The 144,179-nt window shown below is 42.5% G+C and overlaps 3 protein-coding genes across 4 annotated transcripts; 2 read left to right on the top strand and 1 right to left on the bottom strand.

Annotated features, from left to right (window-relative positions):
• Positions 1–43,857: 43,857 nt before the first annotated feature.
• Positions 43,858–94,249, bottom strand: sdc4 (syndecan 4). 2 transcript variants are annotated; one of them, XM_080728476.1, is made up of 5 exons: positions 93,950–94,249; positions 62,741–62,957; positions 62,207–62,256; positions 61,513–61,702; positions 43,858–44,031 (listed from the first exon to the last, which is right to left on the bottom strand). In XM_080728476.1, the coding sequence occupies exons 1-5, from the start codon at positions 94,004–94,006 to the stop codon at positions 43,877–43,879; spliced, it is 669 nt and encodes a 222-aa protein (XP_080584602.1). In that variant the 5' UTR covers positions 94,007–94,249; the 3' UTR covers positions 43,858–43,876. The 2 variants fall into 2 exon arrangements, with proteins under 2 accessions (XP_080584602.1, XP_080584603.1); XM_080728477.1 differs by lacking the exon at positions 43,858–44,031 and adding an exon at positions 54,799–59,563.
• Positions 94,250–111,536: 17,287 nt separating this feature from the next.
• On the top strand, positions 111,537–123,343 carry manf (mesencephalic astrocyte-derived neurotrophic factor). The gene is made up of 4 exons (XM_080727863.1): positions 111,537–111,728; positions 113,876–114,003; positions 116,947–117,088; positions 119,441–123,343. Exons 1-4 carry the CDS (start codon positions 111,641–111,643, stop codon positions 119,623–119,625), a joined length of 543 nt encoding a protein of 180 aa, XP_080583989.1. The 5' UTR covers positions 111,537–111,640; the 3' UTR covers positions 119,626–123,343.
• Positions 123,344–134,859: 11,516 nt separating this feature from the next.
• Positions 134,860–141,142, top strand: rbm15b (RNA binding motif protein 15B; the record flags this gene model as incomplete). The annotated part of the gene is made up of 4 exons (XM_080728377.1): positions 134,860–135,020; positions 136,941–138,340; positions 139,025–139,740; positions 140,759–141,142. The coding sequence occupies 4 exons, from the start codon at positions 134,860–134,862 to the stop codon at positions 141,140–141,142; spliced, it is 2,661 nt and encodes an 886-aa protein (XP_080584503.1).
• Between the last annotated feature and the right edge of the window lie 3,037 nt (positions 141,143–144,179).

Raw genomic sequence — 144,179 nt, 5'->3', positions numbered from 1 at the left:
AAAGAAATACAAATTTGACACTTGGAGATACAAGGTTTCTGCCCGACAGTGACGATAAAAAAATAGTTGAAACAAAAAATACATTTTTCCCCCCATCTTTTTCCATTTTCATAGATTTTTGAAAAAGCTCCAGGGAGCCACTAGGGTGGCGCTAAAGAGCCGCATGCGGCTCTAGAGCCGCGGGTTGCTGACCCCCGACCTAGGGTATGGGCGCTGAGCTGCTGATGACGCGGAGGAGAGAACACGCCCACAGCGCCCCCGCTGTGGCGACAGCACTACCGACTGTGCCACCGTGCCCGGTGTTGTGCTACTTGTTGAGGATTATTGCGCATAGTGGAATTTCCCTGCTCCTTCTGCTAATATGGTACATTTGTTCTAGGTACTTTAGAACAGTGGTTCTCAACCTTCTCAGACCGCGACCCCCAAAATAATCATATTTTAACTGGAGGCATTGAGGCATTACATTTGGTATAACACGGTTCTATTGTGAAAATAGCAGATCTACGAGCATGTAGATCGGCTATTTTCACAATTTCTGTCTCTAATATTTTGCCAATATGACCAACGTTTAATTTGCCATTTTAGAGGTATTAAAAAAGTCCTTAAATTGTCACTTTAGAAATGTGCAGATACACTCAAACCTAATGATGGTTTGTTTACTGTTGAGTGAGAAAACAATGTTGCACATTAAGTTAACCTTATGGGGACCCCCCAAAACTATTTGGGGAACCCCCCCCCCAGGTGTCCCGACCCACAGGTTGAGAACCACTGCTTTAGAAGAAAATAATCTTCCAAAATGAAATAAAACAAAAAGTTGCATCTGTGTCATTTGCTATTAAATAAATGTGTAACACATTCAACTCAAAGTCTACACTGTGCACACAAGGTACTCTAGTGTTTCTGCAAGATCTGCAATTATTCTCATATGGGTATGCAATATGCATACTTGAACTTAAGCCTACTTCTTCCCGGCATGGAAAGACTTCTATTGCTTGGTTTTGAGTTCTACCCTTGCAGTTTGGGCACAGATATGTTCCTGGGAAAGCTCACATGCAGGTTTCAAACCCATGAATATGTACGTAGAGTCTCTACTAGTCCAGGCGTTTCGGGCAGTATTTTGATGGAATCATGCACTTTACGATAGAAGCATGGAATTTGGCACACAGAACATGCCATATGGAACATGTTTGGCTATAGGGGCATCGCAGATTTGTCTTGGGAAACTTGTGGGAGCCAATCAAAGCTGGGCTCTCATAGACTTCACTATAGAGTAAAATAAGTAGTATGTAAGGGGTCAAACTAGGTGTTTTTTGGGATTCTGAATCCAATGCAAACATTTGTTTTGCAGGAAAAACATTCCTTGGGCTAAAAAACTGACCCCATAAAACTATGGTTTAGTGATGAGTCATCACTTTTCACAGTTTTGTGGTGGCCGTTTCTCGGAAAGGAATGTTTTTTTTGTGCAAAACAAATGTTTGCATTGGATTCAGAATCCCGAACAACAACTAGTTTGACCCCTTACATGCTACATAAAGCATATTTATTTTTTGTATTATTTTACTGTATAGCAAAGTCTATGAGAGCTCAGCTTTGATTGGCTCCCACAAGTTTCCCAAGACAAATTTGCGATGGCCCTATAGCCAAAATATTTCCATATGGCATGTTCTAACTGTGCCAAATTTCATGCTTCTTTCATAAAGTGCACGATTTTTGCCTGAAACGCTCTGACTATACCTTTATGGAAAGGTATAGTCCCAGGCATTTACCTTTGTGAATGCCTGGGATTTTTCAAGCTATTGTTTCCACGAAGGCTAATATTGCATTTGAAAAAAACAAAACAATTTACTGGAAGATATTGTATAGGCTTCAGACACACAATGCTCCCCCTTGATGCATTACTGTTATGCAAGCAGGAAGACTTCAGTACAGTATGTCTAGGAAAACCACACGAGCAGACACCTTTCATGTCTACTCTATAATGCGCCTGGGGGAACCTTTTGAAGTGCTGCTGGTTTCTTACAGGGGAAATTTCCGAGTGCTGAGCCAACGAGAAATTATGTTGATTAAGGTGGTTGAACAAAACCCACTCTAGTTGTCAGAAACCACATTACTATAATATGATCTGCCAGCTTTTGCATGTATAGCTCTTCTCTTCTCTTCTCTTCTCTTCTCTTCTCTTCTCTTCTCTTCTTGTGTAGTCTACTTCCACCTAATTCCATCTAGTTGCGACCGTAGGTTGCAGTTAACTATGAAAACCAGCACATCTTGTCCGCGTATCTCTGTAGTCACGCCTGACACTGTGGTTCCCCTGACACATCACTGTGACATCACAGGTCCATGGGTTTGTCGCTCTGACATCATGCTCTGACATCACTGTGATGATAATGGGTACCATAACTGGTCTGATATACATCAATGGCTTGTCGCCCTGAGGCTTCTTACTAGTTTAGTATTCATGCAACGAGTTGTTGTTTAAAGCCTTTAGGTATGGTTCCATAGGTAGAGGCTCGGAAACCCAGCCTTTATTTGGCGATCGGTAGGAAAAAAAGTACTACTACCATCTAAAAAGTACTACTACCATCACTTGCATTATCCATTCCCCGCTGGTCTATAGCAAATGCAATGTTCTACTACAGGGGTCGGCAACCTTTTTGACATGTTTTTATTTTCTTGCTAGTCAGTGTGCCATATCAACATTTTTTGATTATTTTATTAGACAAAAATGGAGAACAGTATGCTACAAGTATAGTCAATACAATTGAAATGTAGTACAGTTTAATGATGACACCACATCAAAATGTATTATATTTCCAACTGATTTTGATTGTCCATAGATTTACATCAGGATGTAATGATCATTAAACTAGAGCAGTGTTTTGTCGGGTACATGAGAAAAAAATTAAAATGGGAATATGTATTTTAGTGTTATGGTCAATGATAAAACATTGACAGTGTTTGTGTGAACCTGCTCATCTGTAAATTGTTAAACCAAATTACATCAATACCTTGACTAGTAGAACTGTTATTGAATAGAAAGCAATGTGTATTTGCCATTATGCTGTTTTATTTTGAAAAATATTGGCAATGGGAACTGGACTTTTGATGTAATTTGTTCTAAGCAAAATTCTGTAGTCAGGGGAAGTGGGTACTCGGTTTCAGAAATGCAGTATTACCCCCCCTATCTCCCAGACTCCCTCCCCAAGTTGTCCTTTAACTCTGAGAGTGTACAAAATGGACCATGAACCCAAATGGTCCATTTTGTACACAGTGTAGACTCTGAGTTACAGACATGTTATGGCTCTTTATGTGTTTATGGTAATATTATTGTATGTTTAATGTCCGTGACGCAAATGTCCACTGCAAGGCAGCATGGCGATGACCCCTGGAGCCAACATACCAAGACAAAGTACATGGTCTAATAGTGGGAAACGGCCACCAGAGTGCGGCATTCCCAGCTCTCTTTCCTTGTGCAACACACATCCACACACCATGCTCCACAGCTGAGAAAGGGTTCGAAAGTTGACAAAAGCGTGACCTAGAATAATTCAATAGGGTGTGTCTCCTTTTCCCAGCGCCCAGGGAGAAAGAGATCTGTCTGTTGTGTGCCAAACAGTGTATAGTGAAAAGGTAGTGATCAGACCTGTTCTGGGCTAATGGAGATGTATAGTTCAAACGGAGAGAGGGAGAAAAGAAAGAAATAGAAAGGGGGGAAAAACAGCTGCAGTGAAGTCTTATGAAAGCATATTTGTTTACTGATTTCTCAATCTGTGTAACTCTCTCTCTCTCTCTCTCTCTCTCTCTCTCTCTCTCTCTCTCTCTCTCACACACACACACACACACACACACACACACACACACACACACACACACCTATTTTGCTCTCTCTCTCTCTCTCTCTCTCTCTCTCAACACCAGTTCCAACTTGTCAGCTTTCCTTTGGTTTACTGTGTGCTCCAGGAGTAGAACATGCGATAAGAAAGTCTCCGTTTCATTCCTCCCTAAACAGGGCTTTGTGCCAAGACATCGTATTTTCACTCAACATCATCATAACCTCTGTTTGTAACGCAACTACAGAATGAAAAGCAAAACGATGAGTTACAGCTTAGACATTTAGCAGACACTTATCCAGAGTGTCTTAGTAGTAGTAGGAGTGGATGTAGATATCTTTGATTTGTTTTTCATTTACATGTTTTTCTCCTGGCTCTCCTTCTCTCCTCTTTTTCTTTCTGTCCTTCTGTCCTTGGTACGAATACATGAAAGGTCGTCCTAAAACAAAGTCGACCCAAACTCGTTTCCCAACGGGTCTGTGGCCTTAAGCTAGATGCAGAATAGACCGAAATCTAATCTTTGCTTCTGGGGGTCCCTGGAACAAAATATTTTGCGATAGGGGTCCATCCGTGGAACAAAATATTTTGAGATAGGGGTCCGTGGCCAAAAACACATTTTGAGGGTCCTTAACCACTGAGGGGAAATCCCGCTAAGTCAAACGCCGATAAGGCAAACGCAAATGTACTGCCCGGGTCTCCTACCGCAGTGATCTTCTGCCGTCCCGTTAACGAAACAGAGTAGCCTCCTTATTTTTAGCAATACAATGGTTATATGTCACAGTTATTGTCCACGACATTGCAAGCGGCGCGAAGGCCAGCAGACCTTGGTCCTGCTCTTCGCGCCCGAGCGCCGCAGCCGCAGGCGCGAGTGCCCGCGAAGAGCGGGCCAGGGCTGCGCGGCCGGCGGAGCGCCGCGCGAGTTACGAAGCCGTGGTGAATGCAATCGTTATATTTATGCCCAGGCCATAAGGCCTGGGCAAGCGCACGATAAACGCATGAATGGAATGAAACGCGATGCAGGTGAGCTCACATTTAACCATAACAAAAGGAGGTTAAAAAAAAAAAGGAGTTTGGCTTATCGGCGTTTGGCTTATCAGGACGTGCCCAACCACTGATCATTCTAAAAATGTCTTCTAAATCCTAACAGTTTTCCTGAAAAAAATGTATGTTGCTATCATTGTTTCTCAAACTTTGTCATGTCAAGGACCCCCATAATGAAATGTATTTGGCCACGGACCCCCATCGCAAAATATTTTGTTCCAGGGGCCCCAGAAGCAAAGATTAGATTTTTGTTTATTCTGCATCTAGCTTAAGGCCACGGACCCGTTGGGAAACGAGTTTGGGTCGACTTTGTTTTAGGTCGGCTTTTCCTATTACCCTCGGTACCACCTTGGATACTGTGGAGGAGGTGGCCAATAACAGGATCAGGACTAAACTCCTGGCCATCATGGACAACCCCTCTCACCCCCTACATGATGCTGTGAAAGGGCAGAAAAGCTCCTTTAGCAACAGACTGTTACATCCAAGTTGCAAAAACTAACACTATGGGAGATCTGTTCTGCCCACAGCAATAAGAGTGTACAACTCCTCGTCTGGTTGGCTTGACCAGGCCAGTTAGGATGGGGGATGTGGGATACAAGTTTTATCAGATCTCTATTAGTAATGTTTGGTTTGGTTTGTCAGTTATGTATTAACATTGTAGGTTTAACTTGCTTAGATGTGTTTCTTTTAGATATTTATTTATTATCATGATGTGTTTTCATTAATGTCTTTATGAGCTGCTGCAACGCTTGAATTTCCCCTCGGGGATCAATAAAGTACCTTCCTACCTATCTTTCATTCCTGAAAACTACAAAATGATGAAGCTTGCCCCAAAAATCTAGTTTTAGTTTTAGTTTTTCGTCATAGTTTTAGTCAACAAAATTAACACTACATGACTACTAACACTTTTGACTACTATTTTTAGAGAGTGTTTTGGTGCGCTGGTCACATTCCCAAATATGTGGTACTTGACCCACTGTTACAATGTCACTGACCTCAATGTCATCATGTTTGGTCAAATCCAATCAACAGACACATCTGTTTAGCGTTCTAGTGGAAACACTGTGGCTGCTGATGCTGTGGCCTACTACTGTCTATAGAATGATAATTATGGTACTGTAGCTTACAGAATACAGACAGACACACACACACACACACACACATATTAGATACACACACGGTCACGTATAGGAGACGGTGTGACCACTGCTCAAAAATGTCTAGTGGGCAATATGATTACAACATAAGGGAATTGGAAACAGAGCTGGGAGCCTTTGGTTGGTTGCAGTTCAATGACCGACATTTAACAGTGACCACGAGCAAATGATTCTCAGAAAACTCTCTCTTGCAACAACAACTGCACGACTGGCGTCCTATCCATGTCACTTTATCGTTAAGTCCCAAACAGCTATGGGTTCACCCAGAGTCAACACACAACAACAATTGTTGTCAGTCCATTTCCCAGCACAAATGAACATGACCCAAACAAAGTCATATATCGTCACTGTTGGGCAGAAACCTTGTATCTCCAAGTCTCAAATTTGTATCTATTTTTGGGTAAAGTAAAGCCCTGCTTCATACAAGGCCGTCACACAAAAGTAGTGAAAACAGCAGATCTACAAGCACACAACGCCTCGCAGTGCGAGGCGTTGTGTGCTTGTAGATCGGCTGTTTTCACTAGTTTAAATCATTTTTAAAATGACAAATGCAAAACGAAAGGTTTTGGACATACGAGGTTTTCAGCCGACAACGACGATATGGCCGCTTCTCTTTTCTCTCGCAAACTGGTACTCGAAACGTTCTTTTTAATATATATTTTCTGGCGTGACTAATCAATAGAAAAAAAGTAATTTGGGGGGTGAACTACTCCTTTAATGACAGGAGGCGCTTGTAAAATTATGAGGTTCTAATTATCCAAAGGATTAAAAAAATATTTTACCCCAGTTATCTGCATTAGCCAGACAGGACTTATATAGTGTATACTCAGGTTAGCAAGCTGCAGCTGACTTGCCAACCCTATAATGTTTACATGGCCTCATTTGGCCTTAAGAGGAAAAAAAAACGATGTTAGTTGTGTTACAGCATGCCCCAGAGATGACCTTACTTTGATTAATACGATCCCTATATTTATCCATTTACATGGATATTGTCTCAATCAGATGTGTGCATATAAATACATGCTGTTTTATTTATTTTTTCTTTTCTTTTTCTGAGGAACTGAGATGACCCTTATGGAATTTGCTGATTCTCCATTCCGCATTGCACGGTGGTTTGTTTGTGCACGTCCTACGGCCGCAGAGCTGATTTATAGCAGCAATAGTAATTACGGATAAGCAAATAATGTGTCAGATGTTGTTAGGAAGATGATCAGACAGACTTGACCATAGTAAACCATAGTAAACTCTGGTTGGCACTGGTATGATAATGAAAGTGCTTTTAATCCCAATCTTCTCTTCTCTTCTCTTCTCTTCTCTTCTCTTCTCTTCTCTTCTCTTCTCTTTCTCTTTCTCTTCTCTTGAGGGCCTCTACAACTCTTTTTTCCGGGCCTGATTCAGCCCGGAAAAAAGAGTTGTAGAGGCCCTCATTGCGTGCTATAGAGAGAGAGATCTCTCTCTATAGCACTGCTGCTACTCAAAGATTTGCCATTTCAGATCATGACAAGTGACAAGCCAGTGGGCCAATTACATGAGTTATATTTTGTCGTCGTCGGGTGGAAACCTTGTACGTCCAAAACCGTTTGTTTTGTATTTATCATTTTAAAAATGATTTAAACTAGTGAAAACAGCCGATCTACAAGCACACAACGCCTCGCGGCTGTTTTCACTACTTTTGTGCAACGGCCTTGTATGATGAAGCAGGGCTTTGCTTTGTGAAAAAAAATGTATACATTTGAAACTTACGATGGTTTCTTTCTGCCCGACAGTGACGATTTACTTTGTTGGCCGCCCAGCCCCCAAAATGGAACGAAGGCCGACATTTTTTTATTTTTTTTTCCTAATGGCCGGCCTGGACCTGCTGGGAATGAACCGGCCGTTCGGGAGTTGTCCCGCTTTTCTCAATGGCCAGCACGTCCCTGCTTCTCTTCTCTTCTCTTCTCTTCTCTTCTCTTCTCTTCTCTTCTCTTCTCTTCTCTTCTCTTCTCTTCTCTTTCTCTTCTCTTCCTCTTCTCTTCTCTTCTCTTCTCTTCTCTTCTCTTCTCTTCTCTTCTCTTCTCTTCTCTTCCTCTTCTCTTCTCTTCTCTTCTCTTCTCTTCCCTCTCTTCTTTTCTCTTCTCTTCTCTTCCCTCTCTTCTCTTCTCTTCTCTTCTCTTCTCTTCTCTTCTCTTCTCTTCTCTTCTCTTCTCTTCTCTTCTCTTCTCTTCTCTTCTCTTCCCTCTCTTCTCTTCTCTTCTCTTCTCTTCTCTTCTCTTCTCTTCTCTTCTCTTCTCTTTCTCTTCTCAATCCAAAGCGCTCACCAAGGCATGTAGAAACCACAGTGTTTTGTAATCCTGGAACGTAGGTGAGTCATACGAGGATAACATGGATTAGATGTTTTCATGGTGAAGAATAAGCTGGGGTGCTGAGGTTTCTTATACTGAGGTTTCTTATACGGAACCTTGGCCTTGGACCTGGGCCCACGAAACCCATAAATGATGTGGTTATTCTGTGGGACCCCGTAGTCCATTTTAGATCCTAACTCATTGGCAGCCCCGTTTGTTTGTTCATTTGGATCTCAGTGGTAGAATACTAAGGGGCGTCACAAGGGAGGGGAAAGTGGGACTGAGTTACTTGGGCCCAAGGTGGAGGGGCCTTAATTATTTTATACTTTAGCAGATATACAAGCTCACAGCATGGCACTGAGTGATTACCTTAATGTGCAACATTGTTTTCTCACTCAACAGTACATAAACCAACATACATATAACATACCATATAACATACCAACATATAAAATGACAAATTAAACCATTGTCAAATAGGCAGAAAGTTTGAAAATAGACGCTCACAATGCCATGCGAGGCATTGTGTGCATGTAGATCAGCTATTTTCACAATAGAACCATCTTATGTGGGGCGGCATAGCTCAGGGGTAGAGAAACTGGTATTAGAGCACGAAGGGTATAATCCCGTAGGGTTCCCAGTTCGAATCCGGGCTCCCCCTGAGTCAATGTCGAAGGGTCCTTGGGCAAGACTCTGAACCCCTAATTGCCTCTGGTGAGTAGGTTGGTGCCTTGCATGGCTTCCTCTGCCACCGGTGTATGAATGTGTGTGTGAAAGGGTGAATGTAATGCACAATCTATGTAAAGCGCTTTGGATTAAAAGCGCTATATAAATGCACCATTTACCATTTACCATTTATATATACATTCCTCTAAGAGCCGCATCCCACTTCCAAGCCCATTCACGCCCACTTCACATCCACCTCAACTCATAGCTAGATCAGATGTAGATCAGATGTATGTCGGTAGAACTCACGGAATACCTACTATCATTGGCCCCCCGTTGCCATGGTGACCGGTGACCGCCGTCCATTGGCTCGTATTCCCAGCTATGGGACCGGCGGATCCAATTTCAACCGAGGGGGGCGTAGCCAGAACACACACACACACACACACACACACACACAAAAATAGCTAATAGTTAGCTCACAACTTTCCACTTTTCTCTTTCACCTCAATCGCAGTAACATCCGTATACACCACGTCATCGCATCACCATTTTTTTTTTTTAAACTTTTTTTTTTCCAATTTTTTTTTCTCAATTCTTTTTTCTCAAAAAGATTTTTTTCTCAAAAAATTTTTTTTCTCAAAAAACTTTTCTCAAAAAACTTTTTTTTCTCAAAAACTTTTTTTTTCTCAAACTTTTTCTCAAAAAACTATTTTTTTCTCAAAAAACTATTTTTTTCTCAAAAAACTATTTTTTCTCAAAAAACTATTTTTTTCTCAAAAAACTATTTTTTCTCAAAAAAAACATATTTGGCCATTACACACACCACACTGCCGCAACATGGCGGTGAGGGCCGCGCAGCGGCCTGAACTCTAGACTTTTGCGGCCCAAAGGGCCGCAAACTTCTAGTGTTATACAAAATGTAATGCCTCAACTCTTAGTGCTGGTCAGAGTGGGGGATCCCCAGTTAAAACATGATTATTTTGGGGGTCCCGGGCTGAAAAAGTTGAGAACCACTGCCCTAAACCATCAGGTTTAGTTATTAGGTAGGCATATTTTGAAATAAAAACTCTGGGATGTCTGGGATGTTCTGCATCATGTCTGCATGCAATGTTTTTTAGGGATAAAAGGTCTAGTTTACGTGAGGTTTGACCGTTCAGTGGATGGGCTGTACTGTATGTAGTGTCGAAAAATATCGATTTTGAATATAGTATTGATTTTCAATATTATGACTTTTCCATAGTTTCAATAATATCGATAATATCAATATTATCGGTAATATCGATCAGTTTTTACCTCTCGTTGGTTTACACCAACATTAATTTTATGTGTGTCCTTCCTACTTTGGCTTATTCCTAGTTATTTTAAAAGGCCTATTTGTACTTAGAATGTGAAAAAATCAAAGGCAGGCCTTTAAAAAGTGCACTACCATCTACCTCAAGAAGTTCTGTATTTTTCTTTAAATAAAAATAAACATTTTTGCACTGAAATCGCTTTGGTTGCGTGGTATCGGAAATGGTATCGAGTATCGAAATGTTTCAAAATATCGTATCGAAGTTAGAAATCCAGTATCGTGACAAGCCTAACTGTATGTGTAGGAGGATTAGAGCGAGCCAACAGCTTTCACCCCCCTGGATGGCCGCTCCGCTCTCTGATGCAACTGTACTTCACTGGTTTTACATGGCCTACTGATAAGAAATGATTCACTTTGCCAAATAAGGGTTATGAGCTAATGTCGGAGACTGGAAATTACGCTAGTATTGTGTCAGGAGTGTGCGTCAAATGTTAGTGTGTAGCAAGTTCAGACTGGCCTTGTGTGACCTGTGCTTACATCTATCATGAGATAGAAGGACTGGGAACTGATATGAGTTTTTTTTTTTTTTGGCAGGACACTCCACAAATAAATCGTCACTGTCTGGCCAAGACCTCTTAACTCCATTTCTGAGGTTTTAGATTTTTTGGCATAAATCAGGACTATTGAACACCCTTTATATCTGAGTGTTGGTTAAAATAATATTGAACCAATGGAAAGTAGTAAAAAGCTGTCAAAACCTCCTAACTCCACTTGAGCTCATTTTCCCTAAAATTAACATTTTGGAGTTTGGAGGTTTCGGCCCGACAGCAGAGAAATATAACAAGTCTTACATTAAACACAGAACAACATGCAAATTCTACTTTTTAGGCCAGACATTAACCACACAAGCTCACGGGTCAATAGGACTTTATTGATCCCGAGGGAAATCAACTACACTACAGATCTTGTAGTGTAGTTGATTTCCCCCGTTTTGCCTATATTATAGGCAAATGTATGAGAGCGAGTCTAGTAAAATAGGATAACAAACAATATAATAAAATAATACATCCAACCCGGCATATGACACGTTGCATCGTGAAGTGTTTTGAGCTTGTAAATCCACTATTTTCTGTTTAAAAAATGTAATAACAAAGAAACAACAAACCTTGAACATTTTTCCCCAAAACTAGAATATACACAGTAATGGGAATGGGCCGCATGCACATGCGTGCACGACGGCATGTGCAGAGTTGGCTTATATGTGCCCTGCCCGGGTTTGTATTTACTCTGTAAATCTCTTGGTGACAAAGCCATGGGGGAGCTGACATAAACAACTGATATATATGTACACTAGTAAACATAAACAGAAAGACAGAGACACACGCACACACTCAAATTCATACCAGCACATGCAACACTCGCCTGCGTCACTGGAAAGTCTTTACTGTTCCCCTCCCACTACTAAATCACTCCCCCCCCCCCCCCCCCATACATCTAGAAGTCACCCAGGACACATTTTCCACTTAAGTTGTTGCACACCACACAGCAGGGAGTGGCTCTATACCTCAAAGACCGGGAGAGGGGTTTCTGTCCGCAGGTCCATTTGGTTCAAAACAGTGTTGTTTTTGACAACAAATTTTGATTCAGTTTTAATCATCTTTTGAATAAAATGTCTTAAATTGGTTTTAGTCATAATTTAGTCACCTGAAAAGTTTTAGTTTTAGTCTAATTTTAGTCGACTAAATATCATAAGATTTTAACCGACTAAATCTACAGTTGATTTAGTCGACTGAAATGTATTTTGGCAGGCCTTGATGGCATCGTAATGGCTGATTTTACACTTGGTTGCGTGCTGAAAATAGCAGATCTGCTATTTTCAGCATGCAACACCTGAGAGCAACCAAACATAAAATTACTCTCTTCTCCACTGGTTTTAGTCTAGGTTTCATTTTGTTGGCAAAATCCCTGTACTGGTTAGATCTGGGTAGGGCAAATAAAGAGCCCTCGAGCGGTGGTTTTCAACCCTTGTTCATATCCAGGTACATTGTTTATTTGGGCCACCTGGAAACCCCTCAAGGACCGCTGGTTGAAAACCAGCATGGCCCCACCACTGTTGCCTGACATTGCCAGCCTCTATCACACACTTCGTTTACAACACCACTACCGCCAGGGGGTGTTGTTGTGTTCGGTCTGGTTTATTAACCAGGCAACCACCACCGGCCACCAGCGTGCATTTTGTTGGCAGTCTGTGTTGTACTGCATGTTCCCTGTACAGGGACGTGCAGAGAATGTTGGAGACAGGCCCGGATTTATATGACATGAGGCCCCTGGGCAAGGGGAAATAAAGAGGCCCTCGTGCGCGCGCAAAAATTCCACCTCCGGTCCACCTGACCACACCGTGAACTCACCTCCGGACCGGGCCGTGCATAATCTGACTGTGTAACCTCATTGGATCATTGGAAGGGTCTAAAGCGGATACAGAAGTGGGGTGTGTGTTCATGTGTGTAGCCTATGTGTGTGGAAAGTACCGGATACATAGAATGGGCGGGCTTTAGACTGCACTAAGCTTTCAGAGCAGCTACATATTCCCCCCCCCCCCCCCCCCCCCCCCCCCCCCTGAGGCCCCCGGGCACGTGCCCACCCTTGCCCAATGGTAAGTCCGGCCCTGGTTGGAGAGGCAGGGGCTGAAATTTCTAAAATGGCCTTTTGGTGAAAATATGGAAAATAGCAGACCTCCAAGCTCTGCGACGCGTTGTGAGCTTGGAGGTCGGCTATTTTCAGGTGCTTGATATCACACTGAACTAATCACAAATGAATATTGGAGATGTGGCGTAACGGCATGGTTTACTTCACAGAGAGGGCGATTCTTTCAACATAAGATGCTGCATTCACGTTCAGGAGAGTTTGGACAAGGCAATTCTCTTGAATGCTGCCTTCAGGTATGGCATGGAAAGGAGGGCATTTGCATTTCTTTCACCGTAGTAAAAACGGCATTCATGGTCTGGAGAGAGGGCACTTTTTACAGACGGATAAAAGGGCAGGGGCTCAAGCCCCCTTTGATGTCTATGTGTGCACGTGCCTGTTCCCTGTACAGCATGTACTGTATGCAATGTTGTAACTGTTCTTTAGTTGACAGCGGATACTGCATGTGTCCATAAAAAAAGTCCCCCCTCCAGGCAATAAAGTCTATCTAAACTATGAACACAGAATAAAGCATTCAAAAGTGAAAGGGATGGATGTGTGCCGCTGTGGATCACCTGGTACGGAGTGTACCCGTAATTCAAAAATAAATGCTCTCTCTCTCTCTCTCTCTCTCTCTCTCTCTCTCTCTCTCTCTCTCTCTCTCTCTCTCACACACTATCTCTTTCAGTAGTTAAACCCAGTGGAGCACATTCAGTTCTCTCATAAACAAAGAATGTGTTGTATAAAGAACGTTTATATATTGATTATGTCCAAACATGACTTGTAGTTCAACCAGTTCAATCATCACACTTCATTTGTAAACCACACACAAAATGTAATGTGTTCTTTCTTTCTTTCTGTACTTTTTTTGTTGGTGAATGTTCAATGCTCAAGGGAATAAATCTGTACTAGTTGGTTAACTACAGTGTTTCTACTGGCACAACAAATATTGGTCTATCCTGGACAAATTGTTCATGGAAGGCAAACATGTTGGGTAATTACCAAAGGTAAGCACATCGGAACCATTCTTCACTGAGGTCTGTTTCTGGAAAGACTGGCCTATTTCTCCAATGCTGCTATTACCCCTGTGTAAACAGTCATGTCAACTTTGTTCAAGTAATAACAGCCTATGCTGTGTGTGTGTGTGTGTGTGTGTGTGTGTGTGTGTGTGTGTGTGTGTGTGTGAGTGAGTGAGTGAGTGAGTGTGTGTGTGTGTGTGTGTGTGTGTGTGTGTGTGTGTGTGTGTGTGTGTGTGTGTGTGTGTGTGTGTGTGTGTGTGTGTGTGTGTGTGTGTGTGTGTGCGCGCGTGTGCGCGTGCGTACGTGCGTGCGTGTACATGTGTGTGTGTGGCACACATTACTGAACATTGTTTATTTTGCGTTTTTTTAAACCAGCAATCATTTGTAGATGTCACTCAAGGCTCAGGGCTATCATTTTGTGAGCTATACCCATTACATGTTGTTTGAAAAGAGAACTATTTCACAACGTTCATGTGCAAACTGCACATGAACGTCAGAATAAAATGTCTAAACACAGATTTGGGTGTTTCCCGACACATGCTCAATGGTTACATTCACGAATGACAAATACTGTAATGTTAAAGTGGAGTGAGGCTTTACATGTCTACATGTCTGGATGAATGTCTGAAAAGACAATTCACCTTGTGAGTGCAGACTGTTTCTTAACGACTTGTGATTTTTGCAAGTCGACTTGACTCAGTAAAAAGTTGAGTTGAAGTCGACTTTATCGTTTGACGACGTCATCAAACGATAGAAATTGTGAAAATAGCCGATCTACATGCTCACAACACCTCGCATCGTGAGGCGCTGTGAACATGTAGATCTGCTATTTTCACAATAGAACCGTGTTATACCAAATGTAACGCCTCAACTCTTAGTGCTCGTCAGGGTGGGGGTCCCCAGTTAAAATATGATTATGTTGGGGGTCGCGGCCTGAAAAGGTTGAGAACCACTGTAATATTGGATGTTTGAATGCTGTACAGACACACACATGGAGCAAAAATAATGATAGAAAAAAATATAAAGGAACTTTCGACTTTCTCTGGTAGGAGTCGACTTGTGTAATGAAGTCGACTGAGTCGACTTGTCAAATTTTTCGTTAATGCCCTATTGCCTATTCTATAGACTGAAAACACACATTAACCGGGAACGCAAATACGTGTCACTTTAAATTTGAACCACTTTAACCATTATTTTTGTGCTTTTACTATTCAAAGACGGTAGATCTACAAGCTCGCGCCGCGCTGTGAGCTTGTAGATATGCTGTCTTTGAATATTTGTGACCCGATTCTATAAATGTCCCCTAAATCCTAACAGGTTTCTGAAAAACCTGTTTCTCTATGTCAGTGGTACTCAAACCTTTTCATGTCGAGGACCCCCCAAAATGATATGTATTTGGCCACGGACCCCCATCTCTAAATATTTAGTTCCAGGAACCCCACAGAATCAAAATTTGAGTCACAAATGTTTGCTTTAAAAATACATATTCAAAGATTAGAGCAAATCTTCACGACTTCTCAAACATAGCAGATCTACAAGCTCGCAGCGCGGCACTCGGACAACTCGGTTGCCGCGCTGAGAGCTTGTATATCTGCTATTTTTCAATAGCTAAAGTATAAAATGGGTTCAAATGAATCCAACATGTAGTAGAAAAGATCATGTGTAAAATCAACAAATAATGACACATCATTAATTCATTTACACAAAACTCATTGCTCTAAATGTCTAACGCTAACCTGGACCTTTTCCTAATTCTGATATAGGCCTTTTGGGGACATTTATCCCTCACAAGTATAGTAGGCTAATACACACACACACACACACACACACACACACACACACACACACACACATATCGTCACTGTCAGGCAGAAACCTTGTATCTCCAAGTCTCAAATTTGTATATTTTTTGGTAAAGTAAAGCCCTGCTTCATCATACAAGGCCGTCACACAAAAGTAGTGAAGGTGCGAGGCGTTGTGTGCTTGTAGATCGGCTGTTTTCACTAGTTTAAATCATTTTTAAAATGATACATGCAAAACGAACGGTTTTGGACATACAAGGTTTTCACCCGACAACGACGATATCCATATTATCACTCTCAGACGGCTTCCTGTAATATGATCCCTCAGGTCATGTTGAGACCAGCGAGCTCACCTGTTTTTCTCTTTCTTTTCTATACCTCCCCTCCTCTCTCTCTCTCTCTCTCTCTCTCTCTCTCTCTCTCTCTCTCTCTCTCTCTCTCTCTCTCTCTCTCTCTCTCTCTCTCTCTCTTCTCCCCCACACTTTCCACTCTGCCTTCCATCATGTGCACAGTGTGAACCTTAACTGTAGCAGTGGGTGAGTGTTTCAGTGTGTTGCGATGAAGTAAGTATACGTACATTTTGTTTATGTAGCACCTCTCACAGAGAGATCTCACAAAAGCCCCTTTTCCACTGCAGCTTTATCACCACACACCACACCGCACCACATAAAAATATCTACATTTTCCATTACACAAAAGTAGCCCTATCGGTAAGAAACAAATTGACCCTTTTAACTGTGATTATAACACAATATAAATTTGTAATACAACTATCCTAATTATAATACACTATAATGGATATAATTGTGATTATAATACACCATAGAGTATTAATGTATTAATAACTATAATACACTATAATAGATTATAATAGTGGTTATAACACAATAGAATCTATTATCATGTATTACAGCTATATCCTGGTGGTCTAAATGAAAAGTCATTCAGTGATCAGTCATTATGAAGTGTTTGGCCCTGTTTGGCCAAGCTCAGACCTACTCAGGATTGGATACTTTTTAATACCACATTTAGTACCACTTTCACAAGCACTCTACCCAGGTCCTTGTAGTGGAAAACCTGGCACAAGTGGGCGGTGTGGAGTGGTGTGGTATTGGGCCATGTCAGTGGAAAAGGGAAAAAGTGCTTTACATACAAAACAGAACAAAAACAAAGGCAATGTACCACCAACAACAAACGCTCTCCACAGCTTTCCTCTCTTTACTGGCTCTCTCATCTAATCTGTTGTCTTGACTGTCCTTCCTCTAGTCTGCGACGTTGTACGTCCATATCCATCTCCTTCCTTCACCAGGGGCATGGAGGGGGGGCGTGGGACTGGGTGCCGAGTGCCGCACTGCGAGCTTGTAGATCTGCTATTTTTGAAAAGTCGTGAAAATGTGTGCGAATCTTTGTCTTCGAATATTGTGTCTTTTTAAGTGAACATTTGTAACTCAAATTTTGCTTCTGGGGGGTCCCTGGAACAAATATTTTGAGATGGGCGTCCGTGGCCAAATACATATCATTTTGGGGGTCCTTCACATGTAATAGTTCGAGCACCACTGACATAGAAACATAGGTTTTTCAAAAAACCTTGGAAGGATTTGAAATATTCAAAGACATGCACATTTCACGATTCTTCAAAAATAGCAGATCTACAAGCTTGTATATCTGCTATTTTTCAATAGTTAAGCACAACATGTGAGTGAATCCTTGTACGCAGGGCCCAGAATTTGGTCCTTCACGTCCTGCCTCGCATTCTCTTCAGATATCTCCCTCCCTACCCTGCCCCTGTCATCTTTTAGCTCTCCCCTCATTTTCCCCCTCTCTCCTTTTGTGTCAGAGGAATGCAGATCGGGTTCCTATACCGTCACAGAGGGAGAAAGGTCGATCTATTGTTACCAGGCCGAGAGAGAGAGAGAGAGAGAGAGAGAGAGAGAGAGAGGGAGAGAGAGAGAGAGAGAGAGAGAGGGAGAGAGAGAGAGAGAGAGAGAGAGAGAGAGAGAGAGAGAGAGAGAGAAGAAGAAGACATAAATGAGAGACAATGGGAGCATGAACGAGAGAATGATTGAAAGAGAACCACAGACCTGAGAGCGCAAAAGCTAAAGAGAAGCTGAACAAAGATTTGAGGTATTTTTCTCCTGGCCTTTGTTGACCCCATAGACCAAAGTGCGGCCCGGGGGCCTAATGCGGCCCGATGACACGTTTTATACGGCCCGCGGCTTCATTCCTAAATTGTACCGCCAGCACCGACAAACAAGAATATTTATATATATATATATAATTTGTGAGGATGCCTTGTTCCCTGTTGTCTCATTCTGAAGAGGTTCAAAGAAAGGCTATTTTTGTTGTATTTTTTTACCTTGTACGTCTGGTTACATTTGGTAATGTGAGTTATTAGTGTTTTGTTCAGAGCACACACATGAAAAAAAGACCATTGATATTAAATATTGCTGATGATAGTTAAATAAAATATTGTAATTGCGACGCATATGTATGTGACTTTGTTATGGTCCGGCCGAAAGTCGGCCCTTGGGTGTTTTCATATTTTCTAATGTGGCCCCCTTTGAAAAAAGTTTGGACACCCCAGCCATAGACTGTAAAAAAATCACACGCGTGTGAACTGAGCGGTGGTCGTGGAGGCTGTGCAACAGCACTACTGGGTGGGTGCAGCGGGGTTAGTGTGCTTTACAATGCTGTTTCTTCACACACTCTAATTTATTTTACCCTAAAACATTCAGTTTGTTAATAATAATAATAATACTTGACCACACATGCTGACCCACCCTTCCCCGCTGTGTGTGTGTGTGTGTGTGTGTGTGTGTGTGTGTGTGTGTGTGTGTGTGTGTGTGTGTGTGTGTGTGTGTGTGTGTGTGTGTGTGTGTGTGTGTGAGAGAGAACAACAGCGCCCCTCCCTTAACATGTGTGGTCAGAAAAGGTACTGCAGGCTTGAGGCTACATACACGGACGGACGGACGCATACACACACGGCCACGTATAGGAGACGGTGTGACCACCGCTCAAAAAATATGGGTGGTGGAAAGCCATTGGTTTCTATGCTGCGCAAATGAAGCTTTTTTGGCCGTTGTATGGGTGCTACCCTGAACAGCAGCGCAGCGCGAGGCGTTGTCAGCTTGTAGATCTGCTATTTTTGGCTAATGTTCTCAGAATATGGATGCTAGGGTTCAAGTGGTTAATATAAAAAAGGAGAAAAAAGGTTTCTATCACACAAAGATTTGGAGGACCCCCTGAAGTAACCCACCAGGGACGTGCAGAGAATGTCAGAGAGGCAGGGGCTGAAATTTCTAAAAGGGCCTTTTGGTGAAAATATCGAAAATAGCAGACCTCCAAGCTCACAACGCCTCACGCTGCGACGCATTGTGAGCTTGGAGGTCGGCTATTTTCAGTGCTTGGTACCACACTGAACTTAGCATCATGAAGTGAATACTGGAGATGTGGCGTAACGGCATGGATTTCTACACAGAGAGGACAATTCTTTCCACATAAGATGCTGCATTCAAGTTTGGACAAGGCAATTCTCTTGAACGCTGCCTTCAGGTATGGCATGGAAAGTTTGACATTTCTTTCACCATAGTAAAAACTACATTCATGGTCTGGAGGGGGCACTTTTTTACAGACGGATAAAAGGGCAGGGGCTCAAGCCCCCTTTGATGTCTATGTGTGCACGTGCCTGAGACCCACTGTTCCAGAACCTGAGCCTGAATTTGAGGAGTTGAGCCGTGAAGACCACACATACAGCGGTACATTTTATGACCACACATACAGCGGTACATCTTATGAACAGGCAAAGTAGGCAACAACCTGGGGCAGGGAGCAATAAGGGCTCATTTGAGAATGTCAGAAGGGCCCTATAGGATTCTGCACAGGATTCTCCCAACAGTCTCAATAACCGTAAAGGCTAAGTGTTTAGTTTTACTGTTCTGATTGTCCACAGCTCCTTCTGTATACTCTAGATCAGTGGTTCTCAACCTGTGGGTCGGGACCCCCAGGGGCACATTATAAACATTGGCCAAATTGTCAAACATTAGAGGCAGAAACTTTGAAAATAGCAGATCAACATTTGATCTGCTATTTTCACAATTCATCTTATAGGCCTATATGTATGTATGTATGTATGTATGTATGTATGTATGTATGTATGTATATATATATATATATATATATATATATATATATATATATATATATATATATATATATATATATCTTTTCGAGTGGTAGAACAACGTCTCCAATGCATGACTGTGTGTGTATGTAACTGTGTATGTATTGTGACTTTGTATGTAGCATGAGCTGCAATACCGCTGGGTGACCAGTGGCAGGCCTGAGGGACCAAGTGGCGCTGTTGAGCAGCCCAGACACGCACGCACGCACGCACGCACGCACGCACGCACGCACGCACGCACGCACGCACGCACACACGCACGCACACACACTCAACAACATTGCACACAGGTTTTTACTAATGGAGCCATGCAGGCTAGTGACTTCCTGGAAGCTGGAGGGGGACGAGTAGACCGGAGTCCCCTCTCCTTCCACCTTTAACCTAGAACAGGGTTCATGACCCTCTCAGGGTGGCATGTGTGCGTGTGTGTGTGTGTGTGTGTGTGTGTGTGTGTGTGTGTGCGTGCGTGCGTGCGTGCGTGCGTGCGTGCGTGCGTGCGTGCGTGCGTGCGTGCGTGCATGCGTGTGTGTGTGGTGGAGGGTTGACAGTGGGCAGGGTTGTTGAGTTGGCAGCTCTAAACACTTCCACATGCGTCCCCTCCTCTCACTGTGGCTGCATGACTTCAATGGAAGTGTGGGAACCACCGCCGTCGTGGGAGAGATGATGAAGTTATTATTCGATTATTCTATCCATTACCTTTTGAATCCATCGAATAATCTGGTCAGTGTTTTGTATATATATATACAGTATATATATCCATCCATCCATCCATCTTCAACCGCTTATCCGGAATCGGGTCGCGGGGGTAACAGTTCCAACTGAGACCTCCAGATTTCCTTATCCTCCTGAGCAATATACCACATCCACTTTGAGAATTGTGGTTCTCAAAGTGGATTCCAGGGACTCTGTGGGTTCTAAAAGGGGTCTAAATTGACCCATACAAGTCTGTAACTCTGACAGTGTACAAATGGAACCAAATGAACCTGTTAGGGTCCATTTGGTTCCATTTGTACGCTGGCAGAGTTAAGTGGGGGACCTTGAAATGTGAAAGTTTGAGAAAACACTGTTCTAAAAGTGTTGTTTAAAACAGGCTGAGACAGTGAGTGTGCGGCTGCGTGTTGATGTGATGTGACAGAGTGTGCTGGCAGGGCACTGTGACCTCTGACAGAAGCTCGTTGACCCCTGCCTCCTCCTGCTTGACCTCCCATAGGTCAATATATAGACAGGAAGAGGCTCATTAGCCAGGCCTCTGGCCAATCACAGGCCATTTAGGCGTCAAACATTCGCTGTCCGGTGGAAACCTTGTATCGGGGGGCGGCAGTGGCTCAGGGGTAGAGTTGCCGTCTTATAGAACACGGAGGGTTCCCGAGTTGTTGAGTTGGCGGGGTTCCCAGTTCGATCCCGGGCTCCCCCAGAGTTAAGATGGTTGCACACTGCACTGCGTGTTTTCGTTGCGTTTTGGAAATCCGAAAGCCGTAGGCCAGGGAGAGAGAGAGGAAAGGGAGAGAGAGTAAGGGACGAAAATTGAAACAAAAATCAACCCTGGTCCGAAAATAAATACGAAACTGGCGTTGATTTTTTTATTTATGCGCCCCGAAATTTACTCCGATATTCGCCCCGAAAAACGCAGCAGTGTGCAAAGACCTTTAGTGTCCAAGAGTCCTTGTAGTCAGGGGATATTAATAAAACCTGGGAATAAATTCCTTACCAAACTATTCTTCACCAATGTGTTGGTAAAGGTGTCTAGTAACATATCTAACAAAGATTGAAATTCAACATCTCCAGGAGAATCTTTGACAGCTAGAATCATTCTGGGTCTCATACGACTTTTCGCCTCTCTGTTTCTGTTTGTTTCTGTATCCTCCTCCTCCTCCTCGCTTACACACACACACACACACGCACGCACGCACGCAGACTCACACGCACACGCACACGCACACGCACACACACACACACACACACACACACACACACACACACACACACACACACACACACAGAGAGAGGGAGAGCGAGAGAAAGTTTGATCCAACATTAAGGAATGTGCTGAACTAAAGGGTAAAAGTTATGATCAGAGTTGAAAATTGTATGAAGTCACCCAAATCTCTGGGCCGGTTCCTCTCAACACCTGGGCTGTACTTTCCCCACGGTGCTGGGGCTCCATGAGAGAGAAGAGGGCCTTTGATGGAGCAGAGGGCTTGCGTGCTGGGACTGTGGACTTTAGGGGTTAGCTTAAACCCTGGCCTGGGACTGTGGACTTTAGGGGTTAGCTTAAACCCTGGCCTGGGACTGTGGACTTTAGGGGTTAGCTTAAACCCTGGCCTTGGGTCTAAAGCTCCCCTCTCCAACCAGACACACGCAGGGCTGCAGGAATACAGCGAGGCAGAGCAGACTGATACTCAGTCATAGTACGATACTTCAGGGGTCTTCAACGTTTTCAGGCCAAGGACCCCTTAGTTGAGAGAGAGAGATGAAGCAGGGACCCCCCACAACCTGTTCATAGATTCATTTGGATTTATGTCAATTTGTGTTTTCAGATATTTAAAGGGGAAGACCACCCGTTTTCAATATTGAACTATGTCATTAATATACCTTAGAGGAGTTGTGTGGAAATAGAAAAAAGGTTCCCCCCCTTCTGTGTTGCCTAGAACTGGAGGATTGATTTGGGGGTTTGTATTGTAAAGTACAACTTGATGACATCACCCCAAAATCAATCTTCCAGTTCTAGGCAACACAGAAGGGGGGGAACTTTTTTTCTATTTCCACACAACTCCTCTAAGTTGTATTAATGACAGTTCAATATTCCCAACTACACCAAAGCTCTTTGCTAAAAATAGACGATCTACAAGCTCACAACGCCTCGCGCTGCGAGGCGTTGTGAGCTTGTAGATCTTCTATTTTTGTCTAAAGCTCTCAGAATATGGACGCTAGGGTTCAAATGCTTAATGTATAAAAAAGGACCCCCTAGAGGTCCCGGACCCCCTGTTGAAGACCCCTGTGACACTTCATCTATATCTATATCTATTAATTCAAGAACCCTGAGTGGGTTGGACCCAATGTCTGTCTATAGTAGTGGGTTGGCTTAAAAAATATATCAAAACGAAGCGGATACAAGCGCCAAACTTTTTTTTAGGCTTCTTTAGGACCTAACGATGTATTTTAGCCTTGTGTACCAAACGTTATTTTGAAAATTATCCATAGAATGATCCATACCAAGTTGGTCTCCCAACTCCCATCGACTTTCTATAAAGGAGGAAAATACCCAGAAAAAAAATCTGCTTTAAGTAGGATGTGAGGGGTCTAACTAGGGGTTTGTCCTGATTCTAAATCCATTGCAAGCATTTGTTTTGCACACTAGAAATGGCCCCACAAAACGATGGTTTAGTGATGAGTCATCACTTTTCACAGTTTTGTGGGTGTTTTTGGGGGCCATTTCTAGCCCAAGGGAAGTTTTTTGTGCGTCCTCCTTTTTGTGCTGTATAGAAAGTCAATGGGAGCCCAACTTGATATGGATAATTCTATGGGTAATTTTCAAAATAAAGTTTGGTACCCAAGGCTAAAATCCATCGTTAGGTCCTAAAGAAGCCTCAAAAAAAGTTTGGCGCTTTTATCCGTTTCGTTTGGATAATGTCAATTACCAAGGTTAAGCAACCACAGTACAGTAGCACCTTTCAGACGGGGCGCGGTCACCGCGGTGCTGAGGTGAAATTCGATAGGAATAACGGTTTCTGAGACATGGGTCACTCCCTCCAGTCCTCAGCGACACACGTGTGGAGGTTGAATGAACGACGTGCACAAAGACATGTGACGTCCATTGATATGCATCGTTCCGTCTAAATAAAGAAATGATGTAAAGTAAAAAAAGACACGCAGCCGTTGCACGTGTGAGGATTTCCGGTACATTGACTGTATATGTATGGTCAAAGTACCACGGCTGACCATCTGTTCTGTCTGGTTATCGTGTGCATGCGCATGTGTCCCTTATTTCCTATGTGTTTGCACAATGTGCGCACGTGTAGCCTACCTCACCTGCGTGTGGCTACTTGTATGACTATATATAGTATGGGACTATATATAGTATCACCGCGCTGATGCATCTTCCCGCACGTTGTGTCTATGTGTGCCCTAGTCCTCCAAATTGTTGAGTGATAGAATGTTTTTTTCTTCTTTTTTATATTAACCACTTGAACCCCAGTGTCCATATTCGGAGAACTTTAGCCAAAAATAGTCGATCTACAAGCTCACAACGCGCCTCGCATGCAGTAGATCGGCTATTTTCGGCAAAGAGGTTTGGTGTAGAGGGGTAAAAGAGCAGACTAAGTACAGAGTGAAAGGTCAAGTTTATTAAGCATGATGGTTCAAGTGGCACTAATGTAACACGAATTGACCATACATGAAGTTAGTTAGCATTTGTTAGGTTTTAGAAACGTTTTTTTTTTTTTTTTTTTTTTTTTTGCTGATTAGGTGCATGGTCTACCTATATTATTGTTTTTCTAGATTGATATTCCTATGCATTTGGTATGGCCTATTGTTGTTGACGTACTGACATATTATCTTGCTTATTTAGTGATGTATTACCTGCTTATTGTAAGTCGCTTTGGATTAAAAGCGTCTGCTAAATGCCTAAACTGTAAACTGTCAAATATCTGAAAACACAAATTGACATGAATCCAAAATACACTGACGATTGTGCGGTCAAACAATGAAACTATATGGAATCTATGAACAGGTTGTGTTTTGATTGATTGATTGAAGAATTTATTAGAAGTTTGCAATAGAAAAAAGTACAGTTTCATGACAGTACAAATCACTGGTACAAGGTCAACTAAAAGGAGATCCTAGAAAGCCGAGGCTTATTTCCACAGGAACCACACTTTAAGTATCTCATATAACATTGAAAGACAGACGGATAGAACATAGTACTTTATCTAGGATAATATCAGTTTCAAAAGCATGACATCAAATACAAAGGCAGAAAAAAGAATAATAAAAAAGGGGGGGGGGGGCATGGGGGCTTAGTCTGTGGGGTTTAGTGTGGGGGTCCCTGCTTCATCTCTCTCTCAACGGAGGCGTTGAAGACCCCTGCTGTAAGACATTCTGCTAAATACCTAAATTGTAAACTGTCTATTTCTGTGACTGTGCATGTGTTTGTGTTTGTGTTGGTCTGAGGGTGTGTGCTATTCCACACATTGGCGTAACCCCATCCTCCCTTTGGCCCAGGCTAATATGGACATTATAATAGTATAACGTGTCTCTATTGTTTCAACACGGAAACTCGAGGAGCTCCTCAGCCTGTGTAAAATGATCCTCGCTGTCTCTCCCACTCACTCACACATACACACATGCTCACTTGGGCGTGCACGTGCACACACACACACACACACACACACACACACACACACACACACACACACACACACACACACACACACACACACACACACACACAGTTGCTTACAGGTGACCATCAACAAAACACCACCTTTGTATGCCCAAATGTCTCCAGTGTAAATCCACGGAAGTGAAATGAAAACGCTGCGTGCATGGTTCAAATCCGATGGCAGGGCCGTTTTTAGCTATAGGCGGCCGCCTAGGGCGCCATCCTAGAGGGGGCGCCGAAATGGAGGGAGTGGACCCAAACCCGCCCAAAACCCACAAAAAGCGCGCGCACGCGAGTGGAGAGAGGGGCATTCGAGAGAGCTCACCTAGAGCGCTGATCAGCCCTGTCCGATGGAGAGTTTTTCCCCCCCAGACTCCTTTGGGTAGTTTTGGATTGCATCATATTTCCCAGGGGTGTTGTTGCCTGGATTATTTATGAAGCATAAACGGAAGAGAAATATTCTATCATTCCTTCACATGAAGGAATGGGGGTCCTTCACATGAAAATATTTGAGCACCACTGACATAGAAACAGTTAATAAAAAAATATATAAAAAAAAAAAAACTTACATTTGAAATATTCAAAGACAAATTTTCAAGATTTTTTTTTTTTATCTACAAGCTCGCTGTGAGCTTGTATATCTGCTATTTTTCAATAGTTAAAGCACAACATCCTTGTGAATCCTTGTACTGAATTTGGTGTGACACCCCTGTGTGCACACCCCCGGGGCACAGGACTGGATGATTAAATGACAAAAAGGTTGAAATGTGGAGAAGCAACGTCTCTGTTCCGACAGTGTCAATATCGGCCTATATATTACGCAAAATCCTGGCAAGAAAAATCCCATTACACAGTGACCCTCATTAACCTGTCTAGGGCAACATTCAAGAGATTCAAGATATACATTTGTCACATATAGTAAATAACACAGTACATAAAGTGAAATGAAAGAGAGAGAGAGAGAGAGAGAGAGAGAGAGAGAGAGCATGGTTGCTGTTCAGGAAATTCCAGCCATTCCTGTGTAATTCCTCTGATCGTTGGCTCTCTCCATTCTCGGTCATGTGCACGTACGCGCCCACATACGCCCACGTACGCACACACACGTGCCCAGTCTGCCCACGTACACACACACACACACACACACATGCATGTGCGCACATAGACATCAAAGGGGGCTTGAGCCCCTGCCCTTTTATCCGTCTGTAAAAAAAAAGTTTTTGCTATGGTGAAAGAATAACTGAAGGCAGCATGATAAGATTAAAATGTTTAATATGGTATAGATATCATTTTCAGTGTTAAACGTCAATGTCATGATGTTTTGAACAAATAACTAACGCAGGAGAATGACGCTGAGAGATGCCAATCAGGTCACAATGCCCAGGATCCAGGATAACAAAATGATATCTGGCCTTGCTACTGGGGCCAATAACACGAAAACATCTGATGCACAATGTTATGTTTAATTGTCCAATCAGAATGTGACTAATGTATTCTGTAAACTCCATATATCTGTGAATCATTATGCTTTATGCTCAGAGAGAAACTATGGGTGAAGTTGTTCTCTACTGTACTTGTACAGTACAATCTAAACTCGGACTATAATTTCAATACAACTAACTCAAAACCCAATTACACTGGTGTGGACTCATTTCTTGTGTGGAGTACGTTATTATGGTTGGGAAAAACTGTTCATCAATATGGAATATGATTTTACATTTCCATCAATGGTCCATTCGATTGCCGGATTAGCTCCGAGGAGATATTGGTCTCTTCCGCTGCTAGAACCAGTTAACAACCAGCCGGGGATATTATCAGACGTTTCCCCTGACTCCCACGGAAAGGACTATCTCCCACACGTTTTTTCCTCCTGCGCGAGGAGAAATTACCTTGGGACGCCCCGAGCACAGGGAGGCAGAAAACACCTGCCGAAATCTAAACAACCTTTTTACCAACGGAACAATTGCACCATTTTTGAGCTTGAAGCCTCTCTCCAAAGCTTGGAGAATGAACTGATAACAGCCGTAACGGCTAAGATAGACGATGAGGAAATGAAACAGTTGTTTCTAGGTGCCCCACAATTGCACCATTTTTGCCCATATGGAGAAAGGAATTCAGATATGATGACTCTCTCCCACATCAACATATCGTCTGAAGAAAGCCGAAATGGAGGCGGCCAGGTTTGGCTCTCTGGCACAGTTCCACACCAGGAGCCTTTCACGGACGGTCTCTCCCCCCTCATCTCTCCGCACAGAGATTTTGAGAGGGCAACATGCTTCATCCCCTGGTCCAAATTCAACAGAACCCAGGTCATACGTTTATACCTGCTGTCTTAAGAGGCTAGCTAGCTCTTAACACAGCTGCGTTTTTATTGTTTAATGTTTTGTAGTCTATTGTTTTCGTCGCCTTTTGTTACATGTTTTGAGGACATAGCAGCCGTTTGGCCGCGGAGATTGCTTGTCCAAGTTGGGTATCAGCACGAGACTTTGTTAGATTTCAGGTATACTCCAGAACGGCTGCGGTTTCAAGTTCTGAGAAAAAAATCTTTATGATGAGTATACTCCAGAACGGCTGCGGTTTCAAGTTCTGAGAAAAAAAAATCTTTATGTGTTGAGCCAGAACATATTCTTGTTCTGAAGAAGTCTTATCGGCCAGTGCGGTACACCAACAACGGCTGTTTCAAGCCACTTAATCACATAAGAAATAGCGTGGTTATTTTAATTAGGAGATTTCACTTTATGCTCTAGAACCGAACGTTCTGACGGAAATCTTCATGCTTTAAGCTTCGTTTTCGTCTTATCTTATTTTATTTTTAATTTCCGTCTCAGGCCACTCTGAGATGTTGAATACAGGAGCTTTTTATCTCAGTGCTCCCAAGAACATTTTTAAAGAAACATGACCATTCAAGCTAAAGAAGCCCCTGCTCCGAGAAGCAGTGTTTTTATCGTGTAAAACCTGGAACCACACGGATGAGATGTTACAATCTAAACCCAGAACCTCCTTTTAACCTGGAGTTATTCTGGAAGATCAGCGGGGAATTCCATTTACCAACAATACCTAAAACCTTTCCTGGAAACATTTCAATGGATATGCAGAGCTGCGGAGAAATTGGACATTATTGCCACTGGATGCCACTCAAATCTCATTAGGAAGGAACAGCGGAGAAATTGGACGTTATTGCCACTGGATGCCTTTCACTCACAACGCGATGGGACGCGTTGTGAGCTTGTAGATCTGCAAACCTCATCAGGAAGGAACAGACAACGCAAACAATATTTTCAGATGCTGAAAGGCTTGACAACACACCACCCCCCCTCCCCAGCCGAACCTGGCTGGCACTGCGATGGGGCGCGTTGTGAGCTTGTCGATCTGCTACGTGACTTTCATGGATTACAATGTCCCGAAAAGAACAAACACTCTTGACCCTTGGGACGCCCCGAGATGATGGTACTATATATTTTGTTTACTTTTGACTAAGAACGACTTCTGGAAAGAAAAAAAAAAAAGAAAAATCAAGTTCTGACTGACAAACCTGTGTGTTAAATGTTTTTGATAATCTATCTCTGTCTAATCATCTCTAATCCCCTTTTCCTCCCCGGGTTACAACTATTATGAAAAAAAAAAAGGGAAACTAAAAAATCAAACCAAGTATGAAGTGAGCAGTGCTCATGTGTTCTGTGCAGTGCTTATCTCGCTTATGCTGCTGGCTTGCTGCTTGCCCGCGCTCGCTTGACCGATGCTTACATTTTGGTTTATTATTGTTTTATTTTGGAAAAAAAAACTATGAGGGGATTGCTGGAATTGTTTTTTATTTCATTTTTCTTATTTTTACCTTGAGAGGCCACGAGCCGATTCAGTTTCTGTGTGACCTTGCTCTCTCTTTCTCTCTCAAAAATGGGTTTCATTCGCTCTTGTTCTGTATAATCTACTGTTTACATTCTAATACAGGGCTTGATAACAATGTGCTGGGGTTATATTTGAATCTGTCTTGGGTTTTTCTCCCTCTGTATTGTGTTCTAACTCACTTGCCTGGTTTGCAAAACTAGGAATTATTTACACATATGACTGTCTCTCCCTCTCTCTCTCAAAGGGGATCTCATTCACTCTTGTTATGACTGCACTCGTACTCAATAACAACCAACGCTTGGGTTTATTTGAATGTTTATATATGATGCCCCTAACGTCTTAATAATTTTTTTTCTCCCTAATGTATTAATTCTTTTTCACCAATGTGGTAGGGATTATTTTTACTTTATTTATTTCATTTTAGGGGACAGGACGGACTCGACCTGGATAGACAGGTATCGTGGAAGGAACTCCACTAACTCGCTAACCAACTTGACTGACACTCAACTTGACGGACTGACGGTTTTATTTCAATTTTATTTTAGCCAGTTTAATTTCATGACTGTTTATTTTATTTTAACCCATTTTCTCCTGTCCTCCTGTTTTGTCGTGAAAACCGTTCCTCTTGCAGAGAACGTGTAAACAACTGACTTGTTTTCATTCCTTTCTAAAACAACTGATAATACAGGTCTGCTAGAAGACAGGCCTTCAAGGTCAGAGGGTCTGTGTGTGGGAGATCTGTCGCCAACTCAACATTTTAACTCTAGATCCTCAATTATTTAGTAATCCTGTTTTTTTAAACCACACCTTATGGACATGAACCAAAAACATTTACTTTTACCATTCTTAACACATAAACTGCAGTATGGGTTAAGGATGGAAGAGGCCTAGCCCTGCTTTACTCAACCTTTAATTTCTCATGTTGGTTTATTTTTGGTAATACTTTATCCTCTTTACTTGAGTAAAAGCAGGCTGAGACGGTTCCAAAAACAATTTAGATGGCTGGGCTCCATTCAAACCCGTTCAGTCAAATTCCACAATTATTACAACCCTACTGGGCTTATACGGGATTACACATTATGAAAAAAAAAAAAAAAAAAAAGACATTATGATTATGTTATGTTTCTATTTAATTTTTCTTATTTTTATTTCTTTAAAGTTTCATTCATTTTCTGGTTAGAGAGGCTTTAAACAGGCCTCGCTAACTATTGTATGGTACACTTCCCCCCTCACAGGCCTGGAAGCTCACTCTAACTCTGACAGTGAGCAGAGTCATTGTCCTTTACTGTACCTCGGTACCCTACTGTACCTCGGTACCATCTGTTTCTCATTTAACCATATTTTAACAAATTATCCTCCAAACAAAACAATTTTTGTCACACCCAATATTTTTGGCTGTGGCAAACGGGAGGGAATGTGTTTGGAGAATTTCATTTTCTGAATTCATATTTCATTTTCTGAATTCATATTTTATTTTCTGAATTCATATTTCATTTTCTGATTTCATATTTACATATTTCATTTTGTTTTCATCTCATTTTATTTCAGAATATATATATATTTCACTTTGCTTAACCATGTTTAAATCTGTTTACCCCTAACAGAACAAACTTAAAGGGACTACACCATGAATTTACATTTTTCCAATTTTTATGTATTTTCTTGGTGTCCCGCCAGCAACTTCTATCCTCACAAAGTCCTATTTCTGACCATTGTGTCTTTCTCAGTTTATGGGCAGATCTATGTTAGCATGTCTCAGAACGGTCCTGATTGTGAAAGGTCAGATTTGTGATGTCACAAGGCCTGAGAAGGAGGCAGGAGGAGCTGGGTGAGGGTTGGGGAGGGGTGGGCAGGCCTGAGAAGGAGGCAGGAGGAGCTGGGAGAGGGTTGGGGAGGGGTGGGCAGGCCTGCTGAGCAGGAGGTGGGGAGGAGTGTGGGGCCAAAACTGTCTCAATAGCGCAGTCCTCCCACTCAGGACAAGGTGGTACTGCAGCTGAAAATGCTCTGAAAGCCAGGCAGAAATGACAGGGGCTCTGTATTCAGGAGTGGTAATTTAGCCTCAAACCTTTTCAAAAACGTTTTTGGGACACAAACAGTGTTATATAAATTATTTTTAAATGCATGGTGTAGGACCTTTAATACAATTTGACACAAATGGTGTCCCTTGGTGATGTATATCTAAAACAAATCAAACATGTCTATACCTAAATACACACAATGGTCTTAACTTCCATGTAATTCTGATGTTTATTCTATTTTTCAGACTTATCTATTTGATAGACGGTCCATATCTCTTCCCATGATCTGTGAGGAAGGATCATTTTTCGTGAGTACGAGGATTCAAGTCACCTGAGTTCCTATATCATTTTTGTTAATATTTACAGTTGTCTTGTCCCAAAATGCAACTCTCTTCTTTTGATAAGATCTCATAGCCTCGTCCTGGAAATGTTAAATACTGTCATATTAAGTGTATAAAACCTTACTGAAATGATGAGGACAGAGGTCCTATACCTTACTGTTGTGGAGTCAAAAAAAGGTCCACCCTGGCTGGGACATATCGCGAAGGTCATAGGTCAAGCAAGGAATGGACCATGACGCTCCACCACACTAATCAAATTTTCAAAATTCTACATTCGTCAATCTCAGGTGAGGCGACTTCACCAAACAAATCAAAACGTCAAAAATATATATATATATATATATTCTCTTTCATTAAAGGCACTCTTTGTAGTGCATCCCACCATAAACCCAGGTGAGGCTATGAAGAAACTTTGGAAAGATTCTAAATTTAGTGATAAAGTTTGTCATGGTGCGACAGGACAATGTTTGTTATTGATGGATCAAAGGTTTCCTTTTTCTATCAATATATTTTAAGGAACGTGTGATTTTCTCCTCACTCTCATAAAAATATTCTAACTCATGTTATCTAAACTTAAACAGGCCCCAAATTAAACAGGCCTTATTTGAGAAAATATCCTTGGCACTCCCCCTAATGATTCCAAATTATACAGTCCTTTATCTTTCATTATCAAAATATTTTTACCTTTGGTTGTATTCTGATTTAAATACCTTTAAAAATACTTAAATACCTTTGGAAATATACAGTTCTTTTGACTCTCCTCTTTAAAAAACTTAAAGCTATCGAAATGTTTTGACTTAAATTGTTCAATTATTATGTTCTGTTTCAAATACCTTTAAAAAGTTTAACCCATGTTTTCTTCCCTTGTTGTTTTATTATCCTTTGACCCTTTAACACTTCAAATGCTATCTCACGGGGGATTGATAAGATTAAAATGTTTAATATGGTATAGATATCATTTTCAGTGTTAAACGTCAATGTCATGATGTTTTGAACAAATAACTAACGCAGGAGAATGACGCTGAGAGATGCCAATCAGGTCACAATGCCCAGGATCCAGGATAACAAAATGATATCTGGCCTTGCTACTGGGGCCAATAACACGAAAACATCTGATGCACAATGTTATGTTTAATTGTCCAATCAGAATGTGACTAATGTATTCTGTAAACTCCATATATCTGTGAATCATTATGCTTTATGCTCAGAGAGAAACTATGGGTGAAGTTGTTCTCTACTGTACTTGTACAGTACAATCTAAACTCGGACTATAATTTCAATACAACTAACTCAAAACCCAATTACACTGGTGTGGACTCATTTCTTGTGTGGAGTACGTTATTATGGTTGGGAAAAACTGTTCATCAATATGGAATATGATTTTACATTTCCATCACAGCATTCAAAATAATTGCCTTGTCCAAACTGTCCTGAACTTGAATGCAGCTTCTTATGTTGAAAGAATTGCCCTCTCTGTGTAGAAATACATGCCTTACGGCACATTTCCAGTATTGACTTGGTTATGCTCATGCAGTTCAGTTTGGTATCAAGCACCGAATTTTGACGAAAATAGCAGACCTCCAAGCTCACAATGCGACACGTTGTGAGCTTGGAGGTCGGCTATTTTCGATATTTCCACCAAAAGGCCCTTTTAGAAATGTCAGCCCCTGCCTCTCTAACATTCTCTGCACGTCCCTGCACGCACATGCGCGCACGCACACACACACACACACACACACACACACACACACACACACACGCACACGCACAGATGACAGAGTGGGGGAGGGGAAGAGGAAGTCCTCGTCCTCCAGTCTGTCCTCCCTCTTGTCAACACCGTATCTGTCTTCCCCCGCTCACCCCTCGACCTCCGACCCCTCGCTCCACTTAATAACAGGAAGTGATCGACTCCCCGCGGTGGAAAACCGAGCGGAGGAAAATAAAGCTCTTGTCCTCCCCTCTCGCTCTGTTCTCATTCCATTATCCTCCACGCATTTATTTTCCCCCCTGGTTTTGAATCGACTATTATAGCATTGTGTTTAAAGAGCAACTTTGTTTTTTTGCAACAAACGGGTTCATGTTTTAGATTGTGAGTAGAGAAAAAAGTGTTTTCATTTTCATTTAGTGCTTTCTATCGTTTTAGCGGTTTTAGCGATCTTGACCTCAGTACATATAGGGCATGCGTGCAAGTGGCTAAATGTCTTTTTAGACACAATAAGCCTGGCGATTTCCATTCATATTCTGTTAATATTTTACGACTTAATTTGGTTTAATTCAGATTATTTCGTCCGGAACGGTTTGTGACACCCATTCCTGATGTGAATATCCATACACGTATATATATCGCCGATGTCGGGTGGAAACCTCGTATCTCCAAGTTTCAAATTTGTACGTTCTTTCGCTAAGCAAAGCCCTGCTTCATCGTACAAGGCCGTCGCACAAAAGTAGTGAAAACAGCAGATCTACAAGCACACAACGCCTCGCGGTGCGAGGCGTTGTCTGCTTGTACACTTAGATCGGCTGTTTTCACTAGTTTAAATATTTTTTAAAATGATAAATGCAAAACGAACGGTTTTGGAAGTACAAGGTTTTCACCCGACAACGATGATATGTTTTTATATTATTTTAAGAAACTGTGTGTGTGTGTGTGTGTGCGTGCGTGCGTGCGTGCGTGCGTGCGTGCGTGCGTGGGTAGGGGGGGATTGTGTGGGGTGATCAGGTCCAAAGTTCAGAAGAGAGGGTATGACGTTCACCTCTTCTCCCTCCCTCCCTCTCTCTCTCTCTCTCTCTCTCTCACGCACGCACGCACACACGCACGCACGCACGCACGCACACACACACACACACACACACACACCATGAACACAGTGCTGAGAGAGGAGCATGCTATGACATTGTCCTATTAATCCTTGCTAAGCAGCTTTGGTTGTGAGTCAGGAAGAAGACTATATGAGGTGTCTTCCCCTCCTGTTTGGCCTAGCATCACAGCAGCAGTCCTGCTGCGTAGCCATGGGATATCTATCCTCACTGTACTGCATTCTTTGTATTGTTTACACTATACATTCAAGTTAATTAGCCACTTAAAGGACCAAAATGACTTTTTTCTATTGATTACTCATGCCATGGAGACTTGAGTTCCCCAAATGCACTCGGGTCCCCATCCGGAATCAATGGGGCAAATATATTGTAATCAAAAATTTGTCTTAGGAATGCAACAAAAACCTAAAGATATTATTGAACTCAAGTTTCCATGGCATGAGTAATCAATAGAAAAAAAAGTCATTTTGGGGGTGAACTACTCCTACAACTCCAGCATCCATATTCCAGGTATAAACCGTTGCAGAACATAGCTATAGGTTAGGGCGCTAACCCAAATGGAGGCAAAAGCGGTTAGAGTAGTCATTTGTCCAGACAAATAATTTGCAATGCAGGCAAATCATTTATATCAGGGGTCAGACAGTAAGTTTGGCCTCAGGCCATGTTATTTTCATTTTATTTTCTTTACATATCTACTGCATAGTACTGTGTTCTATTCGTCGGTCATTCAATGTTATATGAGATACTTTAATGTTCCTGTGGAAATAAGCTTAGTCTTTTCATGGATCTCCTTTTAGTAGACCTTGTACCAGTGAATTGTACTGTCATGAAACTGTACCTTTTCCTATGCAAACTTACCAGTACCAGTGAACTGTACCGTCATGAAACTGTACCTTTTCCTATGCAAACTTCTAATAAAGTCTTCAATCAATCAAAGCCATGTTATTTTTCATTTTAATGTTTTCTTCCCCTAAGCCATTAGATGCTAGAACACCATCAATGACTGTGGACCTGGATCACGCAACAATCTACCTTATTATACAATAATAACTATATTGCTAAAAAGAAGTGTATGTCTGTGGTAGAAGTTCTAGGGGTGGGCAATATAATCGATATGGCAATACATTGCGATAGTTTATTTGCCAATACTGTATTGATACTTCAGGCTGTAGTATCGCGATTCTTTGAGGAAAATAAAATATATTTTCTCATGCAAAGGAACAGGAGTGTCAGGAAAAGTTCCTGACACTCTGCTGCCTCTAGATGTCGCTTTACTATAGTAGCTACTTCCCCTTCCCATGGTTCAGTGAGTGAGGTGTCTCGAGAAAATGGCTGCGAACAACAAAAACAACAACATTAGAGCAGCGTCTTCAGCTTTTAAAGCTGATATGTATCGTATCGCAAAGATTCACAAAATATTGTGATACTATTGCATCGTGACCCAAGTATCATGATACGTATTGCATCGCAAGATTCTTGCCAATATCCACCCTATAGGTAGCCTCGCGTAGCCAGGCTTACTCATCTGCGAAGAGAAAAGCCTGGTCAAGATATGAGGCAGAGACCGTTCTAGGAGGTGGGGCTGAATATTCGCGGAGGTTGTCGTCTTTTCACAGTGCAGTGTTCCTGCAAACCTATTCCCCGCTGGAATAATAACGTGTCTACGTCTCCTGCTCCGTCGGTTGCGCTCACAATAAACAATATATAAACTAAAACATTGATTCAGGTGATGTTACACCTATTAAGAGCGAGTTAAGAGCTACAATCTATTTTAGTTTTTTTCGCTGGGGAATGTAAACATACCCGCACCGCATGACGTAACTTCCGTTAAACACAGACTTCCGCTAGAAATCTTGGAACCAAGCGGAAGTCATATCTTGGCCAGGGTGCCCTATAGGTAGAACTACTCATAGAATTGTATCGCTGGCAGGGCCATTTCTGGCCTGCTGCCTACCACTGATTTATATTCTCTCACTCAGGCAGATATCATTTTGATGCTTGGCAAAGAAAGACATGACACGTTCCGTGAGACATTTTGGGGAACCGCAAGTGATTCCCGTTTCCCAACAGCTTGTTGCCAGGATGGCACCTTCTACCATACCATCATGCTTGCGAGGCCAAATGAAGATGTCTCCCCCGCATCCCTCTGGCAAAAAAGGCTGTAAAAGGCCTGAGCTAAATAGAAACATTGAAACCGGAGGCTACAGGCACTCTACATACTTTGTACGTAGAGTAGAGACACATGGAAATTTGTAGAGACACATGGAAATGTGTTCTTTTGAAGGAATCAGTGTTATTTTTTCTCAAATTACATTATTTCTCATCTTCCCTCCCTTCTCTTTTTTTTCTCTCTCTTTGCATTCTCCCTCTCTTTTCCAACATCTTTCCCCCCAACTGCTCTATAGCTATAGCCAAAAGGGAGATTCTGGTGGAGCAGTGGAATATGACCAGTACGTCTATGATGTGCTTATGCTTTGCCAATGCTTTTGTTTGCGTATATATAGCACCAGCTCAATTATGTACTGCAGGGTTCCCCAATAGGCGGCCCACGGGCCATTTGCGGCCCGCGGGGGGCTACTGTCTGGCCCACACCAACCCCAGTAATAATGGTGGTATAAGAGCAGAAACAACACTAGTATATCGTCGTTGTCGGGTGGAAATCTCATATCTCCAAATTTGTACGTTCTTTCGCAAATCATACAAGCCCGTCGCACAAAAGTAGTGAAAAAAGCAGATCTACAAGCACACAGATCTACAAGCACACAACGCCTCGCAGTGTGCTTGTAGATCGGCTGGTTTCACTAGTTTAAATCATTTATAAAATGATAAATTCTAAATGAACGGTTTTGGACATTTTTCACCCGACAACGACGAAAACTGTTGCTGGAGTATCGGGAACGCCACCGTCGCCCCCTGCAATGTTGTGGCCCTCGGCTTGGTACCCTAGACATAATTCGGCCCTTGGGGAAAACTAATTGGGGAACCCTGATGTACTGTATATCTCTGCTGTCGGGCCGAAACATCCTAACTCCAAAATGTTCATTTTCGGGAAAATGAGCTCAAGTGGAGTTAGGAGGTTTTGACCGAATAGCGGGGCCGTTAAGGAGAACAATACTTCAGTTCTGGAAAGAAGCACCAAAATTTGACAGATTGTACCTCTTGGGTCATTCTTTAGAAAAATCACATTAGACACTTAATTTTCAAAATGGCCGCCAGTTTTAAAGATGGCCGCCTTTTCGGATATATTTTACAGTAAGCCAGACAGTTTATATTGAATTTTCATAATATTAGAGTTGTTTTGAAGGTTTTAAAACATCCTGAGTTCATTTATTACACTTTTAAAGCAGCCATAATAACCTTTCTGACTTTTGGTTGGGGTCTTTCCTCACCTGGGACCCCCCAGACAGACCCCTGAGCCTATTTAGCTCTGCTCCTGCTCCAGAACAATGTTAAATTAGATCTGAAATATGCCCTGAAATAAAAAGATTACTAGTAACAAATAACAGAGGTCTTCCACGGGGGGTCCGGGACCCCTGGGGGGGTCCTCAGAGCTACTACAGGGCCTGCCAAATCTTTTTTTTTTTCTTTTTTTTTTTACATTTTAAACTTCGAAGTGTTTTTATGTATTGTACTGTGATGGTTTATTAGTATTCTCAGTATTATTTATAATGTTTTGTGTTAAGCAGTTATGGTTGACAGCTGTTACTGGATTGCAATAATGAAGGTATTGCAACTTTTCACAGAACAACATTTCCATTTATTGCACTGCACTCACTGACAACACACACACACACACACACACACACACACACACACACACACACACACACACACACACACACACACACACACACACACACACACCTCTTTGTTATTGTCACCCCAAAACCCTCACCTTATCCTCTTATAGAGCCCATGGTCAATTACGCCCAAAGAGATTCACTACAATACAGTAATTTCAGACATGCAGGATATATATTCATCATCATCATCATCATCATCATCTTCAATGTCCAACCTATTAGTGTTGACACAGTCTCCACCATAGCATAGAGTGAAAGGCAGGTTATTTGAGCAGATGCACCGTCCCTTACAACCTGCTTTGCAGACACATTTGATGAGCTCAAGTACTGCCTTTGGAGCAGGGAGAGCAAGAAACCTGAAACCTGGAATATACCCTCCACTCTCTGAATTCCATCTATTTTCTTCGATTGGTGGAAGCACAGGGCAATTTGTCAGGTATGATTTATCCTGCATTGTGACGGAGTTGGCACGGAGGTAATGTGGTAGCAGTGCAGCACGAGTTGGAGGTAGCATCTCACCCTCCAAGTTCTTTGACAGAAATAGTTCCCATCTGAGTAATCCCAGGGTTGTTGGACCTTTTGAACTGTAAACATGGCATGCAAAATGTTCCGACTGCAATGTTGATGGAAGCTCACCATTTATAAGCTCTTGCCAAGGTCCTTGAAGCGGTTAATGGCTTGGTCATCATCATCATCATCATCAAGTAGGCATTGACCCATGTCTTTTTGGTGATTCCAACAAATGTTCTTCCCCAGTCAGCACCTGAAAAACTATGTACGCAAAGGAACCCTTGACATTTGTAACATCCAATAACTTGAACTCACTCGAATATATCAATTTCCTTTTTTTGTACTGGAGGCAAGGACTTGATAAGGAATCGGGGTATCAGCCTCTTCATGTGTTTGCACTTCCTCAAAATCATGTCCCTTGATGAAGGTCTCGTATTATGATGCCTACTTTGTCATACCTGACAAATTGCCCTGAGCTTCCATCAATTGAAAAAATAGATGGAATTCAGAGAGTGGAGGGTATGTTCCAGTCAGGTTTCTTGCCCTCCCTGCTGCAAAGGCAAAGCTCATCAAATGTGTTTGCAAAGCATTGCCTAGCGTTGCCAGCCTCTATCACACTTCGTTTTGGGAAGAGAGTCTGGGATTTCAGGAAGAGCTTTCATTTCTGGGGGGCGGGCTAAAGCCTAGTGACGCGAGCCCCAAACCACGTGCACCCCAAGCACACAACCCTGATTGGCCAACCCTTGAAGCTGGTTGAGGAAATAGAATCTCAATGGATCAGTTCCAAACCGTACTACAACACCACTACCGCCAGGGGGTGTTGTTGTGTTCGTTCTGGATTATTAACCAGGCAATGCAAAGCAGGTTACAAGGGACGGTGCAGCTGCTCACAATAACCTGTCTTGCACTCTCCTCCCTGCAAATGCTATAGTGGAAACTATCAACACTATTAGGGAGGACATGTATAGTAGTGAATTTCTTTGGGTACAATTGACCGTGAGCTCTTTAAGAGGATAGGGTGTGGGTTTTGGGGTGACGATAACAAAGAGGTGTGTGTGTGTGTTGTGTTGTCAGTGTGAGTGCAGTGCAATAAATGGACATGTTAGACTGTGCGCCCAAAGTGAGAAGTTGCAATACCTTAATTCTTGCAATCCCTGCAGTAACACCTGTGAACCTGTCTGTCTAACACACAAATGTTATAAATAATACTGAGAATACTAATAAAAACAGTTTCAAATATATTAAAAAAAAAAAGAAAGAAAAAAAACTTCCCCATCAAGATTCGGCAGGCCCCCTGTAGTAACTCTGAGGACCCCCTAGGGGTCCCGGACCCCCTGTGGAAGACCCCTGGGTATTTGCTACTACTCATTTTTGCTTTCAGAGCACAGTTACAACAACTTTAATGCTTCAGTTATGATCTAATTTAACATTGCTCTGGAGCAGGAGCAAAGCGATTACTGAGATAAGCTCAGGGGTCTGTTTGGGGGGTCCCAGGTGAGGAAAGACCCCAACCAAAAGTCAGAAAAGTTATTCTGGCTGCTTTAAAAGTGTAATAAATGAACTCATGATGTTTTAAAACCTACAAAACAACTCTAATATTATGAAAATCGGACATTAACTGGCTGGCGTACTGTTCAGAGGCAGCCATCTTGGAAACATGGCAGCCATTTAGATTTTTCAGTGTCTAACGTGTTTTATCATAGGAACAACCCCTAAGGAGTACCTGTGAAAAGTTTTAGGTTTCTTTCCACTTGTGAAGTATTTTAGTGCAAAAATGCATTTATCTGCCCCGCTAGAAGGGCTTTTTACTACTTTTCATTGGTTCAATATTATTCTAACCAACACACAGACGTAAAGGGTGTTCAATAGCACATATTTATGGAAAAAGAGAGGGCCAATCGGGTGGAGTTAGCTGGTTTTGTCCCAAGCACTTCTTACTACTTTCCATTGGTTCAATATTATTTTAACCGACACTCAGATGTAAAGGGTGTTCAATAGCCCTGATTTATGCCAAAGAAAATCAAAAACCACAAAAATGGACTTAAGAGGTTTTGACAGTCCATGAATTGGTCGATTGGCATTTGCCTCTATTCTCTGCTATTACTGCTATATTTACTTTTTTTTCCCCATTACTCTTTAAGATAAACTTTTAGTATCTCTAAAATATTGAGGCTGTCAGAAATAACATGTTGCTTAGTCCAAGGGCCATCCACTGTTCTGGGTGCAAATGATTTTCAGCTGTGTTAACAAGGCAGAAAGACAAATGGAAGCCCATGATAGAACCTGGTAAAGAAAGAGAACATCCATGTGTATTTTGAGAGATACTGTATAAGAACCTCTACTCCCAAACCAAGCACTGACAATGAAAACCAGATGAAGTGACTGCTTGCTTCATTACACCTGCCCACAGAACACTGACTTAACATCGGAAATGGGCAAGGTCTGAGTAATCACAGACAGTAATTACTGGGCTTGAGGCGAACAAATCACAGGGTACAGATAAACTACACTTCAGAATGGTTTTAACCAGGAATTAAAAGGACAAACATGGACAAGCCGACCAGGGCTTCTAAGGAAAACTAGACCAGGTCAACCTGGTTGTGCCAGACCCCCTGTCTGTCATCATCATTTATGACATCATGCCTTTTGTAGGCATGTCATCATCATGTCATCATCATATATACCCTTTATATAGAAAAGGGACAGACCGACATTTGCTTATGTAGGCCTACCCATTTCATGGGTCTGGCAATTAAAGTTAAGGGCCATGGTTTTTAGAGCAATTAAGAACCGGAGGTCGCAGTATACTATGAGAAATGACGTAGCTTGTCTCCGTCATTCAGTCAGTCAGTACACATTTTTACAGTCTATTGGTTCCCTTGTCACTGTGACATCACTCTGACATCATGCTCTGATGTCACTGTGATGTCAGGGGAACCACTCTTAACAGAATGGGTTTGCTGCTCTGACATCACGCTCTGGCTTCATGTCCCTTTTACGCCCATATATTCTATGCCCATATATAGTCGACAATGTGATGTCAGAACATATGCCCATACATGGGCATTCTCAGATCACACTATACCATTTGGTTCCAGCTGTACACTGTCAGAGTTAAGGGGAGACCTTGAAATTTGAAAGTTAGAGAACCACTGCTAGTGAGTCAGCTCTATAGTCAGTAGCAGCAGGGCCGCCACAAGACCTTTTGGTGCCTGACTCGCGACTGGCTGTTGGGATGATTAACGTAATGTGCAACATTTTTTTCTCACTCAACAGTAAACAAACTAACATAACGTGAGCATGTAGCTCTGCTATTTTCACAATAGAACCATGTTGAAAAACCGTGTACAAAATGTAATGCCTCAACTCGTAGTGCTCGTCAGGGTGTCAGTTAAAACATGAATATTTTGCGGGTCCCCAGTTAAAATATGATTATGTTGGGGGTCACGGCCTGAACAGATTGAGAACCGCTGTCTTATAGAGCAATAAGTGAACAGTGAACGTTCTGGCAACATGACAACTCTGCTGTCAACACGCTACTTAGCACAAGGTGTACTACTAGTTTAACGACCGCGGCACTCCGTCAACAGCTGTGGAGCCTGTGAGGTACGGTAGATGAAATATCTTGGAAAAGGACATTTATAGAGTGAACAAGCCTCTCCTCTCCTCTCCTCTCCTCTCCTCTTCTCTCCTATCCTCTCCTCTCCTTGTGTTTCCACACCAGAAAACACTCAAGCCTTTGAAGACTTGACGATAAGGGCAAAAAAGATAAAGTCAGGTGCTTTAGAAAGATATTTGGCCCCTTTTGTCCTTGGGTTGTGTGTATGTGCACGTTACGGGAAACACAAACCCACAGCGAGTACAGCCTGGCCAAAGACCATCAAACAACAAACATTAAAGAAGAGAAAAAAACGAACTGTCTTTTCAGAACCAACCTCAAAAACCCAGAGAGGATGATTAAATTCTGTGAGGAGTTGTGATGAGTTTAAAAGCAATAAAAAATGAAATGGAAACACAGGCTGTGTGCTATACAAAAGCCCTCATTGTTGTGCCGGGCAAAGGAATGTGTGTGTGTGTGTGTGTGTGTGTGTGTGTGTGTGTGTGTGTGTGTGTGTGTGTGTGTGTGTGTGTGTGTGTGTGTGTGTGTGTGTGTGTGTGTGTGTGTGTGACAGCGGGCAGGGGCTGTGAGGAATTTGAGTTTTTGCATGGAGACAAAAGGTGGCCTATGACTGGAAGAGAACAGGGTCTACAACCCTGTCCAATGCTCAGAGAGAGAGGGAAAAAGGCAGTGGCGTCAGTTCAGAAAAAAGCTAAGGTGTCTTACACCAGTCATGTTGCCATACCTTAGCAACAAAATCTTAGATTTTATCCTTTTAATCTTTGTCCTAATAAAGTTGTTTTATTTTATTTTGTTTGTAAAGCGACTTTGAGTATCTTGAAAAGCGCTATATAAGTTCGATGTATTATTATTATTATTATTGATACATTTATTTTAAGAAGTACATTCCCCCACCCCGTTTCTACGGTTTGTTGATCTGGATATGGCAGCCTGGAACGGTTGTTCAAGTGCAGCTAAACTTGGCATGTTAGTAAACGTGCCACAATTAACAATAATGTATTGCACCTGTGCAGCTGACCTGCGGAACCTGGGAATATACCATTTTGTCAAGATGTGGAGAATATAATAATACCTTGTTAAAGTGACCATTTTGTTAAATTTTGCACTTTATTTTACTGTAATTTAACAACATAATAACCAGCACAGATAGACAAAGAGACATTCGTGGATTTATATTTAAAAGTAACTTAAAATTTTCCCCCCTGGACCCAGGGTATGGCAGCTGCATACCCCTGCCATACCGAATTGACACCCCTGGACTGGAAGAGAACAGGGTCTACAACCCTGTACAACTCCAATGCTCAGAGTGAGAGGAAAAAAATGAATTATTCTTTTCTATTTATCTATTTTATGAATCATGTTTCTAAGTGGGGATGTTTCTTTTTCTGAATGGGGGTGTTTCTAATTGGTGATGTTTCTAAGTGGAGAACTTGATTGTCCTTTGGCTCGTCTCTGTCTTATTTTGGTTATGGATTTATCCATATCCATATTTATTTAAGTTATTATTTAATCTTATTCCATCAGTCCGCACAACAGCTTTGCTCCTCAGTGTCCGGCTATAGTCCTCCTCGACGTTTCAGGTGACCCGATGAAGGCCAACTATGGCCGAAACGTCCCCTGTACGCTGTAATGACATCCATCCATCCATCCATCTTCAACCGCTTATCCGGAATCGGGTCGCGGGGGTAACAGTTCCAACTGAGACCTCCAGCTGTAATGACATGTTTTAAATAAATAACCGAAACACCGAGGAGCAAAGCAGACTTTCATCTTATCATTTTGTCATTTAGTGTCCAGCACCAGCAAGGACCTGGATGTGCGCAACCCACTCGTTTTGAACTAATGTCTCAGATCATCCACTTTTGGGTCACAGACCCATTTTTATGGGTCACGAGAATTAACATTTATGTCTCCTAACAACTCCATGTATAGTGATCCGCCATTAGCGAGGGGGGCAGTTCTCCACTTAGAAACATCACCACTTAGAAACACCCCCATTCAGAAAAAGAAACATCCCCACTTAGAAACATCCCCATTCAGAAACACCCCCACGGTTGCGGTAACGTCATCCACCTCTTGCGGATCACATTACCGCTGCTAGCAAGAGGTGGATGACGTTACCGCAACCGTTACGGTTGGCCAAAGAAACAACGTCAAGTTTGAGCCGTATTTAGAAGCTCTGACCTGACGGTCGCTGATAGGTATTTTGTTATGGTTCATATCATCTTTTTATCAATACATATTGATGACCACCTGAAGTTGAAGGCACAGTGACTGTGTCATAAAATGTCATGTACAGTACAACACAAGGTCTCCGTCTGGTTGAAATCAGACCTTATCAACTGCCTGGAGCCTGTACCGAAAACAATGAGAATTGTTTTGGTTTATAAGGCTCAGTGTCATCCAGACACGAGCAAGGACATCTCTCCTCCCAGGAACCCTGTATATGGACTCTTTGTCTTGTGTTGAAACGTCATCCATTGACTGATGAAATGACCATACTTATACTCATGTCAAAACATAATTTGTCAGAGAGAGCACGAACCATTGATTATTCTGTACTGTACCTGTCTTGAATACTCTCTCTCCATAGTAAACATACCATTCTCACTCTGATCACCCTCCTGTCTTATTTCTGTGTGATGGATTATTGTATCTCATATGGGAATAAGAAGGTGTTGTTGTTTACAAATAATATATTCATCAGTCGCCACTCTCCATTATGGCGTGTTACAATAATTCTGAATCACAATCAGAATCATCTTCACCTTCAGTTTGCAGGTGTAAAAAGAGTGTTTTTGTGCTTTGTCTTCCAGAAAGGAGTAAAAGAAGAAGAGGGGGTGGGGCAAGGGGGAGCAAGCAGGTAATAAGGACAAATGAGAAAAAGGTATCTACGATTGTGAATTATTTTCACCACATGACACTGTCGAGCGACCACCAAGGCCTATAAATCGTCCGTAACAAAAGGGGGCTTTGCGTCTAAAGAAATCTTCAAGTCACTGAGGCTGACAGGGTTTTCATAGTGACGGGATGAGGCATGTTATTTGACATGTCTGGACTCGTCCCGGTTCTCCTCAGAGAGGAGGGGAGGAGGGGAGGGGGGCTGGGTGGTGGTGGGCAGGATGGAGGGAGGGAGGAGAGATGAGGGTGGAGAGAGAGATTTTCTCTAAGCAACATTGTGTAAGAAAATTAGATAGAAAGACACAGTGATGTTGACGTAACCGTTATTCCAATTACGCAGGTGGAAAAACTACTCACATTTTCTACTTAAGTAAAAGTATCAATACTGCACTGTAGCTCTACTCCGTTACAAGTAAATGTCCTGAATTCAAAATGTACTTGAGTAAAAGTATGAAAATAGCAGATCTACAAGCTCACAACACAAGCTTGTAGATCAGCTATTTTCAAATAGCCAAGGTATAAAATAGGTCTAAAGTAGGTTAATGTGTGTTTTATAATATTATATTTTACACCTGCAAAGTAACTAATAACTATAGTTTTCAAATAAATGTAGTGGAGTAAAAGTACAATATTTGAATCCAAGATGTAAAGGAGTAGCAGTAAAAGTATTGGAAATTGTGAATACTCAAGTAAAGTACAAATACCTCAAAAGTGTACTTAAGTACAGCACTTAAGTAAATGTACTAAGTTACTGCAATTACGAAATGTCTCATTAGGTTGAAGAAAACTGACGGACCAGAAAGAAAGAAAGAAAGAAAGAAAGAGGGGAGAAATACCTGACACTACATGTTTTGGAAATTCCCATAAACTTTCCTAGGGCACATTCCCTTTCATTTCAGGTGAAAACTATAAAAGTGTGTGTGTGTGTGTGTGTGTGTGTGTGTGTGTGTGTGTGTGTGTGTGTGTGTGTGTGTGTGTGTGTGTGTGTGTGTGTGTGTGTGTGTGTGTGTGTGTGTGTGTGTGTGTGTGCGCTCAAGCGAGCATGTGTGCATGTCCCCATGGGGGCTAAATCTCGCTCTTTCGACGAGTCATTCTTGCGACTATGAGCGTCGGCAGGTTAGCCCGCGTCACGGTAAAACCAAGTTGGGGGCAGTTCTCCACTTAGAAACATCACCACTTAGAAACACCCCCATTCAGAGTCAGGGTTTGGGTTAGGTTTAGGTTTAGGCATAGAGGTTAACATTCACCTACGTCGGCAGGTTAGCTACTCACCCACGTCGGCAGGTTAGCATTTCACCAGGTGTTGGCCGGTCCCCAGTAAAGACAACTGTGCTGAGCATGTGCAGGTCCTACTGACCACCTTGTCATTTGGCTCATCTAAAGAGCAGATCCATTCAAAAAACCTTGATAGAATGTGTAGCTGGGGGTCCTTCCATGAAGGACAACTTTGTTTTTTTACAACAAGGGTTCATATTTTAGATTGTAATTTTCTCTGATTGGAAAATGTTTGACAATTTTGAAAGTGCTTGACAATAAAAAATATTTGAAACAGAAAATGTTTTCATTTACTTCTTTCTATAGTTCTATCCATTTTAGTGAGTTAGATGTCATTGGGTGGGGGCATGCGTGCAAGTGGCTAAATATGTATTTTTAGACCTATGCCATCCATCACTGAGCTGATCCCTTTTGCTCTTGTAGTCTGTAGGCTGTGTGCCATTTCTTCTGCTTGGTGCTTAAGATACACTATATACTGAGTGTTTTAAAGTGCATACAAAGCTAATACAAGTGATCCTTAGTTAAGAAACTTTATTGTATTTTCAACCCATTTCCAGTGCTAGGGAAGCTCTTTATTTTATTCCCACTTTTCTGATTGTTTTGTGTGTAGTTTAGCTTATTTTTATTTATAGGCATTTTGGCTTTGGCCACCCCTAAGTTTGAGTTTTCCCTGTTTATTTATCCCTTGTTTGGTCAAAATAAATATACACTTTTTTTGTTACTTAAGTTTGCATTTTATACTATATTACTCCTCATCGACCTCTTCAAAAACAAACAAACAAACAAAAAACATCACTTCCTACTCATTCTTGCTAGCCATCGTCACGAAAAGGGACCGCCCACTTGTCCCTTCAGAAGCGTAGCGACTCTGAGGCTGTCTCGAGAGATTACTTCCTACTATACTGATCAGGGGCCTTCACGGACCACCAGTGGTCCAGGGACCACCTGTTGAAAACCCCTGCCTTACATGAACGGAGGATGTGGCTTGTTTGTCATTGGACTTTGAGCGGCAGGCAGATATAATGAACACACTTCCCAGGTATTTGCTGGTGGGCCAGCTGTTGTCCTTCTCCTGTATGAAGGTTGATGGGTGGGGTGAGAGGCCAGCTCCCATTAGACAGTTTATCTCTCCTTGTTTGGGTGTTTATGGCCAGTCCCATTCTTTGGCCTGCCAGAGGATTTTTAGTGAGGACGTGACGTGAGCGAACAGGGCAAGAACTTGATGTTCAGGAGATAGATTCCCATTGAGGGGAGCGACATAGCATCTGTGCGACGGTTCATTTCGACGCGGGTGAACAGTACTGTGGGCAATCTAGTACCTCACTGATTAGGTCCATCCTTGGTCTCATCATAAACCACTACTCTTTTTGGATCTTGTTTTTGCAAGATGAAAATGTATTCCTTTTCTTTAGTGTGATAAGTGACAGCAGCTTTAAAGGACAACTTTGTTTTTACAACAAGGGTTCATATTTTGGATTATAATTGAGAAAAGAAAGGATGGGTGTTAAAATGTTTTAATTTAATGCTTTCCATCGTTTTAGCCATTTTAGCGAGTTTGATTTCAGTGGGTGGGGGCATGCGTACAAGTGGCTAAATATATATTTTTAGATACAATAAGCCCATTCCCAACATGCACCGCAATCTTTCATGGTTAAGTGTGACTTATGGGGGCTAGTAGTGTTACTGTAAATGGCGATAAAGAAATTGTCGTCTCATTGTGGCTGAAATGAAGTTCACTCATCTCAGGCTTTTATGCTGGCTAGTTGATTGTGGAAAATGAGGCCCAGGTGTGTCCCCAAATCTCCACACACCACCACTCCTCCAATCCCCAATGCCACTCCCACAGTCAGTGATGATTCAGCACTGAAACACTCAGAGGGTTAAACAGTATGAGGCCATCTAGGGTCGTAAACACGTGTTACGTGGGGACATGGGAATGGACCACTAGTTGAGAAACAGTCGACTCAGTGACCTGGTGACCTAAGATGACGCATCAATGCAGTGGACAGCAGTTACTGGGATGCAGGAGGTCAAGAACGTCCACAGAAAAGGGAGTTGGAATCTCAAGAAGGGAGAGTGTAACAGATTGCCTTTAGTCATCATTATTAGGAAATCTGCCCATGTAAGAGCATGATGTCTGCTCACTTACATGATTCCTGGACGAGTTTATCTATTCTAGCATGAGGCAAGGCCCAAATTCAACATTCTAACTAAAATCTTTGCTTCTGGGGGTCCCTGGAACGAAACAACAAATGTATCGGCTGATAGACAGATTCTACAAATGTCTTTCTTCTAAAATCCAATCCCACAGTTTTCTGGAAAAAAAGAAAAGACAAAAAAAAACGTATGTGGCTATATCAGTGGCTCTCAAACTTTGTCATGTCAAGGACCCCCGAAATGATATGTATTTGGCCACGGATTTGAGTTAAAAATGTTTGGGGTCTTGCCTCATGCTAGATGCAGAATAGATACACGCCTCCTGGACCACCCAAGGTCTTACCACTGAGTGTGTTAAGTGGTCAGATGGGTGGGCCACACACCGAGGTGCCGGGACGCAGGGGCGTCACAAGGGGGGGAAAGTGCATGGGACTGAGTTACCAGGGCCCAAGGTGGAGGGGGCCTTCATTATTTTATACTTTTGCTATTGGAAGAATAGCAGATCTACAAGCTCACAGAGCAGCACCGAGTGCCGCGCTGCAAGCTTGTGGATCTGCTATTTTTGAAAAATCGTGAAAATGTGTGCAAATCTTTGAATATATGTAAATTTTGCTTCTGAGGGGTCCCTGGAACTACCGGTAAATATTTTGAGATAGGGGTCCGTGGCCAAATACATATCATTTTGGGGGTCCTTCACATGAAAAGGTTTGAGCACCACTTACATAGAAATTATATCTGCTATTTTTCAACAGTTAAAGCACAAAATAATGCGTAATAATGTGTTCCCAGTCTAACCCTCCCCCTATGAAGAACATTCATGGGGGGCCCCGCAGTGAATCCTTGTGCCCAGGGCCCAGCATTTGGTGCAACACCCCTGGGTGGGCCAGACATCAAGGTGCCGGGACGGGCAGACAGCTGCAGCAGCGTGGAGTACCCTGAACCACTGTTGATTTTGACAGCAAACTTTTGATACTGTATATATTTTTAGTCAAAGTCTTTTGAATACATTTTCATTCAGTTTTAAGTGTGTGTGTGTGTGTGGGGGGGGGGGGGGGGGGGGGGGCCTTGATTGAAAAGTTTCTTGTTGAATCTCATTTTAATTGTCCAATTAGTAGGGGGGGTGGCATGTTATGTCTAATTAGCATTATTCTGGTTGGCACCTTTTGTGGACACATAGTAGTTGGGTCGCTTCCGATACTTCCGTGACCGTGGAGAGCATAGGTCCGTTTCTCAGTGGTTTTGTCAACTATGAAGGTTAAATAACAAATTGAGCTCCCATGTCCCTCGAAAAAATGCGGGCAAAATGTTTGGGCCCATTCACTTACTATACACTAATGCTATAAAGGAAAAAATACTCCCAAAAAACATTCCTTGGGCTATAAACGGCCCGACAAAACTATGGTTCAGTGATGAGTCATCACTTTTCATAGTTTCGTGAGGTCCGTTTTTAGCCCAAGGAATGTTTTTCATGCAAAACAAATGCTTGCAATGGATTCAGAATCATTAAAAACCCTAGTTTGACCCCCTCACATGCTACTTAAAGTAGATTTTTGTTACAATAGCTTTGTTGTTTCCTGGCTCAACTTATACACGTTTGTGGGAATGATTACCACGCAAAAAGCTAGGGCGCGTGCATATCATCGTTGTCGGATGGAAACCTTGTATGTCCAAAACCGTTCCTTTGGCATTTATCATTTTAAAAATGATTTAAACTAGTGAAAACAGACGATCTGCTGTTTTCACTACTTTTGTGCGATGGCCTTGTATGATGAAGCAGGGCTTTACTTTGCGAAAGAGCGTACACATTTGAAACTTGGAGATACGAGGTTTCCACCCGACAACGACGATATTCTGTATGAAGAGGCCTTTTCTTATATGACCTATGTTGAATACCTGAACAAATAAGCAACTGTACATTGCTTGATATAAGCCTGTATATTATGTGTGTGTACGTATGGCGGTGTAAAATAGAGGGACAGTCGAATCTAAGGAACACGTGTTTGGGTGTGTGTGTGTGTGTGTGCGTGTGCGTGAGAGACAGAAAAGGTGTACACATGGAAGAGGAAGTGTGTGACTATGAGAGACCACAAATGCGGTTTGTGGGTGAATGTGTGTGTGTGTGTGTATGTGAGAAGTGTGTGTGTGTGTGTGTATGTGAGAAGTGTGTGTGTGTGTGTGTGTGTGTGTGTGTGTGTGTGTGTGTGTGTGTGTGTGATCAGTGTTATTCTCTGCACCGCCTGCAGGTCGACAAGCAGCTGCAAGTCTGCTGGCACTGTACCAATGTCAACACACGCACGCACGCACACGCACACACACACACACACACACACACGCGCAAGCCCGCACGCACGCACGCACGCACACACACACACACACACACACACACACACACACACACACACACACACACACACACACACACACACACAATAATCACATTGATTGTCCCTCATCTGTACACACAGGTATGTGAATCCCAAAATAACTTCATGTGTATGGTATATTATCTACTGCCTTCGTCTTCTCAATCTTAGCTCATCGTTTCAACACCGCCTGAACGATTTATACCAACACCAATCTATTTATACCAACACCAATCTATTTATACCAACACCAATCTATTTATACCAACACCAATCTATTTATACCAACACCAATCTATTTATACCAACACCAATCTCTCAATCTAACCCTAAAATATATATATTACAAAGGTAAGATTGACGTAAGTCTCAAGTTCAACTCTATTGTCACATCACAGTTTTACAGGTTAAAAAAAAGAAGCGCATGAGGTTCTTTGTTGAACAAGTTCCCATCATCAGTTGCACTTTCAAGAGAAGAGGAAAAAAAATAGAGAAAGAAAGAAAGATATGTATAGAGTATGTCTGCATATGAGCAGCATGGTTAAAAATAGCAATGAAATGGGGCAGGATTATGAACAGAACATAATTATGGTTTAAAATATCAATAAAAAGAGGCAGTTATATTGGCACATAATATATGCCAACATAACTGCCATATTATGCCAGCAACTGCTTTTAGATCTGCTACTTTCACGCCGTCCTGTACATCTGCCTACGCCAGATTGGGTGTAACGATACATTGTAACAGTGACATGATACGCATCACGATACATGGTTAACGATGCGATACATGGACGATTCATGGCGATACGATACGATTCGATTCAATGATTTAAAATCAATATAGTAACTTTTTAGCAAAGACATTAAATCTGTAAAACGTGTAAAAAATCTATTATTACGGAAGTAAACGCTGTGATTATCTAGAAAATACATGGATATTATATTTCTACACATATGAACAAACCCACCTTGACATGAACACAGAGATTACACACATTTATCAATAGACCAAGAGTAGCTATATGGAATGGAAAGGTAATTAGACCCCTCTTTTTCATTTTCCCTCTTAAATTGCCAAATACAAGGCACAAACAATCAATTATTTGCATAGCAAAACGATTCAATACCGATTACTGCATTTTAAAACGATACAATACAATACAAATCCAAAACGGTACGATATTTTGCTTTTACAAACAATATAGTAGATCATTGCAAATTAAAATCAATTTTTCCATTCAGTTACTATATCGTTACAGCCCTAAGTACAACTTCTATTCTGCCAACGTACAAAATGCACAGTACAGGGGCGTAGTAGGGGAGTGGGACTGAGTTAGCCTAGCTCAGCTGGAACATCCACCCATGTTAAAACAAAGAGGGGATGGTCTAGTGTCGTGCGCTAGCTCTTCACATTGTGTGGCTCCAGATTCGTGAGTAGCTCCTGATTGGCTAGTTACAAAGTAAGGTGGGCTTTGTCTCTCTCGCAGCATGTCTCATGTGAGCACATCTCATTCTCCATGCAGCAACAGAGCAGACAACAACACTCTTTACTGCTACAAAGGGGGCTTAGATACTGCAGTGCAGTTAGTTGCATTAGTATAGGCTGGCTAAGCCAGGCTATAGGACTGAGTTACTATAAGGCCCACTTTGGGGAGGCCTTGATTGAAAAGTTTCTTGTTGAATATTTTTGACCCGATTCTATATGTCTTCTAAATCCTTCTTCTAAATCAGTGGTTCTCAAACCTTTTCATGTCAAGGACCTCCAGAATTACAGGTATTTGGCCCATCTCAAAATATGTTGTTCCAGGGATGCCCCTGAAGCAAATATTTGAGTTGCAAATGTTAGCTTTAAAAAAAGATATAGGCCTATTCCAAGATTTGCAAAATATTTCACGATTTTTCAAAATGAGCAGATCTACAAGCTCATAGCGTGGCACTCAGTGCCGCGCTGCTTGGAGGTCGGCTATTTTCGGTGCTTGATACTACACTGAACTAAGCATAATCAAGTCAATACTGGAGATGTGGCGTAACTGCATGGATTTCTACACAGAGAGGGCAATTCGTTCAACATACTGTAAGATGCTGCATTCAAGTTCAGGATAGTTTGGACAAGGCAATTCTCTTGAATGCAGCCTTCATGTATGGCATGGAAAAACCGCATTCATTCTGGAGAGGGCACGTACTTTTTACAGACGGGTAAAAGGCTAATCTGCCTTGTGCTGCAATAGAGGCCATTTGATATGTGACGTAGCATTATGCAGACACTGGGATCATTTGAAGTTATGGTGTGGCCAAACCAAGCAGGGTTTTGTGGTCAAAACCTGCAGGTATGTGTGAGCGGCGCCAAGCAGTTTCAGAAGATTATGCAAGCGGAAAGGGCAAACCTGTGTCAAGTCTCAAGTCCCTGATATCAGAGATTTGTGTGTAGGGATGGAGCCCTAAACAAGGGTAGCTCGATAACCTGATAACAGATTTATTGAGTACCCGGCAGGCCTGGAATTTCATCATTTTAGGGGCAAGGCCACTTGGCCTTTGGTGTTGTCCATTTTTGAGGGCACAAAGGCCAAATGCCAGGGCAGGAAGGCCATCAAATAAAAAAAGATTTTAGTCCATTGAAAGAATATGTTGAATTTAAGGGTTAGGGATGATAACCTAATCTGCAGTGACATAGATAAATGATGGTATTTACAATCTGATCCATGCTCAGCCCCGCACCAATCAAAGTCACTGGATTGGTTCTAAAGATGATGACTCTGGGAGATAAGATTTCAGAATCTCAACAAAAGACACTGGTGTCTACATGACAAGAAAGAGACACCATGTCTACTGTCTACATACTGACCAGAAAGAGACAGAGGAGAAAGTGGTACAGTCAGCTGGGGCATTAAGGCCACTGTGGCCTCAGGTCATGCCATTTTATGGAGGGGCACAAGGCCAAACTGAGGGGCAAGGACAGCCATGGCCTTCATGGCCTCCATGAAATTCCTGCCCTGGTACCCGGTATCAATAAGCTTTGGGCTTATCAAGCTTGTTATCGAGCATAGCGGCCCATGATGTCATGTTTAAACAATCAAGACAAGAGGCAATCAAGAAATTATTACAGTACTATTCATAATATAAAGCCATTTAACATTCATTACACACTAATGAATGATTGTTTTAACGATATTTAATGATATTTGTTACTTTTGTCAATTGTCATCTTCATAGATGGTGGTCAGCAACAAACTCAAGTTGCTACAACTGGCCAATAAAAAAAAAGATACCAGTTATGTTCTGAATTTGTCGTCTCATCTCTTTTCACAAAATATTAAAAAACACTCAATAGTGGGCTCGATAAAAGCCCGGCTCAAAAAGCAGGATCGATAGGTACTCATTATCAATAAAAATGAACAAGCTCCATCCCTATTTGTGTGTATTAAAACTCTTTTTTATTTTATTTATTAGCTAATTGAACTACAGCTAGGTCAGACTTTAAGTGTAGTTAACTTTTATCTTGATAATCTTGATAAAGAAATGTTTTAATCTTCTCTCTCTCTCTACTTTTACATGTATCCATCCTGTGTTTCACTTGAATTTCCTGACGGGGATCAATAAAGGATTATCTGCCTCTTATCCGTCCATCTTTCGAACATGGAAAATGAAATTCTAAATACAGATCTGTGCAAGTCTCGACGGTGTTCCATTTTATTCAGTACTACCACATCCATTGAACTTAGAAAACGCACAAACCGAGCTAAGAAAGAAGACTCAAAGTCAAAGGAGGCATTGTTAAAATGTTAATGTGCATAAAAATAGCTTTATTTCCAATAATAAATCAGAACCTGCATGCAGAAGCCAATGATTCATTGGCTCCTCCATTCCATTGGTGATTCACATGTGATGTTTGTGACATAGTAAGCAGCAGAACATATCTCTCCCATGCTAAATGACCAGACCTAGGACCACCTCCCATTTGAAATGCATTCTTCTGGGCTCAAATTAGGTTTCAGAGACAATTGGATTGCCCCACTTTAATACATTTGAATTAGTTTTAATTTCTAGGATCTACTCATATCTGCAGTCAAAACTGATATGCTAGTCCCCCAGAATGTTTTACCATCTGTTGACCCCGTACAGGCAAAAGCACTCTCTTCAAAGACACTGAAAAAGTTAATATTTGAAATGCTTTCTTTTCTGGGATTGACTGTACCCGATGCATCAGAACTGAGATCTGATGCAAAACTAGAAACCCTGACTGGCCGTCGTCACAACAGGCAGACCGGAGCAAGCGCCCGAATCCACCAGAACGTTTCCTTTTCAAATTCTATTCCATTCCACACCCATCTTCTAGGCAGGTACACCAACCAGTTTCGATTGGGCAATTTGACTCTTTGACCCCTAAAACTTTAAAAAGGTGTCTGGCTAATAGAAAGAAATGAAGTTTCCTGGGCTTGTGGGAAACACTGGCCCTGTGCCAGCGTTCAGTGAGTGAGTGCAGTGGTTCTCAACTTTTTCAGGCTGTGACCCCCAAAATAATCATATTTTAACTGGGGACCCCCCAGAGCACTAAGAGTTGAGGCATTACATTTTGTATAACACATTTCTATTGTGTTGCGAGGCGTTGTGAGCATGTAGATCTGCTATTATCACAATTTCTGCCTCTAATAGTTGACAATTTGGCCAACGTTTAATTTGTCATTTTAGAGGTACTAAAAAGGTCCTTAAATTGTCACTTTAGAAGTGTGCAGATACCGTCTATACACTTAAACTTGTTTGTTTACTTTTGAGAGAGAAAACAATGTTGCACATTAAGTTAATCGTCTGGGGACCCCCCCCAAAATAATTTGGCGACCACCCTTGGGTGTCCCGACCCCCAGGCTGAGAACCACTGGTGCAAAGGCGAGTGGACCCTAGGTCTGCTACGGACAACATGGCTCATCAGTATAACGTCCCCCTGAACGACGAACAAATGATTAAAAAAACGCCGACCACATCAGCAATCCTTCTAACAAAGAACACATAAATACATACCGTTTTATTTTTAAAAAAAGTCTAAAAGATGATAGAAACTCTTACAATAATAAAAAAAAAAAGTTTCAAAACTATTTGCTTCAGAGAATCTCGGTACTAGTGTATATAAAACTTTTAAAATCACATATACAACAGCTTAAAAAGCGGGGAGGGAAGAAAAAAAAAAGAAAAAAAACAACAACCCCCCAACCTGAAAGGCAATAAAATATTTTGACAGTTAAATTAATACAAAAAAGATCTACTAACAAAATGGGGAGGAGTAGGAGGGGGGGGGTGGGGGGACTGCAGAGGAGAATATTGACAGATTGCGAGTTAAGTTTGGGTAGCGTTGGTGGGGTTGGGGTTTATCGCGATAAAAAACACTCACGATAATCGTAATCGAGGAGATTTAATTCATTGTGATATCGTCCTCTTTCATGCACTGGGATCAATTCACCTTTTAGTTGCCCGAGCTGCATATCCGGTACCACTTAAACCCTTTGGTGAAAGGTACTTATAATATACGTACTTGATACAGTCTTTTTTTCCCCCACTCTATCAAATGTCTTTGCCAAAAAATAGCCGATCTACAAGCTCACGACGCGCTGTGAGCTTGTAGACATATTATAGACATAATATACTTGGCTGACCGGAGTCCCCCAGGGTTCTATACTAGTTCCGCTAGTATTTCCCCTACTAAACCAAATCTCATAGCCAATCTCGCAACGCTTAGATCTTCTGTTTGTTTTTTTTGCTGAATGTTTGACCCACAGTATAGGGATGCTAGGGTTCATGTAGTTATGAATTAAACCTAAAAAAAGAAAGGGAAAAAAAAGGGAAAAGGAAAACAATTTGGCATTTACATATTTGGTAACGTTTTTGTTTGTGGTCGTTATTTTTTATTTTTTTTGCCAAGTAACGGCTAAGTACCAAGTTTAATGTTACGTTATTCCACTATGTACAGATACTGTAGATCTCTGGTAGAATGGCCTGTGTGCTTTTTGAATACAGTGTGTTTATTTAAGCTGAGAAAGACCATAACATGCTTGTTAGTGCATGCACAGAACCATTCAGATCAGCGGTTCTCAAAGTGGGATCCGCGGACCCTCAGGGGTCCTCGGGGAGGGATTCCAAAAGGACCCGTACAGGTCTGAGTTAACCGAGGGGGGGTCCTTGGAATTCTAGTTTGAGAAACACAGATTCGGATGATCGACAATGATGATCCCCATGGATAAATTAAGAATCCATCAGTCTAGCTTATCAGACGAGCATGAAAACCTTTAAAAAAAAAAAGAAAGAAAAAAAAAAAACATTACACGCAGATTTTCTCAACAAAAAACAGAACCCTGATGGTTTGGTTTCCCTGACACACAGCTAATATTTATACTGCCCCATTGCACAATGGACCAGGAAATCTGGATGAACTGAGCTTGGAACTCAGAACTTGGAACTTTTCAAAAAAATGTGTGCCTGCTGATTGACAAGCACGCAAACAAAAAGGCCAGTGTGTAATAGCTTAACGGAAAGGCATGGAACCAAATACCTTCGCTAGTATAGCGGCGTTGTCGGGCGGAAACCTCGTATCTGCAAGTTTCAAATGTGTACGTTCTTTCGCAAAGTAAAGCCCTGCTTCATCAGACAAGGCTGTCGCACAAAAGTAGTGAAAACAGCAGATCTACAAGCACACAACGCCTCGCGGTGCGAGGCGTTGTGTGCTTGTAGATCGGCTGTTTTCACTAGTTTAGATAGTTTTTAAAATGATAAATGCAAAACGAACGGTTTTGGACATACAAGGTTTCAACCCGACAACGACAATAATAAGCCATGGCAATGGGATACACACACAAACTTTACTCTGAGAAGGTCAAAGCGAACCATCGCTGTGTGTGCGTATGTGTGTGTGTGGAATGTGGGTGTGTCGTCCTGCAATAGCATGTTGGTTTGAGTACAATCCAAATCACAATAATCAAAGACAGACCCTGAAGCAGCAGTGATAATTATATTGGTGACAACTCCTTTAGCCTTTTGAAGTACTGTAAGCCACAAACTGAAGACGATCCTTTGTGTGTGTGTGTGTGTGTGTGTGTGTGTGTGGGTCAGACCTGGGTCAAATAGCATATTACAACAGCTTGTTTTTCCTCCTTTTAGGTGCCAGGTTTGTGAGGGTTTTCCCCACACGTTACAGTTAAAAAAAAAAGTACCAGAATGTGTGGAATAATACAGATAATTTAGTAGCTGTGAACGACAGCTTACCTAGAACTAGCAGCGTCTTACACTCGGGGGGGTCAAAGCCAACCCGTCTGGTTGAACTTGGGGAGGTGGAAACAAACGTTTGCCGTTTCGCGCAAGTCTGACGTGTCTGTGTGATATGATCAATAGTATCAAACGCTTTTTTTAAATCAATAAAAAAAACACAGTATACTCCTTGTCTTCAATGCCAGTTTTCTCTTTCTGTGTGGCAGTGTTAACGGATTGACAGAGCGTACCTCATTAAAACGTTTATCGTCACAAGATTGCTAGTTTATACTTTCCAACCAATTTCACTTTTTTCTGAACACAAGGAATTGTTAATAGCAAATAAAATAAAAAAACGGAACTTCTGAGATTTCATCACACCAAGGATCTTTTTTTCTTCTTCTTTAAAACAAATAAAAGCAAAAAAAATAAAAAATAAAACTTTTAAATAAAATAAAAAAGTCACTCGCTACAGCTATAACGTGGGCATCTGTAGCACCAGAACCAGAGTCCACATACAAGTTTTAGAGACCAAAAAAAAAAAAAAAGAAGGAGGATAGGGAACGAAAAAGTAAGAGGGAAAATAAATAAGTGGACCGTTAATGTGTACCATGATGAACGTCATTGCACAGTGTTAGTGTTAGAAAATGGAGGGCAGGGGGGAGAGAGGGAGTATAGAGAGGAGGGGAGACTCGCATCTCTCTTTGCTAAGTCCACAATTGTCTGTTTCAGTTTGTCCTCTTTTATACAAAAGGGTGGGAGGCAGAGAGAAAGGTGAGAAATAAAAAACAAAAAAAGATTGAAACAAATCCTGTGCCAAATGGTTTTGGCAGCTGAAAATGGTCCAGGCCCTGGCACGTCTCTTCCTTGTTTGACAGAACAAAGAAAAAGAAACAAAACAAAAAAAAACAGTTCATCGAAGCCTCTGATTGGATAGGAGAGCACCAATAAAGATTCATGAACATCTGCAATCGATCGACTGCCGTGTCCGGTTTTTGCTCTCCCAGGGATGTTGCCGTTTATTGACAGCAAAAACAAAAAAGAGTTAAGATGGGGGGAAGGTTTGATGGGGAGGCACTGTATGGGGCCTGTGGCGGCCCTGAGGATGACTTGTGTAAGGTTTTAAAAAGTGAGAGATCGTCGGGGAGGAGGAAGAGAGGGCCGTCTATGCGTAGATCTCCGTGGTGGGGGCCTTCTTGTAGATGGGCTTCTTCCCCAGGTCGTAGCTGCCTTCGTCCTTTTTCTTCATGCGGTAGATGAGCAGCAGGATGAGGAGCACGGCGAACATCAGTCCCACGGCGCCGCCCGCGATCAGAGCTGGGAAAGATGAAAAATATAAAAACACCGTTGTTAGAAAAAGGCAGCAGTGTGTGTGGGGCGAGCAGGCCGCTTTCGTCAGTTGTTGAACGCAGACAGTAGGAAAGCTTGTTGTACCAAAATATGAGATCCTGCTGCTACCATAATCTAATCCAGTGGTTTCAACTGTTTCAAGCCACGACCCCCAAAATAATCATATTTTAACTTTTTTGTATCACGGTTCTATTGTGAAAATAGCCGATCTACATGCTCACAGCGCGAGGCGTTGTGAGCATTGTGAGCCTGTAATTCTCTACTCTCTAATATTTGACAATTTGACCAATATTGAATATGTCATTTTAGAGGTATTAAAAGTCCACAAATTGTCACTTTAGAAATGTGCAGATACCCTCTATATACACTTAAACTTTATGTTGGTTTGTTTACTGTTGAGTGAGAAAACAATGTTGCACATTAAGCTAATCATCTGGGGACCCCCCCAAAATAATTTGGGGACACCCCTGGGGGTCCCGACCCACAGGTTGAGAACCACTGATCTAATCTAATGTTTTAAGCGGCTGTCAAATTATGCTCTCAGTCAATGTCAGCGGTGGCTTTGATGGGTTTAGATCCTAGACAAACGGAGGCACGCACAATGCCTAAATTATCCTTCGATATGTCAACAATTTTGTCGTTTATTTTTGGCAGTGGCTCAGGAGGTAAAGCAGCCGTTTAGGAAGTCAATCTCAGGTCTGTGCCTTTCTTTTTATTTTTTATATATATATTTTTAATTAAGTTTAGGCACATCGTCAGTCACATCTGTACATATACAACACGCTTATACAGCAATATATGGAGTGACAGCCTACTCCCAATATAAGATAAGATTGTTCTTGCCTGCTTCAGGTTTGTGCCTTTCTTGATCGTCAAGACACTGTAGGAATGCTGACCATTTACAGTAACACATATTTGGCAAGTGACACGGTAAAACATTAAACTTGAGCTCTACAGCGTCACCGGGCACAAAACATTAAACTCATAAAAAGAGCGAGACGTTCTTCTTGGCACATTCATTGCAGCATGTGAGACACATGTTTGTGATTATATGGAGTGGAGTTCTTTGGAAATTACTACTCTTGAATGGAATCGTAACGTTTGCCTATTTTAGTCTAACCTATCATATCCATTCTTTGCCAAGCCAAAACTATAGACTGGTTCACAGCCTCAAACACAGTCTGTCATTTTATGGATCACACAATAAAGTACAAGGATTAAAGCATAGTTCCTTCACCAGAACTGCAGCTTTTCGATGTTCGAATGCAAATGCAGATTAGAACGCGCATTATGCTGCGTTCACACGGAGAGAAGCCAAGCTAATGGTTGGCTTGGTAATTCAATGTTATCTCCAAGCTTTTTTTCCAGCTTGGAAATGTTAAAAGCTGGTTTGCATAGAGATTACATTGAATTACCAAGCCAACCATTAGCTTGGCTTTTCTGTATGTGAATGAGGCATCAGAGTGTTGGAAGTTGGCCTTGCAACTTGAGGCGTAGAATTTCCCATTTTACTTTGTATTCTCTTGCCTGTTTCGGAGGCTACCAGTGTCACAGACATAGTAGCGACCTTAAGCAATGCTACGGCAACGGCAGAAGACAACAGTAACCGGAAATGATCCGTGCTCGATAGATAAACCTGACGTCGCCGCAGCCGTCTATACTACGGCAGCAGGTCCCTTCCCACGTAGCGCCTACTCCGTCTGCTGCGTGTAAGCGTCACCATGGGAACCAAAGTGTTCAGTGAAAGGGGTGGGAACCCGTCGCCGCCGAGGCTTTGCTTAACCATTTTGACCGCTATGGCGATTACGTCATAGCAGCCGTAGTCCGCCTGGCTTTGCCGTCCTGAAAATCATCTAGCTTAAAGTCGCTAATGTCTCTGACCAACACTGCGTTGTTTCCCTGCGTTGAAGGCTCACCTGCGAGGACCTCCGTCTTGTTGAAGATGCTCTCGTCGTTGGCGTGGGACATGAGGACGTTGGAGGGGTGCTCCTCGCCGGGTGACACCTCGTTCCCCACATGGATCTCGTTGTTCTTCTGTATGATCTCGTGTCTGACCGTGGGCCGTGCTGGGCGCTGGACCTCCGGGATCCTGTTGTCGTCCTCGGGCTGGAGGAGAGACGGATGCATTAGTTAGTTACGTTTAACTCTGTCAACTCTGCTCTGAGCACTGTTGATTTCGTCGACTAAAACTATGACGAAAAATGTTCGTCGACTACCTTTTTTCACCGACGCAAACTACATAGAAACTAAATAAAGACTAAGCTATGATGACTAAAAATATGATATCACAGGAGGGACAAGTGGAGAAGAGATCCAGTAGAACTAAGACAAGTCAAACACTTGGGTGTCGCAGTGCGACACGTTGTGAGATTGTAGATCGGCTATTTTCTGAGTGCAACCAAGTGTGTAAAAATCAGCCATTACGACATCAAGGCCCGCCAAAAATGTTTTGTCGACAAAATCAACAGTACATTTAGTCATTTATGAGTAAAATATGACCTAGATCTGGAGAAGAACGAGCAACGATAAACCACAAGACGCATGTAGAATAAGATCTGGAGAAGAACGAGCAACGATAAACCATAAGACGCATGTAGAGAGCAACCTCACCTTAGATGATGGCCTGGCGTTCTCCTTCCTGGTTGGCACGGTTGTTGTTGCTGCAGAGGAACAGAGGGTTGCGTTAAGAGTTAAACTTACTAAGTTAAACCGGTAGCATACTCTTGTGATGTGATTGCAGCTAAAAACAAACAAGACACATTCATTCCCTTTGCTTGATTTCCCCCCCAGAACTTCTTGCACCTCTGAGATTTTCAAACAAATCAGATGACGACAAACTCAAACACCGAGCATTGAGTGCGACTGGCCAGAATTACAATTCCATTTCCATACTGAATGGGCAAAGTTTAAAAAAAATGACTATAAAACTATTTTGTCCACAGAGAACTTCTTTGATTTCGGCAAGACAACATTTTTATTTTACTGACAGTAACACTCATAGTGTTAAAGGCAATAATAATGCCTTTTCAAGTTGGCCAAAATCTGAAGAAAAACTGTTCTAATAAATGGTACAAAATGAACATTAAAAGTCTTGCCTTCTTTTGAAATTGGATTAATAAATACAAATTGATAAAAACAACAAACCTGCGTCACCGGATCCTGAGAACTCGTCGTACTCGTCCTCGTCATCGTACAGGGTGTCGTCGGTGTCATAGTCGTCCTCGTCGTCCTCCTCGTCGTCGGTGAAGCCAAAGTCGGAGCCGTTCTGGGAGTCTCCTGACGACACCAGGTCCTCGGGATGCGTCAGCATGCCCACGCTCTGCGTGGTCTTCATGGGCATCCAGGTCTCCGTCTCCCTCACCTGCTGGGACACATGGAGGAGAGGACAGCTTAGAGAGGGACGCACACATGGAGGAGAGGACAGCTTAGAGAGGGACACACACATGGAGGAGAGGACAGCTTAGAGAGGGACGCACACATGGAGGAGAGGACAGCTTAGAGAGGGACACACACATGGAGGAGAGGACAGCTTAGAGAGGGACACACACATGGAGGAGAGGACAGCTTAGAGAGGGACGCACACATGGAGGAGAGGACAGCTTAGAGAGGGACACACACATGGAGGAGAGGACAGCTTAGAGAGGGACGCACACATGGAGGAGAGGACAGCTTAGAGAGGGACGCACACATGGAGGAGAGGACAGCTTAGAGAGGGACACACACATGGAGGAGAGGACAGCTTAGAGAGGGACGCACACATGGAGGAGAGGACAGTTTAGAGAGGGACGCACACATGGAGGAGAGGACAGCTTAGAGAGGGACGCACACATGGAGGAGAGGACAGCTTAGAGAGGAACGCACACATGGAGGAGAGGACATCTTAGAGAGGGACGCACACATGGAGGAGAGGACAGCTTAGAGAGGGACGCACACATGGAGGAGAGGACAGCTTAGAGAGGGACGCACACATGGAGGAGAGGACAGCTTAGAGAGGGACGCACACATGGAGGAGAGGACAGCTTAGAGAGGGACGCACACATGATGGAGGAGAGGACAGCTTAGAGAGGGACGCACACACATGCAGCAGGGCTTGACAGTTAACTTTTTGAGGCACCTTTCCTTTGGACATTCTACACAAATTTCCCATGCACTTGTCCAGGCACAAAAGTCACTTGTCCGGATAAAAAATTAGACATTTCACACTTGTAACAAAAGTGCAAATACTGCAAACAAACTGCAAAAATTATACTTAAAAAAAAAAAAAAAAAAAGTTTAAAGTCTATTAATTGTTCACAGCGAGTGGACGAACCCCCTTGCTCCCTCCACCCACCACCGCATAGTATAGACAGTCCACAGCACAAAGCCACCAGGAGCGTCACAGAAAATATATTATTGAACTTATTATCGGAAGCCAAGGATTTATTACTTGTCCCGGACAACAGGACAAGCCTTAATGCCAAGCTATGCATGTAGGCTAGGAGGTTATAGAGGGACACCCAGTAAGATAGGAGAGGTTATAGAAGGACACACACGTCACGGTAGTAGGGCTTTTTTTTGCCATTAGAACCTGGTATATGAAACAACTCATAATAGCAAATATTTAGACCTGTATCCAACCAGGCAGGTCCACGAACAATACGTAATAGTCTAAAGTCTACCATGTTCCCGAATAGCACTACCAGTCTAAATAGGGTTCATTTTAGTTAGGGAGGCCAACACTAGAATAAGAGAAATACTCTGAAGTGGGTTAATACGACACATACTATTGGACCTCTCCATTCTGGAAAGTACATAAGCTATACAGGGAAAAGATGTATTTGTAACTACATTTTATCAGTTAAACTTCCCAACCAATTCAACTGAACTGCCGTGTAGCTTAGGGTGACCATATATCCAGCTGCTCAAACAGGGACGCGATGCCTAAAACTGGGATGCGAAAAAGCAATGCGCACGTTACCGCGCACACGCGTGCCCATTCTCTAACGTTTGTGCACGCGCACATACACACCGCAGGGTTGCATACAGGCAGTGAGTGAGTGATTGACAAACAGCCTCAGCGTTTACGTCAGACTCGCAATGATTATGTTCATGTTTTCTGATTGGTTAGGTGAGCATGTATTCATTAAAAGAACATGATAAATGTCTATGCAATCACTGAAAACAGCTACTATTATTTTAATTGCGGCAAAAAAACAGGACAATTTTGTAGTGAATGTTGAAAACCGGGACATTAGTGTTTTAGAGATATTTGTCGGGACAGTCCCGGCCAAACCGGGACGTCTGGTCACCCTAGTGTAGCTGCGATTCACTGATGCATGCAAGGCCTGCAGTTAAGAAGTGAATTCACGGTTGCGTGCAGCAGGGCATGCAGGCTAAGAAATGAATACACCGTTGGCTGCAGGGGGCCACACAGCCAATAAGTGAAGCCACTGTTGCATGCAAGGCATGCAGCTTTAGAAGTGTACAATGGCTGCGTCCGTGGGATTTCTTCAAGCCTGCAACCTGAAGCCCAGCGGTAGCACAGCTCCACTTAACACACCACTAATCACCCCATGAGCTTAGTATAATGAGGAGACGCATCAGCCTCTCAATCATATTAGCACTTTTAATTTGACCGACCGTTTGCTCAGCGAGCAAAGAGAATGGCTCTCACAAGGGCACACATACAGTACCTACATCAATCTACATGGCTGTGTGTACCAACTGACACACACAATTAACATTTAGTGTGTGTGTGTGGTCTGCATCCTCTTCACTCATTCAAAATCGATGCTTTTGCTATTGATTGCAGTAGCACATGGTTTGGAATGCTAACCAGCAAGACTCCCTAATCGGGAGATAACCGACCGTCGCACACACAAACTTTAGAAGGCAATGGTAACCAATCAGGAGGGAATATGGGAAATGGGACAGGTCCATGTTGATGACATGACTTTAGAGATACTGTGTACCGCTTTGTGTGATTTTAGGCCAAAATCTGTAAGCAGTGTCCAAAAGTGTGTTTTGCAAGAATCGGCCCCATGGTGGCGATAGAGAGGGTGGTTGTGGTTTGGCAGCCAATGAGTGTGTGTGCAAAGTTTGGCATGGATTGGGGCAACGGTGGCGGAGATATGAGTAGGGCAAAAGTGTGACGTGTGACGGACAGACTGACAGCCGGTGGAGTTTTTGATAGTAACTTATTATTGCGACCGGATGGTCGCAATAATCCAATGTCTTTGGAGGATGCCGATGGGCATCTGCTAAAGAGTGTGGATGTGAACTTGTTTCTACCGTACGACTTGTATTCCTTTTTCCCATTCACACTGTGAAGGGAAAGTGTTGAATGTTGCCCATGTAGTCACTGAATCAAACCAATTGTTAAAGAGACAGACATTCATAAGAGAGAGAGAGAGAGGAATCTATATAGCAAAGCTAGCCTGATCAGAACAGAAGAACCCCCCAAAACATATTGGAAACATGCCTGCGTGCACGCACCGTCACACACACACACACACACACACACACACACACACACACACACACACACACACACACACACACACACACACACACACACACACACACACACACACACACACACACACACACACACACACACACACACACACACACACACACACACACACACACACACACACACAATCCAAGTCTTTCAAGGGCTCTTCATTTAAAGGGTTTTCTGCTAGGGTAACTATGTGGTAGCTAAGCCTGCCCAGTGCCCTGCAGTGCTGCCTGTGTGTGCATTCGTTCTGAAGTTTCTTGACGTTTCCTTCCTCCACATTGTGCGAGCGTTCTCTGTAATACCATTTTAGTGTCTGTGTGTGTGTGTGTGTGTGTGTGTGTGTATCTGAAATACCTTCTTTCCTAAAAACGTGTGCGGCGTTTGAAGTTAATCCTCGCCCTCTTTAAAGTGGCCCATATGACTGGAGGGGAGGGGAGGGTTAGGCTCCATTGTTTAGTGCTCTGCGCACACAGGGCTTCAAACAGGCAGCAGCCATTTTAACGGGACTCCCCTTTGCTGCAGTGTTGCTCTCCTGTTGCCCTCCATTTGTCCAATTCTACATTTCTGTTGGTTACGCTGCTTTGTGTGCCATTTTCTCTGCAACGTTTGCGTGTTGTCCCACCTGTCCCAGTTGCCCCATATGTAGGGCTGTGTCACGATTACGACATTATACATGACGATTAATTGTCACTCAAATAACTGCGGTTGACGATTGAATTGTGCTTCTGTCGTTGACAATTACATTTCTGTTTGGCTTTTAGGCTTTGAAGTTGCACATGGCAATCATGACACATAACTCAAATAAATTACTGACACACTTGACAATTTTATACGTAAAACTGCGACGCGTTGTGAACTTCTAAATCGGCTATTTCCACTACTTTTTGAAAGTGTTTGTAACTATATTAACTCCTCTCAACAGGTGCCGTGGCATTGGTCCGAAACCTCTTTGTTCTGACAGCCCATTAGTCCGAATCGGTTAAGAATACTATGCCTAACCCTAACCTCAGTAACCCTAACTAAATTCGGAATAATGAGATGTAGGACTAATGATAATGAACCTTCGGACTTATGGGAAGTCCCCTTCTCAACATGGAAACGATTATGATGATTATGCAAAATAATTGCGATTACTTCAAATAATTGCGATTAGACCCTACCCAGTTTTTATATTAACTCTAAGCAGGTTTTTTGTTTTACTTTTGACTTCCTTTCTCATTATTGCTCCATCTCATTCAACGTTGCTTTCTCGCTCTCTCTCTCTCTCCCCCTCTCCGTTACGTTAGTACTTCTATTTTTCAGACTTTTTACCTTCACCGACCTGATCTCTCCCTTTTTTCGCTCCGTGATGTGTGTGTGTGTGTGTGTGTGTGTGTGTGTTTTGCACAGACGTGTTATGTGTGTGTGTGTGTGTGTGTGTGTGTGTGACACTTGTCCTCAATCAGAGGCTGACAAAAGAAACACTGTTCAGAAACAAATCCAAAGTGGACTTAAACCCTCTACCCTGTCCTCATCTAAACCCCATACAGGGGACACAGGGGGGCTCCTGTGTGTGTGTGTGTGTGCGTGCGTGCATGCGTGCGTGCGTGCGTGCGTGCGTGCGCGCGCCTGCCTAATCCTAAGCCTTAAAATGTTGACTACCGGCTCTTTATTTCCTCCCCTGCTATTCAGATGAGATTCGACTCCCTGCTGGGGCATGCAGGGACAGGGCTCTCTCTCTCTGAATCACTTTATAGGAATCACACTCCCCTGTCAACAATAATGTGTATTCATTCTGAGTCAGGCACATTCAATCAGATGTCGGATGTATGAGTCAAAATCCTGGGAGCCGGGAAGTCATTTTGCAATAATATTCTGTGAAAAATAAACCCATCCCGCGGGGCCTATCCTACTCCTTGACGCATTTTTTTCCTTTTTTACGACGTCCTCTGGGCATGGATTTAGCAGGTGCGAGGTGGGGCAACTTAAGGGATATACAGTTAGTCGATCAATTATTAACGGTGAATATGAGCATTGCTAACGGTGAGTAATAATGTTGAATCTTGTGAGATATCCGTTTTTTGTCGGTTGTTCTCCAAGAGAAATGCCTGTATAAAGAGTACATGGCTTATTTAAAATACAATATGATTATTTCAGAATGTATTTTTCTACAGTACTGCATTTTTCACGAGTTTCACTGTTATTACTGCAGAGCATGTCACAACACAGCTCACGCAAGTATTGTGAATTAAAAAAGGGATAACATTTATTGGGAACCGTTTTGAATTGAGAATTGATTTTCAATAATGTTCAATCGATGTTCGAATGGAATCACAGGAGAGCAAAAGATTCATACCGCCAGGTTCCTAATCCTAAATATCAATCATTTAGCTGGGGACCCCCTCCCCCGGGACCACCAGGGTGTGTTAGCTGGGGACCCCCTCCCCCGGGACCACCAGGGTGTGTGCTGGGGACCCCCTCCCCCGGGACCCCCAGGGTGTGTGTATCCATGTGGCCCAGAAGGACATGCAAAGAAACCGTTCCACAAGGAGACCCGGCCCCGACACAATTATTACGCAACCGCCTGATCACAATTTTCTTTAGATAATTGCATATTTCACGACAGCCCTAAGCCCTATATCCACAAGAAGCAGAACAGACAGCCCTAAGCCCTATATCCACAAGAAGCAGAACAGACAAACAACGTCACAACCGAGATGATGATGGTGACGACGATGAAGAAGAGGCTGATGAGGATAAAGCAGATGATGAAGTGTATCTTGTACAACAGTGGTTCTCAACCTGTGGGTTGGGACCCCGTCCCCAAATTATTTCGGGGTTTATTTTGGGGATTAACTTAATGTGCAACATTGTTTTCTCACTCAACAGTAAACAAACCAACGTAAGGTTTAAGTGTATAGGGGGTATCTGCACATTTCCAAAGTGACAATTTAAGGACTTTTTAATCTTTTTAAACCTCTAAAATGACAAATTAAACATTGGGCAAATTGTCAAACATTAGAGGCAGAAATTGTGAAAATAGCCCTCGCGTTGTGAGCATGTAGATCTGCTATTTTCACAATAGAACCGTGTTATACAAAATGTAATGCCTCAACTCTTAGTGCTCGTCAGAGTGGAGGGTAACCAGTTAAAATATCATTATTTTGGGGGTCACGGCCTGAAAAAGTCGAGAATCACTGAGAACCACTCGTCTGACAAGACCGCCCTATCCAACAAGAACCAGAAAGTGTGTGTGTGTGTGTGTGTGTGTGTGTGTGTGTGTGTGTGTGTGTGTGTGTGTGTGTGTGTGTGTGTGTGTGTGTGTGTGTGTGGCGTAAGCTGGGTGTAAAAGTGCAACTGAAGAGCTCCGAGACAACCCAGAACATACCACATCCTGGCAGGACGTCTCCTGAGACAGGTCAGGACAGGAAGGAGACGGGAGGGAGGGGGGACTGGGGGGGGGGATGACGAGCTGACATTTCTGAGGCAGTTGGGAGTCATCGTGGAGTCGTGATGTCAGCCAACGTGTTCTTTTTTTTGTGTGTGTGTGTTGTGCGTGTTCCCAGAAAGTTAAAAATAGCATGGATACAGAAAAGGTACGGTAACTAGCGGCGTTACACAATTGTTGCACCCACCTGGCCATATGTAGCGGTTATGTAATCCAGGCAGCAACAACGTATGTATTGTATAGAGACTTTATACTGAGGCTTAGGGGTGGGCGATATGGAAAAATACAATATCACAATATTTTTCCCAAGAGGTATCACAATACACAATCTCATCACAATTCTTTTTCATGTTGGTTTTTATGGTTATTTTTCAATGTTGCTTAACAGTACAACCACCTGCAAACAGTGCAAGGTAACAAAAACAAAAGATAAAGATCCTTTTGGGGGGTCTAAATTATGTAACTCTGACAGTATACAAGTATGTAACTCTGACAGTATACAAAATGAAACCAAATGGACCCTCACAGGTCCATTTGGTTTCATTTGTATACTGTCAGAGTTAAGGGGAGACTTAGACATTGTAAAGTTTGAGAAATACTGAAAATGCAGGTTTAAATGAATTCAACAATGAATCTCTGTATTAACAATTCAGCAGGTTTTTTTTACAAGGCTCCCTCATTGTATCACGATATATACGATATCTCTGAAAAGGCATATCGTAGAGACATTGTATCGTCTCAACGATATTTATCACCATATCGCCCACCCCTACTGAGGCTTCATTTAAAAATGTACATCCCATGTCACGTACGCTTTAGTTTCCATTCACACGAAAACACAAAAACACAGCCATCGCGGCGAGACACTGTCAACTGACAGCTTGTCAACAGTACCCAAAATGACCCAAAACGTCCCAGCTCACTCTGTTTTCATTAGATAAAGTCAATAAAACTAACATATTGAGCACATCGAAAAGACAAGAGCTCAGAAAACAATGTGTGAAATGTCTCCTTTTATATTTATTTACCTGGACAGATTGTCAGTTAAAAAGGCTGCAATGATTCCAAGTCAGTGTTTATTCTTGTGCTTGTCCAACCGGCTCTCATCGACTTCGATGCACGAGGAGTGCCTAGAACTGTGGTTCTCACAGTGGATTTCAGGGACTCTAGGTTTCTTTATGGGGGTCTAAATTGACCCTTACAAGTCTGTACCTTTGACAGCGTACAAACGGAACCAAATGGATCCGACTGTCAAAGTTAAGGGGAGACCTTCAAATTTCAAAGTTTGAGAACCCACTGGCCTATAATGATTGGACCTCTCCTCCGTTACATACATAGCCTCGTTACAGCCTACCACCAGAACAAAACCGGTGACGTCCGTGTCACAGGACTGCTGGGTTACGTAAGCAGTGACCTCCACAGCACATTCCCACGCCTCTGTTCTTTAATACCCATTTAGGCCTATAATTATTGAATGCTTTAACCAGTGAAAAATAGCAGATATACAAGCTCACAGAGCTTGTAGATCTGCTATTTTTGAAAAAGTCGTGAAAATGTGTGCAAATCTTTGAACATAATGTATTTTTAAAGCGAACGTTTGTAACTCAAATTTTGCTTCTGGGTGGTCCCTGGAACTAAATATGTTGAGATGGGGGTCCGTGGCCAAATACATATCATTTTGGGGGTCCTTCACATGAAAATGTTTGAGAACCACTGACATAGTAGTCTCTCAAAAACAGACTAACTGAGCTTCAGTTCAAGTGAAAAGGACCTTTTCTTTGACGATGGCTGGCCAGATTGCTGACATAGAAACATTGTTTTTTCAAAAAACCTTAGACGGATTCAAAAGACACTTATAGTAATCAGGTCAAAAAAGTTTTTTCAAAAATAGCAGATCTACAAGCTCGCAGCGCGGCACTCGGTGCCGCGCTGTGAGCTTGTATATCTGCTATTTTTCAATAGTTAAAGCATAAAATATTGCGTAATAATGTGTTCAGGCCTAAATGGGTTAATACGGTGGAATGGTCTGTACGATTATCCACGTCCCTCCAAAATGTATCCAATCAAAAGGGGATAGCGGCGGCGCACACAGTGATGGCACAACTAAGCACAAAAACAGCACTGTATACTTTTGTCCACACTACACAGTATACACATGTTTACACAGTAAACACAGACAACTGAGCTTTTTTATACCCACAGGACCTGAATCCATTCATTTGATAAATCTTTCAGCAACACAACCTAGCAACACTTAGGACCGTGAACAGGAATGGATACAGATCTTAACACACCGGCACCGCAACATTTAAGCCTTTTAAAATCTTGAAAATGTGTGCAATTCTTTGAATATTTTGACCCGATTCTATAAGTACATCCCGATTCTATAAGGATGTCTTCCCGAATCCTTCTAAGGTTTTTTGAAAAAAAGATGTTTCTATGTCGGCAGTGCTCAAACTTTTTAATGAAGGACCCCCAAAATTATATGCATTTGGCCATGATGGACCCCCCATCTCAAAATATTGTATCAGTGACCCCACAGAAGCAAATATTTGAGTTACAAACGTTCGCTTTAAAAAATGAGATATTCAAAGATTTGCACAAATCGTCAAGATTTTTTCAAAAATAGCAGATCTACAAGCTCGCAGCGCGGCACTCGGTGCCGCGCTGTGAGCTTGTATATCTGCTATTTTTCAATAGTTAAATCATTCGATAATTCTAGGGCCTAAATGGGTTAAACAACAGAGGAAACATTAGCAAAACCCTTGTGTAATCCAGGGTTAAAAATGTGTGCACAGCAAACGGCTATGCAAACGCACTCCAGTCTGGGCTAGGTGCATTCCAGCACAGTCTGGTGCTGTGGGCCCAGAGAACCACCGCAGAATGAAACACTAACAAGGCATGGCTGAGCCAACGACGGCATGGAATGCAGATAAATCCCAGGATAGGCCAGGAAACACCAAAATAGGTTAGAAGTAAAGGCACCGGCCGTCTCCGTGTGGTCAGCGCACAGAATTCCAGACGGAAATAAACAAGGGCCGACCGAACCTAAACATGGACACGCGGTGGCTCCCCTCAGCCACCTTTAAACCATTACGACTAGGGATGGAGCCCTAAACAAGGGTAGCTCGATAACCCGATAACAGATTTATTGAGTACCCGGTATCAATAAGCTTTGGGCTTGTCAAGATTGTTATCGAGCATAGGGGACCATGATGTCATGTTTAAAGTAAACAATTAAGACAAGAGGCGATCAAGAAATCATTACAGTACTATCCAAACTATAAAGCCATTTAACACTTGTTGCACATTACTTGGATCGGCACTTTTGACCCACAAGGTGTCAGCCTCCAGGAAGAAACCCCAAATACAAAGGGAATACATAATTGCTCATAACAACCACACCAGGGGGTCTAATGAAGTACTGTCAACCTCCTAGACACATGGAAACCAGAAAAAGTACAAAACTATCGCAACGCCTCTATAAGTGTTTATTTTGCTGATAAAATAGAAAGAAAACGATATACAACCTCTCACAACTATTGTGAGAGGTTGACAGAATCAAACCACAACATTGTCCTTGCTCCCCATTTTCTGCATGGGGTTTGGGCACGACCAAACCACAGACCGAAAAAACAAGATCCTTTACAGAGCAAAGTGAAAATATATAATTTGTTGCCTGTGGTTCCTCGGTTGATACAGGCTTGAATAGGCAAGGTCTCGTATTTTAATCAGCATTTAGAAAGCACTTGAAAACAAAAGGAGAGGGAGGTCATGGGATGGGAGCGCCAAAAGTACAAGTTCTTTGTCCAGTTTAAACAAAGGTTATGCAATAAGCTCAACAAAGCCATTCTTTGTTTCACTACAGACTTCTTAATTGTGGCAATCACCTCAGCCTTGAGTTTACTAGCACGGGCATAAAACGGCAAAGTGAAACTTGCTTTGGTTGCTGTAGTGTAGAACGGCGCTTCTCGAATGAGGGTAGAAGGTTACCCTAGTCTCTAGGCTAGGGTCTAGACAGGTACATAGAGGTATAGGGGGTATGTGGGTTAAAAGTGGAAACATTTATTGTACTGTTAGGTTGATAAAACACTGACACTTTGTGTGGCCCTGCTGATCTGTAAAGGGGTCTACTGAATTAAATCCAAAATTTGACTGGCACAACTGTTATTGAATAGAAAAGCAAGACTTGAAATGGTGTTTTATTTTTTAACATATATTGATATCAAAACTGGACTAAATCTGCTCATGAGGAAATGACTGCAACTCTTTCATTCCATTTCATATTATATTCTTCAAAAAAGGTGGGTTGTCATTAATTCATAGCATCACACACAAGCCATGGCTTTCTCTCTGGTTTTAAGAAACAAGATGTTGTAGTCGGGTATAAATTGGTAATTGGATTTGGGAATCAGTGAAGGGGGTTACTGAGACCCAAAAAAGTTTAAGTACTGCTGTAGATAAAAGACATCGACCAACCATGTGATCCATTAGAACTCAAGTCAAGAAACAAGAAGACTGCTGGTACTCAGGTTAAGCTCAATTACTTTTATGAACCGTGGAGAATTTCATTTAGAGAAAAACGAGGGGGATTTCATACAGAATTCTCCAGTGGCGCACACGTTGCCCAAGGCGCTCTTCGATTTGGTGTGAATGGGAAATATTGTACCCAAAATAGGAATTTCTGCTAAAAAGAAACATGACATTTCTTGGCCTTTATCTAAAAAACTTTTGTTCCCTATGAAAGGAGCTACTCATCTAGCCACCCACTCTCCTCGCTTGCCTGATCAAAAGAAGCCGTCAAGACAACAGGGCCACTTCCAGTTTAAAGAGGATTGTAATGTCTCTACAGAGCCTGTTCAGGGGTGACAACAAAACAACCGCGCTAGGAACTTAACACCGCCACAGTAAACACTCAGACAAATGCATTTTGGCGGAGACTGCATCATCATGTGTCTACCAGTCTCTTCGTTGGCAGGTAACCAACCATCTATTTTTAGAACAACTTGCATTTGTTCGACTGCTGCAATCAACAGGAGGGTTGTGTTCCTCCTGCAGTGAGCCGGTGACGCGAGGGTAAATGTTACTAATCACCATCATGTGCCCCTTTAGCAAAGCAGACTCCCAGTGACATTAGTGAGGACATTACTGGTAGTGTCAGACCGATATATCGGTCACCGATATGCCCTTATTTGGTCATATCAGATCATATCGGTATCTGTAAAATTTCTCCCCGATAGAAAAGAAAAGAATCTGTGTCGCTCTCTTTTTCTCAGACACCTTGACTGATGAGTAAAAGAAAAAGTTAAGTCTTTAATAAAGACATTGGTTTAAGAAAGCAGCTGTCTGTAGTACTACGGTCACTGTACTTCTGCATAATCGTATTGGGGCAAAATCTTTGCACGATCCACACAGAAAAAAGGCCTGTTTTCATTATGCATACATACTGTATATCGGTTATCAGTGACTGTATATCGGTTATCAGTGACTGTCCCCTCTCTCTAATCCGTTATCGTATCGGACACAAAAAAAAAGCCTATCGGTCGGACACGAATTACTGGTGCCCAGCAAGTCATCTATCTGTCAAACACACGGAGGAAGCTATAATGCACTCAAAGACAGACTCCTCTTTGCAAAGAAGTGGCGAAGTCGTGTTCTTTTTCGGGGGCCTTCTTCTTTGCGTGAAGATCCTAGCGCTTCCCGGGCCATCTTGAAACATACTGAAAGGCGAGTCTGTCAAGACACCCGCCGGCCTTTGCAGTCTGTGCCTTCAATGGAGACCAAACAATGCCACTGGGCGCCTCGGGAGCATATCAATGACCAAGGTAATGAGGGCTAAGCCTTCCAGTCAGTCAGCCCCCACCCGCTCCCTCCTCTTGGTTAAGAAACAGGGGCACAATCTCTCCATCTGCCAACACAGAGACAGGCATCTGTTCTATTCAAGCGGTTGCATGGAGGAGGCAACTGGCTTTGAAAAGACCCAAAAGAAATACCACGGCACAGGAATGTGCATCCTTATTCTTTGTGATGCCCGATGTCTGTTGACCCTTCCACAGAAAAGGACAATTATTGTTTTCTTCTACTCTGTCCCCCCACCACCACCACTCAATGTGGGGGGGGATTCAAACCACTTTTTTAGCCCAAAAGGAGCCAGAGTGTGGGGTCAAAGTAGAATGCATAGTTGTGTTTCTATTGTGATGAAAAGTTTGGATTTACAGAATCATGTTACGTCCTTAAAAAAGAAAAAGAACGCCGCCTCTTTTCCTTGTCAGACGACGAGCAGTGCAATCAGTGTTCCTCTGTTTACCTCACGCCGGCGTCTTATGCCCAATTCACATTCACACAAAAACTAACTAATAAAGTAGGCTGTAGCCTAGGTAGGGCTGTCAAGATTATAACATTTTACTTGACGATTATTCGTCACTCATAATTGCAATTAACAATTTAAGCGTTGTATAAAAATACATATATAAAAAATACTTTGGATTGTAGGCTTCCTAAAATCAAAATAACACATTAAATTATTTTATATATCCAAAAATAGTGGAAATATTTACAGGCTCGAAACACACCGCAACGTGTTAAGAACTTGTAGATCTGCAATTCTCATTTCTAGCTTAGATTCACTTCAATCCGCTTTCAGACTTCTTGTTTTTGCTTCCCTTTTCTCCACGTATCTCTCTCTCTCTGTGTGACAAGAGTAGATCCGCTTCCCATTTTCTGCTTCCTACTTCATTCATCTCTCGTGCTGCCGTCATCCCCTCTTCACTTTTCTCTCTCCCTTCTCATTACCTTTCTTGCCCTCCTCTGCCTCCCCCTCCTCTGTCATTACTCTGCACATCCACCCCTCCCTCTCTCTCCTTCCTCTGGGCTTAAGCCCCGTTCACATTGAGCCGATCCCGGGGCCGAGGATCCCCGATCAGATTTCGGGAGGACCCCCCGGGAAAATTGTTTGGTCGGCCCCGGAATCGGTCTTGGGCTTGAACAGTACCCCGACACGATCGGATTATGTTAATTAGCTTTTTTATGACCTCGGGACTCGTCGGGAGCACTCACGATAATATCAAAAAAGTTTGATATTCTCGGGTCATCGGGTAGGAATCCTTTACAATTATTGTCGTCTGAATGAGCTCACGGGATTGCTTCAGATGATATGAAGCCAGCTCCTCCCTTTTTTTAGGCTGCGCAGAGTGTAGGCTATTCTGTCACCTCAATAGAACAGCCTACACTTTTATTATTATAGCCTACTTACTTTTTACTTTAGCTTACTTTCTCCCTAAAATGAGTTCCAGGGGGTCCCCAGCTAAATGATATTGAGGAACCTAGGCCTGTCCCTATTCTATATGCTTGGATGAGGTGGTGGGACAGTAAAAAAAAAAAAGCGAGAGGTTAAACTTTTTTTTTTCTGCTACTGCACGCCCACAACGGCGAGGTTTGGACATTCATAATTGCTATTAGCTGATTAAGCTCATGTCTGTTTAATGTCTGGCTGGTTGCCGTTAAAATGCTGGTTGATGCATTTTAGGAGTGGACTCGGGCGTTCTTTTTTCTCTCTTTTTTTTTTGCTGCGCAGATTTGGCTAGGGCAGTGTATGCTGTTCTATCACCTCACAAAAAGCCTTTTCCTTTTTGGACAGTTGGTTGAAAGCTTGGATGAGGCAATGGATTTTATTAAATCAATGATATTGGAGATGCGACACTCTCAGCCGTGTCTTGCTGGATGCGCATCACATCTCGCGTCTCGCTTGCCAAAAAAATAACTGAATATATAATTATAATATCTATAAAGTGAGCAGCGGCCAGTGTGCGCACAGTACCTAGAAGACTAGCCTACCAACCTACCTTTGTTTTTATAATGTTTTGTCATGATGGCGCAGTTATCACTTGTGTGCAAAGGACGATGATACACGAAAGAAGAATGTAACACCAACTTCTACCAATTAATCCATTGCTGTGACAGACAGGCTGAGACAGCCAACGTGCTTCCATGTAGACTACATAATCCACTGGGTCCAGCTTGGTTCAGATCAATCATATCAACATAACAGTAATAACACCAACCAAAGTCTAAAACACGGTGCCGTCAGCAGCTGTGTTGTGTGAGTGACAAGCCTGATTTGCGCTTCGCCGTATCAGCGACCACCACCTGGAACTGATGCGCTAATTATTGATCTGACCAGGGGTGAGATGCCATGGGCTCGCGTGTGCTATAGTTTCGCGCAATGATGTAATGATTAATTTGAGCAAGATATAACATTTTAAAAGGCTTTTATAGGCCTAGCCTAGGTCTACTCTTAATACTTTTTTCACGATGTAGCGCACTACATGTTCAAGTTCAAACTCTTTCATGCTCACAAGACTTCACACAACATGTCGCTTTGATGTCATGCAGGATGTAATGGGCAATTTCCTATATTGATCAGATACACATACACACCTGAAAGCATTCACGCTGATGAACAGTTAATTTGAGCAGTGATGGAAAAAGTACTCCAATTCTTTACTTAAGTAAAAGTATCAATAGGCCTACTGCATTATTAGCTACAAATATCGCACAGACAGAGAGAGAGAGGGAGAGAGAGAGAGACTCTTTATTATAGACTATAGCGAATATATTTGTTTAATTTCGCCGTTTTAATATTTAATTAGTAGCACTGCCACTGAAGAAAGCACCATGCGTGCCTTAATTGTTAAGAGGCTGCGCAAAAAAAGAAAAGGAAAAAAAGCAGCTGATCAGCGCTGACGGCACTGTCATTTGATGCACATTTCCAGTAGGCTACTTTATGTCACCCATCCCCGCAGATAATGTGATACACGCTCCATATAAATGACGTTCCAACCTGCATCTTCGAGGTGGCTTTTGATGGCGTTTCACCTCGCTAAAAAACCTCCATGATTTTCACCTTCAACAGATTGGCAGCACTGCGGGACTCATTGCATATGCGAACAGAAGGTAATAAAATGGATTTGGGAGCATAGCCTAATTACAATGGATGTCTCATAAAAAACAATATATATTTTATAGTTGAAGGGCAAATACACTTATACACAGTAGTATGGTCAGCAATGTGCGAACGTTAGATAGCGAATATATTTGTTTAATTTCGTCATTTTAATATTATAAAATCACAACCCATTTCCTTAGAATATATGCATGTAAACATGGTTTCATCTTAAAGGAACCCTTTCTGTACATCTTGTACCCCTGTGGGTCCCGATCCACAGGTTGAGAACCATCTAGTCGTGTCTCTCATGGCACCACCCCCCCGAGATCGTGGGTGGCTAGAATCGCGAGACGTCGGTCTCATTTGTAATGGTCTGAGATATTTCACTTGGCACAGCGGGATATACCGGGCCCGAATTCAAGACTGTCGTTTGAAATGAACACCGATAAACCCCCGGGCACGAGATCTGATCGGATCCAACATCGCGTTTCGTCTGTGAGGCTCTTTATAACGTGAGCCAACACCAACCGTACGCTGCGTAGGGCTGTCACAGTTATTACATAATCGTCTAACCGCAATTATTTGACATAATCGCGAATATTCTTCATAATCGTCAAAATCGTTTCCATGTTGAAAAATGTTCATATATGTTTTAAAAGTAAAAAATAGTGGGAATAGCCGATCTACAAGCTCACAACGCGTCGCGATGCGACGCGTTGTGAGCTTGTAGATCGGCTATTTCCACTATCAATTTTCTTTTTTTAAGTATAAAGTTGTCAAATATGTCAGTAATTTCTTAATCAATATACTATTTAGCAAAGAAATTAAATCTGTGTGAAACGTATCAATATTGCATTTTTTTGATAAGTTTTAGTTTTTTTTCATTAAAATAATAAAAAAACACATCAACCTCTTCCCTGTCTCTAGCGACGGTGTGCTAGATTCCTTCCCTCTACCTCCTGACTATCTATAGCCCAGTTTCCAGCTACCAGAGTCATGTGGGACACGCTATAGCAACCCCGTGTACACACAGGTCACAATAGCCCGGAACCTGGTAACGCACACAGATGGCAGATAGACTTCAGGTGAACAATATAACGTCGTTGTCGGGTGGAAACCTTGTATGTCCAAAACCGTTATGTTTTGTATTTATTTATCTAAACTTGCTTTGTGAAAAAAAACGTACAAATTTGAAACTTGGAGATACGAGGTTTCTGCCCGACAGTGACGATAACTCAATGTCACACGTGACGCGCAATGAACAGGCCTACTTGGAACCAGGTTGCACTGTACTGCCAACAATAGCTAACCGATATCATGCCTTAATTGTGTTCCTGTGAGCTAGTCTGTGTATAAGCTCTGGTTTTACTGAAAGAATACAAGTTGATTTGTTAACATATCAAAGGCACTATTAACAAATAGAAAACATGAACCTATGCTGTAGGATAGTATATTATTTTATTTTTAACTCTCTTAGCCGAAAATAGTTGATCTACAAGCCCACTATATATGTGTTCCATCACAGTGTGCTGTGTGCTCGTGCAGCAGACACCCATTATGATATGTTGATTAGGGATGTCCCGATACCGATACTAGAATCGGTACTCGCCCCGATACCGGCCTATTTTGCTCTACTCGTACTCGTCCGATATTGCTCACGGCAGCGCCCGATACCATTTTGTTTCATAAATATGTTGGCAACAACGTATCAAAAGTCCTAGGACACAGTTTTGTGTGTGTTAGTTCAACTAATGAGTGTTTTCACCTTCTCTCACTCTGGGCATGACAACATAATTATTTAAAGCATTTTATTTTGGAGCGCCACACACTATTTAAGCACTTAACTTACAGTATCGGTATTTGGTATCGGCAAGTACTCAAATTAAGCACTCGTACTTGGTCAGCAAAAAAGTGGTATCGGGACATCCCTAATGTTGATATGGATGTTAAAGAAGGTCAAATAAAAGTGATAGAAAACACTTTTAAATTTGAAATCACGTTTCTATTCCAGCTTCTCTTCCACTCCGCTCTTCTCCTGGCCTGTGGAGAGAAGAAGGGAGCGTATGGAGAGGCCAGCTCCGTCGCAGACCATGTTGATTCAGTTTGCGCTGATAAGACAAATTGAGTTTCGATGACCACTTCCTGGGGGAACGTCCTGTATCTTATCGTAATGGCTTTATTGGTCACTTCCTCCCTCCGATTGGACCATCCCTTTATTGGTCACTTCCTCCCTCCGATTGGACCATCCCTGCATGCCATTTGGGTGACTCGCATCGCTGCCAATCCATGACTGATGGACTGATAAGTCGAACAGCCCGTGGCGAGTCGCGACTCGTGGCAAACTCCTCTTATACACTTTCAACTAGGGGTGGGCGATATGGAAAAATACAATATCACGATATTTTCCCCAAGCTGTACCACGATAAACGATTTTATCACGCTTCTTTTTCACATTGGGGTTTATGGTTATTTTTCAAGTTAATTGACAATAAAACTAGACTATCTGGGTTCCTTTTGAGAGTTAATTCTGCCATGAATCCCTCTGTATTAACGATTAAACAGGATTTTTTACAAGGCTCCCTCAATTGTATCACGATATATACCATACCTCTGAAAAGGTATATCATGAAGACATTGAAAGTCTCAACGTTAATTATCACCATATCGCCCACCCCTACTTTCAACCTGGATTTCTATTTTGGGCACGGAAAGGCAAAGTAAAAAAAAAAAAGAAGAAAAAAAGCAGATCTACAAGCTATCATGATGTGTGGTGAACCTGTAGACTGGCTATTTTCACAAGACGCGATCGTACGACAAAGTAGAAAACAGTGTGCTTGAGAGTGGTTCTGGAAGTGCACGCTCGCTCCCTTTTCCATGTCTCACACCGCAATCTTCTGTCCCGAGCCTTTGATGTCATTCCCTCGGGGACTGTATCAGGGCCTTCCATCAAAGACTTGGCAGGGCCCCCGCAGAAGACTACATTTAAGCTACTGAGTGGACGTTATCGGGGCAAGCGATCAGGATGGTTTAAAAAAAAGGACAGGAAATAATGTGGCACACAGCGAGCGGCCAAACAGGAAATCCGACAAAATGAGTGACTGCATGTATCCGACCGCTACGTCCCGGAGGAAAACGTTGTTAAATAATAGAGGGTGAACAACTTGGCCATTTCCACACACAGCGCAATTAAGTTTGCAACAAAAAATATATAAATTATATCCCCATATCGTCGTTGTCGGGTGAAAACCTTGTATGTCCAAAACAGTTCGTTTTGCATTATCATTTCAAAAATGATTTAACCTAGTGAAAACAGCCGATCTACAAGCACACAACGCCTCGCGGTGCGAGGCGTTGTGTGCTTGTAGATCTGCTGTTTTCACTACTTTTGTGAGACGGCCTTGTGTGATGAAGCAGGGCTTTACTTTGCGAAAGAACGTACACATTTGAAACTTGGAGATACGAGGTGTCCACCCGACAACGACGATATGACACCAGTAAACAATAACTAGTATTGCGTCATCATCCGGAATTCTGCTCAAGGAGAATGTCAAGAGTTACAATCGCAAAGTAAACCATCGCTTGGGTCCAATTTAAAGAACAAATAAATGGCCCTTTTATTTACATTCCTCACTAATTTAAATCCATTTCCTGTACGTGTGATCTCACAGGTTACAGTACAGGCCATTGTTAATAAGTTAAAGCTGTACTTTCTACAGTTCGTTAAACAGTACAGCAGCATCGATGCTAGCAAAAGCTTACACATGCAGCCAATCCCATTTCTCAACCCAGTGGCTAAACGTCCAACTCCACCTTCTGCCCGAAACGAGGTGAAAGCTGGAAATCTGCAAACGTCCAATTACTTTTCAGGATTACAATTAAAAAATAGCATAAATACATAAATCGTCAATTTTTGCTACTTTTCTGCACTATAGTTTGACAAAGTATTCATACCCCATTACTTGAAATAATAATAATAATTAAAAAAAAAGAATACATCAACCATATACTGTACAGGTCCTTTTGAGTAACTGGCATTACAGACACATTCAATTTAGTACATTGAATATCGTCCAAGTTTCAAATTTGTACTTTTTTTTGCAAAGTAAAGCCCTGCTTCATCATCCAAGGCCATCGCACAAAAGTAGTGAAAACAGCTGATCTACAAGCACACAACGCCTCGCTTGTAGATCAGCTGTTTTCACTAGTTTTAAGAATGATAAATACAAAACAAACGGCTTTGGACATAGTACAAGGTTTCCACCCAACAACAACGATTATGTAGTCCATTTTGGTGTGCTCTTTTTTTTGTAACTGATTAAACGAGTACACTCGAGCCCAAGCATTTTGACTTTGATGCAAAAGTAAACACCACAAGTAAAAGGATTACTGATTCAATACAGAAACGGGTCTTTTGTTAAAAACTACAAAGCATGTCAGTCTTGCTTGGCCGGCCCAACCCCGTCGCTCTCCATACTTTTTGTCAACAACTTCAAATGGCACGGTGTGACTCAGGCCTGACCGCTTTACGGGGCTGTCTGGGGTGTCGGTCCCAATCACTGGCCTGTCTGGGGTGTCGCTCAGGATCTGCTCAACTGGTCACATCAAAGCCAGTAACACCATAAAAAACAAAAAAAGGTTACGCACGTAGTTATTCTTTCGACAAGAGACTTGGCTGTTCAGCACACAGCTGGTACCCAAATGAAGTCAGCCTAAACGAATGCAAAACAACAAAGAATGACTCTGTTTTAATTGCTTTTGCAATCAATCTTTAAAGGAAACCCCCCCATGTGTTGTGATGTGCATTCCAGTCAATTGTTGATGACAGTCGTCGTAGTCGTATTTGAATGACAATATTACCAGTGAGACGGGCATAAAAGGGATGTGGTTCCCCTGACATCACAGTGATGTCAGAGGGGCAAACCCACAGACCGTCAAAAAGCATACAGACGGACAAACTCGGATACGATGTGCCGGTGCTCATGAATGTGTTGGGCTCATTAAAAAGAAGAGTCTGTCATCATCGACGTGCTGCAAGCTATAACAAATCTAGCCTGGCCGTGATGGTTTACGTCAACATCATCTTGAGCCAGGATGATACCTGACAATTAAAACTTGTAGTAGTTATTTTTATGCCGGTTAACCACTTAAAAACCATATACACTTTATTCACACGGTGTCCCCCAGTGATCTATCCTTGGTCTCCTACTTTGTTCCCTCTACACCAGTGTTTCTCAAACTTTCAAATGTCAAGGTCTCCCCTTAACTCTGACAGTGTACAAATGGAACCAAATGGACCCATTTGGTTCCATTTGTACACTGTCAGAGTTACACACTATACGGGTCAACTTAGAACCCCCTAAAGGAACCCACATTCGCTGGAATCCACTTTGAGAACCACTGCTCTACACCAAATCATTTTGTTGAAAATATCAGATTTACAAATCACAACATGTCGCAGCATTGAGATAACACGGTCAGCCTCCTTTCAATACTGTGGCCAAGAAGAAAGACATCCGTCAGTCTCATACACTTATATTTGCAAGCGTTATGTCCGCTATTAAGTGTTGGACGATTTCATTAAGCCCGTACAACAAATCGTGAAAATAGTCCTTCTACAAGCTCACAACGTGTTGCATTGCGAAGATTTAGATCTGATGCATCTGATATGTTGAATTATATGCGGCTGAAGTGCTTAATGCATGCTGGGACACAGTAATGAAGTAACCTGATAAAGACATACACATTGTGACATGATGTCATTTCCATGGAGCATACCATTATCTACAGAACCATGTAGCTGTTAAAGGTAATCCCATGGCCAATATTCTTGTGTATGCAATAATACAATTAAATGATAACTACAAAAAATAAAATAATCAGATTTCTTGTTTGCGAGTAAAAATGTACACCAAAAAGCTACCCAGCATGGATCCCAGACAAATCTAGTTGAATTTGGTTAAGCGCCAAGATATCATTCTCCTGTCCGTTAACATAATGCTGATGGACAGGCCTGACAAAAGAAATGGCTACACTGGTGTTTGACTATAGCTATTCATCCTTGTGTCTCTGGTTTGAAACCAAGTAACACCTCGATTTCTTCACAAACATGTTGTTATCCAGTATAGGGATGGGACGATATAAAAAAATGTCACATCACGATCATAGTGTCAAAAGAAAATCACGTTTTACGATATTATCGCGATCAGAATCCATTATCCTTGTGCAAAACATTTGCCCAAAAATAGCCGATCTAGATGTAGATCGGCTATTTTTTGGCAAAGACATTTGATGGAGTGAAAAAAAAAAGTACCGTTTACGAGGGTTTAAGAGGTAAAGGATATGCAGCTCGGCAAATAAAAGCTGAATTGATCCCAGTGCATGACGGAGGACGATATCACGCTAAATTAAATCTCCGCGATACGATTACCGTGAGTGTTTTTTATCACGATAAACGATTATATCGCGTATCGTCCTATCCCTAATCCAGTAATATCATTGTGCTGACACCCCCTGGTTGGATCATGACTACATCATCTGGGACAGACATGTCCGATTAGTTTATTTATAGGATCTCAATATGACACAAATTTCACAATCAACATGAAAATACACAATCGTGGCTTGACACTGACAGCTATACTTGCGTCGTGCTTGCCTTGCTGTGTGCATTTCTCAAAATGTGTTTGAAGACCTGGAAGTTGACCAAATTACTATTCCTCATGCAAAAGGAATGCAGGAACGGTGGCCCACCCTCGTGTGTGGACCTCACCTCACATGCACTGCACTAGAGACATGATGTGCAGACTAGTGGAGTTGTGCAATGTCCACGCACCCCCATGCAGAGACAAGTGTCCTCGCTTACGCTTTACACACATGTATGGGCATGATGTGCACACGATGCACTACTCCACAGTAAAATGATCCTCTGTACTTTCTGACTCTCAGACCTGTAGGGTTCATTTGGTTCCTAAGTACCCGTCATTTACGTGCAGTCCATATACATTTGGAACACTCCCAAGTTATAAATAGTCAAAATAGATTAATTAACACTGAGTGTGCATTAGTATCGCGGAGATTTAATTTATCGTGAAATCGTCCTCCGTCATGCACTGGGATCAATTCACCTTTATTTGTCAAGCTGCATATACATTACCATTTAAACCCTCTATTGGTAAAATGTACATATAATATACATACTTGATACAATCTTTTTCCACTCTCTACCAAATCGCTTTGACAAAAAATAGACCATCTACAAGCTCGCAACGTGTTGCGAGCTTGTAGATCTGCCATTTTTTGGCAAACGTTCCGCCCCAGGATAATGGATGTTGTTTGATTATCGCGCCAATATCGTAAATCGCAATTTCTTTGGTCACGATCGAATCGTGATATGAAATGATCATATCGTCCCATCCCAAGAGTACATGTACCGTAGGACACAAAAGAGCTAGTGTACAGTTGCACAAAGGGAACTGCTCATTCCACACAAAAGTCTCTGTTGACTTAGTGGCTGTCTGAGACAGGTGGTGTGTACGTGTGTGTGTTATCACCGAGAGGTAGTGTGTAATGTGTGTGTCACATCAACGTGCCTGCCTCAAAGCAAAGCAAAAGGACCCCAATCTCTAAACTCCTCCTATGATCTTAGCAAGCAAAGAACCAGCCATCGTGTGTGTGTGTGTGTGTGTGTGTGTGTGTGTGTGTGTGTGTGTGTGTGTGTGTGTGTGTGTGTGTGTGTGTGTGTGTGTGTGTGTCACGGTGTGGCCTCAGGTGGTCAGGGTTGGGGTCAATCTGGTTCCAAGTCAGGAAGTTCACATAAGTTTCATCAGGTCTCTAAAGCAAAATAAATAAGCAGGCATAACTGTACTTATTTATATTTGGTCAGGTGTCTGACTCTCACCGGTAGTAATCTCTCAGGAACAGACTCTCTGATGAGAGAAAAGGAACTACTTTGACGATGGCTTTTTCCAGCAAATCTCTCTGTTTATACCTTCTTCTAGTGAAGTAGTTTTGTTCTTTATTATTGGTGAACATTATAAAAAAAAGGTTGTCATGTTGATTTAGAGACGTATCCCTTCAGTAAGCTAAGCTGGCCACTGCCTTGTGTTGACTAACTCCCTCCCTAGGAGGAGGACACGCGTCGGACAGCGAAAAGCAGAGAGAGAAAGAGAATGAATGGGAGGAGGATCCCTGATGTACAACTAGGATCATCACATGCTGCCCTCGTGTTTCATGGCTCTGGGTTGTACACTGTACGGTCATGCCTCTTGGCAGAGATTGGTGCTCAATTAAGTGCACCTTTACAGTTTTAAATGATGTTCGAATAGATGCCTGTTGAATGAAAATCGTAATTATTCTGATATTTGGGGCCAGCCTCACCAATTGAGATGGTTAATGCAAATGGTTCCTAGAAATGATCTCAACACATGAACAATCCCCCTCATTGACCGGGCTTCACAATCATTCATCATGTGTCATTGTATGCATTGCTGCACCTGTAGTTTGCACAATTAACCATGAATGGAATACACATTTGATTTACAACAGTGTAGTTGAGAATAGTTAGCCTAACCAGACAAAAAAAAATGCATTCCCAAAACCAGTGTAACTAATGATCGAGATTAGCCATTCTTGTAGCAGTCGTCCTCCATTCTGTGACACTGCACAGACCCATGCTGGCAAACTGCTGTGCTGAGACTACTAAAATAAGCCATTGTAGCTTAGGTTACCCTATAATATGTAAAGTGTGCAACAAACCGCTGGATGTAAGAGAAAATGGCCTACAATTATGAGCATACAGCATGCAAACTTCACTCAAAACCAAGAAGTTGTTGTTGTGACACAGACAAGTCTCAGTACTAGCTTAGATGCAAAGGAGACTTTGCAACTAGGAAAGGTACCAACAGAAAAATAGAATAAATGTCCATCGATATACAATACTGTAGGTATATTAGGTCAGCAACTCCAGTTGAAAGAAAAACATTCCCTAAGCTTTAAACAACCACTACATGGGGGCCTTGTAGTAGCTCATACTCCGGCCTGGCTCGCAGCCTGGAACCAGAGCATCTGACAAGTATGACAAGGCAGCCAGAGGCAGAAGAAGAGGCCAAGAAATATGGAGGCCACATCAAGTTACTGAGGCAAAAAAAAAAAGATAATTACACTTTTCCCAAAAGGAAACCACCACAACAAGACTCAAATTCCTTGTTCTCCTCTGTCATTCGCTGTGATTTCCACTGCTATTTACACCACAAAACCACAACAGACTTCTATCCAAGAATCTTCAGGAGAGCGTGCATGCGTGCGTGCGTGCGTGCGTGCGTGCGTGCGTGTGTGCGTGCGTGCGTGCGCGTGTGGAGATTAGTGAGCTAACCTACTGCATGCTTCTCTTAAGGCCACTTTCCCAGGCTGTTGCTGTAAATAAGAATGTGTTCTTTGTCAACTTTTGTAGATAAGAAGGCATTTGAACACATCAGCAGCACTCAGGCAGGTCAGCCGAGAACACAAATTATGCACGACATTAACTTGGACTGCTTATAGTGAAAATCTGTCCGAAGAATATTGCAGCACACTGTAAAATCCTCAGTCTTTATTTATCCATTTGTAACTCTGACAAAACAAAATTAGTAACCAATCGCATTTGTACAATTAACAATTAAATTAACAAAACATTGTACAGTGCACTGTGATCGCAATCAATTTGGATATCGTCACTGTCGGGCAGAAACCTTGTATCTACAAGTTTCAAATCTGTCAATTTTTTCGCAACGCCCTGCATCATCATCTCAGCAGATCTACAAGCACACAACGGGCGGTGTGTGCTTGTAGATCGGCTGTTTTCACTAGTTTAAATCATTTTTAAAAAGGATAAATACAAAACAAACGGTTTTGGACATACAAGGTTTCCACCCGACAACGACGATACGAAGCATTGTGCCAAGCACGGTCCTAGTACTTTCTCAGGCCTGCTTTAGGCACCGCATACATTCATGTTGGCTACCTCCAACTGCCAGAATATGTAGTGGTTGAATAGATATGAGGGGAGGGGAGGGGAGGGGGGGGAATCAAATAACTCCTCTCCAGCACAAGCAGGAAGGACAAAAAGCCTCCCTTCCTTGTGCCAACATTCCATGGTCCAAAGGGATTTTATAGACCAGCGGACAGCAATGCAGGAACCATTATTACATCCTAGTGACACCATTTATCATGCTCTCTTTTTCTCTCCGTCCCTCCCCTCTCTACGCGTTCTTTCATCGCACAGGCATTCAATTCACCCATCATGCAAAAAAAGAAAAACTTCCTTAAAAAAAAAGAAGGGGGCAAGGGGGGGAAAAACTGGCTCATTCTGGTGCAAATGATCGGGGGGCTAAATTGAAAACCGGCTACATTCCAACGAGACATAACAAATGGACTCGGCTGCAGCCAGAGGCCCCGAAAGGCAACGGAGGCAACAAGCTGGGATTTTTTTTTAGATCTGGTTGGTTGTGTGACATGGATTAACTCTGGGGGCAAAAACCACATCCCAGATTCGGTTTTCTTGCCCCGATTTAAAAATAAAAATAAATCACTACAAGACATCGTCTCTTAAAACCAGGAGCTAATCTCAAAGAAAGGCTTTTTAAAAAGAAAAACATATTTGAATTCATTGAGGACAAAATAAGATATAAATGCATAGGGTCAAAACGTGTAACGTAGATCTGTTCCCAATCCCTAACAACAGGACATAAAAACACATCTGGTTGGGGTCAACAACAAAAACACACACACACACACATACACACACCAACATGAAAACACAACATTACACCAAAGATAGGTTATTAAACCTTAAAAATCTAAATCTCAGCCTACTGTACAGGAGTTGCTTACATTCTCAAACTCAAATTAAACCCATCCCCAGTTCTGCGTGGGCTCTTATTTGTACATAACCTTGATGTTTTCACATATTATGCTGTGACCATGTATTAAGACCAAGACTGTTTGGCCTGGTTGATCTATGACAACATGATAAGACCGTCTATGCTGTTTGGCTCAGAAGGTCTTGTGATATCAAAAAGAGTTGCCGTGATACAATCTGCCCAACCACACAAAGTCATTGGTTAATAAATTTAAGTCAACAGTCAGTGGGCAATTTACATTGCAAAAAGGACTTGCAAATATTCAGTCAGGAAAACAAATAAAAGATGGATTATAAAAGTTTCCTCATCTCACCTGAGATTGGGGGTTGAGTTTGCTAGCGTTCTAATTCTAAACCCCTTCATGTTTTATCACTAAGAAAGTCTAAAGGCTACATAAGCCTACAGGAAATGATATGGTTCTTGGCAGGCCTATAGTACCAACCACATCAAACAGCTTGGCAGCTAAAAAGACGTACGCTACCCAAACACAATGCATTCCAATCATGATTCTTGCTCCGAAAAAAAGCCCCAGTCAGAGTTTCGTCTCGAGACTTTTCCTATTGTCTGACAGCGGGACATTGTATCGATTAGCTCGGCGCTCCAATCCCACATTCCATTAATGACCTCTGTGGGAAGAGAGAAGAAAGGAAGAGCGGGAGGTGGAGGGATTGTCATAGTTTGGGGCTAAGTAATCATCAAAGGAAAAGGGAAGGGGGGAGAGAAAAACCATCAAGCCTATCCAGCAACTTATAAGGAAGAACTAGACATGACGACGGAGACAGAGAGTGAAAACTAATAGGCTATATACTTTAGAGAGTATACAAAATACAAAGCTAATGCACCGAAAGCCCTTTTTTTAGGTATTGGTGTGAGAACAGTTGAAGCACAAGAAGCTGAGCTCAGCCAGCAGGGGAAAAAAGGAGCGGGTCTCTTTATGAAAAGGACCCAAGGCCCATTGAGATCCCTCCAAGTGTGCAAAATCCCCAAGAGGGCCAGTCAAGGTCACCAGAGGTCACATTCCACTAGGGGAATGCAAAAAGAGAGAGAGAGAGAGAGAGAGAGAGAGAGAGAGAGAGAGAGAGAGAGAGAGAGAGAGAGAGAGAGATGAGAGAAGATGAGAATGAGGGAGGAGAGTGAGCAAGCAGAACCTGCAAAGCTTTGAGGAATGTAGCATATCGTCACTGTCTGGCAGAAAACTTGTATCTCCAAGTTTCAAATGTGTTAATTTTTCCGCAAAGCAAAGCCCTGCTTCATCATACAAGGACGTCGCACAAAAGTAGTGAAAACAGCTGATCTTCAAGCACACAACACCGGTGCGGCGTGTGTGTGTGTATACCACCCTGGCGACAAACACAGCAAGTTACGTTCAAAACGTCCACGTTTCAACCGGTGGAAGCTTAGTTTACCAATCATGGGAAATTCCAACGTGTTGTTGCATGACACACAGAAACGCATGACTGTCACACAGCCACGGGAGGGTTATCTTAACGAATAACCAGAGGGACTTGATCAACAGACCAGCAAAGACTGGGACTGTTTTCAACAGCTCCTTATACCTTGTGTGAGACGTGTGTACTTTGCACATGTACAACGACGTGAAATATTTCAGAAATCTACCACACAAGTGACAAGAAGACTTCTGTTATTAACAGCACAAGCCATGATTATCGTATTGACGTTAAATAGTCGTCATTTCATTTCTAATAATCCACCAAAGCTTCAATGTTGTGTTGTGTGTGCTCTGTGCTGTGGTGGGCATGATGGTTTCACTGCTAATGATGAAACACAAACACATTCCATTTTGAGATTAGTACAATAACAGTGCCCTTTATGTAAGTAGCCTGAGAAGATTCCACTGGAACTGCAAGGGGGTTGTTTATGTTTACATTAGTATCCTAAAAAAAAGCACAAACTTGAAAATCTCATACCTGAAGTTCAGATGAATAGCCACATTAAGCCATAGCCTAGTTATTAGCGGAACAAAGCACTTGATCCTAACACATAGCCTAACCTTGTGGCTTTTTTTGTGATATTGCATTCCTCATTCAGGCCAAGGACTAATTGTTAAGATGTGGGACACTGAAAATAAACAGCAGAGAAGAAAGCTAACGGAGTATGGATGGAGTTAGAACTAACTTTCATAACAAAACACTGTAAAGTCAATGTGTACTTATTCACACAACCCTGTCACTCGACAAGAATGTCATATTTTTTTCCAACAGAAAAAAAAACAAACTTGTTGACAGTACAAACCAAGCCTTAGGCTAATGTTTTACTTCAGATGACAGCTGACAAGAGGGTGACTGATTGAAGAAACTGGTTATAGCCATCAGCCAGGAGGCTAACTCAAGTTTGATTTTTCAAAAGGAATTATACTAAATCTGGGTGATCGTCTTAATCTATTGATCTGGCAACGATAACACAATGTCAACACTAATCTTAGAAATGAATGAACTCATCAGAGCACCTTGAAGAAGCCACACGCTTAAAACTAAACTACCTGTAACATCAGTGTACTAGTATTCCATCATTTCACATTATGACATGTATGTGTCTAACAAATAGCTTAATTCACTATACAAGGCACTTTTAAGTTGACAACATTTATAAAACATTGAATAACGGGAGTATTTGAACCATGGCTGTATACCAGTTGGTATCATATTTGCACGTATTCAAAGTCGTCAACCTTGAAAAGGAGGGCAACTCAAATGCTTGGTGGCGCAGGCCGGGCTGTGCACAAATCTGAAAGTCACACGAGTGGCCGGTAAAGTCAGTATCTACGAGGGCCACAGTGCTATGCAGATTATCACCCCACCACACCAGTTCTACAGTGACTGCTGCTCCCTCCCCCCACTGACTGAGTGTGTGAGTGAAAGACTGGGTGGGTGGCATATCCCCTACCATCAGATTTCAGCTGTCCCACCCACATATCCACCCCCCAACACACAACAAAAACAACAATCACATGGCTATTCTTTCCTTGGGGACAGGGACGAATGCTTAGCAAATGTGTCAGGTGATCTTTTTTCTTTGGGAGGGGGGGACAACTTCATCGTGTCACCAAGGAACACACACACACACACACACACACACACACACACACACACACACACACACACACACACACACACACACACACACACACACACACACACACACACACACACACACACACACACACACACACACACACACCAGCAGAGATACACCAGCAGAGATTTTTAAGTGTCAAACCTGTATAGTGAGTTAAGTATAAACAAAATGTTTAAGGACATGTTAGGAGTTGAGCATTCAACTGCTAACAAATGACTTTCCTCTCCCACAAAAAAGCCAGAAATCATTACCTAGCCCAGTCATGGTCAACCAACCTTCATACATCCATTCACAAATCCAAAACCACACGATAGGTTTAAATTAAAACTGAATCAAACATCACACTTCACACAACTTGTCAAGACAGGGCAGAGAAAACTCTACATAATTACACGCCACAAAACAAGTGACAAAAGAGGCCCCTTACTAGCCTACTTCTCTTTAAGGACACTGGGAATGTTTTGGTGTTAAGCCAATCCTTTCTTTCATCTTTCATTCTCATAAAACGTATGTTTTACTGTTGATCACAAGGAGTCATGCAAGTAAAAGAAAGGGAAACTTCAAAGATAAGGCCAAAGTATGAGCAGAATGGCTGACTGACTGGTGGCCACCTACCACCACCCCATATAGGGCCCCATCCAGGATAATAGCAGCCAGCTATATGGATGCCCCCCTCACCCTCACCCTACACAAGCCAGGGGTGGAAAGTAACCAAGTACGTTTACTTTAAGTACTGTACTTAAGTACACACTTGAGGTATTTTTACTTTACTTGAGTATTTCCATTTTCCAATACCTTTACTTCTACTCCACTACATCACCTAGGAAGATATTGTATGTACTTTTACTCCACCACAATTATTTGACAACTGTAGTTACATCGTAGATTTTTATTATTAGCGAGCTTATAGATCGGCTATTTTCAATAGATCTGTATACAATTGAAAACTGGTCAATTCTCCACAATGACTACTTTCTACAAATTATGCTTTTAAGTTTAAGTGCCTGCTGATACCAATACTTTTGTACTTTTACGCAAGTACATCTTCAATTCCAGACTTATACTTGTAACAGAGTATTTTCTACACGGCAGATATTGATACTTTTACTTATAAAGTAAAAACATTTGAGTAGCCTACTTTTCCCCAGCCCAGCACCCCACACAACTCAGCCAGGCCAAAAAGCTAGCACCGAAGCTACTAAAGGCTAGCAATCACAGTGTGGGCTCGCTTCAGTCACTGATGAATGCTTAATCCATTGTTATGTTATTAGTCTAATTGAAACTGTTCCATTAAGCGCAACACATAGGTGTTAAAACAAACACAACTTAAAAACCTCGGTGGAACGGTTAGGATGAGAGCTGCGCCTCCATGTCGGCAGTGGGAAGGAGAGGAAAGGAAGGAATATGGGGGCAAAAACAGGGATAAAACGTTAAAGAAAATGTATTTGAAGAAGACAAGCACAAAAAGAGGTGAAACGGACAAACTTACCGACTCCGAGTAAACGGACGCGAATAAGAACAAGACGAGGCAGCACAGTTTGAACATGGTTCCTCCTGGGATGCGAAAAAACAAATCTCTAAACTGCCTTGGAATTGAAAAATAATAAAATTGAGACAGAAGAACCGTCGAACGTAGGAAACGTTAATAAAAGTTGTTTCTCAAATCCTTTTTTGTCCTTCTCGTTGTTGAAGTCCCCGGTGGTTCAGAGATATAGTTCCAGAAAGAAAAAAAGCGAAAAACTTGACGTTGCGTCCAACCTTTTTTATCTTGTCGTTGCGTAACGCGCGCTGTTACTGATCAACTAGTAAACTGAGCGCTGCCACATTGATCACCTCTTTAATATATTTTGGACTCACTCCGCGTCTCTAGTCTCCGCCCCCCGCTATGACCCCCCCGCGCAGCACGCGGACCAATCAGAGGGCTCCGCTGCTGTGGGGGCCGCGTCTACCGCACGGTTTACGGTAAAACCCCGAACCCGTGTTGTTCAGGAGTGTCACACCAAATTCCCGGGCCCTGGGTACAAGCATATAGAGTTATAATAAGCTTCACCCCCAAAATGACTTTTTTTCTATTGATTAGTCACGCCATGGAGACTTGAGTTCAATAATATTTTTTATAGCCAGCTATTTGTTGCATTCCTAGGACCAAAAAATGTATTATAGTAAATTTACCCCCGTTGATTCTGAATGGGGACCTTTGATTGATTGATTGATTGATTGATTGATTGATTGATTGATTGATTGATTGATTGATTGATTGAAGAAGAAGAAGACTTTATTAGAAGTTTGCATAGGAACCCAAATGCATGGGCCCGAATGGGGACCCAAATACAAGGTCCTCGATGGGGATCCAAATGCATTTGGGTGAGAATCAATGGGGGTAAATTTACTTGACACTTGCCCCTAAATTTACCCACATTGATTCTGACCTAAATGCATTTGGATCCCCATCCAGGCCCATGCATTTGGGTCCCCATTGATTGATTGATTGATTGATTGATTGATTGATTGATTGATTGAAGACTTTATTAGAAGTTTGCGTAGGAAAAGGTACAGTTTCATGACGGTACAGTTCACTGGTACAAGGTCTACTAAAAGGAGATCCATGAAAAGACTAAGCTTATTTCCACAGGAAACCATTTAAGTATCTCATATAACATTGAATGACAGACGAATAGAACACAGTACTATGCAGTAGATATGTAAAGAAAAGAAAAATGAGAGAACAAAAAAAGAGTCTAAACAGTAAGTAAGTAAGTACAAATCCAGAATCAATGGGGGTAAATTTACTATAAATCATTATTTTATTGTCTTAGCGACGAATACAAAAAAATATCATTGGCATGACTAATCAATAGAGAAAAAGTCATGTTGGGGGTGAACTACTCCTTTAACAATTGAAAAATAGCAGATATACAAGCTTGTAGATAAGCTTGTAGATATGCTATTTTTTTATTTATTTCTTAAAAATCGTGAACATGCGTGCAAGTCTTTGAATATTGTAAATCCTTCTAAAAAAATGTTTCTATGTCAGTGGAGCACAAACCTTTTCATAAGGACCTCCAAAATGTTACATATTTGGCCACGGACCCTCCTCCCCCCCCACATCTCAAAATATTTAGTTCCAGGGACCCCCCAGAAGCAACATTTTAGAGTTAAAAACTTTGCTTACAAAATACATATATTAAAAGATTTGCACATATTTAAAAGACTTCAAAAATAGCAGATCTTACAGTATACCTGATATTTTTCAATAGATAAAGTATAAAATATTTTAGGCCCCTCCACCTTGGGCCCCAGTAACTCAGTCCCACTTCCCCCCCTTGTGACGCTCCTGTTCTACATTCAACAGGTTGTTGACGCCCCTTTTCCTTTCCTTTCTCCCTACTGACCTAGCTCTGGTCTAGCCCTGAAACATGACGGTCGCCGATAACATGACGTACGACCGTCATGGATGAGGATTCACCTCATTTGGAGGACGCGAATTCATTCGTGTCTACAAACTACACAAACTTTCACATTTCACAAACAAAGTGCTTAATAAAGTCAGAACCCATTGTACATCTTGACCGGCGTTGTATAAATCTTGGCCGGCATTGTGTTCTTTAATAAGAAGCCTTTTTATCCGATATTGTTCTGTTTTCCCATGTATTTCCGGACCAATTTTTGCAAGGTCACGCCCACATCTCAGTGTTCAATAGGCGTTGATGCACATGGGGAACGCCAGGAAATGCATGGAAAAACAGAAACCGATCGGATAAAAAGGCTTCTTAAAGAACACAATGCCGGCCAAGATTTACAATGGTTTGTGACTTTATTAAGCACTTTGTTTATGACATTTGAGTGTTTGTGTAGTTTGTAGACGCGAATGAATTCGCGTCCTCCAACCGAGGTGAATCCTCATCCATGACGGTCGTATTACTGAACATTACTGAACTCCTTCTAGACCAGAGCTACTTTCTCCCTACCGCTCGGTTACATGGAAAGTGGTGTCATATCGAATGGAGTTGTGTTTTCTAGTATAATCTAGTATTTTAATCACCCAGTGGTCATCAATATTAGCCTCGCGTTGCCAGACTCTATCACACTGCGCCGCGAGCAATTTTATTGAGAGTCAGTAGCCTACTTTACAGACCCTGGTCTGTAATTTAGGAGATACATTACATTAGCCCTCAAATAAATCAAAACAACAAACAATATTTTCCATGTCCCCCATGTTGATATTGTATGTAGTGTTTATTTTAGATTGTTATGTAAAATAGCAGGGCTACTATAGGCACATATATTTTTCCCCCGATGTTATATTCATGTAAAATAAATGATTTGGCGTGGGCTTGGGCTGTGCTGTTGCTGACTGTGTATAGCCTACTGTATTATTACATAACTATTAGACACTTAGGCCTATCATAAGTAGCTGGCCTGTACACAATCAGCTAATTAGATCGCAATTTGAAATCAAATTGTTTTACTACATGATAACAGACAGAAACATATTGCTGTGTTGATCAGACCGATCAGAATCAGATAGCCTGAGTGCAAGTTTTCCAAAGCTAACTAATCTAATAGCCCCCCTGTATTTCTACCCCCAGGTTATTATGTTCTGCTCATGTTTAGAAAGACATTACGCTAAAACCGGGAATTCCATTCCTACGGCCCGGGGGTCTATGCTTGCTGTTTCATGGAAATTTTTGTCTGACTGACGTCATCTTCCGGTAACTGCTTTTGGTTTGCTTTGCAGAGGGGAGGAGGGACTCGGGAGGAGGAGGAGGAGGGAGCATGAGTGACTCAAAAGAGAGAGACTTTCCAATTCACTTTTCTAATGCATTTCCCAAGAATGTTGCAGCATTTCGTTTTTCCTTTTATGTTTTATGATGATTTTGTCATTGCTCTTTATCTGTCCTATTATGGTCAATAAGTTATTTCTCAAAAGTGTTACAAAATATTAACAATATCTTTGATTGATTGATTTGATTGAAGACTTTATTAGACGTTTGCATAGGAAAAGGTACAGTTTCATGACGGTACAGTTCACTGGTACAAGGTCTACTAAAAGGAGATCCATGAAAAGACTAAGCTTATTTCCACAGGAAACCATTAAAGTATCTCATATAACATTGAATGACAGACGAATAGAACACAGTACTATGCAGTAGATGTAAAGAAAAATCGAACCTCTGTTCGAAGTGGAGCTGTGTGTGTGTGTGTGTGTGTGTGTGTGTGTGTGTGTGTGTGTGTGTGTGTGTGTGTGTGTGTGTGTGTGTGTGTGTGTGTGTGTGTATTGCAGTTGAAAACAGCGCCCCTCCCTTAACATGTGTGGTCATAAAAGGTACTACACCACATTCTTGAGGCTACATACAGACAGACAGACCCACATACAAACATACCTACACACACGGCCACGTATAGGGTAGCTTGTGTTCCACACAGCTCCAAAAATATATATACAAAGAAGGGGCAGGGGAGGGGAGGGTTGGGCTAGGTTAGTTTTTTTTACCAGTTGCGAACGGCTACTGCCTGCAAGTGGTTTTTCAGTCAAATCAAATCTTTGTTTCTCCCCCTTTTATATATGGATATATCTGTATCTGTCAGTCCTTGTCCCTATTTGAGCGGTGCTAACCGCTCCTACATCTGGCTTTGTCTGTTTGTCCTGCATCTGTTTGCACATTGTCCAAGCTTCACAGGACACTCAATGAAATTAACTCATGTATAATAGAACTGCTTACTTCACACTGGGTGTGATCTTTTTTGCCCATTATATCCACAACTTTCCCACGTCCCGTTGTGCATTGCGCAGAAGTTGTGCGGCAGTTTCCGGTGTCGCAGCCGAGAATGATCTACAAGCTCACAACGGTTGCAACTGCGATGCGACGTGAGCTTGTATGTCTGCTGTTAACCGGAAGTGTCCCACAGATAATGCTTAGTAAATTCTTGGGGAAACAGGTGGATAGATATCCCTGATGTCATCAGTATACGCATGCTGCTCAATTATGGAGATTCTCTGCATGACTTCTATGTCAGTCTCATGCGGCCTATGTCATCAAATCTCTATGATGTCAGTCATCTCCATATTTGGGAAAAGGAATTTAATTGCATTTTCCCATTCAAGTCAGTCGAGAAAATGAATTCACTAATACATTAATATAAATTAAACTATACAGTATATAACGTATCTCTAAACAAAATGCAAGCAGACGATTCCTGATCAAGCCGGTTGATTTGACATATGGCCCTAGTGCGAAAGAAAGAAAGAAAGAAAGAAAGAAAGAAAGAAAGATGGAAGAAAAAGTACTATATAGTCTGGTTGATAACTAAACAATAACATATGAAAAGAGTTCTGTTCATTTAATTTAGGCATATTCTGTGTGTGTGTGTGTGTGTGTGTGTGTGTGTGTGTGTGTGTGTGTGTGTGTGTGTGTGTGTGTGCGCGCGCGCGCGCGCGTGTGCGTGTGTGTGTGTGTGTGCGTGCGTGTGCGCATGCACGCGCACAATGCAAAAAGTAACTATCAGTTAAAGCAGTGTTTCTCAAACTTTTGCATGTCGAGGTCTCCCTTTAACTCTGACAGTATACAAATGGAACCAAATGGACCTGTTAGGGTCCATTTGGTTCCATTTGTATACTGTCAGAGTTACAGACTTGTACTAGTCAATTTAGACCCCTATAAAGCAGTGATTCTCAAACCTTTTTGACTGCAGTAGCCCCTTGTACTGATTTCTGAAGCCGAGTACTCCCTTCCATTTTGCTTAGAAAAATTTACAGAAAAAGTCCAGTTCCCATGCCAATATATTCAAAAAGTAAAACAGTATAATGGCAAATAAACATTGCGTTCTAACAGTTGCACTATCAAAGGAGGCTATTGATGTAATTCGGTTTCATTGACCATAACACTAAAATACATATCCCCATTTTTTTTTTTTCTTTCTCAAGTACCCCCTGCAGGACCCACTAGGACCCCTAGGGGATACACATACCCCCTTTTGAGAAACACTGCTATAAAGGAACCCACGCAGTCCCTGGAATCCACTTTGAGAACCACTGAGTTGAAGTAATCTAGTGGTGGGCGATATGGTGATAATTATCGTTGAGACGATACAATGTCTCCACGATATGGCTTTTCAGAGGTATCGTATACATCGTGATATAATTGAGGGAGCCTTGTAAAAAATCCTGTTTAATCATTAATATTCATTGCAGAATTCAATTTAAACCTATATTTTGGGTAAGGTCTCCACTTAACTCTGACAGTATACAAATGAAACCAAATGGACCCGTAAGGGTCCATTTGGTTTCATTTGTATACTGTCAGAGTTACATACCTGTAAAGTTTCATTTAGACCTCCCAAAAGGAACCCAGAGAGTCCAGTTTTTGTCAAGTAAATTGAAAAATAACCATAAAAACCAACGTGAAAAAGAATCGTGATAAAATCATCAATCGTGTATCATGATACAGCTTGGGAAAATATTGTGATATTGTATTTTTCCATATCGCCCACCTCTAGTTGCAACCCTGAGCATTTTCCCCTCTCACTACTCATTACAGAGCACAACAACTGGAATTTTCTGCTCTTTTAGTCATCTCACTGTTCCATAAAAAACACTGTGAGGAAGTAATTCACAGTCCTAGAAGACATTGTATTATTAAAGGTTGTGTATATGTAAATAACCCATATGAACAGGCATGATAAAGTCTAATATCTGTATCAATGCTGAGCTCTGATAGGATCATCATGGTTAAAGCCACCACAAATATCCATTGCCATACGACCTAAATATGGAATGTTATAAGGAAGTAAAACCAATTACAAGTGTGTGTCTAAATATAGCACACGGCCCAGACATGGCCTGGTATTGCGTATGGCAGATTAAAGATGACATCATCCAACCACTAACATGTTGCCCTGGACGACACCTGTCCTCGAAAGAGGAAGTGGGAATTTCCAGCTCTCCTTTTTTAAGTCTGATTTATACTTTGTCGCACGGTGGGCTTGTAGATCTGCTATGTTTTGGCATCATACAACACACAAAGTACGAATTGCCAGACTGTTGGGAGAAAGGAAATAACTGATAACTAGAAAGGGATTTGCCACCCAAATTCCAAAGGATTTCCCCAACTAAAGTACAAGTCAAATTGACCTGTTTGAATTTCCAAAAGGGATATGAAGGCACTTTTGCTTTTTAGACTAAATAGAAATTCATTGAGTCATCATTAGGTTTGGGTCAATAGGTTTGGACTCGAATGCTAAAACACTACAATGGTTATTTTAGTCCAGTCATCTTTAGAGCCAAAGCTCGAGTAGATTATTACAGTACAGTGGTCGTGGTCTCATACAGCTATAGATACAATACAGTGGTCTCATACAAGCTATAGACAGTAAAGTGGTCTCTTTGTACAACAGGCCAAAATTACATATATGTATACTGCCTGCACAAAACTGCTTGGTTCTTACCTCAAACTGCACAAATACATTTGCTATGACTGTACAGGGGAGGCTTGTAGGTATTCGTCTATCTAACTCATTTCAATTCACAAATATTGATGTGACAGCTCAAGGGACCATTTGGAAAATGGTGATGGTGATGGTGTCTCTTTTTTTTTTTTTTTTACCTCCCCAAAATGTTGTCTAACTTTGAATCATTAGGTATTTAGCCCCCTTCCCGATATGGCAGCATGACAAGGGTGATCCCATTGGAAACCTGAGGTTGTCTAGAATCAAATGATATCTTTATATGTGGGCTGCTTCTCCGAAAGACAGTCTCTCCGGCGTTCCAGTCAGCACTCCCGGAGGCTGTTTTTCCACTGGATCATCAAAATCTCCATATTGGAGGTAAACTAGAAGAATTTAAGGGGGGTGCACGTGGACCCCTCCTAGGTCCTCTAGTTATACCTACACACTAAATGTAGCACTGTGTATCTGTGGTGAAAGATGATGTCTTCCGAATCAGAATTGGAAACCTTATTACAAAATACAAGGTTCATACAAATGTATTTTCTTGGTGTCTGGTGCTGGTGCTGTAACAATTCATGTGACATACATGACTCACATTAGTGCAAAATCTGAACTTCAGACAATAGACTACAGTAAATTCCACCATGTAATATTGAGGCACTGTAGGAGTATATTCCCAGGGTAACAGTTGTGATTATGAGTGAGTGTACAGCACTAAAGACACAGTATACATTTTGTGATACAATAAAATATGCTTACAGGTAACTATAGCTAGGCAGACCTGTGAAACACAAAGCAATACAGCAAAAAGTACCTGCAGGTAATTGTATCGTTTGAGATTTGTGGAAGATTAGCAGCTGTCTAAACAGTCATTACACTATGAAGGAGATAACATATAGGCAAGTTCCCCTTTCAGCAGGGGAAGGAGGGAACATAGTTGCTTGCGTGTGCGTTCGTTTGTGCGTGTGTGCTGGCATTTGTACGTACAGTGAACGGAACGGAATTATGGCTTCAAATTCCTGCTGAGGGAAACTGTAGTGAAAATCCATTGACTAGAAAAAGTGAAGTGACCGAATGCAGAGTCATTGTCACTGACTGGACTGTAGGGGAAGTGTAATTGTACCCAGGGCCGGCAAATTCGTTTTCACTTCCCTGGAATGTGACTAGTTCTTTTTCCACATAATTAATACCAGTGTTGTAAAGTGACTAAGTAGTCTACATTTAGTTAAGTACTGTACTTAAGTACAATGTTGTGGTATTTGTACTTTACTTGAGTATTTCCAATTTCCAATACTTTTACTTCTACTCCTCTACATCTTGGATTCAAATATTGTACTTTTACTCCACTACATGTATTTGAAAACTTTAGTTACTAGTTACTTTGCAGGTGTAAATTATACTAGACCAGGTCAACCTGGTTGTGCCAGACCCCCTGTCTGTCATCATCATTTATGACATCATCATGTCATCATCATATATACCCTTTATATAGAAAACCCGGACAGACCGACATTTGCTTATGTAGGCCTACCCATTTCATGGGTCTGGCAAATATTATAAAACACACATTAATCCACGTTAGCCCTATTTTATACCTTGGCTATTTGAAAATAGCGGATCTAAAAGCTCACAACGCGTCGCATCACGACACGTTGTGAGCTTGTAGATCTGCTGTTTTCAAACACTTCATACATTAAGTACATTTTGAATTCTGGACATTTACTTGTAACAGAGTACATCTACAGGGCGGTACTGATACTTATACTTAAGTACAAAATGTGAGTACCTTTTCCACCACTGGTTAATACAAACTGATAACTGGAAACAGAAATGTTGCCAATATCATGTGACTTTGACACAAGCAGAAGCATAAAGGTCACAAGAACAAAAAAAAGGGGAAATTGAATATCGTTGTTCAGAATGAATGTTTAGTTGAAATGGGAAATAGAACGAGTTCAGTAGGAAGGAGCGATCACCTACGGCCAGGGACAGCAGCAGCTACGCATTAAAAAAGAGAACAAGGGACGTATCTGTGCCATCCATGCTGCGTGTGTGGGTGACATTCTCCCTTTGATTTGCATACGAGGCCTGGGATAGATGACACAGATCAAGATACAGATGGACAAAAATGACAGCGAGAGTGATGAGATGGAAAGTGAGAGATGGAAAAAAGTCATACATGAAAGAAAGACAAGTGAGATTGAAAAGAATAAGCCAGTCATAAAGTAGGAGGGTTAAACGCTGAAAGAGGGCCTTTCCCCATGTAACCAGGTCACCCAGTTATTACGATGGTCAAATATAAATAACAAGAACTGAGTCATTTCAGTGTGGACTCCACCGAAATGCAAACGCCATTGACATTTATGACATGCTAGGATAAGGGCAGATGTTATCATCTTTACCAAGAGAAGCTGCCATTAACACACATTTTGGGATAAGGCACAGTAGAGTCCAATTTGAACCTATTTTCCAGGGCAATTTGGCGGTCAATGACATTGACTCAATATCCTGCTTTCAATTTGCACCTGAGCAATCTATGTCACATATCGTTCCTTCTCATTGACCTGTCACAATCATAGTACCTGTTTAGTCCTGGAACAAATCTGTGTTGCATTAACCATTCATTTATGCTTTAGCTATTTCTGCGAGCTTGTAGATCTGCTATTTTTGAAAGATCTTGAGAATTTTTGCAAGTCTGAATATTTTGTCCCGATTCTATAAGCTAAATGTCTTCTAAATCCTTAAGGTTTTTGAAAAACACATGTTTCTATGTCAGTGGTTCTCAAACGTTTTCATGTCAAGTGTACTTGGCTGCCGATCGCCACCTCAAAATATTATGTATCAGGGACCCCCCAGAAGCAAATATTTGAGTTACAAATGTTCGCTTTAACAAAATATATATAGGCCTATATTCAAAGTTTGCAAAAAAAGCTTGTAGATCTGCTATTTTTTTAAATAGTTAAAGCATAAAATAATGGTTAAAGTGGTTAAAATCGAGAGTTCGATTGTCGCCCTCACAGCTAGAAGGTCCTGGGTTCGATTCCCGCCGGGGGACGCTGTGGGTGCTGGGGGCGTGTTCCCTCCTCCGCGTCATCAGTGCCCACACCCTAGGTGGGGTTGGCAAAAGGGCCTTTCTGTGTGGAGTTTGCATGTTCTCCCCGTGTCTCCTAGGGTAGATACCCTCACAAAAACATGCAGTAATCCTGGTCTCTATAATGCCTCCCCCTGGCCAGCCGGGGCGCCTGATGGAGGGGACTGGAACTGGTTGGAATAACATGTTCCTTCCACGCGCTATGTCCAACCGGGGAAGCTCCCCCTGTCAGGTGATAAGAAGCGGCCTGCTCACTCCTCATGCACTGAAGGAAGCATGAGCTCAGTTCAGGGCCCTCCCCAGGTTGGCAGAGGGAGAGCAGAGCCCAGGATTACAGCTTAGGCAATTGGCACCGGGTGAAAAAATGGGTTACAAAAATCGTGGGATAAAAATTTCATTTGTGATGGGGCAGTAGGCTTGGCCTTTAGATGGAGAGTTTAGTTCAAACAAGTGGGTTAGAGAAACTGTTGCCAAAATGCACTGTGCTCATTGACAACCATCTTTGTTTACAGTATCTATAGGTATACTGTATAGCATACATGGGCAACTGGCGGCCCGGGGGCCACATGCGGCCCCCACCTTCACTTAATGCGGCCCGCTGGTTAATACTGGAATACTGATATAATATTGATTTCAGCTACAGTTACAATTCCAAACATGACCTGCTTTAATTCTGTCTATATAAGTAGCTTAATGACTAGTATAGTAGTATTAAAATGTATTTATTTTATGTACAATGTAGGTATTTGTATTTAGGTTCATAAAGTTAACATGAGTATATAACTAAATGTTACATTTCAGGATTCCAATTAAGAAATAACAAAAAAGAATTCAGGATTCCAATTCAAAAGAAGCAAAAATAGCCGATCTACAGCTGCGATGCGTTTTGAGCTTGTAGATCGGCTATTTTTGCTTCTATTGTATGCAATACTAGAATGACAAATGTGGCCCTCTGGAGGGAAGGTGGAAATATAGTGGCCCTCGCCATCATCAAAGTTGCCCACCCCTGCTGTATAGGATATGTGTGACACTGTGAATCACACAACAATGCATTCTACCTAGATAGTGGTAGGCAATATCGTCATGTCATAATACTCTCCCAATACTATTGTCATGCCTATGTATGTCATATATGTATGCACTGGTGGTTTATGTATAGTGTATGGCTATAGTCTATCTTGTTATTTGATGTGCTAAATGTATCGTATATCATTTCCTGTATCATGTGCTTACTTGTGTAATCACACAAAATACAAAGTCAAGTTATAAACATATATATGCAAATGGTGAATTCAGATTCATGCAACAGATCAACAGACAGCTCTTTAATGGTTCAGTCAATGACACTTATGTCAATGACAATTCACACTGAAAGACACACTGCATTTTGTCTTGTGTGTGGGGCAGTGTAGGGTGAAACGGCAGCTGGCAGATTTGTGATAACACTCTATTGCCCTCTGTTGGTAATACTTTGACACAGCACATGCTGTGATCCTGTAATGCAGTGTTTCTCAAAGTGGATTCCAGTGACTCTGTGGGTTCCTTTAGGAGGGTCTAAATTGACTCTTTCAAGTCTACCAAATGGACCCGTTAGGGTCCATTTGGTTCCATTTGTATGCTGTCAGAGTTAAGGGAAGACCTTGGAATTTTAAGGTTTGAGAAACACCGCTGTAATGCAGGGGTCGGCAACCTTTTTGACATGAAATGCCATGTTGTCATTTTCTTGATAGTCATTTGTCAGTGTGCCATATCAACAAAGAGTTTAATTATGGCACCACATAAAAAAAAATCTAATTTCCAATTGATTTTGACAGGCTATAAATAACAACCTTTATTTTTGTTGTTCTTCTTCTTTAGAAATATATTCTTTTACATGCATGCTGTAGGCCTATAGATTAGACTCAAGCAATAACCCACTTATCACCCAGACTCTCTTAAAGTCCGTTAATGAATGTAGAATTATATGCAGTATGTAAATTGCATAATACTGTAGATGTGAGTTGACTTAATTTACTAAACCTTTTTAAAAATATTTAATAAATAAATGAAAACTCTCTCACACTTATGCCAGTGTTTGTTTGTTTGTTTGTTTGATTAATTAGAAGTTTGCATAGGAAAAGTCAGTTTCATGACAGTACAGTTCACTGGTACAAGGTCAACTAAAATGATAAACACCTCAAGAAATCTTTTGGGACTTGTTTCTATTGGGGTCCTTTTTTTAAACTCGTATAACATTGAATGACAGACAAATAAAACACAGTACTATGGAGAAAATATATCTATATAAAATATCGATATAAAAAATGTCGTAAACAATGCAAAATAAATGGTATTTACAATAGAAAGGTCAAGGGGGAGGTAATAGTCGAGGACCCACATGGCCAAAAGCTCAAAGAAAAGAGGGGTACCTGTGATTTTCTGCCGTACTTTTTATTTCAGTTTTATCTATTAGGTTGGTCATTAAGGTCCACAGAATGAGAGGCCTGCTCTGCCGGAAACATCGCGAAAAAAAGTTATGGCCATTTGTATATTCACTGTCCCATTGACTCCAATACACTGTGACTACACAGGAAAAGAAAAATATTTAAAAAAGAAAAAAATCTACTTTAAGTAGCACATGTGAGGGGTCAAACTGGGGGTTCTTCATGATTCTGAATCCATTGCAAGCATTTGTTTTGCATGAAAAACATTCCTTGAGCTACATTTCAACCCGAGAAAATGGTGAAAAGTGATGAGTCATCAAAAAAAAGTTTAAAAAATCCATTGCAAGCATTTGTTTTGCATGAAAAACATTCCTTGGGCAAAAATTCAGACCCAGAAAATGGTGAAAAGTGATGAATCATCACTTTTTTTTTTTTTGATGACTCATCAACTTTCACCATTTTCTGGGGTCGAAATGTAGCCCAAGGAATGTTTTTCATTCAAAACAAAAGCTTGCAATGGATTCAGAATCATGAAAACACCCCAGTTTGACCCCTCACGTAATACTTAAAGCAGATTTTGTTCTTTTTTTAATACTTTTCTTTTCCTGTGTAGTCACAGTGTATTGGAGTCGATGGGACAGTGAATATACAAATGGCCATAACTTTTTTTCGCGATGTTTCTGGCAGAGCAGGCCTGTCATTCTGTGGACCTTAATGACCAAACTAATAGATAAAACAGAAATAAAAAGTACGGCAGAAAATCACAGGTCCCCTCCCATTTTGGGGACTGGGTCCCCGACTATAAGGATAGGCTTTGTTTTCTTCTAACAGTTTCGAGTAGCAGCCACCTCTTAAAGGGGTACTGTCACCTAAAGGGGTTGAGGGGCAGATTAAACTGTGACATGAGCTTCTCTGAAAACGGTCTGAAACAGTCTGAAGCTCATGTCACAGTCTAATCTGCCCCTCTCCCCCCAACAACAGCTGACCAGTACAGTAAGTAGTCATACAGTCAGGCTATATAGACAATTAATTTGTTTGGCTTATAATTGCGCATCCCCACAATGACATCATAAAAATATTAACTTGTTCTTTAAGATGATTCTTAAAGTGACAGTAACCCTTTAGGTGACAGGCCCCCTTTAAGTGGCTTTTCGGAGCAGTTTCAAAAGAAGGTAGGTATTTACACTCCGTTAAGGCCTTCGGTAGAGCGTTCCACATTTTAGCGGCATAGATGCCAGCTACTGTAGTGATCACCCACCCCTTTGCCAATGTTGGCACCCGTGCCCAAGACCGCCTACCCCTGCTGTAACGTTTTGCATCACTGGGCTCTTCTGGAGTGAAAAGCATTGGAACTTTTGTCAGGGACAGTGAAAGTAGGAATCCAGTGTCAATGACAGTCCAGATATTGACATTGTCATTTTTGTTTATCTTTCTTCGTGTAATAGTTTAGCCTACAGATAGAATCCCTAGAATCCAACCCATATAAGAGACCACACCTTCTGCTCAAGTTAAACAGCATTTATTGAACAAAATGCATGTGTATTGCTGGGGAGCCCAAGGCAGGGCGAGACACAGGGCGGGGGTGTAGTCTCGGAGCTGACGACCACTTTTGGGTTGCTCAGCTCGGGAGCGGTCTGTCACCTCTGCTCCAACACTGCACTGCCCCGGGGCTCCTACAAGAAAGACATTTTAAAAAGTCAGTAGAGGCTAGAGCAATGATAATGAGGAGTAAGGGAAGGAGGGTGATTGGGGAGGGGGAAATCCACGTTAGCAGAAACAAAACAGGTATATTTATACTGTGATGATTGCAACGTATATTGGCTGAGAGATAAGCAGTGCAGGTGTAGTTGATATTGGTGTTAGAGGACGGGTGTGGCCGAGATAAGCAGAGGGTGGTTAGCCTGACACTCAGCCTGAATTGACATTTCGTTTCACTCCATTATTCGCCAAAACAAATTTTTAAAGGGGTGCATATGGCTAGCGATTCAGGGTCTGGAACCAGGCTAGGGGGTGGTCTCTACTCCTGAACATACGTTGAACACAACTACATTAGTGGATAGCACTGTATACCATAGAGACTTTATTGTCATGTACTGCAGTCAGTGCCGGATTTATATGACATGAGGCCCCTGGGCAAGGGGAAATAAAGAGGCCCTTGTGCGCGCACGAAGTACCGCACACATACTGCGCACGCGAAGTACCGGATACATAGAGTGGGCGGGCTTTAGACTGCACTAAGCTTTCAGAGCAACTACATGCAGTGCGGCGAGCAGAGCAGAAGCTCTCAATGTCGTTACCATAATAAAACAAAATGTACAGTAAATAAACACAAATATCACTTTATTTGGATAGCAATACTTTAAAATGTCATCATTAACTCATTCAGGGTATTTTCAAAAAGGCTTCCAAGTTCCACACCGCCTCCCTCTCCATAGACTTCCATGTAATTAATAGTGCACGGATCATGCACGCCCATGCCTAGATCATGCACCACATGTGTGCACACTGTTCACAGCTTTCAAACAAAAGAATCCGAATGGAAATCCGTTCAGGCATTCATGAGCTAGCAGCCATTATGTTTTCTTGAAATGTAAACAAACATGGCTTCCATGTTTGAAAGATGGGGTTGGTATGGGGGTTAAACATGGAATTTCGCGATCATGCCCACTACATTTTTTGGGGTCCAAAAAATATTTTTTGATTTTTTTTTTTTTTTTTTTTTTTTTGAGGACCCCCACCCCCCTGAGGCCCCTGGGCACGTGCCCACCCTTGCCCAATGGTAAGTCCGGCCCTGACTGCAGTAGGCCTACAACAAAATGCTGTATCCCTAAAAGATGCTTTCGGCTTAGGCGCGCTACAGACAGTTGCGACAGCTATCGTGTCCGTATCTTCTGAGAATGAGGGGAGAAGGGGCATTCCAATTCATCGTCAATGAACGTCACATGGTTTTTTGTCGTTGCCGTGTCTCTTGGCCAAAAGACAGCCTTCGGTTGAGCAAGAGACACGGCAACGACATGAAACCACGTGACCTAGATAGAAAATGCAATGGACTCCCCCTCCGCCCCTCATTCTCAAACGATACGGAGAAGATGTCTCACGCGTATGTCTGATTGCGGCCTTAGAGTTCAACATTCATGAAGTTTGTTCTTTTGAACGAATCAGTGTGATTTCACAAATTGTTGCTTGTGTTGTCTTTTTCTCATCCTTCATTCCGTCTTTCCCCCTCGTTCTATTATTCCTCATTCTTTTCTCTATATACCACAGGGAGATTCTGGTGGAGCAGTGGAATATGACCAGTACATTTACGGGGTGCTTATACTTGGCAATGCATTTGTGTGCATATTAGCGGCTATACCTGCCTGTGTGTACCAAGTATCCTAAGGCCTCTGACAGACATTGGAAGCACAAGCCTCTGACGTGCCCTTGGGAGAGGCGGTGCCATGTCATAGTTCCGAGCGACCTACAATTTTTCCGACCTCCCATTATTCTGACTCGTGTGGTGTTGGAGGGACACAGATTTTTGTTCACCATGACCTTGTGCTCCGGTGCTCAATGGGAAACATTTCACTAGTGCCCCGTTTTCATTGAGCAAAACTTCTGGAATTTCTTTTTCAAAAATGACGCCAATTTTGAAATTCACTCCATGTGAAAACTACCACTTATTTTGTGTGCCGGGAGTTTTGGCGTCCGAAACGTTACAGCAAAATACCTAGTAATTTTTGTTGAAAGTACCGGGAGAATACAAATTTCCCTGCAATGAAAACGCATACCGTGATTTTTTACTTTTTTTTTTACAAGCTGGTGCGTGCAAGGAGCCAATAATATTAACAGTTAAAGCATTGTATTTGGGATTGAAAGCTTCACCTTGCATAAGGAGATTAATTATTGGTCTAGAATCCATATTACATCTGGGCATTTGATTTGTGACAGGGGTCCGCTGACAATCAACTGCAGGGGGCTGTCATCTGAGCGCAAATCATCTCTCATCAACCCAGATTTGGCTCTAAAAAGGATCAAATTAATTCTCCTGCCATACCACTAAAATGTGGAACGCCCTGCTGAAAGCCTTAAAGATAGATAGATGGATAGCTTTATTATCCCAAGGGGGACATTCAGTGGAGGGTAGAGGAGTGTAGGCTAACTCCCTAACTTCCTTTAAAACCGCTCTAAAAAGTCACTTACAGCCAGGCGGTTTCTACTTGAAACTGGTAAAAGACAAAGTCTATATCCTTATTCCTTACCTCCCCCTTTCTACTGTAAATACTTTTATTTTCGTATATTTTGTTTTGGGAGGAGACCCCGTGGCAGACCAAAGACCAGATGGAGGGATTATATCTCCAAACTGGCTTGGGAGCGCCTCACTCCCTGAGGGAGTGGAGGAAGTTGCTCAGGAAAATCTGGAGGTCTCAGTTGGAACTGTAGTCTGTTACCCCCGCGACCCGATTCCAGATAAGCGGTTGAAGATGGATGGATGGATCTTTTGTTTTACTGTCTGTCATTCAATGTTATATGAGTTTAAAAAAGGTTTCCAATGTAAATAAGCCATAGGCCTAAGAGGCTTTCTTGGATCTCCTTTTAGTTGACCGTGTGTTCCAGTGAACTCTACTGTCATGAAACTGTACCTTTTCCTATGCAAACTTGTCTTCAATCCATAAAAACAAATCTGTTGAACTGCATTGCTTGCTTTTATGTTCTTTTAACTTCTGTTGTATTTTTAGGAATTTTCTGATCTTTGTACCTTGTTGTACCTGTTTATTATTATATTTTTGCTATGATTCTTGTACTATGTTAATTATTTTATTTCATGCATTGTTGCTTTTTTATGCTATTTGTTACGGAAAGCACTTTTTATCCAAATAAACGGTGACTAGACTTGACACGCAAAAACATTCTAACAGCCTAACCAGCCAATCAGCGGCCGCCAACTGGACGATGCTCCCGGAATGTGCCCGCTCTGGCCAATCAGCGCCCGGTGCGTGGTGGACTACAGGAAGTGCCCCAGTTGTGGACCAATGAGAACCCGGCTTTTTAGCTCGACGTGTTAGCAGGAAGTGCTCGCTGCTGTACAACCAGAAACCTTTTATATATACTCTATGCCAGAAACCGGCGTCCCTCCACTGCACACACACACTCATGTGAACGCACTGAAAAGCGGTCGTTTTTTACACACTACTCACTAAATAAGTACTAAAATAACTAATTTAATTTATTTGCTGTCGAAATGTTGTGTTTAGGCGGGCTATCCGTGGCTCTCGCGCTGGTTTTGGTGCCGGGGAGCACAGAAGCACTGAAAGAGGGAGAATGTGAAGGTAGGTGTTCTTCTGTAGCTAAAGGTATAGCCTCTGATTTAGCCTATATTGCTTCTGTTCACTTCTTACTTATTTAATATCATGTATGTAACTATTGACAGTGTTTCTTAATCTTTGACATTTTAAGGTCTCTCCTTAACTTTGAAAGTGTACAAATGGGACGGGTTCATTTGGTTCCATTGGATTTTGCATTTTGTATGTTCCATCACTTCTTACTTCTTATCATGCATTTCTAAATCTTTGACATTTTGAAGGTCTCACCTTAAACTTTGACAGTGTACAACATCTACAAATGGAACCAAATGGACCATTTGTACACTGTCAAAGTTAAAGGCGTGTAAGGGTCAATTTAGACCCCCTTTATTCAATTAAATTGTTCAGGGGCCACATTGTCACAAACCCAAGGGGCAATTCTAAATTTTAAGCCACTTCACCCCACAGTTCTACTAAGATATTATACAGCTTGCATTTTGACTTTATGCTGTCGAGGAAACTGGAAGGTGAAAGAAATGCGTCACGTTGGAATGGATGAGGGGCACAATCTTAGAAACGTCCTGTAAATACAGTAATATGTTACTGCAATGACCATATTTTGATATGTGGTCACAAATAGTCTTAGATAACTGCTTAGTGAACTAGGAGTCCTTATTGACATTTGTAGCAGCTGCCTCAGATTAAAGCCCCAACTATGTATTATTCTATCAATTCCTTTTCAGAAGAATCAAGAAAAACGTCTAAATGTCTTTAACAATATCAACGAATCAATGTGAAACATTTTGACTTAATATGAGTAGAGTAGACTGTTTATAATGAGCTAAAGTCGATAAGCTACATAAGACAGTTTATAGCAGATGTACAATGTGTCTTTGTGCATTTTGAGATTCTAGATCTATTTATAATAAAAAAATATATATATATTTTATTAAACAATATTTTTATATAATTAAAATGTATTTTATTGTTGTACTCCTAATAAGGATTGTGACCTTGTCGCCTGCATTTGAATTGTATAACTTTAGCCTATAAATATACTATATAGGCGCTAGAATAGTGTACAAACTGTCTACAATAATATGAACATGCTGTGTATCTATGAATGGATATTTAGAGTAGACGATTATACACTGTGGATAATATAAGGCTGATGTATACAGTCAGTGTGTGTCAGCTACAGTTGATATTTATGCATATATAACTGTACAGTCAAAAACAGTGAGCATTGTACCATCCATCAACGGTGAAACGTTTACAGCAGTTAACCTAAGCGGACAGCTGTCATGTTGGTACCTTTTGGTTGTGAGAGATTGGAATGGAAAATGAAAGCTAAAGGCTTGTCATGTAACTGATCCAGGGATTTGGCACCATCCAAACATGATTCACATGAGGTTTTACTGGTTATCCGATCCTTGTATGTGTCTTTTATACAGCAAGGGCGTGGATTCGGGGAAATTGTGCAATTTTTTTTTCTTATGCCAGACAACTATATTAACATCTTCAAATTCTACATAGTCTGTAACTACTCAACAAAAATGTGCTTACTGTTTTATACCGGGAACACATTTGAGTGTATTACAGTACATATACAGTAGTATGTAGCAACATATTTGTTTTTGTAATTTTTGAATAATATTTAACATTTAGGTTAGGCCTAAATGAGTTAAACAAGACAACTATTCCAACATCTTCAAATGCTACATAGTCTGTAACTACTCCCCCTCTAATCCAGGGGTCTTCAACAGGGGGTCCGGGACCCAGAGTTACTACAGGGGGTCCTCGAAATCTTTGAGTGATAAAAACTAAGAGCTTTGGTGTAGAGGGGAAAAAGAGCAGACTAAGTACAGAGTGAAAGGTCAAGTTTATTAAGTATTCACGGTTCAAGTGGTTAAATATCTGAAAACACAAATTGACATGAATCCAAAATACACTGATGATTGTGCTGTCAAATAATGAAACTAAACTATATGAAATCTATGAAAAGGTTGTGGGGGGGTCCCTGCTTCATCTCTCTCTCAACTAAGGGGTCCTTGGCCTGAAAACGTTGAAGACCCCTGCTCTAATCTTTTGTAACTTTCCCATCAGGTGTTGTCCTGACTCAGAATTAGTCATTTGCATGACTAATTATGTTCCCTGTTCTGTGTGTGTTCCAGTGTGTGTGACCTTCCTGGGGAGGTTTTACCAGTCGCTGCAGGACAGCAACGTGAAGTTCAACAGTGCAGACATTGAGACGGCCTTGGTAAAGTTCTGCAAAGACTCCAAGGGCAAGGACAACCGCTTTGTAAGTCAACAGTCTCACAATGTTTGATTGATGGGTTGAATATTTTATTAGACAAAAATGAAGAACAGTACGAGTACAGTCAAAACAAGACAAATGTACAAGTGCAGGTCAACACCCTGCTTAACTCTTTTACTGCTTGAACGTTAACGCTCGTCCCAATTCTGACGGCGGCGCAAAGCCAATACGAACGCTAGTTCTTTTACCTTGTTTGAGCACTGTAAGCTGATGAGGGGTCGCGCGGGTGTGTACAGTAAGAACAGCTCCCGTAACGCTGCTCTAAAATTTCCACCACAAATCACCCAAATCACTTCCCAAATCACTTCCTGGCTGTATTCTGTGGACCTGATCTAGAAAACGATTTCTATACTCTGAACGACGGAAAGTGAGGAGTGCCATTTCACATTCATTCCTTGCATAAGGCTTCCCCCTGCCGTCAGTTTGGCTACAGTACATATATATGTGTCCCTTGAAAACAATTATTTTTGGAAATAACCCATAGATAATTTTCTATAACATCGCAAAGGTACTTTTTGATGGCACCAGCACAAATACATAAATAATAAATATGGCAGTAGAACTGTTAAAAGGAACACCCCCAAATAAGCCCTTTACGGTCTTGTTTACGTCAGAGGTCCTTGGTATTCAATTCATGGACGTAAAAATGGCAACAAAAAACATTCAAATATCATCGCAATTATAAAACATCGAAATAAAATAAATAAAAGACTATATGCGTCATACTACATGTCATCCAGTTAGTTTCATAGTGGGTTGATGCTACAGAAGTGGGCCTACTAATGAATTTTGCTACTGTAAACGACCACCTGTGGATTAACCCCAAGTGAGACTTTAAAGGAGCTATAGTCAACTTTTTCTTGAAAAACAGACGCTAAAATAAAAATAATGTTTCGAAAATATTTTATAAAAACAATTGAGCTTTGTATATGTGTTTCTATTAAAAAATGACCACAAAAAGCGTAACATAATGATAAAATAATCATTTTGGCCATTTTGACGCCCCTGGTTCCAGTGCTCAGCAGCAGCTTTGGGCAAGTCTCATGTGTGAATAATGGTATGTGTTTCTTTGTTTGTGAATGAGAACCTGGGTGGTCCTGGGAAAAAGACTATGAACTGCAAACCACTAAAAAATGTGTTGTAATGTCTGAAAATGAGAGCAATCAGTTGAAATGAACATTTTATTTTGAAGTTACTTACAGTAAGCCAGAACAGCAAAAGGTAATACAAAATGCTATATACAGTTGGTCTATCTAAATAAACATTTGCCTCTGCTTGAGCCTAACTAACTAGATACGTTGGTATGATGCATGCATACAGCACACCATTGAGTGAAGATTAGGCCTGGGGCGGTATGGACATTTTGTTACCGCGATTACCGTCTTCCCATTTATCGCCGGTACTGCGGTAATTACCGCACCCCCATATCTATTAATTAAGCTTTGGCGATAAGCCAAAATATTGCAATCATCTTCCCACAGCCTGACTGCCCGAGTTATACTTCTCTGTACAGCACAGCGGGTCTGGCTTTCAAAGGAGCAGATCTACAAGCTCACAACACATCGCATCCGCGACGCGTTCTGAGCTTTTAGTTCTGCACTGTCGGGTTACCATAGTAACGTAGGCTAGCTACTTGGGCTTTTCAGACACGAACAGCTGTGTGAACAAACCAGAAGAGGAAGGGTAGTCAGATCGTGTACAGTGATTCTGTAAACTCACGTCACGTCTCAACTCTCAAATCGCAGTGATTGAGTGCTGCTATATACAGGTTTTAGTTACAAGACTTGACAGAAAAGGTTATAAAATCGCCGACGCGCCGTACGGGGCACAACGTGCGACGCGGTGGAGAAAGTAAAATAGTTTCATTTTCGGTTTTACTCCACACGGCCCGCGCTCCGCCAGTAATCCGTATGAATAAAAAAAGATATGCCACAACACAAGGTATGTATTAACATCCTTGTGTCGAGTGGATTACAGAGAAAGTGTATGCTGCTCCGTCATAGAGTTGTGCTCCGTACCCTGCTCTGTGCACTGTGTGCAGGGCGTGATTCCTAAACCCACCAGGATTGAGTTAAGACCCGCCTCACTCCTGGAAGTCCTCGCGTTTCCACGAGGCGGGTCTTAACTCAAGCCTGGTGGGTTTAGGAATCACGCGTGTGCAGGTCTGTGTCTGAGTGACGTATGTGGCTTCCAACGTGTGGTACACGGCCCAGAGCAGAGCGGCATGGAGCGCATGCGGTCCTCGCTTCTCCCCCGTTTTAAAACTCGCTTGTTTTCCAATAAAAAATAGACCTTTTTTTTTGTCTTTTTACCGCGGTAAGCACAATGACACCGCGGTAGACCTCGGTATACCGCGGTACGGCGGTACGGCGGTTACCGCCTCCAACCCTAGTGAAGATGGCACATAGACCCTCCAAATTAAATCCATACTTCCAACACATCAGAGTGGCAGTTTGTATCATCGCGTTTGTTTATTTCTGTGTGTATGAGAAAGGTATGAGGTTGGAAAGTTGAGGGAGTGAGATAAAGGAACATTGATGGACCAGGAGAGTAGTTATGTGTGAATAATGAACTGGCAGGGGGGGGCAGTGTGACCGAGCACTCAAATGTTTTCTTTTAAAAATGACCATCACATCAAATGTGGTGTCTTTCTGTTTTATTGCTGTTTATCATTAGAGATGTGCCGATTGATCGGTGAGTGATCGCCATCGGCCGATTATGCCTGTATCGGCTTTGATCGGTATCGGCTTTGCCGATCTACAAGCTAGATCAGCTATTGATTAAGCTATGTTGAGTGATTGTTGCTATGTGAAACAAGCTTTGTATTTATCAATTTAACCCCAATCAAATGTCATCTTCTTGCTTCTGTCCTGCATGGTCTCTAGTGTTACTACATTGTCCTGTACTTCTGTCCTGCATGGTCTCTAGTGTTACTACATTGGTGCCACAAGTGACGCTGCTACAAAGATTGTTAACGAAGTTTCGAAGCCACTCAGCCACCACGTCCCCGTGGAAAAGATCTGTGAGAAACTGAAGAAGAAAGACATGCAGATCTGTGAACTGAAATACGGTACGTCCCCCGAGGGCGGTGGCCCGGGCACTTTCTTTGTTTCCTTCTCTTTCTCTTTCTCTTGCTCTTTTTCTTTCTTCCTTGCGTCTGCCTGGTTTTTACCAGCTCAAACTGTTGTGCCATATCGTCGTCTTTTTTTGTACCCGTTTCCAGTGGTGCTTTGGTGTTTTCTTTTCAGGGCGGGCAGTCATTTACTGACGTCACGGTCGTCACGTGCACGCGCACCTTGAGATGTGTGCGTGCGTCTACATAGATAGATAGATAGATAGATACCTTTATTATCCCAAGGGGGAAATTCAGTTGTCCAGTAGAAGCACAGTAGTATACAGTTATTTACAAAGTTACAGAGACATAAGAAAAGATAGATAAGAGGGGGAAAAAAACAAAAACAAAGACAAGAGCAGTACAGTACCAATAAAGAGAAGGTGCATCAATAGAGGGGGCGAATAATATATAAGTACATAAAGTGTCTTGCAAAAGAGACCATAGCAGTCAATGCTAGTTAGTGCAAACAAGTATCTCACTGTCATTGTTAAATAAAGCAAAAATACTCAGAAACTACCAACACAACCAATAGTGCAATGTCAAAAATCAGTGCGAAAAAAGAAGAAACTAGGAAGCGTGTCACCGCAAGACGCACATGAGCACTCTTCCTGGACGGTCCTTAGAGGTCAAAGTCAATACAGCAATAGTTCCTTAGAGGTCAAAGTCAATACATACATGTGCGCATGGAGCAAATAGAAAATACTGCGCTGCAGTAGAGCAACTAAAAGCCCCATGTGAAATGAACCACAACGCCTCTGTTTGGTCACCATATCTGCATTACTGATGATGGTTTCTCAAAGAGTTCTTGTGCGTAAAGATCTTTTGAAAGAGCCAATAGTCATTTCCCAAATAATCATCACTCTGTCTATTATCTACTATAGCACTGGTTCTCAACCTGTGGGTCGGGTCCCCACATTATTTTGGGGGGTCCCCAGATGAGGACTGAGTTACTAGGGCCCAAGGTGGAGGGGCCTTAATTATTTTATAGCTATTTAGCTATTGAAAAATAGCAGAGATACAAGCTCACAGCGCGGCACCGAGTGCTTGTAGATCTGCTATTTTTGAAAAGTCATGAAAATGTGTGCAAATCTTTGAATATAATTATGTATTTTTTCATCCAACATTTGTAACTCAAATTTTGCTTCTGGTGGAGTCCCTGGAACTAAATATTTTGAGATGGGGGTCCGTGGCAAAATACACATGAAAAGGTTTGAGCACCACTGACATATCTTTTTTTTTTCTTTTTTTTTTTAAACCTTAGAAGGATTTGAAATATTAAAAGATTTTCACGGTTTAAAAAAAATAGCAGATCTACAAGCCCTGCAGCGTGGCACTCGGTGCCGTGCTGTGAGCTTGTATTAGGGCTGTCCTCGACTCGGGATTTTTGAAGTCGACTCGAGTCGTGGGGTTCATTCCGACGCGTCGGCGAATCGTTTTATAGTCTACTTTGTGTAAAAAAAAGTTTAAAAAAAAAGTGTTGCTTTAAACGTCCACATCAACATAACACAATAATACATTAAGATGATTGAATACACGGTGATATCGGTGCGCGAGCAAAAACGTTATCTGCATAGCAATACACAACACACCGTTAAAACAAATAAAACATCTCCGAGCCAGCAGTGTGGACATGTCATGGACGCAAACACAGCGGAATCAAACATCATCATGGATTACTTGGAACAATTCAGAAGCACTTTAATTAGAAAATGTAACTAGTAGCCTACACTTGTGTATGTTAATTTGACTTTAGTAGATTGTTTAATTACTTTGTGGACGTGCGTTTGCGCTGTGGCAGGTTATTTAATATGGGATTTTGACAGCGTGCTTCTCCTCTTAAAGGAACACCGTCCCGGCTCCGAATGTTTTAACGATGGGGCGGTTCTGGCCGTTCCGTCTCACTTTCACCCCTACGCTGGTGCGAGACAATAAATAACTGTTCGCCAATTGCTACATCTCTCAATTGGAAGTACATGACACCAGTCCAGCAGTGCACCGCAGTAATAGGCTAACTGGTGATATAAAAAAATATATATTTTCGACTCCTCGACTCAAACAATTGGCGTCGATTCCCGGGGCTTAAAGCGACGCGTCAATCCGTCGATTTTTAGAGGACAGGCCTAGCTTGTATATCTGCTATTTTTCAATTGTTAAAGCACAGGGGGCCCCACAGTGAATCCTTGTACCCAGCCAGGGCCCAGAATTTGATGCGACACACCTGGGGAGCTCGTTCCAGCATTGACAACCTTTTTAATGGGACAGGACGTTTTGATGTTGACCTCTCTCTCTCCTAACTGTGCTCTGCAGACAAACAGGTGGACCTGAGCACCGTGGACCTGAAGAAGCTGAAGGTGAAGGACCTGAAGAAGATCCTGGAGGAGTGGGGCGAGACGTGCAAAGGCTGCGCCGAGAAGTCCGACTTCATCCGCAAAATCACCGAGCTCATGCCCAAGTACGCCCCCACTGCCGCCAAGGCACGGACAGATCTGTAAAAAAAAAGAAAACCCCTCCCCCCCCCCCCCAACCATCTCATAACTTTTGGACTTTTTGGAACAGATTGCAATCCACCGAGGATTGGGAGAAGAGAAGAGAGTTTTTTTCTGTCCGTTAGTCTGTTCTTTTCTTGAGGTGTGCGGTGTGCACTCATCCGCTATCACACACAGATTAGCCCCCTTTTCCACTGCAATGTGGAACCAGAACTTTCAGGAACCTGAACTTATTTTTTTTGGTTCTGGTTTTGTGGTCCCAATCTAATTTACAGTACACTTTAAGACAGAATAAGACATAATAAAGCCATATTAAGAAATAATGTGTTGGTAATTAGAACTAATATTATTTTATTAGACAGAAACAAAGACAGAATAGCAGAAAGAGTGAATACGTTATCTGGCACTGCGGCACGACCGGCAGTTCAACCGTCAGTCACGCTGCATCGCCGGTGATAGGACCGTCGGCCGCCGCACGGAACTGTAGCCACCACTGCACGGACCGGCAGGTCCCGACTGCCGGTCCGTGCGGCCGCCGCCGGTCTACTGCCAGGACGCTGTTCAAACTGCCGGTCGTGCGGCGGTGCCTGCCGGGGCAGTTCCACGGCAGGTGCCGGTGCCAGAGAATGTATCCGCTCTTTCTGCTATTCTGTCTTTGTTTCTGTCTAATATGTCTAATAAAACATATTAGTTCTAAATACCAACACATTATTTCTTATTATGGCTTTATTATGTCTTATTCTGTCTTAAAGTGTACTGTAAATTAGGATGGGACCGGTTTTGTTTCCATTGCGTACGGCCCGGTTCCAGACGAGGTTCCAGGAACCTTTTTTTAGGTCCTGCTCCTGAGGTAGAACTAAACTTTAGTTCTGGGAACCTATGGGAGGGGCCAGCAGCACTGCTGCTCTTTTTTGGGACCTTCCCAGTTAGTTCTGGTTTATATGGAAACATAAGCAGAACTTGGTCCCGGAACTTCACAGGTTCTTGAATGTTCTTGGTTGTGGAAAGTTGTGGTTCTAGTTCTGGGTTGGCCCTACAGTAGAAATGGGGCTATTGATTCATAAGTGTAGGGGGCTGGTGTGTGTGTGTGTGTGTGTGTACACTACCGACACCTGCTCTATGCTTTTAAATCAAGTGCATCGAAAGTGAGCACGTGTTCATAGCTGTCAGGGAATCAGTTGCAGGGTCTGGTTGCGTATCAGGGGTGGAATTCATAGTTAAAACTAAACAGAGGAAATTCATTGTCATTCCTTGGTCTCTCAGGACAATCTGGTTGGATCCCATCATTTTCAAATGGTTCCACTTAACTTCAAAATAAAGCTCATGTTCCACCTCTTCCCCACTTACACTATGTTTCCCTTGTGCCGTTGCATAAACAAACCAAATTGATCAAAGCCTATCTAGCCAGCTGCTTGGCAGTAATGGAACATTTAAAAAAATATATCCACGAGTTTCCAACGCCCCATAGTGCATTGCGCAGACGTCTGTACCGAGCTTCCGGCGCCGATTTACAAGCTCACAACGGGTTGCATCTGCGACGCGATGTGAGCTTGTATGTCTGCTGTTAAACCCGGAAGTTTGGTCCCGATGGTCTCCAGTAAACTCCCGCGGAAACTTGTGGATATATATATTGTCGTTGTCGGGTGGAAACCTTGTATGTACAAAACAGTTTGTTTTGTATTTATCATTTTTAAAATGATTTAAACTAGTGAAAACAGACGATCTACAAGCACACAACGCCTCGCACCGCGAGGCGTTGTGCGTTTAAAAATTGTGTCCGTTTAAAAATCTACAAATTTGAAACTTGGAGATACGAGGTTTCTGCCCGACAGTGACGATATATAAAAAATCATTTTCTTCAACAGAACAGTGTGATTGGTCAGAGTGAAAAAAAGGTGTAAACAGCAATGTGCTCATCAGTTGCAGATAGCATTTCTGGAAGCATGTTGGCCCTCGGTATCATCTACCTCTATAGTAAAGTTAACAAGGCATGCGTGCTCTTCCATGGGACCAAGCCCAAATCCATTAGGGAGTTTAAGCAAGGAGTAAAGGATTGTTTTCAGGACGGCTCTGCTAAGGCGGAAGTACAGCTGCTATGACGCAGTCGCTGTAGCAGTCAAAATCGTTAAACAAACCGCTGTCGGCGACCTGTTCCCACCCCTATTACTGAACTCTTTGGTTCCCATGGTGACGCGTCTATGCAGCAGACGTTAATGTAGACGCTACGTGGAAAGGTAGTTTCTGCCGTGGTAGGAAGGGCTGCGACCAGTGCGACGACCAGCAGGTTTATCTATCGAGCGCTGATCCATGTCCGGTTAACAGGGTGGACCTCCGTTGCTGTCCTTGCTTGAAGTCCCTAATTTGGGGAGGGAAGGTATGATGGAATACTGTTGTGAAATCACTTTTGTTTTGTTGGAATATATTTGTGCAAAGTGTGATCCCTCTTGTGCTTACACCATATTGTTACTTTTATTCTCATATTTTCATACGAACAGGACCAGGTACTCATCATCGCTGTCAATAACTCTGTGCTCTCTGAAACTCAATTTTGAACGAAGGTTACTTTTATTTAAAGTCTGTGGGGGTGATGGAATAGTTATTCAGATGTAAAGTTAAATATGTAGCAAGCCTGTTTCCAGGGTAAATTGTCCTCACAGAAATGACTGAGAACTGCATGGCATATACCGTAAGATAGACTGTAAAATAAACAGGGCCGAATCGCCAATGCATACTCCACTTTTACAGCCTAATTTATTTCGGTTTGGGGAGTCGTAAAATCTCGGCAGCACCGAACAGCCTAATTAATGACCCCCACCCACCTGTTCCAGGGGAAGATTTCGTAAAAGAAAAGAAAAAATCCAGTTTCATATTTCCATCACAATTGTCCTCTTTGCTCTGAAAATTGTGACGACAAGAACTTTTCAAACATTTCTAAAGAGAAATATTGAAAAGTTTTCATTTCCAGATCTCAATGAAGGGACTGAAAATCCATGTTTTTTCATGTCTTATTTCAGTGGTGAAAAAAACTAAGGTATGGCAATACCTTGCCATACCTTAGCAACAGGCATGATACATTTATTCTAAGTACATTTTATTTTCCTCCCCGTTACTACGGTTTCTTGGGCTGGATATGGCAGCCTGGAACAGTTGTCAAGTGCAGCTAAACTTGGCATGTTAGTAAACGTGCCACAATTAACAATAATGCAGTGCACCTGTGCAGCTGATCTGCGGAACCTGGAAATATACCATTTTGTCAAGATGGGGAGAATATAATTATAATACCTTGTTAAAGTGACCATTTTGTTAAATGTTGCATTTGTAGTCATTTTACAACATAATAACCAGCACAGATAGACAAAGAGACATTCATGGATTTATATTTAAAAGTAACTATTATTTTCCCCCCTGGACCCAGGGTATGGCAGCTGCATACCCAATTGACGCCCCTGTCTTATTTCAATTTGCATGCTGAGATGGTAGCACCAAAAGGTTGCGCTGTCCTGTCCTGTCCTGTCCCTAACACTGAATTCCACCCCTGACTTGCAATGTATTTCAGAAGGGATAGATATTGTATTGTATATGTACGCAAAGAGTCTGTACAAAAAGAAATGAAAAGATGTGTGCGACACGTGAAAAGACTTGATACAGGAAACCTTTGTAAAAAGGTAACATAATGTTCTTTGACACCAACCTTTAATGTTAAGCCTGATTGTTTATTTACAACTGTGCTACTATATACTTTTTCATTAAAATTATAAAACATTGTATCTTGAGTACTGTCTCACTTTGCCACCACATTTGTGTTAACTTGTTTGAATTCCCCCTAGTAGTGAAAAAAGAACTTATGGGAACTCGGATTAACTTGTTTGTGCTTTTTAAGATGAACACCGATTTTAAAACCTGTTTTGGAGGTTAATGAAACACGCCCATTTCCAACCTTATCTTCATATAATAGGCTCTATGCATATACACCATTTTGTTCTACTTCCGGGTGTCTTTCGACTTCCTTCACAGGTGTTACTGATGATACTAATGAAGGCTCGGTTTGATTTATTGTACAGTGGTTCTTTAATTTCAAGGACCCCCATAACTCTAGACAAATGGAATCAACAAATGGAATCAAATGGACCATTGCGGGTCCATTTGCTTCCATTTGTACACTCTCAGAGTTACACACCTGTATGGGGACATTTGGAACCCACTCAAGGACACTTTGAGACCCACTGGTGTAGCAGAGTGTTTCCAGTGAGCCAACATGCACAATATCAGCACCCTGACTCTGTTTGAGCAGAATGGAACAGACCCTTCATTAGTATCATCGGTAACACCTGTGAAGGAAATCGAAAGACACCCGGAAGTAGAACAAAATGGAGTATATGCATAGAGCCTATTGGCTCTTCACTAATGATAAGATGGCACCATTTGTGTACTTGCTCTGTCTCAGAGAGCTGAGCTGTGGCCAGCTCAAAAACCAGTGTACCAAACGAATGGAATCGATCTGCAGCTTTTCTCTTCTTGGAAAGTTAGCATGCTGAAATGCGAAAGGTTTAGCGTTTTGTCTGAAATGAGGGGGAGGGGAGGGGAGGGGAGGGGAGGGGGGGACTGAGTTACTAGGGCCCAAGTGGAGGGTCCTGGAATGATTTTCTACTTTAGCTATTGATATGAATAGCAGATATACAAGCTCACAGAGCTTAGTATACTATTTTTGAAAAGTCATGAAAATGTGTGCAAATCTTTGAGCGAACATTTGTAACTCAAATTTTGCTTCTGGGGGGTCCCTGGAACTAACTATTTTGAGATGGCGGTCCGTGGCCAAATACATGTCATTCTGGGGGTCCTTGACATGAAAAGGTTTGAGCACCACTGACATAGAAACATAGTTTTCAATAGTTAAAGCACAAAATAACGCAGTGAATCCTTGTACCTAGGGCCTAGAGTTTGTATTGGTGCGACACCCCTGCACGTGCACAGCCCACCTCTGACACAGTGAGTAGACTGGTAGCGTCTTATTGAGAGGTGGAGATGGATATCTAGAGGCCGAAGGTGAGGTGAACAAAGAGACACTGACAGAGAGCTGGAGATGGATGGAGACAGTAGATCCGTGGTTCTCAACCTGGGGGGTCCCCAGATGATGAACTGAATGTGCAATGTTGTTTTCTCACTCGACAGTAAACAAACCAACAAGGTTTAAGTGTATAGAGGGTATCTGCACATTTCTAAAGTGATTCTTTTAATGACTTTTTTATACTTCTAAAATGAAAAATTAAACATTGGTCAAATTGTCAAATATTAGAGGCAGAAATTGTGAAAATAGCATGTAGATCTGCTATTTTCACAATTTTCACAATATATAGAACCATGTTCTACAAAGTAGCCTATACTACGCAGTCACGTGAACTACTGTCTCATCTCGGGGGGTGTCATCACATCTTTAAACCCCCTCCCCCTGTGAAGAACATTCATGGGGGGCCCACAGTGAATCCTTGTACTACCCAGGGCCCAGAATTTGGTGCGACACCCCTGACCGTGCCCTAAATCAGTAGGCCTAGTTCTCACACTTTGAAAGATTTTTCAGAACTGTTCAAAAATAGCAGATGTACAAGCTCGCTGCGCGGCATTAAATGACACGCTGTGAGCTTTTAGATCTGCTATTTTTGAATAACCAGTGCTAAAATCTAAAACGACACAGATGCTTTTTAAACATACGCTTACGTTGACCGGGGGGTCCCCCAGAGGTTTGTACTTGGTCCCCTTCTTTCCCCCTCTACATTAAATCTCTCTCTCAAAATATAGCCAATATCTTGTAGATCTGCTATTTTCTCTAGCTATTTTTGCAGAAGTCTGCCTATTATGACATGCCCCAGGCGGGAAAAGGGATGCTAGAGTTCATGTAGTTAAAGAACAGTCTGTTTAAAAGGCAGTCTGGTATGGGGGTTCTGTCAATGGACTCGTGAAGTGGGCACCTCCCACCACAGATGTTTGGTATAATTAGGTCCACGAGCACATCCAGAAGGCTGAACAGAGACTTCTATCCCTGGGCCAGACTAGAACAGAATACCAATGAACCTACTTGACAGATGCAAGAAATCTACAGGAATGTGTTGTTGAGCTGATCTTGGGGATGTTGATGACTCCACATAACTACAACCTTTGTACATAGTGTAGCCTACAGTATATTTACAGGATACTGAGGCAACAAAAGTCCTGAGGGGAACAGTCAGTGTCTGCTCTTTATGGCAGTATAGTGGCAGTATGACATGGCTGCCGCAGACGAGCGTGGTTATAAGATAGATAGATAGATACCTTTATTATCCCAAGGGGGAAATTTAGTTGTCCAGTAGTAGCACAGCAGTATACAGTTATTTACAAAGTTACAGAGACGTAAGAAAGATAGATAAGAGGGGGAAAAAAACAAAACAAAGACAAGAGCAGTACAGTACCAATAAGGAGAAGGTGCATCAATAGAGGGGGGCGAATAATATATAAGTATATATACATAAAGTGTCTTGCAAAAGAGACCATAGCAGTCAATGCTAGTTAGTGCAAACAAGTATCTCACTGTCATTGTTAAACAAAGCAAAAATACTCAGAAACTACCAACACTAACAACCTAATAGTGCAGTGTCAAAAATCAGTGCGAAAAAACGAAGAAACTAGGAAGCGTGTCACCGCAAGGCGCACCTGAGCACTCTTCCTGGAAGGTCCTTAGAGTTCAAAGTCAATACAGCAATTGTTCCTTAGAGTCAATACAGCAATGGTTCCGAAGTCTAAGTTAGGAAGGGAGACCTTTTCAAGCGTCCGTTATGTGTCTCGTTGTACAGCTTAAGGGCAGCCGGTACAAAAGATTTTCCTAATCTCTCACATCTCCGTACTGGGTAGGTAAAGCGGTCGTTTCCTCTCTTACTCCAGTAACTGGTGATCTCTAGATCAGGGGTCTTCAACAGGGGGTCCCCGACCCCTAGGGGGTCCGCGGAGGTACTGCAGGGGGTCCGCGAAATTATTGATTGAAAAAAAAAAAAAAAAAAAGATTTCAATTTTTTTTTTTTTTTTGCCATTTTTCACATTATGTTAAAAAATAAATCATGATTCTATCCATTTTGAATAGCTTGAATACATGATTACTATGCAATTAAGAAATTAATAAGTAGTATGTTTAGAAATGGTAGTGGTACGGCCCACCCTGCTCGCTGTAACTTGTACATGTTTAAAATAAAAATATGTCGTAGCCCCGACCCCCCCACCCTACAAGGTGGTAGGGGGTCCCTGCTCCATCTCCCCATCAGTTTGGGGGTCCCCGGCCTGAAAACGTTGAAGACCCCTGCTCTAGATGGAGGGGGTGGGAGGAGTTCTCCAAGATGGAATCTAGCTTCTTCCCAGTGCGCACCCTGGTTACTTCCTCCACCCCCTGCAGAGAGGACCCAACGACAGAGCCAGCTTTCTTCACCAGTCTGTTTAGGTTAAACGTGTCACCTGCTCTGTTGTTGCCACCCCAGCATGTTATGCCAAAAAAGAGGACACTTGCCATGACAGACTGATAGAACATCTGTAGCATCCTATTGCACACCCCAAACGATCTCAGTCTTCTCAGGAGGAACAGCCTGCTTTTCCCCTTGCTGTGAATCGCCTGCGCGTTGTCCGACCAGTCCAGTGAACTATTCAGGTGTACTCCGAGGAATTTGTAGTTATCCACGAGCTCAACCACCTCACCGTTAATGGTGCTTGGCACCGGGGGGACTCTCTTGGAGGTGCGGAAGTCCACCACCATCTCCTTAGTCTTGCTTGCGTTGAGCTTGAGATGGTTGTCCTCGCTCCACTGCACAAAGTCCCTAACCACACCATCGTGCTCAGCCGTGTTGTCACCCGAGATCTTGCTGATCACTACGGTATCATCTGAGAACTTCTGCAGATGACAGGTCTTGGAGTTGAAGCGGAAGTCCGATGTATAGAGAGTGAACAGGAAGGGTGAGAGCACAGTTCAGAATCTTGACAAGACTGTTATATAGCCTATATAGGCTTAGGGGTGGGCGATACTGGATAAAAGCATTATCACGATATGCTTCATGCAGTATCACGATACACGATATTATCACGATACTGTTTTATGCGAGTTTTTAGGTTTATTATGATTATTAGACCCACACATATATTCTATAGATAATCTATTCATTTGTATGCTGCAGATAGAAAGATAGATAGCCTAATCTATGATTTTTTTAATGATAACATTCAGATTTTTGATTAAACAATTATCATTTTTTACCTCAAAATATTTACTAGTTGGTGTGATGATGGTTCAGGTCATTCAAATGGGTCCCAGAAATGTTTTATGGGTTCCCTTAAAATGTTTTTTTAGTGTTGTGAGCTTGTAGATCGGCTATATTCAAAACAATTTGGCGGGACCTCTCTGGGGGTCTCGACCCACAGGTTGACAACAACCCATGCCTTACCATTGAAACTTGAGGGAAAACAAATTACCTTATGGTTGGTTTATTAGACCCACACAGATATTCTATAGATAATCTATTCATTTTTATGCTGCAGATAGAAAGATAGATAGCCTAATCTATGTTTTTTTTTAATGATAACATTCAGATTTTTGATTACACAATTATCATTTTTTACCTCAAAATATTTACTAGTTGGTGTGATGATGGTTCAGGTCATTCAAATGGGTCCCAGAAATGTTTTATGGGTTCCCTTGAAATGTTTTTTGAGTGTTGTGAGCTTGTAGATCGGCTATATTCAAAACAATTTGGCGGGACCTCTCTGGGGGTCTCGACCCACAGGTTGACAACAACCCATGCCTTACCATTGAAACTTGAGGGAAAACAAATTACCTTATGACCAACCAAAGTCAGGAGGTTTGTTATGATACAAGCTTTATTTTTAGAGAATTACTCACTCATTATCATCCTAGCTTTTCGCTTTTCTACTAACAATAATGGCATGGTTTTTATAACTAAGCCAATTATGTAATAGACGCAAAATAGACGCGACGATTTCACCGCGATTCGCGACGACACACGCATGCATCAATGGTGAAAACATAAGCACTTTACAAATAGCAGCAAATAGCTACTTGTTTATAGTTAATAAAAACAGAAGCATGGATTTACAAGGTGATCTAAATCATCTCATCAATACTGCCAGAACACACAGCTATGGATGAGACTCCAGCACAGTTCAGCTTTGCAAGCAGTGAGATGGCTGATAGCGATAGCAGGACGGATAAGTAGTTTGCGTCCTGTTAGTTTAATGCATGATGCATCCATTATGAAAAATATGCTTCAAAGAATAGAGGCCAAGCTGCATCACTGCTTTAAGTCCCGTGAAAGTGAAACTAAATCGTGGACCACTGTGCCGTGCTCCTGCACAATCACAACTCAGTCAGTGCTGTAGACACTCTGTAGCCTGTCTGCGTGCTGCACGGGGGAGGGGCCGTGAAAGCAGGGGATAGATCCTCAAACTATATGACACGTTGAGCCGCGACACGTTATAGCTTGTAGATCTGTTCTTTTTGGCGAATTACACCACCGTACTATAGAAGTATAAATTAAGCAATAGAGCTGCGACTCATGGAACGTGCACTCGCTTTATATCCAGAGCCTTTTCTAAATGACTGTTTGTATCACGAGAGAAACGATATTCTGAAATGGCCTATCGTGGCAAAGCTGTATCGCCGAGACGATAATTATCGCCATATCGCCCACCCCTATATAGGCTACAAGTCAACAAAATGCTAAAATGTGATAAGCTGTATACAAATGTGTAATGCACTGCAATATCTGAGGTTGTGGCTTGTGGGAGTTCTCCTAAATAAATAGCTAGCTTTATTTGTCTTCTAGTCTATCAACTATGGGGACTGCCCATAAGTCCTACGTCTCATTAGTCCTACATCTCATTAGTCCGAATTTAGTTAGGGTTAAGTTTTAGGGTTAGGTTTAGGCATAGTTTTACTGAGGTTATGGGTTTGGGTTAGGTTTAGACATAGCTTTACTGAGGTTAGGGTTAGGTTTTGGCATAGTGTTTTTCACCAGCTTAACATCACCAGATTTGTGAATGTTCTAGTGGTCGTCTTAATACTGTGGCCTCACAATTTGCCTTTAGGCCTACACCTAGCCTAAAGAGATTGAAAAAAAAAACAAAAAAAAAAACATGTTGTATTATTTGTTTATTATTTATTATTTGTTTAACCCTTATTTGTTGTTATATGTTAAATATTTAAATGGAAGGGATTTCAGGGGTTTCAAATACATTTACATCTCATTCTGAATATTAACTTTTCTGCTTGTGTGGACGTATAGGCTATCTTCTAAATCATAACAGTTTTCTGAAAACAAGTTAAAAACCTAAGTTGCTATATCAGTGGTTCTCAAACTTTGTCATGTCAAGGACCCCCAAAATGATATGTATTTGACCGCGGACTCACTACTAAAATATTTTGCTCCGGGACCCCAAGAAGCAAAGATTTGAGTTAAAAAGTGTTAACTCTGAATTTGGTTCTGGCCTGGCCTCTTAGTCAGGTCCGCTATGTTAATAAAGGTTTATTCGTTGGATTTTTTTGGAGATTTGTAAAACTATACATTTTTGGAATCTTCAGAGCATGGGGAATCCAAAAATCTTTGTTTGCATTTGCACAGACACCTGCAAAGCCTCCATTTTGGACGTTCAAAATGGCCGACATAAAATACACAATTTGTGCTATCTTGGCTTCTAGACAACCTAGAAACATAATTAAACATGCTAATCCTATGTTTTCTGGGTCAAGGAATCGAATGAATGAATGATGGATGTAAAATGTTCTGGACCCCCACCCCTTTTCTGGGGGTTATCTATTTGGGACCTCCCAGAACAGTACGCTAGCCAGTTAATGTCCGATTTTCATAATATTAGAGTTGTTTTGTAGGTTTTAAAACATCCCGAGTTCATTTATTAGACTTTTAAAGCAGCCAGAATAACCTTTCTGACTTTTGGTTGGGGTCTTTCCTCACCTGGGACCCCCTAGACAGACCCCTGTCTAGGGGTCTGTCTCAGTAATCGCCCTGCTACTGCTCCAGAACAATGTTAAATTAGATCATAATTGAAGCATAAAAGTTGTTGTAGCTGGGCTCTGAAAACAAAAATGAGTAGTAGCAAATACCAGGGGTCTTCCACAGGGGGTCCGGGACCCCTGCTGGGTCCTCAGAGTTACTACAGGTGGCCCGCCAATCTTGATGGGATCTTTTTTTTTTTACATTTGAAACTGAAACTTTGAATGTTTTTATGTATCCTGGGTTTATTGCGGCCATAGGTCGCAGTTTGCGACCATAGGTCACAGTTTACTATCAGAACCGTCACATCTTGACCGTATCTATCTGTCTGTCTGGACGGGTAACGCTTTTTTGTTGATTGACTCTCACACTCTGGCATCCCGCTCTGACATCACTGTGATGTCAGGGAACCAAATCCCCTTTATGTCCATATATGGAGATCCCTGTGATGCCAGGGGAACCATAAAAGGACAACTAGGTAGTCATCCGGAAACAGATCACAGCTGTGAAGCCGGGAGGAGTTCAGATTGACAATCAGGTTCACAGGAGGGGAGGGTGCGAGCAAAGTGTGGTAGAACAGGGGAAGGGCAAGGGCCAGACCCAGAATTTGACATAATGAAAGTATTGCAACTTCTCACTTGTGCAGACTAACGTGTCCATTTATTGCACTGCACTCACACTGACAACACAACACACACACATACACACCTCTTTGTTATTGTCACCCCAAAACCCTCACCCTATCCTCTTAACCCTGCAAGGCCCAGCGTAGCTTTTTGGCAACGTTTTTTAAATCATTTTTTAAAAAATGTTATAATTAGTTTTCCTGTTCTTTTTTCACATTAACATCACCATTAAATCCTATTGTTTAGTATTACAATGCCATTGGCCACGATATTTGCATATAAATACCCCCCACAGGGGCTGACATTGACACCTCCCAGAGAAGTTGAAATTCCAGCGTCTGGACGAACAACATCTCACTTTTTAAATGAAGCTATTCCTCACTAAAACAGTAGTAAAATGCCTGTAATATTTTTTTTCGTGATCATTAGAATGTCTAGAACACGTGCATATGTTAATATTGTGAAAAATATCCCCAATATGCAAATTAGAGCATGATTTATGCTTTATGATTTATGGCTATAAAACCTTACACCTTACAAAAACAAAATTTTCCTGTGATTAGGACTCCTACAACACCATCTGAATTTTTTTAATTTTTTTTGGCCAGTAGAAATTAATTCGGGCCTTGCAGGGTTAAAGAGCCCATGGTCAATTATGCCCAAAAAGATTCACTACAATGCAGTCATTTCAGACATGCAGGATCTATTGTCTTCATCATTGTCATCTTCAATGTCCAACCTAATAGTGTTGACACAGTCTCCACCATGGAGTGAAAGGCAGGTTACTTGAGCAGCTGCACCGTCCCTTGCCCTCCCTTTGGAGCAGGGAGGGCAAGACACCTGACTGGAAAATACCCTTCTCTCTCTGAATTCCATCTATGTTCTTCGATTGGTGGAAGCTCAGGGCAATTTGTCAGGTATGATTTATCCTGCATTGTGACATAGTTGGCACGGATGTGGTAGCAGTGCAGCACGAGTTGGAGGTAGCATCTCACCCTCAGTTCTTTGACAGAAATAGTTCCCATCTGAGTAATCGCAGGGTTGTTGGACCTTTTGAACTGTAAACATGGCATGCAAAATGCTCCAATGACTGCAATGTTGATGAAAGCTCAACAATAATAAGCTCAGGAGGAATGGAACCCTTTAAGGTCCTTGAAGTGGTTAATGACTTGGTCATCTTCACCAGGCTTCAAGTAGGCATTGACCCATGTCTTTTTGGAGATTCCAACAAAATTCTCTTCCCCAGCCAGCACCAGAAAAATCGTGTAGGCCAAGGAACCCTTGACATTTGTGACATCCAATAACCTGAACTTGCTTGAATATGTGTGTGCACTTCCACAAAATCATGTCCCTTGATGCAGGTATCGTATTATGATGCCTACTTTGTCATACCTGACAAATTGCCCCAAGCTTCGATCAATCGAAGAAAATAGATGGCATTTAGAGAGTGGAGGGAATGTTCCAGTCAGGTGTCTTGCCCTCCCTGCTCCAAAGGCAGTACTTGAGCCCATCAAATTTGGCTGCAAAGCAGGTTGCACTCCTCCCTGCAAATGCTATGGTGGAGAGTGTCAACACATATGTCTTGCAAATTAGGGAGGACATGTACAGTATTTTAGTGAATCTCTTTGGGCATAATTGACCATTAGCTCTTTAAGAGGATAGGGTGAGGGTTTTGGGGTGACGATTAACAAAGAGGTGTGTGTGTGTGTGTGTGTGTGTGTGTGTGTGTGTGTGTGTGTGTGTGTGTGTGTGTGTGTGTGTGTGTGTGTGTGTGTGTGTGTGTGTGCTTTGTCAGTGTGAGTGCAGTGCAATACGTTAGTCTGCACACCCAAAGTGAGAAGTTGCAATACCTTAATCCCTGCAGTAACACCTGTCAACCATAACTGTCTAACACAAAAATTGTATAAATAATACTGAGAATACTAATAAATCATCGAAGTACAATACATAAACCCAGGATACATAAAAACATACATAAAAAATCCTTTCCCATTAAGATTTGGTGGGCCCCCTGTAGTAACTATGAGGACCCTCCAAGGGTCCCGGACCCCCTGAGGAAGACCTCTGGTATTTTGCTTACTCATTTTTGTTTTCAGAGCCCAACTACAACAACTTTTATGCTTCAATTATGATCTAATTTAATATTGTTCTGGAGCAGGAGCAGAGCGATTACTGTGATAGGCTCATGGGTCTGTCTAGGGGGTCCCAGGTGAGGAAAGACCCCAACCAAAAGTCAGAACGGTTATTCTGGCTGCTTTAAAAGTCTAATGAATGAACTCAGGATGTTTTAAAACCTACAAAACTCTAATATTATGAAAAAGTCATTAACTGGCTAGCGTACTGTTCTGGGAGGTCCCAAAATAGATAACCCCAAGAAAGGGGGTGGGGGTCCGGAACATTTTACACCCATCATTTACTCAGTCGATTCCTTGACCCGGAAAACATAGGATTGGCATGTTTAATTAAGTTTCTAGGTTGTCTAGAAGCCAAGATAGCACAAATTATGTATTTTATGTCGGCCATTTTGAACGTCCAAAATGGCGGCTTTGCAGGTGTCTGTGCAAATGCAAACAAAGATTTTTGGATTCCCCATGGTCTGAAGATTCCAGATATGTATAGTTTTACTAATCTCCAAAAAAATCCAACAAAAATACATAGTGGACCTGACTATCTATGCTAGATGCAGAATAGATACACGCTGAACAGAATGGTTTGGGACAGGGCTCTTCAACGTTTTCAGGCCAAGGACCCCTTAGCTGAGAGAGAGATGAAGCAGGGACCCCCACAACCTGTTCATAGATTCCATTTAGTTTTCAACACAATCACCAGTAGGCCTATAGCCTATTTTGGATTCATTTCAATTTGTGTTTTCAGATGTTTAACCACTTGAACTGTCAATACATAATAAACTTGACCTTTCACTCTGTACTTAGTGTGCTCTTTTTCCCCTCTAGGCTACACCAAAGCTCTTTGACGAAAATAGCCGATCTACAAGCTCACAACAAGATCTGCTATAATTGGCTAAAGTTCTCAGAATATGAATGTTAGGGTTCAAGTGGTCAATATAAAAAAGGAGGGAAAAAGTTTCTATCACACAAAGATTTTGAGGACCCCCTGTAGTAAGTATGAGGACCCCCTAGGGGTCCCGGGTGCTATTAGGAACACTCGCGTCCCGGGTCCTCCTGATGAAGACCCCTGGTTTGGGGAGTTTGGGAGGAATACGTAATGCGTCATGACGCAATGCCCCAGCGACGTGCTGACGTACAGCATGACCCCTCCCATTGTGGGGGGGAGGGAGCGCACATTCCTATTGTCCAAGATGGCGGCGTTAGTGCAGCTCCTTCGACGCTAGCATGTTTTTAACGCTTTTTACGCTTTTATTTGGGAACGCACGCGACCGTTGGGCGTCTCGACCGCCAGCCTCCTCCGAACCGAAACACCGCGCAGGCCCGCGGGGTTATTCTCGCTAAAGAACAGTTGGAATTGGGCTCCGGAGGGAGGGATAACCACCGTGGTGTGTGTGTAGGGCAGGCGGTGAAAAGTTTGGGCTCCTCCATCATCATCATCATCATCATCCGTGGAGGATGAAGCGACAGGCCGAGAGGAGAGACAGCAGTCCGTCCCGGGCGCTGGCCAAGAGGATCCGCGAACGGGAGCGGGAGAGGGAAGCCCGGAGCCGAGCGGAGGAGCTGCAACCGCCGCCGCCGCTCGCCCTGCTGCTGGCCGAGAGCCGCGGCTACCACCGGTAAGAAGTGATGGATGGAACGATAATATTGAAAATATCACGATGAGTGTTTTTTTATCACGATAATATCGTGTAATCGTCCGATATGAACGTTTCATATCACGATTGTTGTGACCAAAAATAAATCGCGATTTGCGATATTATTGCCAAAATCCATTATCCTGGTGTGGGTGGAACATTTGCCAAAAAATAGCAGATAGAAGCTCACAATGCGTTGCAAGCTTGTAGATCTGCTATTTTTGGGTAAAGACATTTGAGTGAAAAAAAGACTTTATCAAGTACGTATAGGTCTATCAAGTACCTTTTACCAAATGGTTTAACTGGTACAGGTTATGCAGCTTGGGCAAATAAAATGTGAATTGATCCCAGTGCATGACGGAGGACGATTTCAGATAAATTAAATCTCCAAGATACTTATGGTGAGTTTTTTTTTATCACAATAAACGATAATATTGCAGATCTACAAGTTCTACAACCGTCGCGTTGAGAGCTTGTAGATTTTTTGGCAAAGAGATGTGGTAGAGAGTGAAAAAAAAAAGACTATCAAATATGCCTACTTTATTCCCAGGTCCGTTTTTACCAATTTATAGAGGGTTTAAATGCTACCGCAGGGCATGACATTAAGGCTTGTCCTGTTGTCCCGGACAAGTAACAAATCCTTCCGGACAAGTTGTACTTGTCCATTGGACAATTGGCTCTTGGTTTCAATTTTTCTTTCTTTCTCGATCCTGGCCTTGTTCTATCCGTCTGTCTTTCAATGTTATATGAGATACTTAAAGTGAGGTTCCTGTGGAAATAAGCCTCGGCTTTCTAGGATCTCCTTTTAGTTGACCTTGTACCAGTGATCTGTACTGTCATGAAACTGTACTTTTTTCTATTGCAAACTGTTAATACATTCTTGAATCAATCAATCAATCAAAAAAGCACTGCAGCTTTGTGCTGTATGCAGTGAGTGCATACTATGGACTGCCCATACTATGGAGTGGAGGGAGCAGGGGGGGGGGGGGGGGGGTCGTTACAGTCCTTTTGTTATTCATTCTATTTCAATGTCTGACTCCTATGCATGCATAAGAAAGAAATGACTGAGTGTGAAATGTCTCATGTTTATCCGGACAAGTGACTTTGGTTCCCGGACAAGTGAATGAGCTCACAACGCGACGCGATGCGACGCGTTGTGAGCTTGTAGATCGGCTATTTCCACTATCAATGTTATTTTTTAAGTAGTAAGTTGTCAAATATGTCAGTAATGTATTTGTATATTTAGGTTATGTGTCATATCTACCATATGCAACTTCAAAGCCTAAAAGCCAAACAGAAATGTAATTATCAACGACAAATACACAATTAAATCGTTAATCGCCAATTATTTGAGTGACAATTAATCGTCATGTAAAATGTCATATCGTGACAGCCCTATTGTAGATCGGCTATTTTTTTGGCAGAGATTTGGTAGAGAGTGAAAACAAGTATGCTATTAGTGAAAACAAGTATGCTATTTCCAGGTCCGTTTTACCAATTGTAGAGGTTTTACATTTTTACTGTGTGTGTGTGTGTGTGTGTGTGTGTGTGTGTGTGTGTGTGTGTGTGTGTGACTTCATCTTCGACAATGATGGACTGCCAAGGAGTGTGTGTGTGTGTGTGTGTGTGTGTGTGTGTGTGTGTGTGTGTATATATATGGATGGATGGATGGATGGATGGATGGATAGAAAGAAAGGATCACCCCTTGAGATGTATCCTCTAGTTTTCGAGAGGGTCCTTATTACAGAAATACAGAAAATACAACAAATCCATCTATGCATACATTAACAGAGACAACTATGATTGTGAATCTCCATGATACGATTAATGCAAGTGTTTTTTTTTAAATTGTTAATCACGATAAACGATAATAACAATTATCGTCCCATCCCCAAAACACAGGCGGAGCCGCAGCCGAGAGAGGGAGAAGCCCCGGCTGCGAGAGGGGCTGCGAGAGGAGCGCGCGGCCGCCGCAGCCGCAGCCTTGGAGCTCCACCGGCACGAGCTCAGCCTGCTGGGCCGCCCGCCCCTCCGCACCACCCCGGCGGAGCTGCCCGGAGCCAGACCGGGCACTCTGGAATACAAGACGCTGCTCATCAGCAACCTGGGCTCGCAGGTCTCGGACGAGGACGTCGAGGACATGCTGTTCCACGAGTTCAAGAAGTTCGGGGACGTCAGCGTGAAGCTGTCGCACACCCCGGAGCTCGGCCGCATCGCCTACGTGAACTTCCGGCACCCGGAGTACGCCAAGGAGGCGAGGCACGCAAAGTCTTCCAGGTTGGTGCTGGGCGACCGGCAGCTCAAAGTGGAACCCATGTACGTTAGGAAGCGCAGCGTGACGCCGCCAGATGTGGGTTATTTGCCCCTGCATGCGCCCTACCCCTACCGCCAGCGATCCCTCTCACCCCCTGGGCCCGGGGTCAGTAACATCAGAGACCTCCGAGACCTCAGAGACATCAGAGCGAGGCAGTATGCCTTGGAGAGTCTGGGCCTCGCCAGGGAGAGGGAGAGGATCTTGGATTATTATGGAATGCTCGACGAGAGGGGGCGACCCTACGGCTTCCCTCCCATTCCAGTCGTAGAGGATTTAAAACCCGAAGACGACCAGAGAGCAACTAGCAATCTTTTTATCGGAAACTTGGAACACAACGTTCAAGAGGTGGAGATAAGGAGGAGTTTCGAGAAGTACGGCATCATCGAGGACGTGGTGATAAAGCGCCCGGTCCGCGGCCAGGGCGGGGCGTACGCTTTCGTGAAATACCAGAACCTCGACATGGCTCTCAGGGCCAAGGTAGCTATGCAGGGCCGCTTAGTAATCGGCGGCAACCCGGTGAAGATCGGCTATGGCAAGGCCAACCCCACCACGCGGCTCTGGGTGGGCGGCCTCGGCCCGGGAACCTCGCTCGCCGCCCTCGCGCGGGAGTTTGACCGCTTTGGCAGCATACGGAACGTCGACTACGTCAAGGGGGACACGTTTGCTTACATCCAGTATGAAAGTCTGGACGCCGCCCAGGCCGCCTGCGGACAGATGAGGGGCTTTCCCTTGGGCGGACCCGAGCGCCGACTGAGGGTGGACTTCGCTAAAGTGGAGGAGACCCCTGCTGCTCTCCGTCCGATACTACCAGGCTTCCAGCCGCCCGTGACCCTCCCCACCCCCTTCGAGCTCCTCGCAGCAGAGGGCTTTGCCCGGCAGAGCATGGAGCGCGAGCTGAGGGGAGTCAGGGATCGACTGTCACCCCCTGCCCTCGGCCTCCTCTCGCCGAGGGAGCGAGAGAGGGCTCTGCTCGAGCGGGACTTTCCGGGCAGCCCTCCTCGGACCCTCGAGAGGAGACTAGCGGGCAGCCCTCCTCGGACCCTCGAGAGGAGACTAGCGGGCAGCCCTCCTCGGACCCTCGAGAGGAGGTTAGCGGGCAGCCCTCCTCGGACCCTCGAGAGGAGGTTAGCGGGCAGCCCTACTCGTAGCCTGGAGAGGAGGTTAGCGGGCAGCCCTACTCGTAGCCTGGAGAGGAGGTTAGCGGGCAGCCCTACTCGTAGCCTGGACAGGAGAGCAGTGGGCAGCCCTCCTCGCGGACTGAGGGCAGCGGGCAGCCCTACTCGAAGCCTTGATCGGAGGGCGGTGGGAAGCCCTACTCGTAGCCTGGACAGGAGAGCAGCGGGCAGTCCTACCCGTAGCCTGGACAGGAGGGCAGTGGGCAGCCCTCCTCGCAGCTTGCGGGCAGCGGGCAGTCCTAGTCGTAGCCTTGATAGGAGGGCAGCAGGCAGCCCTACCCGTAGCCTGCGGGCACCGGGCAGCCCTACACGTAGCCTGCGGGCACCGGGCAGCCCTACACGTAGCCTGCGGGCACCGGGCAGCCCTACACGTAGCCTGGACAGAAGGGCACCGGGCAGTCCTACCCGTAGCCTCGACAGGAGGGCAGTGGGCAGCCCTACCCGCAGCCTTGACAGGAGGGCAGTGGGCAGCCCTACCCGCAGCTTGCGGGCAGCAGGCAGCCCTACCCGTGGCCTCGACCGGAGGGCAGCGGGCAGCGCGGTGGAGGCGTTTGGCCGAGGCGGCAGGGCGGCGAGGAGCCGCAGCAGGAGCCGGGAGCGCTGGCTGAAGGAGAGGGAGGAGAGGAGGAACCGGAGGAGGAGCAGGAGCACGTCTAACGACCGGCAGACGGACGAGAGGGAGCGGGACAGGGACAAGGAGAGGGGCGGCAGGGCCAAAGCGAGAGGCGCCGGCGACAGAGTGGGCCCCGTGTCTCCCGACGCCAGCCCGGACCGAGCGCGGGTCCGAGCCCCCGACTCCACCACGGAGCCCCGGGACCACTCACCGGACAGTGGAGGCGGCCTCCCGCGAGCCTCCTCCGCCGCCAACGACGACGACTCGGCCGGACGGCGGGGCCACCATCACCACCACCACAAGAAGTCCTCCTCCGGCGACCACCTGAACAACCATCACCACAGGAACAGCGAGAGCGGCACGACGGCGGCCGCCGGCTCTCCCTCCGTGCACACGGACTCCCGCACCACCACCACCTCCTCGTCGTCCTCCTCCCCGCTCACCACCCTGGCGGAGTTCGCCACGGCGCACCTCTCCAAGTCCTGGCACGGCTTCTTCGCGCTGAAGAACAGCAGCTTCCCCGCGGACCTGTACATGCTGGAGGGTGGGCCGGCATTCTTCAGCGCCACCATGGCGCGGGACAGCCTGAAGCCTCCGCAGGTAAGGGCTGTCAACATTTTACATGACGATTAATTTGTCACTCAAATAATTTAATTTAAAAGATGTAATTGTCGTTGACGATTACATTTCTGTTTGGCTTTTAGGCTTTGAAGTTGCACATGGCAGATATGACACATACCCTAAATATACAAAGACATTACTGACATGTTTGACAACTTCATACTTAAAAGTAGTGGAAATAGAAGATCTACAAGCTCACAACTTGTAGATTTTTTCCTTGTGCACGCTGAATTATTGTTATATAGTCCTGGAAATTGGCTTAAATATTCTGGGAAGGTTTTGTAAAGGTTTTGGAAATTCATTGGTAAAAATTTGTGGGAACCCTGTCTGAAAAATAATCCCGATTATGTCAAATAATTGCGATTAGAACAGGGGTTTTCAAAGTGGGTGACGGGGCACCCTGGGGTGCCGCGACAGCAGTCCAGGGGTGCCGCGAGATCATTTGATAATATTTGGAATTTATTTTGATACTTGAAATAAATATTTAGTATCATTTCAAACTTGAAGTATAAATGTATATTCGGTCAGTTCCAACCAAAATGGCTATTATCTCAACGTTTTCCTCGCAACATAATCACTAAAATATCGTCACTGTCGGGCAGAAACCTCGTATCTCCAAGTTTCAAATGTGTAGTCTTTTGGTAAAGCAAAGCCCTGCTTCATCATACAAGACTGTCGCACAAAACTAGTGAAAACAGCCGATCTACAAGCCCACAACGCCTCGCATCACGAGGCGTTATGTGCTTGTAGATCTGCTGTTTTCACTAGTTTAGTACATTTTATAGATGATAAACACAAAACAAACGGTTTTGGAGATACAAGGTTTCCACCCGACAACGACGATATGCTATAAATATAAGGTGCTGGGAGTGAAAATTATAATGTAGGGGTGCCTCGGATTAAAATAATATTCATGTGGTGCCCTGAGACAAAAAGGTTTGGGAACCCCTGGATTAGACGGATCATGTACTAACCGTGACAGCCCTATAATCCGCAGGGCCAGCCCAAGCAGCTGAAGATCGCCCAGCGGCTCCGCATGGACCAGACGCGCCTGGACGAGGTGACGCGCCGCGTCAAGCAGGGCCGCCCCGCCGGCTACGCCGTCCTCCTGGCCCTGCAGGGGCCCGTGGACCGCACGGCGCCGCCGCCGGAGCCCGGGCTCCAGGTGCGCCTGCTGCGACACCTCGTCACCTACCTGAGGAACAAGGAGGCGGCCGGCGTCATCAGCCTGCCCGCCACCAAGGACGGGGCCGCCGGCGCCATGCTGTACGTCTTCCCTCCCGGAGAGTTCTCCCAGCAGTACCTCACCGTGGCCAAAAGGACCGTAGGCAACCTGGACGAGGAACACATGGTCATCGTGATCGTACGAGACACCGGTTGACCTGATTTTATGGATTGTTTGTGGACTTTCACATGTCGAGGTCTCCCCTTAACTGATGGCGTACAAATGGAACCAAATGAACCCGCTAGGGTTCATTTGGTTCTATTTGTACGCCATCAGAGTTACAGACTTAAAGGAACCCACAGAGTCAACCTGGACGAGGAACACATGGTCATCGTGATCGTACGAGACACCGGTTGACCTGATTTTATGGATTGTTTCTCGAACCTTCACTCCCCTTAACTCTGACGGCGTACAAATGGAACCAAATGAACCTCTTTCCGCGGGAATTTACTGGAGAATTATTTTGCACCACACTTCCGGTTAACAACAGCAGACATACAAGCTCGCGTCGCGTCGCAGATGCAACCGTTGTGAGCTTGTAGATCACACTCGGCTGCGGCGCCGGAAGCTCCGTGCAACTTCTGCGCAATGCACGATGGGATGTCGGGAAGTTGTGGATAGGGTTCATTTGGTTTCATTTGTACGCCGTCAGAGTTACAGACTTTTAAAGGAACCCACAGAGTCCCTGGAATCCACTTTTGTGAAACACAGGATTAGACAATGCACTGATGTGTGTTCGTTCGTACACCAATAGGAGTGCATATATTACATTAGTCACACTCACACGTGCATATATACGAATATGGATGGACGCGGAAACACGTGCATAACTGACTTGAGAAGAGACTGGAGCTTGGGAACCTCTGCACAGACTGCAAAAGTTTGTTTTTTAGAGGAACGACAAAGACATGTTTTTTTGTTTTATTCTTTTAAAAGTTTTAATAAGTCATCTTAAAAGCAGAAACGGCCAATCACACTACACTCTTCCACCCTCTCTCTCTCTCTCTCTCTCTCTCTCTCTCGGGTGTCGATATGGTTTGTCATTTCCATGATAAACTGGAGGGGGAAAATGTCTTCCTTGGAATGCTGGGAACGTTAGTGCTCGAAAAAACACTTAAAGGTGAGAGCGAGGATCGTTTTCATAAATGTGTGGGCCTGATGTACTACTACTCCACCGTTGTTTTTGTATCTTAAAACTGTTAAACACTAAACCTGAGGTGGTCTCATATATAGGCTTTGTACCTGTTTTATTTGTTTTATTTTGTTCATGTCTTTTGTATGAAAAAGAGTAAGACCAAGTTGCTTGTGTGTGTGTACAACAATGGCGGGCCTGATTTTAATTTGGTTTTGCGCATCATCATGTCACACTCCAAAAACGGGAGATCTTACAAGCTCACTACGCGTCACAATGCATCGCAGTTGCCGTGCATTGTGAGCTTGTAGATCAGCTATCTCCTGTGTGGGACACCGGTGTGCGACTATGTTTAAACCAGACTTTAGGATGTTGTTGCCTATTTGATCTGATTGTACTGTATTTTAGCAGGGTGGGAATATTGGTGCCAGCTCCCAGTCATATGCTGTTTAACCTGTCAATATTACCATTAATTTGTTACCAGTAAGATGTTGTTAGTACTAGTATGCTACTGGTTTGTTTGGTCTACTGCAGGGGTCTTCAACAGGGGGTCCGGGACCCCTAGGGGGTCCTCAGAGTTACTACAGGGGGTCCTCCAAATCTTTGTGTGCTAGGAACCTTTTTTCCTACTTTTTTATTTTAACCACTTGAACCCTATATCGTCCATATTTGGAGAAATCTAGACATAAATCTGCGAGGCGTTGTGAGCTTGTAGATCGGCTATTTTGTGCAAAGAGGTGGTTTAGAGGGGAAAAAGAGCAGACTAAGTACAGAATGAAAGGTCAAGTTTATTAAGTATTGACTTAAGTGGTTAAATTGAAAACACAAATTGACATGAACCCAAAATACAATGATGATTGTGCTGTCAAAAAAAATGAAACTATATGGAATCTACGACAAGGTTGTGGGGGTCCCTGCCTGCTTCATCTCTCTCTCAACTAAGGGGTCCTTGGACTGAAAACGTTGAAGACCCCTGCAGTCTACCTATCACAAGTCAAAACTAAAGTGCATTTCTGAGGAGGTATTTTTGGAATGCACCAGGCTACAGGGGCCGGTGGGGGGCTCAGGAACTGAATTTCCACCCTCTCCTTCCACCTGTTCAACTTCAACCGTACACTTTTATCAATTGAACCATTCCACGTTTTCTTTTGAGGTGCAAGTGTCTGTTGTTGCAATGCATGAAACAGAAAAGGTTAATTTTCTTTTATCTGAGGGGAAAATACTCATTACTCGCTCTCAGTGAGCGATTCTCAAACGAGGTGTTATTTTTGAAAAAATATCGAGGCTGCATTTTAATGGTTCTTGTAAAAACTGGCTTTAGGGCTGCAACTTGTTACTCATGAATTTATTGATGATAATAAATAATTGATTGAAATAAAATGATCCCCCCCCCCCCAAAATAAAAATAAAAATAAATAACAGATTCTCAATGATTGGATTAATTGTAAAGGTAATGCACAATGAATATTCTGAGAATATTGCCAATGGTTTTAGTTGCAGCCCTAGACTGTTTTAGGAAATGTTACTGCTTTGTTCTGTACATTTTTTGTTTTGACATGTGATTTTAATACAACCATCCGTTCCTTCAGCCATCCATCCATCTTTCTCTAGTTATTTAACCAACGGTTGAGCCTCAAAAAAGAATCTTGTTTCTTGTCTTTTGCCTCTTGTTTACCTGTAGCTCCTTTCGGAACCTCTCCCTCCACTCTATAGCTCCGAGATGAGGTTCCTGGAAATGACATGCCCAAATGAGAAATGAGGCGACGTATAAGATTCTTACCTTCACCAAACATCGTATCCAAAAAGTAAAGGTCGCAGATGTCTACTTTTTAAGCGCTGGAGAAAATCTACTTTTTAAAGGACAACTTTAGTTTTTTACAACAAGGGTTCATATTTTAGATTGTAATTAAAGAATATAAAAGATGAGTGTTAAAATTATTTCATTTACTTCTTTCTATTGTTTTAGAGATTCTTATTTCAGTGGTTGGGGGCATGTGTACAAGTTGCTAAATATGTCATTTTACACAGAATAAGCCCATTCCCAAGATACAACGCAACCTT

This window comes from Nannobrachium achirus, assembly GCF_963921795.1.
Source record: "Nannobrachium achirus genome assembly, chromosome: 6".
NCBI lineage: Eukaryota > Metazoa > Chordata > Actinopteri > Myctophiformes > Myctophidae > Nannobrachium > Nannobrachium achirus.
Note: the sequence above shows the minus strand (reverse complement) of the source record. Positions and strands in the feature narration are given on the sequence as shown.

What these genes read in the sequence shown, in the direction of transcription:
- manf (XM_080727863.1), top strand. Translation starts at nt 111,641, where the DNA reads ATGTTGTGTTTAGGCGGGCTATCCGTGGCTCTCGCGCTGGTTTTGGTG. An exon ending in GAAAGAGGGAGAATGTGAAG is followed by an intron (nt 111,729 to 113,875) that starts GTAGGTGTTCTT and finishes TGTGTGTTCCAG; the next exon opens with TGTGTGTGACCTTCCTGGGG. An exon ending in GATCTGTGAACTGAAATACG is followed by an intron (nt 117,089 to 119,440) that starts GTACGTCCCCCG and finishes TGTGCTCTGCAG; the next exon opens with ACAAACAGGTGGACCTGAGC.
- sdc4 (XM_080728476.1), bottom strand. Translation starts at nt 94,006, where the DNA reads ATGTTCAAACTGTGCTGCCTCGTCTTGTTCTTATTCGCGTCCGTTTAC. An exon ending in CGTCCGTTTACTCGGAGTCG is followed by an intron (nt 62,958 to 93,949) that starts GTAAGTTTGTCC and finishes GTGTCCCAGCAG; the next exon opens with GTGAGGGAGACGGAGACCTG. An exon ending in CAAGACGGAGGTCCTCGCAG is followed by an intron (nt 44,032 to 61,512) that starts GTGAGCCTTCAA and finishes ATGTCATTACAG; the next exon opens with CTGGAGGTCTCAGTTGGAAC.